This window comes from Dendropsophus ebraccatus, chromosome 9, assembly GCF_027789765.1.
Source record: "Dendropsophus ebraccatus isolate aDenEbr1 chromosome 9, aDenEbr1.pat, whole genome shotgun sequence".
In the NCBI taxonomy this organism is placed as follows: domain Eukaryota; kingdom Metazoa; phylum Chordata; class Amphibia; order Anura; family Hylidae; genus Dendropsophus; species Dendropsophus ebraccatus.
The window spans coordinates 28,669,709-28,813,887 of NC_091462.1; the positions used below are offsets into that span (position 1 = coordinate 28,669,709).

Consider the following 144,179-nt stretch of genomic DNA (forward strand, 5'->3'; position numbering starts at 1 on the left):
GGGGACACATTGGCAGCTTGATATCAGTTTTGAGCTGTGAAAAGTGGAGAATTTTTTTTCTATTCTTTCTGAAAATTTGGCCCAGGTTTATTATAATGGTTTCCTATCTGTTGGGAATGTGCAGGATAGAGGGGTTTTCCCATTAGTGTTAGGATATATTGTAAAGTCTGACTACTGAAATCCTTAGGGATGGGGAACCTTCAGCCCTCCAGCTGTTGCAAAACTACCATTTTTATCATGGCTGGACAGCCAAAGCTTTTTTTATTATTTAAATGTTTTATGGTTATGCAAATTAGGTTGTTCGGTGCACTAAGGGTTGTACTTTACCCCTTGGTGCACTGATACAGCTAACTGCCTGCTTCTCTTACCATGCAACCAATGTGTTAAAGGGGTGCTCCACTTAATAAAATGCAACCCTGTTCAATCCCCACCCATTTTTGTGATAGGTTTCTATTACATGAATTAGGCCGTTTGTCTGCAACGCATCCTGACATACACCCTGAAGCTGCTGAAAATCCTCCCTCCTGGTCTACATGGTCTCCACTCCTCTGTCCTCCCCTTCCCTTTTTAGAGCAAAGTCACATGAACTTGGTCTCTTCTGTTGCTAGGCAAGCTGTAATGCCTCATCTCTAACCCCGCCCACCACTGACATCACACAAATGAGTGAACACCTGGCCATGGGGCGGGAAAACAACAGAACAGTGACAGCCTCCAGAGAAGTATAGGGTAAATGAAACAGTTTTATCTCTATCTTTATAATCTATCTATGTAGATGGATATGTGGCCCAGGGTAAGCCTGTCGGTCACTGTCAAGGGTTAATTAATCCCCTCAGTCAGGCAGTTAGTGCCAGCACACAATATTGCTAGTTGTCCAGCAGTGAGAGAGTTAACAGCAATCAGGAAGGGAGTTCAGTGAGGTAAAATGAAGCTCACCTGTGTGTGTGAGGTACAAGCAGTGACAGAGAAAGCCAGACTTATGTGGAAATAGCAGCCAGAAATCACAGCACAGATCCACAGATGGATTACAGTATAGGACTGGTAAGACTCAGGTACCTGTAAGTATACCCCCTGTGAGAAGCAGCCAGACTGTGTGGGTCAGGGGCATAACTACAAATGGCTGGTCCCCATAGCAAACGTTTGATTGAGCCCCCCTTCCTTCCCGACTGACCACTTAACCACGAAGTGTGGTCATGACTGCAAGCGCTCGTCAGAAGTGCTTGCAGTTAAAGGTACATCTGCAGAACCCTTGAAGCCCTATTGACCACCTGGTGCTCCACATGATAACAGCTCAGAAGGCTCAGCTTAGTGCAAGAGCAGGCACCATGATGTGGTGGGACCCATAGCAGCCGCTATGGCTGCAACAGTGGTAGTTACGCCCCTGGTGTGGGTTCTAGGAAGCATTTCATCACTGTCACCACTGATGTTTCTTTCTGTTGGAGTGTACTGTACTGTATATACCTGAATGAATCTTGTTAAACTTCACTACAATGGAGTCTAACTTCCTGAGGTGTGCTATAGAGGGACCTGACCCAGCCCCCCCCCCCCCATTTTCCCCAGAATCTAAAAGAACTCACAGTATCCCACACCGCTATATGATAAGAGTGGCAGTGGATAAAGGATAGATTAATAGATACAGTATTTTTTTACAGTGTAAAACAGAAGCAGATTGAGCATGCAATAGGCAGGTACTTGGCTCTGAGATGCAATGCATGCTGGGAAAACGTAGTTTCCTGGCCGACGCCATCTTGGATATAGACTGGCTTTTAGAAAGATAGAACATGTCTCAAATTACTCAGGGGAACTTGGTGAGTAAGACCAGCTAGGTTTGGGAGCATTTAATTTTTTTAGCTGTTTAGTGAAATACCCCTTTAAGGAGTCCAGTGGGCGATCTGTTTCTATTATGGCTCTACTAGGCATCGCTCCAACCTAGCTAGAATCCTGCTTCACACTGATGAGGGGCAACATCCCGAAACAGCTGTCTGTCGATGGTTACCTGGCCTTGGCTTTTCCTTGTAATTACATTGACTTATAGAGCCACTTATTATGGTGGTTTTGGTGGTTTTCTTACAGGAGACACCCCTTGGCTGGGTCCTTCCCAGAGGGATATCTGGCTAGTCCTGTGTTTTGAGACTCTTCAATGAGGCTCCATGGGCTCTTCTTTGCATATTCATGTTTCCCAGGGGGCAATGCACCTAGGATTTCACTGCATTGAGCGCTTTCACTAGCAGCCGGCAGTGTTATCATTTGGCTGGTCTCCCTGAGATCAGCGATCTGTTTCTGCAGTGGGCGGTGTCACTCAATGGACTGGACTATTTACCATGGAAACATCAGAGATTTCAATCAATAAATTACAAGTTATAACAAATATTTTCCCATAAAAGATATATATCAATCTGCTCAGCTCCTTCTGCTTTATAACATGATGCCGATAGGTTAAGTAGCATATTCATGGTGACGGCTTCCCTTTAAGACTCAAATAAAACCTCTCATCTTTAGCCTAGACAAATCTCCATGCAAGGAATTGTACTGAGCTATGATGTTGTGTCTACTGGCAAAGACAGAGAAGAATCTCTCCTAGACAAAATAATTCTTTTTTTTTTTTTTTTTTATTTTAATGTAACTTTTCTTTTTGGATTGGAGCCTCATAATGCCACATTGTAACTACAACCCACGTTATGTTTATATAAGAGTCTGACAATTGAGAACTTCCTAGAGCAGTGTTATACAACATGAATACTCAGTAACGCCTACTCAAAAATGTATCAAAGTCCCCCCAAGGCTACGATGGTAGACTTAATAAATGTACAGCCTGGGGATAATAAAAGTGCTTTTTAAGGACATGAGAGATACCCTGTAAGATAGACATAGCACAGGTTGGGAACCTACCTTAGAAGGTGTTGCACATTTACTCTCTATGTGTATCGCCTATAAGTGATGCCATGTCATGGAAAACATTTCCTTTGTTTCAAAGTTGCTTTTTTTTTTTTACATTTTTATGTTACAGGAGAGTAAACAAATTCAGATCGCAACTAAAGACTCTGTTTGCTTTACTTTCCAACGATGGAACTATGCAAATATGGTAGAACATATTGTACAAACACAATGCTGTGTAATTCTACTTCAGTCGAGTCAATATTTTGTAAAGACTGCAATTCTTGTTGGAGGAAAGCAATGTCTTGTTTTTTTCCCCCATTCTTATCTCTTTCTTGCAGGCTTGGATAAATGTCGAATAAACATGACAACAATTTAAAATAAACTTCTAAATAAAAGTGTAGTTCCCAGATCTAAACTTAATAGACTCCGATGAGAGGAGTGGGATGTTAAAGGAACACACCAGCCAAATCTGATACACTGTGTTATGCTTGTTGCAGGTCTTTGAGGGGACGTAACACATGGACTCCCTTTGGTCCTGTGCTAGGTTGTATTGGTTTGGTTTATTCGTTTTGGAACGCTCATTTAAAGGTGAACTACAGCTATAATACTATTTTATTTTTAAGGTTTATGGACAGTATGTTTAGATGTGTAAAGTACATTCAAGCAGACTGGTGCCCGCTTACCGATGCTCTGGCCCCCAGAGTCCCTGTCCGCTTACTGGTTAGAGAGAGGACCTGAGACGTGACATTCCAGGCCCGCTCAGCTAGTCAGTGGCCTTAGTGAGGACCTCCCTTCCTCACTCCCCAGGTCCTCTCTATAACCAATAAGCGTCTGGGGATCAGAGCATCGGTAAGCGGGCACCAGTGCTGGAGCCAGAGAGGTAAGTGCATGTTATTTTTTTTTCAATTTTGTAAAAATCAGCCTGCCCGAAATTCAATAATAATTCATTTATTTACATATAGCGTCAAGTTATTCTGTGGCACTTTACATACAGTAGCTTATACAAACCTAGAAGATTGTCGGCAGAAAAAGACCACTGGGTCCATCTAGTCTGCCCTTTTAGTATTCCCATTCTTATTATCTTAGGATAGATATATGTTTATCCCAGGCAGATTTACATTCTGTTATTGTAGATTTACCAACCACATCTGCTGGAAGTTTGTTCCAAGCATCTACTACTCTTTCAGCAAAGTAATATTTTCTCATGTTGCTTCTGATCTTTCCGACTAACCTCTCACTGTGTCCTCTTGTTCTTGAACTCAGTTTTTTACTAAAAACTCTTCCCTCGGTTTCAATCATGTCCCCCCTTTCCCTTCTTTCCTCCAGACTATACAGATTCAAATCCTTAAGTCTTTCCTGATATGGTTTATGCCTCACACCCTCCACCATTTTTGTAGCCGTCTTTGGACCTGTTCTATTATATCAATATCTTTTTGTAGATGAGGTCTCCAGAACTGGACACAGTATTCCAGATGTGGCCTCACCAGAGCTCTATACAGCGGGATCACAATCTCCCTCTTCCTACTGGTTATACCTCTAGCTATACACCCCAGCATACGATTAGCTTTCCCCACCACCTGGTTGCACTGGTGACTCATTTTAAGGCTGTCAGAAATCACTACCCCTAAATCCTTCTCTTCTGAAGTCTTTTCCAACACAGTACTGCCAATGTGATACTCGGATAGAGGATTCCTCCTCCCCAAGTGCATTATTTTACATTTGGAAACATTCAATTTCCAATGTTTGGACCACTTATCTAAAAAAGCTAAATCATGGCAGGCAGCATACAGAAGAATGGTCAAGTTGCAAGCCAGGTCAAACACAGGAGAATTAGGTGAAAACCATATCTCTGCAGATCACTATACCACTAGAGTGTAACTGCTCAGGCATAGGTAGCAAGATCACTCAAATAGGTCCCTGTCCACATTAGGGCTCACAATCTAAATTCACCTATCTGTACATGTTTTGGAGTGTGGGAGGAAAATCTCACACCACTGGGGAGAACATACAAACTCCTTACAAACGTGGGATTTGATCCCAGGATTCCAGTGCTGCATAGCAACAGTGCTGACCATTGAGGAACCGTATTATCCAAATATTTTAACTGTTGCATAATATTGACTTTGATGTTCACAATACACATTTCACTATATATTTATCTACCTAGCTGGGAGTCCAGTCAGGTCAGAGTTCCCAGCCACCTTGTGACATAGGGCCCTATTCCACCGGACGATTATCGTTTGCATAATCATTAACTATTAACGATCTCAAACGACCGCTATTGCGAAACACCTGAAAACGTTCACTCATTTCCATGGAACGATAATCGTTACTTATGATCGTAATTGCGATCATCTTTCTTCGCTATTTATTCGCTATTGCGTTCGTATCTATTGCGAACGACCGAACGGTGTCTTATTCAATTCGAACGTTTTGCGAACGAGCAACGATAAAAATAGGTCCAGGTCTTATAAAGCGATCAACGATTTCTCGTTCGGTCGTTAATCGTTAACTGCATTTCAACCGAACGATTATCGTTTAGATTCGAATGATTTAACGATAATCTGAACGATAATCCTCCGGTGGAATAGGGCCCATACTCACCTTTCCTTTGCTCCACACACCAGCCAGTCCCTCTGATCTCTCCCACAGTGCTTGGCTTTGCATGCTACATTTCTCATTCACCACTAGTACCCACTCTACTGCACGTATATAAAGAGAATGATTCTTGCCACCTATGCCTGAGTAGTTACACTCTAGTGGTATAGTGATCTGCAGAGATATGGTTTTCACCTACTTCTCCTGCGTTTGACCCGGCTTGCAACTTGACCATTCTTTTGTATGCTGCCTGCCCTGACCTGTCATCTCACTCTAAGGGTAGCTTCACACGTACTGTATCGCTGCGTTTTTATCGCTGCGTTTTTTACATGCGAGTTTTGATTTTCACATGAAAATCATGTGAAAATCAAAACGCGCATGTAAAAAACGCACCATAAACGCAGCAAAAACGCAGCGATAAAAACGCGATAAAAATGCAGCGTTAAAAACGCGGCGATACGGTACGTGTGAAGGCACCACAGCAGATCTGCAGCAGATTTGATGCTGTGTTCAGTTATTTAAATGAAATCTGCTGTGGATCTGCAGCAGAAAATCAGCTGCGGATCCGGTAAGTGTGAACATACCCTAAAGGAACATCTGTCCTCACCTACAGCCTGAAACACTACGCCTCTGCTACATCTTTCTGTACCACACTATACCCACAGCAGCAGCTGCTGCCAACATTGCCCATGATAAGTGTAGTCACCAGAGCGCTCACCACCCCCAACCAATCTCATCATCTGAATGTTATAAATACATTTGTAGCTTGCATAAGGATAATCGTGGTGTTGCTAGTAGGTTGTCGGCCAGTTAAAGCTGGGCTGACAATGTCTCTTTCACTTTGGACAGTCTTGTTATGGACTATATACTCGATCGACTGAATTTTTAAAATATTGTTATTAGTATTTGTTTATGTGTCTTTGTAACCCATAATACACATAATGTTCCAACCTCATCTTTATGGTCTTTATTTTATTTCTTGTATTCCGGGGTTGCAGCTAAGCTTCAATGGGTCATTCTAAAGAGCGCAATACATTCCAGTGTTGTAGTGTAATAAGATGTCATCGTGGGTCACTGAGGGGCATAGTGCTTAAAAGTTGCCAACATTTTGTTGAGTTAATAACAGCAGCGATCTAAAACTGATCTGGCATTACAATCAGCACAAAAACTGAGCCTCATCGGGAGCTTTACGGTATGGGTTTACATGGCTGAGCAGCTGCATGCAAGCCTTACATCAACAAGCACAATGCTAAAGAGTGGATGGTGTAAAGCCAAAGATACTGGACCACACCTCTCCATACAGTCTGGTTTTGGTGTTACTTGTCTGACTAAATTGTGCCAGCTGTAAGTTTGGTGGAGAAGGATAATGCTAAGGCCCCTTAGTTCCAGTTTAGGTAAATCTTAAAGGAGAAGTCCGGCTCCAGCAAGGATGTGACAGAGGGCAGAGGAGATAACAATGAAGCATTGCTTACCTCTCCCCTTGTCCACAATGCGACATCTGTCCGGGACCCCTGCTTTTCCCCTGATGACATCACAACTTGGTGTAAAATGTCTGTCCTGATTGATGGGCAGCCTGCTCAGCCAATCAGTGACTAGACCTGGCCAGTCCATCAGCCAGGTCATGACATTGGCTCTGTTAGAGATCCCATAGCCAAACAGGGGACAATTGTCACTTTCTGCAATGTATGCTAAATCGGTGATTGCCAGCTCTGACCTCAACCCCATTCAACACCATTAGGATGAACTAGAAGAGAGGTTGGGAACCATGCCCTCTCATCTAACATGAGTGTCCGACCTCCCAAATTCCCATAGAAACCTCCAAAATCTTGTAGAAAGTCTTCCCAGAATGAGAGGAAGCTGTTATACCTGCAAAGGGAGATCAAATCCATAATAATGTCTATGGGGGAGATTTATCAAAATGTGTAAAATTTAGACTGGTGCAAACTGCCCACAGCAACCAATCACAGCTCAGCTTTCCTTTCAGCACTGCCTAAAGCTGAGCTGTGATTGGTTGCTGTGGGTAGTTTGCACCAGTCTAAATTTTACACCTTTTGATAAATCTCCCCCTATGGGTTTAGAATGGGAAGTCCAAAAACTTCCTGCAGATAGCATCCATATAGCGTGTATAAAAGGCATACAAGAGCATTTGTACCGACCTGACCCCATACAGTAAATCATATCAGTCAACTTCTAGAATGAAAAGCAATATTATTTTAACCTTCTTATTCTATTGTTTTCTCATAATACTAACAATCTATAATAAAAAGCAGAAAGAACGTTTCTAAAATCTGCAGTCCAGCTGGTCAGTCTCCCTGTCCTTATCAAATCCATGCAGCTGCCGGAGGAAAGGGAAAAAAAAATCCCCAAGGCCTCAATGTACTTTCCCTGGTAATGTGTGTTCTTATAAGAAAAGTCATCCAGTGAACCTCATAAGGTAATGTACACATAGAAATGACATATTGTCGCTGTGACTGGTCCGACCAGTTGCCGCACGCTCTAAAAATCTGTATTAAAGTTCAATTATTACAACACTATAACACAATCCAATATCAGCGGACATAATTTGAGCCGTTTCTGCTGTAATTATTACACATGACTTTAAGACCAATGGGTGTATTTATTACAGCAATTTCATAGACTAGGGATTAGAGTATCCGTCTTTCAGCCGGAATGGAAAAAGGTCGTATTCTGAACACTGTACATTGGGGTTTGATTTATGAAAATGAAAAGGTGGGGGGGGGGGGACCTGTAAGAAAAGTGGTACTACAAATGCCACGCTCCACCTAGACAGGTAACAAGATTGTATACAGGTCTCCCCATTGTCATTTATAGTGTATCTATGTGTACGCTGAAAATAAAAAAAATTAAATAAAAAAAAAAAAAAAAAAACATTAACCCTTGGAGTGGTCCCTTCTCTCTTGTAAGACAGGTATTTAATCTCAGAAAGGTTAATGGGAATCTGTCGGCACACAGACAGGACCAGAGGTGCGGGCAGTGTAGTGTAGGTGGCTGGCCACTTGTTAGCATGGTACCTGTAGTAAACGTGTCCGTGCAGTGGATTCTATACAATCTCGGGTCTCCCACTGTAATCAAGTCAAAGAGGAGTAGTGGCTTGGCGTTTGTGCCACACTTTGGCACCCCCCCCCCCCCCCTTCACCATCACTTACTTCTCCCTCTTTTTGCTGCATATATGCTGCTGGCCAGCCTCCTGTTCCATGTTATCACGGTGCACGCGTGCACTACTGCTGGCAGGAGCCGCAGGAGCCAGTTTGTGCATGCACCGCTGATCTCCCAGGCTGCATGCTCCTGCCATCACCGATCAAGCATGCATTGCACCAGCCATAAGGGACTGAAAACGAACGCACTCAGTTGGGACACAATGCGTGAACTGGCAAGTCAGGGTGCACAGTACTTATCAGCTGCTGTATGTGTTGAAGTGGTGTACCTTCCAGTCTGATACAGTGCTCTCTGCTGCCATCTCTGTTTGTGTCAGGAACTGTCCAGAGTAGCAAATCCCCCAAAGAAAACCTCCCCTGCTCTGGAAAGTTCCTGTCACGGACAGCCCCATTGGCAATGTAGACTAGTTAAATCAGGGATAGAGAGCCTTTGGCCCCCCAGCTGTAGAGAATTTGACATCACTATAATTTATCATATTTATACCAACTGGGTCAAAAATAACTTTAAATGGGGTACTCTGGTGAATTTTTTTTTCTTTCAAAATCAGCTGGCTTCAGAAAGTTGTATAGATTTGTAATTTACTTCTATTTAAAAACTCAAGTCTTCCACTAATTATCAGCTGTTGTATGTCCTGCAGGAAGTGGTGTATTCTTTCCAGTCTGAAACCCCTCCAGTATTGACACCCCTCTCCGAGGCAGGAACTGTCCAGAGCAGGTGAGGTTTTTACTAATCTGGACAGTTCCTGCCATGGACAGAGGTGGCAGCAGAGAGCACTGTGTCAGACTGGAAAGAATACACCACTTCCTGCAGGACATACAGCAGCTGATAAGTACTGATAACTAAAGTTATTTACATATCTGTATTACTTTTTGTTAAATGTTGACTTTTTTCCCCAGAGTATCCCTTTAAATTAATTTGCAGCACACAGAGTTTCAGTTTAGATCACACACCCTTGTCGACCTGGTGAAAAAGTGTCTCTGAAGTCTCTAAACCAAATAAAAAATGGGGAGGAAAGTCCCATGTGCCAAGTTTTGGACAGAAGTCTGTCTCAGGCACATTAGTCCATCTTTAGCAGCTCATACTAAATGAAGTCTAATTCTGTAGATTGTTATAAGTTATCTTGTAAATTAAATTACTAGGTACAAGAATAGTAAAAAAAAAATACATAAATCTCACAAGAACAAATTGGCAAATTATAGACATCGCTGACACATTCTGGAATAATATGTTCTTTTCCTTGAGATGTGGTAAAGTTTTCATTCTCTATTATCACAAATCAGGAGACGCTGTAACTACCTTGAACTTTTCTTGCACGTTAAAAAAAAAAAAAAGTTAATTTATCCTTGAGCTAAGTTTTACTCTTTGGAAAAATTTAAAAGAAATAAATAAAATATGACCGTCAGTTTACACTCCAACTATTGGAACATCATGGAGGCGCTTTACAACTTCATAGGGCAGAATCAATGTATCCAAGTCATGCAAAGTTGAAAAAGGATTCAGCAAGTAGAATGGGCCCCGGGCCCCATAAAAGTTGGTTTTCATCCCAGTTATAGCTTGACCTTAAAGGGGTTATCCAGCGCTACAAAAACATGGCCACTTTTGCCCCGCTCTTGTCTCCAGATTGGGTGGGGTTTCAAACTCATTTCCATTGAAGTAAATGGAGCTTAATTGCAAATTATACCTGATCTGGAGATAACAGTAGGGGGAAAAAGTGGCCATGTTTTTGTAGCTCTGGATAACCCCTTTAAAAGTATTACATGTATAAAGTTACTAGGAGGCAAGGAGAGTGCTATGCATCAGCCACTGTTGCCCTTGGTGGTGGTGTTAGTGTGGGCAGGTGTGTCTAGTCAATATAGAACAGCCCTATACTTTGTGAATGATATAGTGATAAGCCCGTATTACTTGTATAACATCATTAATCCAGTCATTGTGCTTCTGCATGAACAACATCGGCCTAATATCATCTTCATGAAGGACAAAGCTCCAGCTCATCGAGTTTGCATCATTAGGGAACGGCTACCGGAGACTGGGGGACCTCAATGGAGTGGCCTGCACGTTCTCCAGACCTGAATCCCATAGAAAACCTATAAGATCAGCTGAGTCGCAATGTGGAGGCTAATAATTCTGTACCCCTTTGTACAGCTTTGTTGCTCAAGGGCACATGGCAAGTTATTGAGACACTGACATTTTTGCTGGGGTATATCCACCACTCAGGGCCGGCTCCAGGTTTTTGTGGGCCCTTGGGCGACAGAGCCTCAGCGGGCCCCTCATTTACACACTATGCACAATAACGTGAGACACTACTAACATGTACAAACATACATTATTGACACAGACACTGACTGACTGATACTGACACACAGCAGTTACAGCTCAGTCTTCTCCCTCTTCCTCTCTGTTGGGCCGCTCTCCACACTGTAAGGTTGAGGACCTTTAGGTCATGTGATCAGGTCTTTATCCCTTTTCTCTCTCTGTGCAGGTCCTGCTCTCTCTCTTCTGATGTTCAGTTCTCACCCTGCACTAGTGATCGGGCTGGACATCAGAAAACTGGGCCCCTCTCCCTCTCTGGGCCCCTAGAGATGCTGTGGGCCCTGGCACTTGCTTAGGTAAGTTTTGTGCTGACGCCAGCCTGGCACCGCTGGTGTCGGCTTTTGTTTCAATAAAGTCATCTGTATCATGAAATTCTTACATTTTCCATAAATTTCACCCCCAAGTCAAATATCCCTATGTTTTGTGAATATATATATACAGTATATATATATATATATATATATATATATATATATATATATATATATATATTCACAGGGCTGTTGGTGAGCTGTCAATGTCGGAAAGGGGTAGCTAGCACCATAGTAACATGGAGGCAGTCCATATGCTCTGCAGTGGGGCCTCCCCTGCCCCACGGGCCCCATAGCAGCTGTATGGTCTGTGTGTATATTATATATATATATATTTACTTATTTATTTTTTTCCTTTTTCCACAAAAACATTTTAAATGTCATTACATTCCAAGAGACATAACTTATTTTCTCTTTTAAATCTTTTCATAAACATAACCATACTGAAAAGCTTTCTTGGGGGTGAGTTGGGGAGGGAGAAAAAAAATTATTGGTTTTTTTTTTTTTTAAGACGGTAACAGAGGTTCCCTACCTCTGTCAAATCCAATAGATGTCATAGTCACTGACGGCAACAGGCATTAAACGGCTAAAAAAAACCACAGCACATACTAAAACTGGACCCATACAGAGAGGACTCGCATGGCCCCTGCGCAAGGATAACATGCAAATTAGTGAAACATTTCATATTTTAAAAAAAAATGCAAATCCCATCCCAGTTCCCAGCATGGTCTTCTTTTGCAGATAGACAGGTGCATTCACTTTTTTTCTCTGACTGTATTTTCAGAGTAAATGTTCCCAGGCCATGAGGTTCAGATCATTTGCTATATACAGCAGCATCACCATTGTTAATAAAAATCATTTAATACGATATTGTGAGCGATTCTGGGCAGCCACAGAATTCAGCACATTGTGGCTACTGTCTGCTGGCTCCAATTAGTCACTGGGTATATAAGGTATTTACTAATTGCTGTCATTGTATCTGCTAGAAAACCTATGTTCCCAGAATGTTATATTATGAGTTTTCTAAGCAAACCCATGTTTACAGAACACCGGACCTAATTATAGCAGTAGAGACAAGATATCAAGTCAATGCCAATTTAATATAAACATTAAGTAAGCAAATTCCCAAGAGAATACAAAACCGACATGTAACATAGCAACCGGCAGACGAAGGTTGCAGTTTTCCACCAATTAGCTACTACACTTAGCCTTAATTATTGAGAAGTTTCCTTATAACGTACTGACCTAGAACCGATTTCTTCTCGTTGCACTTTAAGACCCGGTCTTGTAACAAGGGAGATGTAGTGGAGGCTTTGTTTACTTTTAAGTTGATGTTGAACTCCGGTAACCTTCCATTTCTACCGGCCAATCAGAAATGGGCTGTTTCTATCATAATCTATATAATTTAAAGTGTCAATTGACAACAATAAATAAAAACAACGGAAAAGGAGAACCGTGACAACTGGAAATGCAGTGTATCAGTTATTGTACTATAAAATATTACTAGCTGGCAGCTTCTTCCTCTTATATTTGATTATAATTTTATGATTATTTAAAAGTGAGTAAAAAAACAGTGGCTGGAAGTTCCCGGAAGCAGAATGAGGGTATGTTCACACTACAGAATATGTGCGGAGACTTCAAGCGGATTCCACCGCTTGGACATGTCAGTTCTTGGGGAAGATGGCGGAATTTGCCAGGAAATATCAGTGAGTCTATGGGACGGGCACAACTTCAAGCGGAGGCCATGCGGAAGAATCCACTTGAAGTCTCTGCCCGAATTCCATAGTGTGAATATACCCTTAGAGGGGACAGATGCCTTAGTGGCTTCTAGAAGTATCTTAAAGTTTCCGTCATGTAAATAGACAACTATACAATCCAACTCGTCAGGCTTGGGGGACCTTGAAGCTCTACGGCAGTGCTTCTAAATTCCAGTCCTCATGGCTACCAACAGGTCATGTTTTGAGGATTTCCTTAGTATTGCACACGTGATATAATTATATTCAGTTGATCAGGTATTATCACAGGTGTTCTTTGTATGGGATATCCTAAAACCATGACCTGCTGGTGGGCCATGAGGACTGGAGTTGAGAAGCATTGCTCTAAGCTATGTGTCTGCCTAAAGTATTAGTCACACAGCTTTCTATCAAATTTACAATGGATAGTGTCCACTACGAGGTGATCTTTCCCCTTAAAGAGAAACTTTTATACTTGAATTTTTATGTATAATTTAAATTTGCAAGAAATCTAGCAGATGATGTGACTAACATTGTATAGGTCCTCCTTGTGCTGTTCTGATCCATCAAGGCCTGGACTTCAGAAGCTATTCTGTGGAATCTGGCACCAAAGTCCTGTAAGTTATTGGTGGAAGCTCCATGGACCATAGTTATTTTTCCAGCAAATCCTACAGATGCTACATACACTCACTGGCCACTTTATTAGGTACACCATGCTAGTAACGGGTTGGACCCCCTTTTCCTTCAGAACTGCCTCAATTCTTCGTGGCATAGATACAACAAGGTGCTGGAAGCATTCCTCAGAGATTTTGGTCCATATTGACATGATGGCATCACACAGTTGCCGCAGATTTGTCGGCTGCACATCCATGATGCGAATCTCCCGTTCCACCACATCCCAAAGATGCTCTATTGGATTGAGATCTGGTGACTGTGGAGGCCATTGGAGTACAGTGACCTCATTGTCATGTTCAAGAAACCAGTCTGAGATGATTCTAGCTTTATGACATGGCGCATTATCCTGCTGAAAGTAGCCATCAGATGTTGGGTCCATTGTGGTCATAAAGGGATGGACATGGTCAGCAACAATACTCAGGTAGGCTGTGGCGTTGCAACGATGCTCAATTGGTACCAAGGGGCCCAAAGAGTGGCAAGAAAATATTCCCCACACCATGACACCACCACCACCAGCCTGAACCGTTGATACAAGGCAGGATGGATCCATGCTTTCATGTTGTTGACGCCAAATTCTGACCCTACCATCCGAATGTCGCAGCAGAAATCGAGACTCATCAGACCAGGCAACGTTTTTCCAATCTTCTACTGTCCAATTTCGATGAGCTTGTGCAAATTGTAGCCTCAGTTTCCTGTTCTTAGCTGAAAGGAGTGGCACCCGGTGTGGTCTTCTGCTGCTGTAGCCCATCTGCCTCAAAGTTGGACGTACTGTGCGTTCAGAGATGCTCTTCTGCCTACCTTGGTTGTAACGGTTGGCTATTTGAGTCACTGTTGCCTTTCTATCAGCTGGAACCAGTCTGCCCATTCTCCTCTGACCTCTGGCATCAACAAGGCATTTCCGCCCACAGAACTGCCGCTCACTAGATGTTTTTTCTTTTTCGGACCATTCTCTGTAAACCCTAGAGATGGTTGTGCGTGAAAATCCCAGTAGATCAGCAGTTTGTGAAATACTCAGACCAGCCCTTCTGGCACCAACAACCATGCCACGTTCAAAGGCACTCAAATCACCTTTCTTCCCTATACTGATGCTCGGTTTGAACTGCAGGAGATTGTCTTGACCATGTCTACATGCCTAAATGCACTGTTGCCGCCATGTGATTGGCTGATTAGAAATTAAGTGGTAACGTGCAGTTGGACAGGTGTACCTAATAAAGTGGGCGGTGAGTGTAGGTTGTGGTTGTAGGTAACTTGGTGACCATTTTGAACCTATTGTGTTGTTACACCATTGCTGAACAATTTTTAAATGGTGGCAGGGGACATTATCCTGGTGACAGATCACTGCCATTACTAAATACCTCTGCGATGAAGTGAAGGACTTGGTCTGTACAATATTTAGGTACAGTAGGTGGTACAGGTCACCATAACATCCACATGAATGGCAGGTCTCAAAGTCTCCCAGCACATCATTGCCCAGAGTATCACACTTCCACCACCAGATTGTCTGGTGGTGGCAACATATACTGTACAGGCCAAGCCACTTTCTTCCACTTTTTTTTTTCTTTAAAGTGAAACTATCAGCAGGCTAGACAAATCTGACCTGCTGATAGACCCCTATAGCATGGGAGACACTGAGGAGGAAAGTATGTGTCTTACCTTCCTCCTTGGTGCTGGTCCCGCGCTGTTAATCAGGGTAAACTCTGCTCTGGAGCACCGTTAGGTGCACTGCCTTTGTCATCCAGCCCACCCCTTCTAATCATAATCGATGGAGGGGGCAGGCCAACATGTCAGTGCTCCTAAGGGTGCTCTGGAGTGGACTTTACACTGACTAACAGCATGGGATCAGTGCCATGGAGGAAGGTAAAACACCTTCCTCCTCAACGTCCCCGTTGCTGTGGGGGGCTGAAACTTTACAATGGATAGTGGCCATTACTGGGTGATTTTTTCCCTTTAAAGAGAAACCTTTATACTTGAATTTCCAGCGGATAATGTGACTAACATTGTATAGGTCCTCTTCGTGCTGTTCTGATCCATCAAGGCCTGGACTTCTGAAGCTATCCTGTGGTATCTGGCACCAAGGTCCAAAGGAGTGTTTCTAGCAATGCTCATTACCAATATGCAGCCTGTGTAGCATCAGCTTTTGCTGATCCTCAAAAACAGGAGGCTAAAAAATGCCTACTTAGGGCTTGCTAGACAGTGCTTCAGTAAAAAAAAAAAACGTCACACAGATTGGGTCAGCATGAATGGGTCAGCCATTAAAAAAATTGATCCATTGACTTATATGGGAGTTTTCATTATGCAAAAAACAGGCCATATTAGTGCAGATCCAACTTTTTTTGTGGCATGGATCAGTGGTCAAAAATAGATGTGTGGATAACACTGAAATCAATGGGTCCTGTTTTAGTTTTTTCTGCAGATGTGTGAATGAGGCCTTAGGGGCCTATTCCACGGAGCAATAATCGGGCGCATTAATGCTCCGTGAAATAGAGAGAATAATCAGCCGATGATCGTGTCATCGGGTGATTGTTCATTTAGGTTCAAACCTAAAATTGGTCACCACCCGCGCATCGCTACGTGGAATAGAAGGCGCGGCGGGCAACCGACGATTTTACAAACATCCTACATTACATGTCCAGGCGCAGGTCTTCTCCTTCTCCCGGTCTCGCGCGGCAGCATCAGCTTCGGAGCGGCCTGTCTGAGCTGACAGACCACTCAGCCAATCACTTGCCAGGACCGCCGCGGCCAGTGATTGGCTGAGCGGTCTGTCAGTTCAGACAGGCCGCTCCAAAGCTGATGCTTCCGTGCGAGACCGGGAGAAGGAGAAGACCTGCACATGGATAGGTAATGTATGGAACAAGGGCTGCAAGGACATCGGTAACGATGTCCCTGCAGCCCTCGCTAACAATTGTCGGGCCGGGGAATAGGCCCAGTAAACGAGCGCCGATCTAGCAAATCGGTGCTTGTTTACATCGTTGATCAGGCCCTGCTCGGCCCGTGGAATAGGACCCTTAGGGAACAAAAACATAGCATATAGTCAATTTATGATTCTATGACTGGGGCTTTCCCTAACAAAAACTATTTAAAAAAAAATGTATCAATCAATGTATCGGTGATAAAAAAATACAATGTATATTATGCATAAACACACACACACACACACATTAGGTAGTGCATATATAAACAACATGTATGCATTACCCCTAAAGCATGACCCAACTATTTCCAATTTGCCCTAAGAAATGGATCAATAATTTTTTTGAATGGGAGTCAACACATGCTTATACAGTGGCATAAGATGGAGCCTCCGATCAGTCGATACTCCCACCATGTACACCAGAGAGAAGGCCGAGACATGAGGTGAACACACCTAAATTTTGTATACTCAGTATATAGAAGCTACGCAAGAACTTGCAGTAAAGATTTTTTAATTAGTAGATTTCTTAAGATGACATCCAAGTGGAAATGGTCTCCAATCAAAAATTAAGAAAAACGTTGAAAAGATCATTTAAGTGAAAGAATAAGTTCGGTTTAACAAACAAGAATAGCAAAATGTGAAAATAACTACAAATTAACACAAACATGTCTGTAACTATACAGTGAAAAGGGGAAAAAAACAACATGGCATACTTCTTAAGAACAAGAAATAACATCTATTACACACAGCTAAAACCTTTTATTTGGCAGTGGAACGTACAGTGTGAATTTATTTAGGTTGATGGTAATACAAAAAGTTGTGAACTTTTTTTTACTTTTATTTATTTTATTTTTTTAAAGCTCATGTTTTCTTTATATAGGTTCTCCACCTAGATCTATTTGTAGAAAAATCTGATTAAAAAGGCAGTTTTTTTTTCCAAAAACACCGAAACTGCAGTTTTTCAGAGACAGTACTATAGCTCAGTTTAATCACAGAGTTGAAATATCAGGCATAATCTATGGACTAGTGTGGTATGGTTTATGAACAGGTTTTTTTTGCAATCCAGTCCAGCCCCTTTTTAAAAGGGAACTTTCATAATTTTCATGCTGCCTGAACCACAGAGCATTGAAAAGGTCCTCAACACCTTCTCCTTGCCCCTTTTAGTCATAATTTGTTAATCTCTACCTATTTGGCTATAGTAAGAGATCTATAAACCAGGGCTGGTGGGGCAGAGAGAAGCCACTAGGAACCGCCACTATGACCACTGGTTCGGGCAGCATGACAGTGATGATGGATTCCTTTTTTTTTTTAACTATATACAGCATATTGTCATCAGGCACTCCTTTAGTTCATGGCCACTTCTGCCAAGCTCTATGACAAACATAATGGGGGAGATTTATCAAACATGGTGTAAAGTAAAACTTGCTTAGTTGCCCCTAACAACCAATCAGATTCCACCTTTCATTTTCCAAAGAGTCTGTGGGGAATGAAAAGTGGAATTTGATTGGTTGCTAGGGGCAACTGAGCCAGTTTCACTTTACACCATGTTTGATTAATGTCCCCCAATGTGTACATTTGGTCCAGCCACATGTACATGTTTATTTCAATGGCAAGAATGGAATAAGCAGCTGCCAGACACCTCCCACAAACACTTTGAAAGCCAACAAGCTGCTGTCTACCCAACATAATCTGCGATTGGGTGACAGTCAGGAGGACCGCCATACACTTTAGTTTGCGGGTCAATCCTACCAAAATATATATGCTTATCACTCCACAGTAATTGTCAACTTTGAACAAGAATGCATGGTTGCTAGGGACACTCTAGAGTCTGTTATAAAAGGGTTGTCAGGCAGCATGTCCATAGCAACCACTCTGTCTCAGATCACTTAGACTTAGTATTACGGATTTTTATCACTTTATTGCTTAATTAATCAGATTTTTTTTTCAAACAATAAATTTAGGGGAAGAACCTTGATAACATTTGTCAAAACACATAGATACATATATATAAAAAAAAGGAAGCAGTAGATTTATGGTCAAGTTAACAAGTACAGTAACATTTTAATCAGAATTAAAGTCAACACTGCCAGTAGCAGTTTTCAGCTATTTCTAGAACAAGTGAGGCAATATTGGCAGTTCTATACAGTAAATTTAAGGAATCAAAAAAAAAAAAAAAAAAATCATTACAAGATTCATTACATCATTTTCAAAAAACAAACAATTTTTTGCAGCATATGAATTTACAAAATACACAGAAAATAAAGAACTTTCTTATAAATCTCTAAGTTTTGGGTTAAATTGAATTTTTTTTTGTTTTAATTAGAACATAAACGTCTACAATGATAGAAAATGGCAGGCCACAAAACTTAAGTTAATTACAAAAATCCCCCAAAAATATATTTTCTTTTTCTGAAACTTTCCTATGAAAGTTACAATGATATTGCATATTATTTTAATATATTAATATATACTTTAATTTAACTCACAACACTTTTACACATAGAACTATTAACCGGGTATGTGGTAGCGGATGTAAAATAAAAATAAAAAAAACCGCTGATCTTTGGCACCATAGCTAGTCTTCGGGTAGTGTTTCCGAGAAAACCGGATGACTGAGTCGGGATTTTCCATTAATAGAAATAGTATTTGAGCGGATCGTGATCTGGAACGAGATGAACGGAATAGATTAATTGACAAAGCTGGATCTCTGACCTAAAGACAAAAGTTTTTGTGGGAATTGAGACCAGATATCTGCAAAGATTGCAAATTCGATGTGATTGTGGATATTTGTCATTTAAATCTTCGGGATTTTGTCATACTTAAAGGGTTTATCCAGCATTAGAAAACATAGCTACTTTCTTACAGATTGTGTCCAGGTTGGGTGGGGTTTTACAACTCTGTTCCATTGAAGTGAATGGAGCTCAATTGTAAAACACACTTGAACTGGAGACAATGTTGCCTCCGATAGAAAGTAGCCATGTTTTTCTAATGTTGGATAACCCTTTAAATTTCTGTAAAAGAACACAAAGCAGTACTGTCCTTCGTACAAACCATGGACATGCCAACTGTTTGTAGTGGATGAAGTGTGCAGCAGAATGGCCTACCACCCGATCCGACTGATCACAGGAGTTGGGCTATATTATAGTCTATGAAGCCTAGAGAGGGTAGAATGAAAAATGAAGTTTCAGAGTATGTGTACACTACGGAATCTAGGCGGATCACCAGCTGCAGATTCCACATCTCGTCACCACGCGCATCTCCACTTGTGCCATAGACTCCATTCTATGTACAGGCAGATTCCGCCATCCACCTGAAAAATGAACAGGCTCATTCTTCAGACTGATGGCGAAATCGGTCTGACCATGGAATGGAGTCTATGGCACAGGCGGCTTGAGCGGGGGCGAACTGCGGAAACTGTTTACGCTACTGTACTGACACGCTGTGATGAACAGTATCATTTTGGAGCCATGACACCGTTCAAATCCCACTGGTGCTTACTTCTCGGCTCTTCTGACCCTCTTCATGCTCCTATGTTTTTGAAGACCGGAAATCAGGGTCTCCAGTGTTCTGTAAGAGCGCTCTCATAGAGATGCATAGGAAACTTTCGACTTACGACCTCTAAAGATGCAGGACAGCCTGAGAAGAGGACACTTGGGTATTAGTGGGATTTGAATGGCGTCGTAGCACCGGTATAACGATATGAATGTCGTTTATCACAGGTGAGTATTCATGCCTCCTGCAGCAGGGGGGCCAAATGAAAGCCTGGGAGCCTATGGATTAGAATCTTCTATATATATATATATATATATATATATATATATATATATATATATATATATATATTTATACACACACACGCACACAGCACCTCTCTTGTATAACCTACCAGATAGAGAATGTTACCCAACTTGAAGAGCTAATCACGTTTCATCTATAGCCTTGCACACAGAATAAATACATCAAACAAATAATAAAACTCCAAAGAGTTAAATGACATCCGCATAGGTAACACTGAAAACGATCCGCTAGAATATGCGCAGCCAAGTGCTCCCCCGAGCCCGCATAGCACATAGAAAATGAATTAGTTTGTCAATTTGGGTTTAAAAAAAAAAAAAAAAAAAGTTACCGGGTCAGCCACGCCATGCCATAGAAAACACTGGTGTCAGGAGATGACACAACTTAACAAGCCATATACCTCCGCAATGTGTTGGGTTAGTAAACAAGCATAAAAAATGGTTCAGAAATGTGAAAAGTCAAATTCCATCAAGCATAGGTAATGTAAAGTTCACATTTAATTAAAAAGCGCGGAGGATTATGTGTGACATTTAAATACTTCTCTGCTCACAAGACCTGCACAACATTGGGCCTGACATTAGTGGAAGGCAATGCCAGACCAACGTGAACTATTTTTCATTTAAAGGTATAAAAATCAGTGGGGGCTATTTATCAAGGCGCTGACAGCTTTACGCTGCCTAATTGTCAGATGTCCCTGTGACTTCTATGGTAGCTTACTGATAATTGTGACATTAACCGCCTACCACCCAGCACACGTTACTGCATTCAATGTTAAAGGACAATTAGTTTTAAAAGGGTTATCCTAAGATTTAAAGTTATTATCACCTATCCACAGGACAGGCGATAACTAGCTGATCCATAGGGGTTAAACCTCTGGAACCCCCCACTAATCACGAGAACGACATACAGAAGATTAGTGCTGGGCAATGTTTGGAAATCCCACTGAGAGTGAATAGAAGGTTGGGTGAGCACTGCCACTCCATAGAATTAGGAGATCTCGTGAAGGATAAAAGTGGTCACTCCTGAAACGATCAGCACGTTTTCACTTTTTCTGTGAATGGCTAGGTTCACACGTCGTCTTTTTTTGGCCGTTCGACGGCAGTATTTTTGGACGTCCGTCATTTTCAGGTCAAATAACATCCGTTATAATTGACTTTATTTCACCTCAAAATGACAAATGTCCAAAAAAAAGACGTTGTGTGACCCTAGCCCAATAGGTGATAACTTTAAATCTTGGGATAACCCTTTTAGCTCCTGTCCAAGGCTCAGCCAAATTAGATCAGTGTGAGAATGAGAGGAGTTAAAAGGGTATTCCGGAGTTACTTGAAAGCAAGCTGCAGCCGCATTACATACAAAGCAACAGCAACACTAAAACTGCATCCTCAGCATGTATACTTACCTGTCTGTCACATCTTTGCTCCCTAGGTGCTCCTTCTCACTGCAGCACGAGTGGCTGTGGCTCCAGAAGCAGCCCCTGTGGGTAGCAGACTACAGTTCTCATCATGCATCGCTGATGTCCAATCCAGGCTGCTCTCTACGGTATTCCCTTGACTGCTGAGCAAGTCTCCACGCTATTGTGCCCTTTCTTTTTTGCTGCTGAGTCGAGTTGAAACTGAGCATGTGCGACCAGCAAGCTGAACTAAAGGCCATAACACTTGGCAACAAGCTATGTACATCCCATTTTGGGCCAGTAAATGGTAAGGGATTATATGGGAAGCCAATAAAAATACTAATTTTGCCAAATATTTAGGTTTCTTAGAAGTTTTGAATACCGGAATACCCCTTTAAGTCAGAAGATATGGTAGGTTGTTTCCTGAACTGGCTGATACAGTACCATGCACAGGTTCTACAGAGAGTCGACAAAATAAAGATGATGGTTTGCCAACATTTCACAAATAATTTTCTCAAACCAGTTTACCAATTGTCGCATAAAAGTGACAGCTGTTGCCATTATGGATGTCTGGGGAATCGAGGAACTCAGCGATTCTTTAGTTCTTTAGCAAATTTCCACATCAGGTTTTCACAGGTTGACAAATTTCAGGTGACAATGGCTTCCGCATAAAAGCAATGAGTCACACAACATGTGCTCATTCTAGCTACTATACTAAAAAGTATCACTCGCTACAAGGTTTACATAGCAATACTGAAAAAAATGTTGGGCATGAGTCACAGCATTTACATGAACTATAAATTGGTACAAAAAAAATATTTGGTTTAACTACATTGCTTGAAGGGAACCTGTCACTATGAAAATGCTAACTAAGCCAGCATCATGTTATAGAGCAGAAGAAGCTGAGCAGATTGATATATATCTTTATAGTTTGTAGTTTATTGATTGGAATATCTTATGTTTCCATGCTAAAGAGTCCAGTTTATTGAGTGACACCGCCCACTGGACTCTTTAAACCAGAATGAGCAGGGATTTCACTCCACAAGTTACAAGTTATGCTGAATATTTTCCCACAAAGATATATATCAATCTGCTCAGCTCTTCCTGCTCTATAACATGATGGCGGTAGGTTACATAGCACTGTCTTGGTGACTGATTCACTTAAAGTAAAAAAGTTAAGAACATTTGGAAATTCCAGTCATTAGAAAAAAAAAACAAAGACATGTGAAAAGTTTTGATCAATCAGGAATTTGAACCAGGAGAAGTGTGCGCTGCTGTGCGTTCCTCTCCCCGTTCTGTGTCCATCCAACCTGGACAGCACTTGGATTTATAATGTGGGGCAGCCCAGGTCACATACAGTCGGGAGACATGGCATTGAGCACGGACCTCTCTCAGCCCGTTCTCCTGCTTAGTCGCCATCTGAACCCCAAGACCAGAAACTGGTCAAAACTTTTGACATGTATTTTTCTAACAATAGGTGAAAGTTGAGAGACCCACTTTTGCCGGGCACCTGTCAAATATTAATTGGCCTAAAATATTCGAACTGTTTCTACTTATAACCATAGGTTCTTTGACCAGTCAGCAGATTTCTAGGCTTGACAAAATTAACCTAAAAATATAAAAATTCTAAATCCATGCACGTTCCAACAAACTCACCCTTTTCAGGTTGGCAGCCGCCTGTCCGGAGCGTATGGCAGCCATGATATCCTGGCGGAGCTGTTCTGGGTCAGAACTTTGAAAAGATACTGAGGGCTTTTTTTCAGGAATAGGAGGAGGGCTATGCACTCTGTATTTTAGTTGAGGGTTAGTTAGTGTCTACAAAACAAAAAGTTCTTACAGTGACAACAGTCTGCGGGTTAAACAGATTAATTACAAACCTTACATAAGACACAAGTGTATCATTACAATGATTAATCAAAACACACATGAATGGGTAATTTCCAATTTATTCCCAACCTAAACCCTTTATATATCTTTACTGGAGATGAGTACAACACAAGCATATTATAAGATGTATCCATAACTCCCTAGGGCTGCACCCAACTTCTTCAGCCAAGTAATCAAGTGCTGAATGATCGAACTCTAGCATACTCAAGTTGCGCTCATCTTTAATCTTCACCTCTAGAACACCTTTACATGAATCTAGAAATTCCGGATGATACTGGTTCACGGTGCACTAAAACAATCTCCTAGGTCAATATAGGCGCTGCCTAAGCCTGCTCTATATATCTATGCAATAGCTACTCTCAGAAGAGAAGCCAAAAATAAACAAAAAAAAACTTGTACAAAACATTGTGCTCTTAGATCCCTGTGTACACTACCTGTTTAGAGCAGGAGCTCTTCCCTATATAACCCAGTTGCTCATACAGCAGATCTCTTCTTTCTAATTTACCAGCACAAAAAGGATCATTGCCGTTAGTGTTGAGTGAACCTGTCAAAAAGTTTGGGTTCAGAAACATAATTCGAGCCCAAATACTCAGCATTTGATTCTCAAAAGTTTGATGCCGCCCTAGGTAGTCCTGGAAAACATGGATACAGAATGTTTTCCTAGCAGCCCTAGGGTGGCATCAATCTTCTGCAGTCGCGGAGAATCGAATGCCAAGTGTTCGGGTCATGGTAATTGATTACACAAGATATTTCCAACTAACCTCTACCCCCTAATATTGCAAAAAAAATCTGCTTAAATCAGTTGGGTAAATAGGAGTAGGGGGTCAATTCTTTGAGTTAATAGTTAATTTTTTTTTTCCCCCATTGACAATTAATGAGAATTAACATTAATACATATTTGCAAACTGATTAGTTTCAATACACTCCATTAATAGCACAGAATATTATTACAAATATATAGCAGTGTTAGGCATTCACTTTTGGGTTTTTATTCTATTTTTAACACACTTCTAAACGTATAAATAATAGTTCCACATATATGGATACGGTTCACCTTCCTACCACCAAAAAGAATACAATTTAGTGCTCTATAACCTATACACAAGGTTGTTGATACCGCATCTATTGCGGAGGATACTAATGTTGCACTTGAAAAGGTGTCTCGTGAACTACCAGACATCTCCAATTCTTCTACTTAGCAAAGTAGGTGCCCACTAAGACATTGCCCGATTTCAAGAACACCTGACTGCTATCAAATATATCACTTAAACATGTATATTATATAATAAGGAATATAAGACAGCCACAGCTCCACTGAAGACAACGTGGCCCTTAGTATATGGCCAGGACCCTTCCAGATTGGCCCAAAGGGTGTAACTATAAAGGGTACAGAGGTGGCAGTTACAAGAGGACCCAGGTGTCTGAGGGGGCCCCACTGCACATCTGTCCCATAAGATAGCTATATGGGACTATGGAGTTTGAATATGGGCCCAGATGCTACAAGTTACACCTCTCAGTGTATTTTTGTTAATCAAACCCTTCAAAGTGATATCATTTACCTTCAATAAGATATACTCTTGAGAACATTTAATGTAGACATTACCTCATCCTCGATCTCCTCCTGTGGAATGGCTGAGAATACTAGAGAATCCTTTTTGGTTTCGCTCGGAGAAGTAACTGAAGACCAACCGATGGGAGCATCCATGCTTGAAGGGGATTTGGTAGGTGAGGTGCCCGAAGTGAACGACTGAGACCGTTTAACCATTGAGGTTACAGAACTAGAGTGCGAACTTAGAAAAGGTCTTGGCGTGACAAAGTTGCTTAATTTTGGGAGAGTTAATGGTGGGTTCTGACTAGTAGGAGAGATTGAAGATTGCACAGTTTTGGTAGATGATGTAGAAGAAACTATTTCAGGCCTCCACTCATTTTCTACAATCAAAGATGGCTTCTCAGCAAATGTGACCTCACGCACCACATTCCTGGTTTCCAAAAGTTTTTGCTCCAATATTGAAACATCAGGCCTTTTTTCTTGCCATGACTCAACCACTCGAGGTTGATAAAAAAGTTCATCTGACAGTTCTCTTTGTATAGAATCTTTTTCAGTGGAAACTTGCGATACAGTGACATGGTTGATGAGTTCTGACTGAGTTTCAGAAATGGTCTGAAGACTACCATTCTTAATATCAGTATACGTTCCTGGTAATGGTGGTTTGTCTTCTGGTAATTTATCCTCCAACTTAGAAGGAAAATTTAATACATTCACTCTAGTAGGCAGAGTTCTTACGGTTATCTGAGAAGCCTCATTTCCCAAGTCCTTAATTTTAACAGTACTGTTTGAAGGGTTAACAGAAGTTTTTGCCTTGGCGATAGCAGATGTCACATACATGCTCGAAGCTCTCCTCTGCATCTGTAGATAGAAAGAACTTGGACCTTTCACCGGACTTGTTGGTTTTGGCTTTGGTTTGACCTCGGGAGGAGATGTTTTATCTGATGTAAGAACAGGAGCTGAGGATAAACTTCTTGAAAGTGCAAAATGTTCTTTCCTTTGGTCAGCAGTAGTCTTAGAAACCATACTCAGTGTGTTGACGTTTGACCCTCGAGAGGACAGATCCCCATTTTTCACCACCGGCGGTGGTTCACTCTTTTCATGAGACAGGTTATAATGAAAGGCCATGTTGCTATTTGGAACAGCATGACTTGGCTCTTCTTCATCTACATACCTTTCTACATCGAACGATCTTTGAGGGATAATTTTGTAAGTAGTCATTCCAACCTTGGGGAGATAGTCCCTTGTGACCTCATTGGAAGGCTTAGGCTTGGTATCTGAATGTTGACGATAAAAATGAAATGTTTTTGATTGGGAACTTTCAACCATATTCTCCTGGACATTTACCGTCTGTGTTTCGACACTTTCCCTCACATTGTTGACTAGTTCATGTTTATATTGCTGCTCAGAGAGTTGTGCCACATTACTTCCATGACCATTGAGTTCATGTTGGACTCTGTCTGTGAAAGTATTACCCTGAGAATGTGTGATTTCCTTGTCCATGGTCGTCTCCACATCACTGTCGAAATTAACTGTCTGAACTGCGGAGTCCTGCATTTTTCCCTTTTCTATAATGGACTGCTTCAGCTCTGTATCCACTGTGGTTTCCGTCAGATTGATGTAGCCACTGTCTTCAGTAACAGCAGCTGTAGTCTCAGTAGACTTCACAAACGGCAGCGTCTGAGACGCCTCTTCTGCTACTACTACTACTACTTTATTTTCAAATACGTGATGGCTCTCCAGTTCGCTGGTTGGTGTAGATGTCCTATTTTCACTTTCACCTGAAGACAAAAAAAAATAAGACTTAAATGGAATTATATGGACTGTGAATTTGCCTAGGGGTTTAGATTGGTTGTACACTATCTTTTTATTGGTTGTTGGGTTAGACTGGGATCACATGACATTTTTGCAGTCCGTTTAACGTATATGTTTTATGAAAAAAAAAAAAATGGATTAAAAACGGATGCAAAAACTGGTGTAATTGTGTGCAATCCATTTGGATCCATTTTTCCATTGACTTCCATTTTTTTAAAAAAAGGATCAAAAGGAAGGTGTTTTTTTTTAGTGTACAAAAAAGTGGCTGATCACTTTTTTGTGTACGCTAAGAAAACGGATGTGTTTTGATCAGTTTTTTATAATGTAAGTCAATGGAAAAACGGATGGATGCAAAATGGATGCACACAGCGTTTTTGCAGTTCTTTTTTTTTCATCCATTTATACAAAGAATGGATGAAAAAAACTAATTGCAAAAACGCTGTGTAAACCCAGCCTTACTGGGGGGGTTTTATTATCACAAAATTCTAATAAAGTTAGCTAATGATAGTTGGAAGAGGATTGGGAATGGGGGGAAAAGAGTTCTTTTCTTAGGGTAGAGAGCTGGCTAGCTAGAGAGATGCTTTTGCCACAGACCAAGTTTGGGTGCCTGTGCCTCAACGAAGAGACCCAGCTAGTATATGGCAACGTATTTTTAGGCAACTCTTCATAGGAAAAAAAATTTGTTTTCATATGCTGCTGCCCATAGTGAGATTAACAATTTATTCTATACTTGTTATTATCCAGTCTCCTTCCCCCAGTTCTCACCTGCTGCTTTCTGCTGAAGAACATAAACTGTGTATGAGCTTTTCTCTCCGTCTCCCCCTCCCGCCTGATAAACAAGTCCCTATCTGCAACTTTGTCGCAACTCTGTAATGCCATGATTAATTACAGTGAGTTCATCAGCAACTTGACCTCAGTTTAACCCTCTCAGCATTAAAGGGAGGGGGGAGGAGGGGGAGACAGAGAGAACAGCTCACACACAGATTTTTGTGTTTTCAGCAGAAAGCAGCAGCTCAGAACTTAGTGAAGGAGACTGAATAGATAATAACAAGTATGGAATGAATTTCTTAGTCTCACCATGGGCAGCAACATATAAAAAGTTAGGTGCTAACTAGATCCTAACAGAGAAATCGGACACGAGTTTTACAGCTTTTGGATCAAAATCGCTTTCAAACCAGACAGGAATTGCTGCAGTCAGTGAATGAGGGTCCTTCCCAACCTGTTAGAGAGCAAACATTGCGACGGGTTATCAAGGCCAGAGGTGGAGTCACACAATATTACATGACGATTTTCATGATTTTCTTTAGGGGCGACTCATTCTTTTGTCCGGTGAGCTTATACCATTTACTTCCTAACAATTTATACAGTCCCTTATTTCGCACTATATTTGTCGTGCTGTTGGAACTTTTACCACATGCGGAGGGAAGAAGAAAACAAAGCCAGAATCCAATTTTCCATAAGTCACCAGAGGGGCGTCAAAGGCGGCTCTCTAGTCATGCATATTGTACACAGCACATGGAAAGAACATCTCGGAACGTTTACATAACTCATGTGAAAAACGTCAACTCCGAGACCTAGAAGAACGACTCTTTTCCTCACATTTTATATGAGACTATAGAGGCTAGTAAGGGTTACTCGTGGATTACAGAAAACTGGACCCATGCTAGACACGGCTTCCCCTAGTTACACCAATCTGCCCCACAAGCAAATGTTTCCTCACAGTCAAGATCCAATGTAAACTGCTTAGTAACGGACACTAAATCCAATTGTGTTAACTGGGGTGACATGAGGCCAGAGCTGAAATCATCCACTATACTGTACAGTGTACTATACGGTATGTGATATCATCCTGCGCTGTACACTCACCAATTTTCTCGTATTCCAGTGTTGTGTTTTCAGTTGCAGCTTCATCTTTTATAAATAGACTTGACCTGTAAGACATTGGAATATTAAAAAGAAAAACAAAAAAAGAAAACTTAACATTTTCTAATTAAAGACAATGGGGTAGGGGGGGCTTTCAGCTCTTTGCTCCATAGAGAATGTAGCCGCGGCGTGCATGCAGAGTCTTCAGCACTATTCAGATTTGGTGGCGATTTTAGGGTCCCCACTCCTAAGATGGGGGCCCCGTGATATCCTAGTTATGTCCTATTCTGTCCATACTGTGCACTTGAATAAGCAATGTGTAATGCTTCATTTCCCCATGGGGTGGTACTGCAGCGAAAAGCAACAAAAGTTAACCCGTAGATTGGTAGGGGTCTCAGTAGTAAGGCACTTAGCGGAAAATGGACACAATTGGGAACCTATCAGTTATTCTTTGAACAAAAATCATTTGAAGTGCCCGTTTTCTCTCATATTAAAGGACAACTCCGGCGAAAATTTTTTTTGCCTTATTTAACACACATTACAAAGTTATATAACTTTGTAATGTGGTTAAATACCCGGTCTGGCCCCCTTCCCCCACTTTACGAATCCCGACCCCCCACCCCGGAAGTTAAAGAATGTATACATTACCTATTAAGGTCGTCACGGTCCTCTTCTCCCGGGCGGCATCTGGTGACGGGTGACGTCAGAGCTGGGGGGCGGTCCGGGTCTTCTTCCTCTTCGGCATCTTCATTGAGAGTGAATGGGAGAGAAAAGGCTGCTGGTGCACATGCGCACCAGCAGCCTATTCATTGGCTGGAGCGCATCACATGGCTTCCAGCTTGCTCAGCCCTGATTGGCTGAGCTTGCTGGAAGCCATGTGATGCGCTCCAGCCAATGAAAAGGCTGCCGGTGCGTAAGCGCACTGGCAGCCTTTTCTCTCTCATGGACCCGGAAGCAAGAGACATCGCTGGACGGCAGACGCAGGTGACGGTGAGGCGGACGGCGGGCGAATGGAGTGGCGATCGTCACCGGAGGGATGGTGAGTATGGTGTCTGTGTTTTGTTTTTTTTTGGGGGGGGGGGGGGGGGGGGGTCCCGCCGGAGTTGTCCTTTAAGGGGCAAAATGTCCTCTAGAGGCCTCCAAGCTGGATAAGTGTCCTTCTGCTAACCCTGTATATCATAGCTGACCATGTCAGGTTGTACTTATCAGAAAAGCTGGACTTCGGCTAGGTTCACACTGCGTTTTTTCAACCCGTTTTTTTTTTCCATCAGTTTTTTGCAAAAAGCGGAAGAAAAAAACGGATGCATTTGCGTGCATCTGTTTTTCCATTGACTTCCATTATTAAAAAAACGGATCCGTTTTTTTTTTTGATGGACACAAAAGTAGTGTTGACACTACTTTTGTGTTTTTGTGTCCGTCAAAAAAAACTGATCCTTTTTTTATAATGAAAGTCAATGGAAAAATGGATCAAAACGGATGTACACAAATACATCAGTTTTTTTCATCCGTTTTTGCAAAAAACGGATTGCAAAAACGCAGTGTGAACCTAGCCTTACCAGAAAAGCTGGATAAAAATACAAATGACTAAAACAACAGCTCCTACAGACTTGGCACACAGCATCCCCCGCCTACCCAATGGCAAATCAGACTATGAGAGCATAATGGATGTATTACTAAAGATGGCGCATAGTGTGATGCTGGCTATATTCAGGGTCACCCAGCTTTCTCAGTCACACGCTCCATTATACTAAGGCTGGGTTCACACTGCGTTTTGCAGTCTGTTTAACATATGCGTTTTATGTGGGGGAAAACGGAGGCAAAAACAGATTCAATTGTGTGCCATGCGTTTGGACCCGTTTTTCCACTGACTTCAATTATTTAAAAAAAAAAAAAAAAGGATTTTTTTTAGCGTACACAAAAACGTGGTTGACTGTTTTCTGTACGATAAAAGTAAAAACGGACTTGTTGTACAGATAGCAAAAGTGCAGTGTGAAGCCGGCCTAACCTGGCAAGGGAGGTGTCATGTATGTTCTTCTGTACAGGTGTAATTATTCCTTATGATACCACCATACGTACGTTCCATTTGCAGTTATATCGTCCTGGGTGATCTTAGAGATCTCCTCCACATCAGAAAGAAGGGAAGAATTGTGTGTGTCGGACGCCGCGCTCTTATCGACTTCTGCACTTCTGCTATCTGGATGTTCCTCGGTAGACGATAAACTCATTTCTTCCTTGGTAGAGCCATTGACATTTTCCTTAGAGATGGAATCAGCTTCTTTATGGACAGAGACGCTCGATGCCGCCTTCTCCTCAATCTCTCGCAACTCTGGTTCTGAGATAAAATGCAATGAAATCATCAGAATGTAAGAACCGCTAGGTGTACGCTTATACCAAGGGACGTTGTAGTGTCCTTTATATGAGAATTTGGTACAAAGGCTATACATGGTGATCACCTGACAGATCTCATTGTACCGGAACACTACAATAAAGAGCAACAATTATATGCAAATGTATAACTTGTAAGGTGGAAACAATACCAAAACTGAGTAGTATATAAGCCAATGCAAAATAAAATTTTAAAAAAGGCGCTTTTAAATGCACCCATACACCTGACCAAGTCAGTTGGTCCTGCTGGCTGTATAAAGTATATGGTGACCTGAGGAGAGAAGGATCAGAAATGTTGGATTTTTACTGCCCAACCCTTTTGTTCTGGGAGAGAGAAGCTGTGTGCCTGAACATTTCGCCGTGCTGAAGGTTCAGGAGAGTTAAATGTTGGCCAAATGTTAAATTTAAGAGTATGGTCAGCTTAACACGATTTATGTAAAGAAACATTTTCTTCGATAAAACTTTTGCTCAGTTTCTGCTCTATAGCCTCTTTGTTTTTTTACGTATAGTGTTGTCTTATTCACAGTTAAGTTCTGTCACATTCCTGAACAATCTGATGACCACAGTAAAGCGCTTTACAGAACTTCGTAGTGACTGATACTGCAGCCAGTACTATATCTGACCACAAGGAGGCAGAAGAAGAAAAACCGAGCAAAAATTTTAACAACTTTTAATAAACATTCAGCGGTGTCCATCGCCTTTAGTGTCAGCCATTTCATGAGATTGGTGTTTTACCACTAAACTGTATTCAAGTGTGTCTATCTATCTATCTATGGAGATGATTGACAACTTGACTACAAGATACCAGTATGTCTGTGCACTCAAACATAGATTGGTGATAGTTGAAGATGATATCATATAGAGAAAGATATCAACTGCACACGATACAACTTCTGTGTATTTAATTTGCAATCTTTTTTTTGTTGTTTTTATTTATGCAGCTTCCAACACCGGTAAGTATTAAACTACAAACAGCATTTTCAGTATACAGTACCATATTACTGCTTCAGTCAGGTAAGACCTTTATTAACAGGGTATACTATATGCAGCAAGAAGGGAAAACAGTGTTGTGCGCTATCAGGGATATGCTCTGTTTGTTAGGTTTTTTTCCCAAGAATTATAAATATTTTAAATATAATATTTGAAGCATTGTAAATTTTCAGGAAATGGCTTCACCACCTGAACTGCTGCAGGAACAAACAGAAATGTGATATACAGAGAATATGCAAACAGTAAAAGAAGGACCATGTATAGGGGCAGGATATATGACTATCTTTGAGGACATGTGATCACCTTTGCAAGTTGTGTAAAAGACTTTTATTAAAAAGCACGTGGAATCCGAATGAAGGCGGGCAGTGCAGCCCCCATACTGATAGGGTTAAAGCAGGCCTTTCAATCAGATAATCACTGAGGTCAGACCTTTAACAGTTCTTCCTTTATATTTATCGATTCTTATGAGTACACTTATGCTTTAAAAGACTGAATGAAAAACTGCCAGGTGTTGACAAAAAAAAAAAAAACCAAAACATAAACACACATATATTATATTAATATATATATATATATATATATATATATATATATATATATATATATATATATATATAATCATCAAACCGTAATTTACAATAAAAAATCATCAAACCATCACCATCATATTGTAAAAATCCTCAAACCGTACTACAACGTGGTGTCCATTTCTCTATTAACAATACAATTAAAATGCACTTCCCATAGATTCCAGTAGATGTCGCTACAGGACTGTATAAATCAAAAGCTTAAATCAGCTGATGCAATAATTCCATTCAAGGTTACAGCACAAATGTTAGTGTAAGACACACACTAAAAGTTTATTATGCTTCAAGATAACTTTACTATGCAGATTATTATAAGTATACTATATATATCCTATACATCTAAATAGAAAACAAATAAAGCTGAGCTGCAGAACGTATTGTCACAGGCTTCCTGAGCAATGCGCCCTCTTGTGGCCAGTAAATCACCTAACTTCACCTGTATTTCTGCTATTTTAGTCCTTTAACCCAAGCATTTTTTTTTTATTTACTTATTTTTTCCCCCCCTTTATGATACATAGGTTTTTTAGTTGGAGGCGTTGTATTCTTCAATGGTAACATTTTGGGGTGCATACATCTTTTCACTTTTATTAACCCTCTCCAGTGTACAACAACAATTTTGGTTTAGGTAGAAGTACAATATTGTCTAAAACTAGAAAAGGTTACTGTAAAATAAAATAAAATAGAAAAAAAACTAATACAAAACAGTTAATACCTGTTGGAGATGTCTCTTGAACATTATAGTCATCTGAGGCTTTCACATGGATTCTTTCTTCAGAGACCTCTGGCGTAAGAAAGGATGAAGTATGAAGTATTATTACCTATTATTATTACTACTAATACTTTTAAATTATTAAATTATCATTATTAATTATTATTATTATTAATATTATTATTTCCCATCTGATTAACGGTCTACACAAACACGCCAGATAATCAGCCTGTGTAAAAGGGCTTATAGCCGATAGATGGAGCAGCAATACACATACATGACCATAACTCCATTCAAACTGGGACTTTGTAAGTCCCCCTGATCATAAATTACTCTCAGTGTTCATGGTGTCAAAAACCGTTTAAGGGTGCCTTCACACATACCGACTCGCAGCGAGTTTCTGCTACGAGCCGAGGTCCTGGAAGGCCCCTATCTCTACATACAAGCAGTGGTCTGAAAGACCGCTGTGTGTATGTAATGCAGCCGTCCCCTTAAACCCTTCGGCTCCCGCACCGCTGTCTCCATACATTACTTGGCTGTGGCTGCACGGGGTCCCGGGGTCCTGCTCTGCCGCCCAGCCAATCAGTGGCTGCGGCTGGGCAACACACTGGTTGGCTGGGCGGCAGAGCAGGACCCGGGACCCCGTGCAGCCAGAGCCAGGTAATGTATGGAGACAGGGAACCGAAGGGGTTAGGGGGGCGGCTGCATTACATACACGCAGCGGTCTTTCAGTCCACTGCTTGTATGTAGTGATAGGGGCCTTCCTCGGCTCGTAGCAGAAACTCGCAGCGAGTTTTTTGCTGCGAGTCGGTATGTGTGAAGGCACCCTAAGAGAAAACTGCAGTAAGAAAATACTCTTATTAGAAACAACTAAACCACCAACTAAGAGAAAGGCGGCTGCCCACTATATACAGATGACAATAGGCAGGATCCTGGGGTTAAACTTTAAAGGGATTGTCCAGGCTTAGAAAAACATGGCTGTTTTTTCCTTCCTGCCCTCAGTTTGGGTGTGGGGATTTCACAGCTATTAAAGTGAAGGGAGCTGAATTGTAATACCACACACAACCTGACGACAGGGGTGGCGCTGTTTTTTTAGAAGAAAGTAGCTGTGCTTTTTCTAATTCTTGTTAACCCCTTTAAGGCTGGATTCACATATCTCCATCATCCTACATATTTGCCATCTGGTGTTCGGGCGCCGGATTAATAAATGCTGCATGCAGAGTTTTTGGATCAGGTGGAAGGGCAAATATGCCGGATGGTTCATATGTCCAGCGCCATTAAGGCCAATGGGGCAACAGATGGGATGTCATTATCCCTATAGATCAGGCATGGGGAACCTTGGCCCTCCAGCTGTTGCAAAACTACAATTCCCATCATGCCTGGACAGACAAAGCTAAAGCTTTGGCTGTCCAGGCATGATGGGAATTGTAGTTTTGCAACAGCTGGAGGGCCGAAGGTTCCCCATGCCTGATCTATAGATGATGTAGGATCACCGGACATATGAACCTGCTCTTCTAATATTATCCTTATATGAAGTTCCAGCAATGACTATTACCAGTGACATTACTGTGGTCCTCACTGATCTCTAATGGAGCTTGTGGAGGTGGTGATGGTGGTAATGGGGCTTTCCTCTTTGTCCTCCTTAGAGACGAGTTAAAGGAAGATGTCACACTGTGTTGGAAAGATCCGGTTCTTGACCTGTCAATTCCAGTGAATGCCTAGAAAAATGTATAACCAATGGAGTTAATTTGGGACAATGGCTGTAAATTCAATGACATCAGAAAGTTAAAGGGGTACCCTGGCAAAAAATTAATTCAAATCAACTGGTGTCAGAAAGTTATACACATTTGTAATTTACTTCTATTTAAAAATCTCAAGCCTTCCAGTAGTTATCAGCTGCTGTTTGTCCTGCAGAAAGTGGTGTATTCTTTCCAATCTGACACAGTGCTCTCTGCTGCCACCTCTGTCAGTGTCAGGAACTGTCCAGAGAAGTAGCAAATCCCCATAGAAAACATCTCCTGCTCTTGACAGTTCCTGTCACAGACAGAGGTGGCAGCACTGGAAGACTTGAGATTTTGAAATAGAAGTAAATTATTAATATATAAAACCAGTTGATGTGAAAGGAAAAAAAATTGTTGCACAATCCAACTCCTTAATGTCTTAAAAATGGTACATTGCGCTGATTCTGACATATACTGCCCCGTCCTGAATCTGTAACCATGCATAGATTAGGTATTACTACAGACTAAAAAACAGGATTAATAAAAGCACAGGGATTTTTTTTTTTTTTGCAAAAACAGCAGCACCCCTGTCTTCAGGTTGTGTGTGGTATTACAATTCAGTTCCATTCACTTCAATTGAATGGAGCAGCAATACCACGCCCTAACTGAAGACAGGGGAGGTGCTGTTTCTGGAAGAAATTTTTTTTTGCTGTGTTTTATAAGCATGCAGGAGTGGATAGGAAGTAGGAATAGGTATTTATTTTATAACTTTAAAGTGTCACTGTCATTTACATTTTTTTTTTGCAGAAATCAATAGTCCAGGCGATTTTAAGAAACTTTGCAGTTGGCTTTATTAGCCGAAAAATGCATTTTTATCATGAAAAAGCAGTTTGAAGCTCTCCCCCCTGTCTTCATGGTTTTCTATGGGGAGGAAAGAGGTGGAGAGAGATGAGGCACCAAAACAGGACAACAAAGAGTTAATTTACAGCTACATCACTGGGCTATCTCCTCTGAAGTCAGCACTGAGCTCTTTGACCTCTGAATACTGGCTTTCACATAGGACCTGCTGTGTAATCCTTTGTTCTCTGCTCTCTGCTGGGACTAATCTCCCTCCTCCCCCCTCCCCTCTCCATAGGTTACACAGGGCCCGACTGATGTTAAAGAGTCGAGATTTCCTGATAATGAGCAGTGAATGAGAGAGATGAGGGAGGGGGGACCTGGGGAAAGTCTTTCTGAATACAGATAATGGCATATTTGCCTAATAAAACCAATTACAAAGTTTCTTAAAATCGCCTGGACTATTGATTTCTGCAAAAAAAAAAAAAAAAAAAAAAATTATATATATATATATAATAATAATAATAAAAATATACACACGCATATATATCAAAATAATAATAATAATAATAATAATAATAATAATAATAATAAATATATATATATCATAATAATCATAATAATACGACAGTAACACTTTAAGCAAATAAACAAAAATAACATGCCTTTTCTGATTCCTCAACGCTGACAGATTTCACCACACAAGATTTGGTCCGGATCTGCCCCCGGTGTATGTCACTGGAGCTGTTTTGGGGCGGGTACATGGGTGGCAGTGGAGCTCTCCGCTTCTTTGGTCCATCAGAAGGCAGTGTGTTGGTGTCATAAGTCTTGGTCACTGTATTGGCTCTCACTACATTCTGTGGTCGGGGTTTGTTATTGAGCATCGGTGTGGCGGGAGCACTGGAGGTCTGGGTACAACATAGGAATGACACTGGATTAGTTTAAAAGGGCAACAAAAAATAGGAGGATGTGGGAAAAAGTTTCATCCACTTTTCTAAAGCAATGAGCCACGGTTAGGTGATTCATTAGAATACCATAACTATACAGGGTGCTTAACTATACAGGGGTGTCAAACCAGTGCCCCTCCAGCTGTTACAAAACTACAATTTCCATCAAGACTGGACAGCCAAAGCTTTAGCTCTCCAGGGATGACGGGAATTGTAGTTTTGCCACAGTTGGAGGGCCGCAGTTTGACCCCTGTGCTATACACTGTAACCTAGTCCAATCTGTGCAGGGCCCCATTAACAAAAGGAATGGTAACGCCCAGTTGCCAATTTATTTCTAGATAGAACAACATGCAGAGGTCTAAAAAACAAAACTCCATTTCTCTTACCTGATCACGTTTCTTCTTAGTGCTTCTGCGGAAAAAGTTGAAGAAGCCCTTGTCGTCATTCTGTTTTATTTCTATGTTCTGAAAAGACTCTGTAAAATGCAGGGAAAATATAAAAATATATTGTGTTAGCCAGATGAAGTATGGCTAGTCCACACGAAACGTTCGTCGCTACCTACTGTATGTCCGTGTGTAAGTCCTCCCATTCACCCTCCTGATATCTTTGTGTACAAGACTGTTTCATCAATAAAGAAGAATTTGCTACAGAATATGCCGCAGTTTCTCCTTTACTTAACTGAATTTTGTTTGAAAATATAAAAATATATTTAAACTGTAAAGGGGTAATCCGGTGGAAAAAAAAATGTTATCAGATCAACTGGTGTTAGAAATGACTTCCATTTAAAAAATCTCAACTCCTCCAGAACTAATCAGCTGCTGTATGTCCTGCAGGAAGTGGTGTATTCTTTCCAGTCTGACACAGTGCTCTCTGCTGCCACCTCTGTCCATGTCAGGAACTGTCCAGAGCAGTAGCAAATCCCCATAGAAAACCTCTCCTGCTCTGGACAGTTCGTGACATGGACTGAGGTGGCAGCAGAGAGCACTGTGTCAGACTGAAAAGAATACACCACCTCCTGCAGGACATACAGCAGCTGATATGTACTGGAAAATTTGAGTTTTTAAATAGAAGTAAAAAACAAATCTGTATAAAACTTTCTGACACCAACTGATTAGAAAACATTTTTTTTTCCACCGGGGAACTCCTTTAAAGGGGTAGTGCGACGCGGAAGAGGGGGGCCGGCATGAGGGACGGATGGAGCGGTTCGGCATGCCTCCCGAAGACGACGTTATTGTCACAAGATGGCGGCTAGGGGTCGACACGAATGCAGTAAGTATAATGCACCATACTTCCGGGTCTAGCGTGGGTGGGAACATGGGGAAGGGGGCCATTCACATACATAACACACATTACAAAGTTGTATAACTTTGTAATGTGTGTTATTTTGTGAATAAATGTTTAGCGCCGCACTACCCCTTTAAGCTCAGTATTTTTTAACAGAACACAATAATTATTTGTAGAGTATAAATAAAGGCGAGCCGCTGAAATCCTGTTTTCTGTTCCTTCAATCATCTCCCAATTACAGTCATTTCTTTAAGTCTCTGATGAGCTGCAATTACACGCAAAGCTACAAAGGTAGCAGAGCTAAACCTGTCACTGAACTGTATTAGTGTTTTGCACCTAAAATAAGACTGCGTTCACATGATGTTTGCATCGGAAAATCTGGTGCATACATTATATATATATATCCAGAACGCCTCATAGCCGACAGTGGCCCCAAGAAGCGTCATTTGGCCCACTTTCCATCAGTGTTCCCACTTCCACACATTGATATTCCATAGAGAAGCATATAGTAATAATAATAATAATAAAAGAAGAAGAAAAAAAATGGCTGCTTTCTTTCACTGGCAAAAATTCAGTTACTTCATTAGAGGTGTAATACCAGGCCTCGGACAGGTATGGCGCTGTTTCTGGAATACACATACACAAAGTGAACCTTAAAGCGAATGTACCATCAGTACATTCGCTTTAATCTTTACACATGACTAAAACAACGCCGACAGGGGAAAGCCGATCCTGTGGTCTTTTTGAAGAGTGGCCCGGTTCCCGTGAACAGCGCCAGTTTGTTGCCAAGCTCCGGCTCGGTCTGAAGCACTGGAGGCGGGCCGGCCTGCCCTCAATGGGAGGAAAACCCCTCTCCGCTATGACACGGCTGCGTTGATTCTAATGAAGCCGCGTCATAGAGGGGCGGGGGATTCCTCTCAGTGTGAGAGGGCAGGTCAGCCCGCCTCCAGTGCTTCAGACCGGGCCGGTGCTTGGCAATAGAATGGGACTGTGCACGGGAAACAGGCCACGGTTTTAAAAAAAGGACAACAGGACCGGCTTCCCCGGCCATTCTTTTCATGTGTAAAGCTGATGGTACATTGGCTTTAAAAAAAAAAAAAAAAAAAAAGGACTATTAAATGAATCCAGAGTACTTGCCTTGTAATGGTGATGGCCGGATCTCTGTTGGAGATGTAGCTAACGTGAAAGGAAAAAAAAAAAGAATAAATGTAAATCATTTGGTTTCAGAAAGTTCTAAAGATTTGTACATTACATCTATTTAGTCTTCCAGTACTTATCAGCTGCTGTATGTCCTGCAGGAAGTGGTGTATTCTTTCCAGTCTGACACAGTGCCCTCTGCTCCCACCTCTGTCAGTGTCTGGAATTGTTTAGAGCAGTAGCAAATCCCCATAGAACACCTCCTCTTATTTGTATCACAGTTTTTTTTTAATAGAAGCAATTTACAAATCTGTATAACTTTCTGAAACCAGTTAATTTAAAAACTTTTTTTTCTTCAGGAGTACCCCTTTAAATAATGGTGAAGCATCATGAAACTACATCCACTGTACTTTAACATGGAGTCATGGATGCAGTCACATGGTACCTAAAGGCCAATCAGAGCACAGCCGGGTAATTTGTATAATTTGTAAAACTGGTTGTCTTCTAAGACAACCAGTTTTATAGATGGCACATCAAAATTTCGGGTGAAAATGTGTAGACTACATGGTAGCTACAAGGGGTTTAGTCCTAGTTGGTTCCATACCCACTGGTACTGACTGAGAAGAACATATACAAGACCAAAATTGGGAAGACTTACCACATGAGCTCTTACCTTTGCTGTGATCCATTGCATACAGCTCCCTTAACCCAAGATCGTTCAGGGACTTTGTTATATCGAGAGGCTTTTGGGACTGATAATCCTGAAGTAACACTGTCGACTGAGGCTCAAATTCACACTTATCACAAATGGAAGGAAGGAGATCCTGAAGTGGGATGAAAGGACTGACCCTCATGACGGTCTTCTGCGTCTTTCTGTAGTTGATGACAACTCTGACCGTTTGCTGATGAGAAAAATTAAAAGAAATGTATGACCTTTTGTACCAAGCCCCTGTCATCTAACTAATGGAGTCATCGTCATGTACACAATGTACTACCCCTAGTTTCTCATCATAACTTTTTTCAAAATAAGGCCTGCGGCACCGGCATCCAACATCAACTGATGCAAACACTCTAGGTAGTAGTAATAATAATAATAATAATAATAATATTTTTTATTTATATAGAGCCAATAGATTCCGCAGCACTTTACAATTCTGGGGGTACATACATGGACATAAATCAGACATTACAGAGATCTACATATAATTATCCATACATGAGGAGTGAGGGCCCTGCTCGCATGCATTAGCTTACAGACTATTAGGAGGTACACTTTAAAAACTTTACTAACTAAAACATTCTTTTATTACTTATTTTTAACTTTTAAAAAAAATAACTTTTAGTAATATGCAATAGGGCTGGGCGATATGAACGATATGCAAAAATATCGTCATCAATTCGGATGACGATATAGATTTTCGGCATATCGTCATATCGCGATATATGCCCACGGAGCGGTAGTGAATAAGCTTCTCACCGCTCCGTGGTACCGCGCTGCAGGGCCTTCCGTTCACGCATCGTCAGCACGTTAGCTGATGATGCGTGTGACGTCAGGTCTCTCCCAGTGCATGCTTGGAAGAAGACGCGGCCCGTCTCGCCTCGCGGACTCCATCAGCCAGCCCTGCAGGAAAGGTAAGTAGCAGAGGGGTCGGGGGGTGTAGATGGCTATGGCATGGGGCTGATGATGGCCCTGGCTGGGGGGACATGATGTGGCAATGGCATGGGGCTTGGCTAGCACATAGGGAAAGGTGATGATGGCATAGGGGAGGGGGAGATGACTGGCACCGGGGGGGGGGGGGGTCTGATAACTGGCAAGGGGGGGGGGCTGATAACTGGCAAGGGGGGGGGGGGCTGATAACTGTCAAGGGGGGGGGGCTGATAACTGGCACAGGGGAGGACTGATGACTGGCACAGGGGAAGGCTGATGACTGGCAAGGGGGGCTGATGACTGGCAAGGGGGGCTGATGACTGGCAAGGGGGGCTGATGACTGGCAAGGGGGGCTGATGACTGGCTAGGGGGGGTGATGACTGGCTAGGGGGGGTGATGACTGGCTAGGGGGGGTGATAACTGGCACAAGGGGGGGCTGATGGCACAGGGGAGTGCTGATGACTGGCACAGGGTGGGCTGATGGCACATGGAAAGGCTGATAACTGGCACAAGGAGGGGCTGATAACTGGCACAAGGAGGGGCTGATAACTGGCACAAGGAGGGGCTGATAACTGGCACTTTATTTTAAACAATTTTGTGTTTTACTAACACTTAATCTTTACGTTGTTTGGAAAAAGATCTGTTATACAATACACACCTTAAAAAATTCTTAAAGTGTTGTAATTTGTATACACACACAAAAAAATTGATATATCGTGATATATCGTTATATCGTGCATGCATCAAATTATATCGTGATATAAATTTTAGGCCATATCGCCCAGCCCTAATATGCAATCACTTTTGCAGTACACTGCAATGCATTTGTATTGCAGTAAACTGTGATTGCTGATTTCCTATTACACATTTTCATAGGAGATCTCTCAGGGCACCACAATGGCCTTCTAAAAGCCCCTGGCTGCCACTACAACTGATCAGCACCCGACAATTGGGTGTCAGTGGTGCAGGTTGTCAGCTGCCTAGATGCCATGGTTGCTACTGATAGCTGGATATAGCGGGTTAAACTGCCGAGACTGGACTGAAATCCAGTCCCAGAAGCTGTTGGAGAGTGCCAGCTCTAATATAGATCCTGCACCCAATGCATATGGAGCTGGCTCAGCAAGTGAACCTACTACATATTACCCCAACGCACAACCAATATACATTGTGTGCCATCTGAGAACCCTGCCAATCAGGAGAATAAAAGGGGCCACAGTGCTGTGCTCTAGTTAAGAATGAAAAAAAGTTATACAGACACTGACCAATCAAAGTCCCAGCTACGTACCATCACTAGAACATTGGATTGGTATATAACTCCTACAGTATACAGTCTGTGGAAGGTATCCTATAACTTTAGTTACCATCCTGGTGACAGACTCCCATTGGTCATGGGCTTTCTTGTATAGTAACTATCACTGACTACACGGAAAGACACCACATGAAATATGCAAAGTAAGACAAATCCTGAATCTATTTGCAGCTCATTTATTCAACATTTTACAAACCAGGAAGAGCGGTACACCACATGATTATGCCTACGGCTTGGCCCGAGATCATGTGACTGTGGGAACAACAATGCATGCAGCCTGAGCACTCACCTCTGGCATTGTTGGACCGGGCTTCTTATTCTTCTCATCCACTTTTGACTTGAGGACGACTCTCTCCACATCCAGCATTCCAATGGGGGTGTTGGGTTTATACTTGAGCTGAGTCTTATCGGCTGAAATCACATCTATTGTGTAGGTGGAAGGGTTTAGATGGTACTGTCCGCAGAGGTACACAAGCAGGTCCATCATGGGTTTACTGTACAAGGCAATGAGGAAAAAAAACCGAATACTCTAACACTGGAGAGTCACAGGTTGAAGACCACCGCAATACATAAAGAGGGCATACTATCTGCATATTAAGGCACTATAGTACTGATCACAAAAAATCCCCGGGGTACATACCTGCCATGAATGATGGTTGTTGCGTGTCGGTCACCAGGAAGAAGCACCTTTAGTTGAATGTCTTGGTCGATATTTTCTTTTTGGTCCATGTTATGCTGGACTGCGTCTGCTAACTCCAATGTTGGTAAACTGTCCGAGTACCTGGCCTCCCCAGGAGGAAGAGGAGCCTTGCCTTTGGCCTTTTTCCTGAAATATAAAACATGAACATTAACGTCATCAAATATTAGATATACAATGAACACTTCCAGAACTTTTTGTTTTTATGATGGCGCATTAGGGTGGGCAATCAATATCTGATCGGTGGAGTTCCAACACACGGCACCCCCTGTTTGCCGCAGTAGTGGCGCTAACATACAGGACACCATAAAAAGATCTGAAAGTAAACAGCTCCATACATTGTATAGTGGCCATGCTGAGTTACTGCAGCTCAACTCCCATTCAAGTGAATGGGAGCTGTAGTCATGCAGCACAGCCACTATACAATGTTTAGTGCTGTCTGTTCCAGGTATGCAGGCGCCAAGTCTTTGGTCAACAGCTGGTTTGTGTGGATGGCGGCTGAAGGTCTCAGATATCAATGGTCTACCCCCCAGGATAGAATATGAGTAAAAAGTCCGGGAAACCCTCTTTAAAACAGAGGATGGTATATATGCACAATTCAAAATAAACTATACTTTTTTCAGCCCTGTACTGAAAAAAAACTAATGGGTACAATAAAAAATGTAGGTAAATAGCAGAATCATTTATTAGGCTCAAGAGTCATTTAGGCCAAAAACCATAACACTCTAATGCCACAATAGTGCCCAACTACTGGGGGGAGGGGCTTATGGGAATAACATTTATAGTATAGGCAATGTCCTTCTAAACAAGGTCCTATTAGAAAAAGCGATTATTTATTTCTACCGATTAACGATAGCAAACAAGCACTTTTAGGAATGACCAGAAATCATTTACCATAATACACAGATGAGAGTTTTTCCCTTACGGTCGTGTCTTTCAAAGTGCACCCAGTCCCTTGGTTAGGGTAAAAAACACTATCTTTTAATCTGCACCAGCAGTCATGTGGCGTGGCCTAGAGTGTCTGTGCCCTAGGCATGCGACGCCTCTTCTTTCTTCCCCATCATTAGGAACACTCCTGGCAGGATTTCCCCTATTTATTGCTTGTCTAAACAGTGCACATGTGCCGCTTCGGATTGTTAAGGCACAAGTGCACTGTTTAGAAAAGTGTTCAATATCAGAAATCCTGCCCGGGGGTGTTCCTAATGATGGAGGGGGGGGGGAGGAAGAAACAAGAGGCATTGCAGGCCTAGGGCACAGACACTCTAGGCCATGGCACATCAACTTGGCTGCTGGAGATTAAAAGTTAATTTTTTTACCCTAACCACGAGGCGCATTTTAAAAAAATACACGACTGGGAAGGATTAATTCTCATTAAACAGACAGTACCAGAGGTTGGGTTGGTGGATACAGTGTCGCTTTAAGTTCAAATGTTTTAACGTTTTTCTTTCTGTGTAATAAAGCCCTGACACTATAAAGGTGATGTCCATTTTGAAAAATCTTCTGTTATAACGTCACTCAATGATAAACCAATCCGGCCACTTCCATCAGTCAGCTATAATCTCAGCAGTAAGTGTTTGGATTCCCTACAGCGCCACCACAGTAAAAATTATGCATTACACCATTTCCACTAAAGTCTATGAGCGGTGTGTGTAACTGCTCCTCCAAAGCGAGGAACACTCATGGCAGCCACTCCACTGCCTGGCTAAGGATAAAGGTCCTATATGGGGGACACATACATGCCTAATACGGCACTGGAAAATGTAGTTTCCAGACAACGCCTGTAAGAAAAACATTAAATTATTAACAGGCGAAAACACAGTCAGATCTATAGAAAAGCTTAAATTCCACTTTGTGGACCCAGAATTCCAGGTAGAGGAGGATGGGGGGGGAGGGGTGACATTTTACCTATTTTATAATGACCTTTGGCTCAGGTCCACATGCTATTAATTTGTGCACAGCAACATGACTTGTTAGTTGATGTTTAGGTCATGTTTAATGAAGGGAAGAAAATGGGAGAAGAAAAAAAAAAAAAAAAAAGATTTGGATTCTTTCCAACTAAGTTGACGCGCTTCAAGTAAAGAGATCAGAATCAAAGCAATGATTTAAAGTAAGGGGAAAAAAACCCTTCCTTTATACAGATATGGCTACTGTATATACTTGAGATAGATAGACAGAGATACAAGATTACTTAAATTCTGATTAAGACCTAGCAAAAAATCTCCATAACCCAAAGTAAAAATATTACATGACAATAAACCAATTTTGTGTCATCACACGGTGGAAATATATCAAGACCAGTGTTTAACATGCTTAAAAAGGGGTACTCCGGACAACAAAAAAGAAAAAACTTTTTTTAAATCAACTGGGGACAGAAAGTTATATAGATTTGTAATTTACTTATATTTAAAAATCTCAAGCCTCCCTGTACTTATCAGCTGCTGTTTGTCCTGCAGGAAGTGGTGTATTATTTCCAGTCTGACACTGCTCTCTGCTGCCATCCCTATAGAAAATCTGCCCTGCTTTGGACAGTTCCTGTGTTGGACAGAGGTGGCAGCAGAGAGCACTGTGTCAGGCTAGAAAGAATAAACCACTTCCTGCAGGATATACAGCAGCTGATAAGTATGGGAAAACTTGAGATTTTTAAACAGAAGTAAATTACAAATCTACACAACTTTCTGAAACCAGTTGATATGAAAGAAAAAGATTTCCGCCGGAGTATCCCTTTAAGTGATTATTTGCTATAAACGACTCCAAACCTTCACGACCTACACAGAGTGATACAGATAACTGCACACTTGCACCAGGTCTGCTTTACATAAACAATGGCTTTTATACACATAAATGTAAAAATAGCAAGACTGCCATCAAGTAAACGCAACACCCAAGGAGGAGGAAGAAAAAAAAAAAACTTTCATTATTTAGTAAGTAATGGAATAATACTGCGCAGTGTTCCTGACACCTTGTAAAGCCACAATACACCTTCAGGCAATTGGCAGGATGAGAAATCCGGTTTCTTTGACTTGATCCCCAATAGTCCTGCTCGATTTCCTTCCTGAAAACAAAAGTCTTCTTTTTTCTTAAAGCTACCCCAGACCTTCATTTCAGCAGAGCTCCGACACACATCTATGTCCATTCAGGTCTACAGACTGATTGTTATATCAGCACACATCTGCTTATTGCAAACAAAGCCGCCAAACTCGGAGATAATAGCCTGCAACCTGATCTGTAACAGACTCCTATAAGCCTCTTGTAGCCCGCGATAGATGTCGTTTTTCTTGGCATGGTAGGGGTTAAATGGATGATCCTTCTAAATCCACAGAGGAGCTGAGTGACTGCTAAACTGCATTGTGCATCAAAGACAACAGTATAATCCTTAGGCTATGTTCACACTACGTATATTTTTGTAAAACTGCGGCCGTTGTTGAACATTGCAACAAAGGCCTTAAATATTACGAAAATGTATGTTACCTTGCCGTCTATAGGATCCCGGCCGGAGCATATACACATGGTATATGCTTCGGCTGGAATCCCTAGCGGTGCCGTAAACAACTGACATGTCAGTTTTCTGCGGCTGCTATTCAGTGAATAGCGGCCGCAGAAAGCCCTGTCAGTGCACACTATGGAGCGAGCGGCAAAATACTTGCACGGAGAGAAAGGCCAACCCCGAACCGGACACGGCATGAGGGCCTGTACAACATGGTATCAGGTGTTTGGCGGACGCTACATGCCAGTACAGAATCGCTGATCACAAAGTGTCCTCCTACTGGGATCCCCAGATATGAGCTGTAATCTCTAGGGAAACCTGGCAGTAAGTGCTGTATTTCCCTGCAGCACCACCACAGGACAAATTGGGCATTACACAGTGCACATTCAAGTCAATGAGCTGTACATGTAATGCAGGACAGGATGGGTCCTCCACTGCTCTCAACTCTGGACAAAAAGATAAGGATCCAGAAAAGAGGACATCCCCTGTATTGACTAAGAATCACCTTTCTAAACTAGACAGCCCCTTTCACAACCCTTTTAGCAGCGTTATTTCATAACATACCATGGGTATATACATGACAGATTTTTATAACACTGTGTGAACAATGCCAGAAGAAGCAATCACTGATCACATTTGGTTGCTTTTCCTTGTTATCCTATACAGACCCTCATGTATACAATACACATATATAGTATATACAGGCCACAGCCGGTTACAATATGAATGCAGGCCATGCTTATCCCAGTACACACTGTGCTTCTGTAATCATTACAATGATCTGGGATATTCTGTCCTCATACACTTCAAACGGAAAAAACGTGTTCTAACCTTGACAGGTTTACCTTGAAGCGAAGCTCCATTGGGAAACACTGTATTAGAGGATAACATTATATTGTATTATATTGGAATCTCCTCTATTGTAAGCAGGATTCCTCATAATAACACCGCAGGGCTGACAGAAGTCATTGTGATGTGCCTAGGGGATCCTGACAGGCTTTGTGACCACCTAATGGTGGCCAATAGAGGGGAAACCTAAGGGTGCGTTCACACCTACAGGATCCGCAGCAGATCTGCAGCAGATTTGATGGTGTAGATTTGATGCTGTGTTCAGTTATTTAAATGAAATCTGCTGCGGATCTGCTGCGGAAAATACGCTACGGATCCGGTAAGTGTGAACGTACCCTCAACTTGTCTCTCCCCGACAAAAGGCTGCCACTCCTCGAAACGAATTCTTAAAAAGTATAAAACAGCATGATAAAGCTTTTGCCTACAGATTGGTATAGACTAGCACACACATAACAGGAACATGCTAAAACAATACAAAAAGAAAAGTCCAATGGCAGGAAACCCTGTGACCACTGCATCATCTCTTACTGGCAGAGCAGCAACTAATAACTACTCACAGAAACTTCTATGGACATTCAGAATTATTTATTTTGTTAAGTAAAACATTCTAAATAGGAAAAAGAGACTAGATTCTCACTTCTACAGGTCCAATATGGGGACGTGGGGAAAGGCGCAGACAAGTGCTGACCAGTGACATTGGTGCCCATTTGCAGTGCCAATAGAATCATGTCTGTATATAAATATATTGCTATCGGCCATACATCTCTTGTTTACACAGGGAGATGTGCGGCTGATAGGAAAAATTTTAGCGCCCACACAAAAGATGTGATCGGCCAAAGCGGACGTTTTTCCAATCCTTAGCTAATCGCTGACACTTTACAAGGGCCGATTATCGTTTCTATATAAAAAGGCCGATACAAGGACGCAGACGGGTGCCGATCTGTGATATTATTCAAAATTTTGATGATGATGGAATAGGAGTCGCAGATCTAACCCACAGCAGAGGATGCAGACTGTTTACGTGAATACGGGCTGTACATAGGTGCTCTCTCATATACTCCTATATAAATATACTCAATATGGGACTGAGTTTAACGCTCAGAAATGTTTGGACGTCCCATAGACAGTATATGGCGCGGTGGCCAAACAGTACTGCTGTTCTTTTCTCTCAGGGAACAATTAACCTCTATTCTCACACTCAATGGGGTAGCCCCTTTAAATCACACTGTTCCCCTCAATGCTGGACTGGCTCATTGAGATAGAATTTCCCATGTCAACATGAAAAACTTGGCTGAGCTGCCTGTCACTTCAGAGACAGGACTAGAAGTGAGAGCTGCAGCTGTGGTAAGCAAGGAATCCCACAGACAAGGCTGGAAGACACCAGGGGAATGTAGGCAGGTAAGCACATCTTTATCTAGCAGATCGGTGCTTGCTTACCCAGGATATTAGGCCCTGTAATACGGCGTCACCAGTTTGTAATTTGAATTGCAGCTGACAAATTCACTTTAAATGGAAAGTCCCATGAAAATAAAAAGCAAGGCTGGCAGGGGGATGCGGGAACATAATAAACAATGTATACTTATCAGACCTTATGCCCTTGTAGCGCCACTCCCAGTTCTCATTGTCAGCTGTCATTTTTGACTGTACCAGGCTTCTCCAGCTGCAAAGTCACGGCTCAACTAATCGATTGGCCGCTGAGCCAGTCAGTGAGGCGGTGTCCCAGTCACTGATTGGCTGAACAGGCAATCACTCAGCTGGGTATGTGACCTAACAGCTAGAAGAGCTGCAGGAGACCAGTGGCTATCAGCTGGACCCAAAGCGGTGGCACAGGGCACGAGGAACGGTAAGTATACTTTGCTGTTGGTGCGGGTAATAGCACAGGCAGCGAGAAGGGAACAAAGAAAAAGCAAACGCTCACCTGACAGGTTGACGCTTGCTTCCTCCTCACTATCGGGCCGTATAATAGGGCCTTTTAGGGTTTGTTTTTTTTATGTCATGGGACTTCTACATTAAGTAGGACAAAGTTATCAGCTACAGTAGCTTCACATATATGCTTAAAGAGGGTGGGGTGGGGAATCCTGCTGACACAGCAGATAATCACAACTTTCCCATATAAGCAGCTTTATCTAGCGTTATGCTGAAAGAACATCAATTGAGCAAGGCTGATTATCAGCTCAATAGCCAAGTTGTTATAATATCAAGGCAGAATTATTAAAAAAAATCTCGTCACATGTTACAAGCCCGTCTCCTCCCGCAGTTCTAGACACTCCTCAGACATTCTAAATCCCATGTTTTACCAGTTATGGCAGTAACAAGTGAAAAAAAACACAGATTGTGATAAATATTATATATAAAAAGTTTGGATTGAAAACATATGGCATTCATTCAGATGTTTAAATGGCGCCGACTATGAAAATATTGTGTGTTCTGGCCAAATCGCGCTGACTTAAAGCTGGCACACAGTAAATGCGACATTGTGAGTCACATGGTGCAGGAACCCAGGATTATAGCGAAATAATGGGTTCTAAGGATTTCCCTTGCGTATTGCTCTTAATTTATACCATACAGCAGAAGCCATCACAGTCAGCTGACTTGCAAAGTAACTTCTTACAATTTCACCGTCTGTTATAAATTTGCCTTACAAGTATCGAAGAAAAAGGTGTAAAAATAGGGCGACATTTGGGGAAAAAAATACATCTTTTAGGGTATAACAAGTGGGACACATTATGAACCCTTTCAAAGATGTTGGCCTGTTTAGTTTTCAGGGTACCCTGTGTATTCTATTGAATTGCAAAGGGGGGGGGGTCATAGTTATGGGAGCAACTCCGAGAACAATTACTATTATCGCATACACTTCAGCAAACGTTTTACAGCTCCATAAATCTTAAACAAAAAAGTAAACAACTCTGATAAATCATACTGCTTTGTGTATACAGCTGCTATGAAAACCTATGTGTCTCCATGGTGACAGACCACAAACATGCTTTGTGTAGTCAGATTACTGTATATCACACTCCCAATCCACTACTTTTGTTGTATTGGTGGCATGCAGTGGTGGTCTTTCCAGGTGACAAGATGCAGGTACAGTATAGTAGTCACTGTACAGATACAATACTTGTATTTACTGTATACTTGGGGAAGAGAGCTGCTAGATGGAGAAAGTGAGAAGCAGCACCACTGAGATCAAGCTGGCAGGCACTACATTTACAGCCAATATATTTTGGTAGACAAATAAAAAAAAAAAAACAGGGGATACATTAAAGGGTTTGCAAAATCTGACCACATAGGTATTTGGTTGTAGTCTGTTACCATGGAGACACAGACCCATTGAGAGGCTGTAGACAAAAGATGAGGTGGAATATAGTGATCAAAAAAAGTTGTTGACAAAAGGTTCAAGAGCCCCCCTCCAACGTACACAAGGTGACCCTAAAAGTCACGTTTTACCATAATTAAATGTAGGGACTTTTGTACAACATCAGCTATATGGGGCACATGCAACAGTCCCGACACCATAAAGCCTGTTGCCTAGTTAGGGCACCATGTCAGGCAGGAAAATGGCACAGATCATTTACGATATGTTGCCACATATCCGTCATACCAGTAGGAATATCCGAAAGCTTTGTATATTAATGCTGCCCTACCCAGCATGGGTGACAAGTTCCCATATGTCCGTGTATATGCACAAGTATATCCAGGGATGGATTAACTTTACCATAGGCCCCGGGCTGTTCACCAAGCCTGGGCCCCCACCCCACTGTAACTATGGAAGCACTAGCATGGTTTTCATAGAAATAGATAATAGATAATATCGTGATGCCCTGATTTGTGCAAAATCACAGTAAAAAAGCATTTTTTTGCAAATCATGGCAGAAAAGTGTATTTGGGTGGCCATGTGCCCCCGTGCTACCGCCCAAAACAGACCTATTATAATCCGCTACTGAGTATCCCAACATTAGGATCAGTTAAGCCAAAGGGGAAAAAAAAATATACTTTTGGTAAATGTTCCCTAGATTACATAAAACACACAGAACATCCAAGAGAAGATACTTAAAAAAAAAAAAAAGCCTGAAAGCAATCACATGGCCACATTACCCCCTGACTTCCTGCCGTTCCAGAACTATCACATGAAAACGCATGATTTTATAACAAGTGGAGCCTGCTTCAGAGGCTCGTATAACTCATTCAGTACCAGAAGCATTTGAACAGCTCAGCTCTCAATATCCCTCTGCTCTATGGGAACCAGACAAGACCGCGGCAGCACTTTCCTGCCAAGTAAAGAACAAAAAACATTTAAAAAAAAAAAAAAAACGTTAATAAAAAGTTAGCATGTTGGAAGTTCTTAACAATGTATCTCAGCCTTAGGATGAGGTCAGGGGTGACAGTGGGAAAAAAAAAAACAAAAAACAAAAAAAAACGAAGAAACATTAGTCAGGAATGCCAAAAGTTTCACTCGAGACTGATTGTCTTTCATGAACAACGGGGGGAAATGGTAGAGAAACATTAAAGGAAGCTTTCCCCCCCGAGATTGTGTTATCCCGGCACAAAGTTCGCACAAACTAACAGAAAAAAAGAAAAACACAACTAATTGATTCTAATACAACTCCCTGATTATTTAAGGAAACTTTTGTTTGGAAATGTTGCAAAGGGGCGGCCGCCGGATCGCTCCCATTATCTGAAGTTATTTTTAGATGGTATGTAGAAACTCTCCAGATAGGCAAATGTTTACTAAATAAAATGGAGGAAAGGGCGTATAAGGTCTGTACCGAAAGCTGGAGACGGTCATGTTAGGAAAAACTGAGAAAACGTATGGGGCTCGGCCCAAAAGTGAAATATTTCTGCCTACGTACAGAGGTGGATATACGATCCTATAATAAGGCTGGCAACATTTAAACAGCTGTATTATGTTCCGGACACACAAACACACCCCTGAGACGTTCTAGGTTTAGCCAATTCTGGCTGTGGAAAGGAAGGATAAAAATATATACGTGTATATACAGACTACACTACTAGTGATGTGGGCAAGAAACCACCACTTCAGACTTAAAGGGGTACTCTGTAGAAAATAAATTGTTTTCGGATAAACTGGTGTCAGAAAGTTATACAGATTTGTAAATTACTTCAATTTAAAAGTCTTAAGTCTTCCAGTACTTATCAGCTGCTGTATGTCCTGCAGGAAGTGGTGTATTCTTTCCAGTCTGACACAGTGCTCTCTGCTGCCATCTCTGTCCATGTCAGGAGAGGATTTCTATGGGGATTTGCTATTACTCTGGAAAGTTCCTGACATGGTCAGTGGTGGCAGCAGAGTGCATTGTGTCAGACTGGGAAGAATACATCACTTCCTGCAGGACATACAGCAGCTGATAAGTATTGGATGACTTGAGATTATTTAGTAGAAGTCATTTACAAGTTTGTATAACTTTCTGACACCGGATGAGTAACGTGGCTTTAGGTAACATGCTGCCCCTTTTGGATTTATTGAGCGGCGCATGCCTTTCAATATTTCCATCGCCTAGGCAGGGGTAAATTGTATTAAATTTGGTGCGGAGGATGCCCCCCCTCACACACACATACACACAGCTACTCACCTGCTGCCTGTGAGGCAGGCGTTGCTATTGGGCCTAATGTAAATGGGGGCCCAACCTCAGTTGGTCCCCTGTCCTTTGCTACTGGTAGGAAACTATGCTGAACTCCTCTCCTAGAGAACAGTACTGTCAGCATATAAAGGGATAGTGTTACTCACCTAGAACACCAGGGCAAAGGGCACAATAAGGGGAAAATAAGAAGTCAGAATACAAGGCCCATTTCCATCTTTGCTGTGGACCCCCTTTTCAATGAGGACCCCCTTCCTTCCATGTACACCACTGGCCAGGGACTGCTGGTTATCAGAATATCATCCACAGGAATCGAATATGAACCTAGATCCGCCATCTATATACACTATCATAAAAGTTCATTCTCGGCACTCACCATCATGCTTAACAAATTTTTATTGCAGAAAAAAAGTCCATCACAAAAATATATAACCGCAACAGGATGTTTCGGCGAAACGTCCTGTTGCCGTTATATATTTTTGTGGACTTTTTTCTAAATTAAAAATTTGTGAAGCATAATGGCGAGTGCCGAGAATGAACTTTTATAATACTAATGGATTTTTTCTTACTACGACCACCCTAGACACAGAAGTGGTCTAAAAAACATTTTTCTACATGTATATACACTACACCTATGTAAGACACCACATATAAAAGCAGCAAAGCATTAATCCCCCCTACAAACAACCACTGAGATGCGCACAGTATTATAGTCTACAAAAGTCCTCATTTTGGGGGTCCACACTGCTATAAGTAAACGCTCAAGATTGACCATCATTCATAAAGTCTTGGAGAAGGAAGCCATGTCAAGCCAAAAAAGAGCCGCCTTACCTCCAGCACAGCAGCCTCCATACCTTGCCCTTCATCCGATCTCAGAAGTAGCCCTTGCCCTTCTAGTTGGCACCCAGATACAGGCAGCGCTGCTGTTCGGCCTACTTTTCTATCACTCTACCTCCTCTCACGGGCAGCAGCAGATCTGCCAGGAAGGACTAATCCTTCTCACTGAGCGCTCAGGTTCTTAAGAAGCTTTAATATGCCTTCTACGTAGTCGTCAAGTTTTCTCATGGCCGAAATTCAGTCATGCAAACCTGACGTCTGCTCTTATCAAGATATTATACTGAGGGACATAACGAAAAAAGCTAATGGCCAAGCCACATAAATGCAGATTACAGCTTATATAATAGACTCCTACTGGCACAGCGGGCTCTGGGGAATTCACAAGGAGTCTGGAGGGTTCTTGGGGATAAAAACAGGGGAGGGTGCGGGGTACACCATGCAGAGGTAAGAGTTTATGGAGACCATGTTCTTAGTTTAGGGCCATAGGGCATGCTACAGTATACATTAAATGGACTGGGGATGAGCATAAGGATATTTTGCAATGCATGGAAATGTGTGAAAGTCACATGGGGTGTGATCTTAAAGGGGTAGTCCAGAGGAAAAAAATATTCAAACAACTAGAGTCAGAAAGTTATAAATATTTGTAGTCTTCCAGTACTTATCAGCTGCTGTATGTCCTGCAGGAATTGGTCTATTGTTTCAAATCTGACACAGTGCTCTCTGCTGCTGCCTCTGTCCATGACAGGAACTGTTCAGAGCAGTAGAAAACTTTTGCTTTGGACAGTTCCTGTCACGAACACACGTGGCAGTAAAGAGCACTATATCAGACTTTGTTTTGTAGCATTTTAAAGAATACCAGAGAAAAACTTTTTTTTCTCTGCAGTGGAAGGAGCATATTCACTCGCACATACTGTGTGGCTGTGATGCAAAATGGCTGACGATTTCCATAACCTACACGTTTTTGCATGTGCACAAAATTGAATGAAAAGCTGCCACAAAATGCTGGTTATCTAGATTTAGAAAAAGATGGCTTCTTTCTTCCGAAAGCAGCACTCCTCTTATCCTCAAATCTGGGTGTGAATATTGCAGCTCTCTTCCATTGAAGTGAATGGAGCTGAACTGTACTACCACACACAACCTTGGGAAAAGGGGTGGCACTGTTTTTGCAAGAAAGAAGCTGTATTTAAAAAAAAAAAAAAAATCCTGGACAACCCCTTTAAGACATCGTTTATATATTTTAGGTAAAGTATTTTTTATGCAGTTTTTGACGCATTTATCCTAAATAACTTTTTACAACATGATATTCCTTATAGCATTTTTTTTCCTCTAACAACACACGGGCAACACACATTTTGGAAGGCCAACCATTGCATGCAACCATTCCCGGCATATCTGCAGTCACACACATAAAGTGACCGATAACACAATGGTGGGAACCAAGAACAGAAAAGAATACAAAACTCCACAGGCAGCAAAGAGCAGACACAGAGAGGAGCCGCCATGAAGGAAATGTTGTCTGCAACAAAGGTGAAAGCCTCTGCAACCATGTGCTCTATATCATAAAAAAAAAAAATCTATAGTCTACATTACAAACATAAAAAGCCTGAATCTAGATGAGTATCCAGCACTGATTTACACAGCTTTCTGCTCGGACTCAGCACATTACCAGCATGTACAAATACTCATGTTCCTGTTGCACTTTGCAACCACCAGGCAGACCTGTCTCTTCTCTTTTGCATCACTGCTGCAAGGCGGGTCATGTGACCGTCCATAAGAGACCACATGACCATCATAGCCTGAAGCACAAGTGCAGACGAAGAGCGGGGCAGCTGCAATAGTAACCAATCAGATGCCCGGCCTTGTGTTTCTAGCGCAGCGATCTTAGGAGTTGGTTGCTATGGGCAACACCTTCTGTCTGTGCTGTTTCATATGTCAGGCTGGGTTCACACTGTGTATCTGTGCAGGGTCAACAAGTGCAGTATGGTATGAGTATGGACTATGAGGGTAGCTGATGGATTTACACAGTATTTTGAGCAGTAGTTTTTACCAAAACCAGGAGCAGAACCAACCAAAATAATAATAAAAACATGACAATTAAGTTATTTTGCAGTTTTTCTTTCTTTAAGGGATCGTCCACATGTTCACAGCTGATTTCACACCGCGAGTTTCGCAGCAAATCTGCTGCAATACTCGATACTTTTAGTGCCTGGTCACACTAAGTAAAAGCGGCAGAATTTCAAGTGGAGCCTGCACTGCGGAAATTAAGTCTGTCACAACACTTTAATTCAATGCCTTGCGCGCCTCTGCTCTCCGCCGGTCTCCGTCCTAGGGTGTCAATTCTAATAAAAAAATCTCCAGTCTTCCAGTATTTATCAGCTGCTGTATGTTCTGCATGAAATGGCATTTTTTCCAGTCTGACACAGTGCTCTCTGCTGCCATCTCTGTCTGTCCAGAGCAGTAGCAAATCCTCACAGACAGCTCCTGTCTCGGTCAGGGGTGTCAGAATAGAAAGAGAACACCACTTCCTGCAGAACATACAGCAGCTCAAGTATGGGAAGACTTGAGCTTTTTAATTAGTAGTAAATTACAAATCTATATAACTTTCTGAAACCAGTTGATTTGAAAGAGAAAGATTTTTGCCAGACAACCCCTTTAATTTTATGGCCATAAAATTATTTCTGTATAATTTTACTAAGAGCGAATGATATCCTATTGTGTTTAATAGAACTTAAAGGGGTTGTCCAGCGAGTTTTTTTTTCTTCTTTCAAATCAACTGATATCAGAAAGTTATATAGGTTTGTAATTTACTTTTATTTAAAAATCTCAAGTCTTCCCATACTTATAAGCTACTATAAGGTACTAAGGGTCTGAAGCTACCCTTAAACTGCTATGGGTTACTATGGGCAACAATAAGAGATTTTCCTTCCCCAGTGTGTGAACAGATCCTAACATTGCTGCAGATCACAGTTAAAGAGACTGTACCACCAGGCCCAGGCTGAAGCACTGGAGGCAGGCCGACCCACCCCCAGTGGGAAGAAACCCCAGCCCCTCCATGACGTGACTCCATTAGAATCAATGGAACCCTATCATAGAGGGGCGGGGGTTTCCTCCCACTAAGGGTGGGTCGGCCCGCCTCCAGTGCTTCAGCCTGGGCCTGGTGGTACAGTCACTTTAAAGGGGTTATCCAGCGCTACAAAAACATGGCCACTTTCCCCCTACTGTTGTCTCCAGTTTGGGCGGGGTTTTGAAACTCAGTACCATTGAAGTAAACTGAGCTTAAAGGGGTTATCCAGCGCTATAAAAACATGGCCACTTTTCCCCCTACTGTTGTCTCCAGTTCAGGTGCGGTTTGCAATTAAGCTCCATTTACTTCAATGGAACTGAGTTTCAAAACCCCACCCAAACTAGAGACAACAGTAGGGGGAAAGTGGACATGTTTTTGTAGCGCTGGATAACCCCTTTAATTGCAAACCACACCTGAACTGGAGACAACAGTAGGGGAAAAGTGGCCATGTTTTTGTAGCGCTAGATAACCCCTTTAATGTGTGCATGTGCCTCAAGGCTGAGTTCTCAATAGCATAATGGACACATATGTGTCAGCATTACAACCACAAGTCCCAGTCCTAAACTGGTCATGGTGCGGAGATACATACCGATACCTATGTAGATGCTATACCTATGCTGGTAGACTCATTGCTTGTGTGCCTCAATCCTCCATACATGGCACATGAGCAGGATCTCGGCTCTGCTTGTCAATCACAGGGAAGAGGCCACACCCCTTTGACACTCTCCCATACAGTTTTGCATAATACAGGCAGTAACAGCTTCATTGAAGTATTGTGACTGTATTAGGGAATATACAATGTCAGTCTGCGTATCCATGCACGGCCCCTCTACTCATACCTCCCAACTTTTGCAAAGAGCAAAGAGGGACATGTGCGCCGCGGTCCCAATAGCCACGCCCCCATAGCGACCCTCCATAGCCACACCCCCATAGCAACCCTCCATAGCCACGCCCCTATATCAACCCTCCATAGCCACTCCCCTACAGTCACCACATGCTGCTGACTGAATAGTGCCCTATACAGTATCCAATCCCGCCAAAAATGCCCTATATGGTATCCAATCCCCCATTATAGTGCCCCACATAGTATTCAATCCCCCCAATAGTGCCACACATAGTATCCAATGCCCCCATATAGTGCCCCACATAGTATCAATCCCCCACATAGTGCCCCACATAGTATCCAATCCCCCACATAGTATCCAATGCCCCCATATAGTGACCAACATAGTATCCAATCCTCACATAGTGCCCCACATAGAATCCAATCCCCCACATAGTGCCCCACATAGTATCCAATCCCCCATATAGTGCCCCACATAGAATCCAATCCCCCATATAGTGCCCCACATAGTATCCAATCCCCCATATAGTGCCCCACATAGTATCCAATGCCCCATATAGTGCCCCACATAGTATCCAATGCCCCCATATAGAGCCCCACATAGTAGCCAATGCCCCCATATAGTGCCCCATATAGTAGCCAATCCCCCATATAGTGCCCCACATAGTATCCAATGCCCCATATAGTGCCCCACATAGTATCCAATGCCCCCATATAGAGCCCCACATAGTAGCAATGCCCCATATAGTGCCCCACATAGTATCCAATGCCCCATATAGTGCCCACATAGTAGCCAATGCCCCCATATATGCCCCACATAGTAGCCAATCCCCCATATAGTGCCCCACATAGTAGCCAATCCCCCATATATGCCCCACATAGTAGCCAATCCCCCATATATGCCCCACATAGTAAACAATGCCGCCATATATGCCCCACATAGTAGCCAATCCCCCAAATATGCCCCACATAGTAGCCAATGCCCCCCATATAGTAGCTAATGCCTCCATATAGTGCCCCACATAGTAGCCAATCCCCCCACATAGTAGCCAATACCCCATATAGCGCCCCACAGAGTAGCCAATCCCCCCATTAGTGTGGCACCAGCGGCAAAAACAATAAACCAGTAACTCACCTGTCCTCCGGTCCCAGCAGCTCCTCTCCCGGCAGAGCGCGCACTCCCGTCATCCTCCGGGGCGGGCAGCGGGGTATACAGGCACTGACTGTGCCGGAAGTGATTCATGAGCAGGTCACTTCCGGTACAGTTAGTGACTCTGTACCCCCGCTGCCCGCCCCGGAGGATGACGGGAGTGCGCGCTCTGCCGGGAGAGGAGCTGCTGGGACCGGAGGACAGGTGAGTAACTGATTTATTGTTTTTTTCGCTGGGGCCACTTAAAATGCGGGACACGGGGGGCCGTTCCGGGACCGCGGGACAGAACCCCGAAAACGGGACTGTCCCGCGAAATCCGGGACGGTTGGGAGGTATGGCTCTACTGGAGTAATTTCCAGCAGTTATGTGCATTAGTCATGATTCATGAGCATTAGGATAGGGGTCAATGGGTGTATGGCAAGGCCTATACAAAATCCACCTGCCGCCTACATTAACTCTCTGAAGTCGTTTCTCGGTAGTAGGCGAGCATGCTACAATCCACCCCTGAATACTCAGGAAATCTCTATTGTCACATTGATTTGCATGCATTGTTGCTTGGCTGGCATTGTATACCTGATCCGGTAACCATAGCCGCAGTTTATTTGTAGGAAACACTTCGGGCTGCTTTAAAAGACTGTAAGTTTTCTGTGTTCTTTATTAAACAGATGACTTGGCAGTGGCGAGCGGTGCCGAGGGAAAACACGAACTGTGTGTGATGCATGGTACAAATTTGTCTCATATCCTGGACCCTTCCATGCCAACATCTGAAAATAATTTTCCTGGGCACTGTCATGGGCAATATATCTGTATATAGTGTCTGAGAGAAAGCTATGCCAATGTGAGAACTACAAGTCTCAGCATGCTCTGTCAATTATTTTTTTCCCCCCACTGATTATAAACAGTTAAATGACGACTTTGACCGTAATGTAGGTCTGAGCGAACGCACAATGTGAGTCACACTGCAATAATGAATGAGAAAGTTATACTATAATTGGGAGAATTCCCTGGTGCCCACTTCTGTTGGAGTGGAGTGATGATGCCATGCAAGTCTTATGCAGAGAAATCCCTTTAAAGCGGTTATTGTAAGGGATCCTACCAAGGCTTATAGAGCATGGACACAGCCAATATATACAGTACCTTCATAAAGACATTGGACCCTTTACATTTTTTTCTCACTTTTTGTTGTTTTTTTTTTGCAGCTTTGTACGAAAATAAACATTTAAAAACAGAATTTTAGAACTTTAATTTAAAGCATAACTGTCATTTAAATGTCACTTTTCAAATCAATAAGTGTCAATAGTAGAAGTGATTTTAAGAAACTCTGTAACAGGTTTTTTTAAGCAAAAGAGTTTCCTTCTGTAGTCAAAAAGCAGTTTTCCTACCTCCCCCCTCTCATTTCAGAAGAAGCAGAATTTCTTTGTCCATTATGGCCTATGGAGGGGGGAAAGACCGAGGGGGATAAGGGAGCACAGAGAGAAGAAAAGCCAGCCCTGCAAAACACTACATCCTGCAATCTTCTCTTATCAAGCTCCCAGATAAGCACTGACCTTTCTGACCCATGAATCCAGCATTTTATGTGGTTAGACAGTCTCCAAACAGAGCAGAGCTGTTTCTATCCTCTTCCTGCCGACTCATCCCCCTCAGCCCCCCCTCCATAGGTTATAATGGACTCACCCCATCTTCACTTTGCTTCTCTGTAATGAAGACAGATTTGCCTGATAATGAACGGATAAGAAGTGAGGGGGGGGGGGGGGAGGATGGGAAACTTCTTTTTAATTACAAAAAGAGGCTTTTTTGCTTAATAAAACCTATTACAAATGGCTTGTACTATTGATTTCTACAGCCCAAACTAGCTCCGACTCCACATCCCTGGGCAATAGGCTGCAGGACACAACCCTTATTGATCAAGCCTTGTCTAGCAGATCGGTGCTCACTTACAGGGATATGCTTTGCCATCTATTACAGCCCTTAGTGCCATGTTTGCGGAATCTTGACTTTAAACAATACGCAGATTGGGCTGTTTGGTGCACTGGGAGCAGGACTACAGCCCTTAGTGCACTGATCCGCTCTGCCTGCCCACCCCTCCTCTTAAACATTAAAACAGCACTCTGCAGTGGAGGGGTGGGCCAATGGGACAGGGAGACGTGTCAGGGCTGATGGAAAGCTGAAAGGAGAAAGATACAGAGATATTCCAGGGTGCTCTGGACCTCAGACTGGGCCACCTTTCAAGTGGACAATGACCCCGGGCACAAGGTCAAGACAACACGGGAGCCGCTTAGGGACAACTCGGTGACCTGAAAATGGCGTACCCAACCATCCGCATCCAACCTGACAGAGTATGAGAAAAAAGGAAAGGCAGAATATCCACCAATCCAGGTGTGTAAACCTTGTGGCCTCAATGTATAAGTAAAGATTTCTAACATTCTATTTCTACTTTGTCATTATGGAGTACTGAGTATAGAATGCGAGAAAACATGAATTTCTTTTTTTATTTGAGCACTAGGCTGTGACAAAGTGAAAGCACTGTACACTGGAAGAGCAGTGCCTGTACAACATTTGCATAGGCAACAGCAAGTGGCCGTTATTTTGCATACGTTGCAGTCATTGTGTGTACAGTCAGATACAATGGACTCCTCTTCTTTACCAGTGGAGAATGTATGGTGCAAAAAGTGTTCAGACCATTAAAAATTGACATCCATGGCCACAAGATATTCTCCCAAGTAAAATGGTAACAGACTATTACAATATTTGGTCAAAAAGCATGTAGCTAAAACTGATGCACTCAAAAGCGGTTGCTATAGGTCTACTCTCTCACAGCTGGACTGTCACAATAAGCAGCAGTGCATGCAATACTGTATGCATTGTGGCTCAATACATACAGCAGCAGATACCCTAAAATGGGATACTGCTTACTGCCATGACTAGCTTCTCCCACTGAAGTCAATGGGAGTGGGATTTTCTATGCCAACACGGATACAGCCTATGGCCTATGGCTGCGTCCATGTTTCCAGGACTCCCAAGGGTTGCATCCAACTTCTACAGCTGCGGGGGGGGGGGGGGGGCAAATGCCGGGTGTTCCGGTTCAGAAAATGTTGCCGAACCCGTTTGACAGGTCTGCTCAACGCTAATGGCCACCTGTCTATTTCCGGTCCTCCAGTGTCCTCTTTCCCCATTGGTAGAGGCCTCCAGTTACGAGATATACCATGAAGACAGAATTCAGCCATGCCAGGGCCCCCCCAAGTGAAAGAACCTGTCTGACAGCCTATATTGTAGTAATATAATAACATAATGGATGGATGAGACACACAGCCCACAGGCTCCTGGGGATCAGCACTTTTGCTAGCAAACTCAACTCTATATAGAAGCTTTAATCTGGGACTAAAAAAGTGACTCCGACGTCCCATTCTATTATAATCAGATTCTATCTTCAACACAATTACTTTTTACTAGCGTGAAGCCAATTACAACATCAAGGAAATGACTCTACAATAGATGCGCGAAAACTAGAAGCTTCGGCTAACTATGATGTTACAGAGAATTGCGCGGAGAAACCGAAAATATTCAGAAAAGGCAAAAAAAAGTAATTGACAAAAACTAAAGAAGCCAATATTGTGGCATGAATGGGGTGCAATATATGGCAACATATTTATACATCATCCTGTGGCACAACGGGTGCAAAAAAAGGTAGTAGCGGACCGCAAAAGTACACAAACATGTCAAGGAGGCTTAAAGGAGTTCAGCAAAAAAATGTTTTCTTTCAAATCAACTGGTGCCAGAAAGTGTAATTTACTTCTATTAAAAATCTCCAGTCTTCCTGTACTTATCAGCTGCTGTATGTCCTGCAGGAAGTGGTGTATTCTCTTCAGTCTGACACTGCTCTCTGATGCCACCTCTCTCCATGTTCGGAACTGTCTAGAGCAGCAACAAATCCCTATAGAAAATCTCTCCTGCTCTCCACACTGGAAAGAATACCACTTCCTTCTCGACATACAGCAGCTGATAAGTACTGGAAGACTTGAAACTTTTAATAGAAGTAAATTTTCCCAGTCCATAATTTATGCTGATTTTCATATCATAAAAAATTCCAGAAAAATTTCAAGAGATACTTGAGTATCTTGCCCCCTGGTAGAGACACTGAGCGGCTGTGAAGGAATGTTTGAGTAGTTTCTTAAGGAATGTGAATGAGTTACATAAATCACTTGTGAATACCAGACCCTATATGAAAGGGCATGCTAATGATATGTGATCTATGAATCAGTTACATACACGACATATTCTTGTATCTTTCTATGTTTTACAGGGTACACACTAGTTCGCTATATATCATTGGGCACAATGGACACAAAGTCAAAGTGAATGACAAACACACATAGAACAGAAGCACATTTGTCAAATTATACACACTACCATTAGCTAGTAAGAGCTAAAAAGAATAGAGAGGACCCACTGGCAAAGATCAAACATGGACCTCCATTAAAGTGACAGTGTTGCATAGATAAAAGGGAGAATGGCTGAAGCATCAGACTACACAGAGTTTGTTTGTAGTCTGTTGCCATAGAGATAGACACAAAGGTTTAGGAAGTCTTTTTTTTCTTCTTTCCATGCAGACAGATGCAAAAATGGAGGCAGCCTTTAATGATTTGAGAGCTAACCATTCTAAGTATGTTATATAGAGCAGAGAGCGATCTCCAGTAATCGACCACTGTCCATTGGGAGGACATTTAGCTAAGCAGCCACAATGTTTTCATTGCTACAGCTATAAAACATTTACATTACACATGTGTAAAGACTCCAGCCTAAATCTGCGATGAACCCACTGTGACCGCTATCTGCCAAAAGCGGCACAACGGCTCCAGTGACACATTTTTCAATATACCAGAGCGAATTATTATATTTTCTTTGGAGTTTAACTATATTTTACACAACTAATGGCAACAAGGACATATTACATTCAATTAATTATACCAGAGGCTGATGCCACATGTTGCCATGGTCTGGTTTCAATATTAATAAGCCCTCTATAGCCTGTCCAGTACCATGCTACAGTGGATTGTGTGAACACCCGAATAATAATCGGACTGGTTGCACTGCCTGACTCCTTAACTCCTTACCTCGGCTAATAGAGAGGGGCCTACATGGCAGTCTATGGGCCCTTAAAGGGGTTATCCAGCGCTACGAAGACATGGCCACTTTCTTCCAGAGACAGCCCCACTCTCGTCTCCAGCTTGGGCGGGTTTTTGCTGCTCAGTTCCATTGAAGTGAATAGAGCTTAATTGCTAACCACACCCAAACTGGAGACAAAAGTCATGTTGTCTCTGAAAGAAAGTGGCCATGTTTTTGTAGCACTGGATAACCCCTTTAAAATTTTACGAGTTATTCCTGGCTTATATAGAGAGAAAAAATATACAGATCTTTAATCTTTGAATAACTTTTGACATGTCATCAGGCATGTCAAAAGTTATTGATCCCAGCAGATCTCACTGCTGAGACCCACTGTGATCAGGAAATACAGCTGGGAAGAGAGTGCGATTCACTCCCTTATTTAGACAACGTATTCTCATAGACATACTGTCGGAATTGGCCATTACAGAGATATGGCCGGGGATTGAATCACGCTGATGACCTGTCAAAAGTTGTTTTTTATGACAGGTAATCTTTATTGTAAAAGTACAATCTCGGCACTCACCATAAATGCTTCACAATTTTTATTGTAGGAAAAAATCCATCACAAAATACAACAGGACTTGACGCCGAAACGTCCTGTTGTATTTTGTGATGGATTTTTTTCTACAATAAAAATTATAAAGCATTTATGGTGAGTGCCGAGATTGAACTTTTACAATATTGCTGGGATGATTTTTTTTTTTACTGCGAGGATCACCCATAGACACAGAAGTGTCGTCTAAAAGACTTTCTTGCTGGTACTCTTTAAGGACTCAAACACTAATATTGTTTCTATGGCACAGACATATTCCCTAATGGACTTCTGAGATTGCCATCATTCACACTGGACATTGAAAGTGCAATGATAAGGTCCCTCATCAAAAAAAATAAGCATCTAAAAGGTCCGTTCAAGATAGTAAGCCCTACCACTGTGCAGGTTGTGTTGTGGCCTAAGGGTTCTGGAACTCCCTAGCAATGGTCGCCAATGTAAGAACAAGTTCACTTTAACTTAGTTTAGTCTTCAAATAGAAATTTGCTTTCTGAAATATCTAAATCTTCCCTGCAATCTCCTAACCAGAAGTAAAGCATTGCACATGCCTGTGATTGGATGTTAGTGATACCGGTCTTAAGAGACCTGATCCGGGGATCCATTTACACGAGGCTGGAATAACCAGTTCTTTTGATTGCAGTAATTCGGTTAATCTTTCTGTTGCAGTTATCATTATGTGTTTTATTATGTATCTTAACATTTAGCTCAGCAAAACGTTCTGAGGAAAGCGATACAAATCTGACGTTTGCTCGCCATTCCGTCAGCGCAAGAACATCTGCTGGGAGACATAGCTGTATGTATGTGAAGGTTGAGAAGGAAGATAGGGGGGGATTTATCAAACATGGTGTAAAGTGAAACTGGCTCAGTTGCCCCTAGCAACCAATCAGATTCCACTTTTCATTTTCCAAAGAGTCTATGAGGAATGAAAGGTGGAATCTGGTTGGTTGCTAGGGGCGACTGAGCCAGTTCTACTTTACACCAGTTTGATAAATCTCCCCAATGGTGCATAGCAATGAAAAGTTCCCCACCAATCTCTAGATATGGCGCGTCATTCTCCGACACTCAGTCCGTCCTCTTACGGACATAAGAGTTGGAGCGGACGCAGAGCAAGCTTCCCCCAGCTGTATCGGCGGGGCAGTCTAGGACAAATTAGACTGACATGAAAAAAGTTTTGTTATATTACAGTAATGCTTTACCGCCACTGACGGTGAAGGGAATTACGTTGATCAATCTTATTACCATTGACCCGTCAAGAGGTGGGATATAGTAGGCAGAGTGTGAACAGTTCTTAAGGCCAATATGCTGTTCAGTGGTCTGTGACTGTGGCATACATCGGCATACAGGCAGAACAGTATACGGACATATACCTAGCCTATTCAAATAAAAAGATATCTCGGCACTACTGGATAAGCAATTTCGGCCGTGTAATAGAGAGAACGATCAGCCAATAAAACGATCATCGGCTGATCGTTTCTTTAGGTTCTGACCTAAAATCATCAGGCATCGGGCCGACAGCTGATGATTGTAGTATAAAATAATGAAGTATTAACTTACCTTACCACGTTCCCAGGTGTCCTCGGGCCTAAGTAAATACTTTATTATTTTACACTAAAGGCAAGGGCTGCACGAACATCGCTAACTACCACGTTTGCCTGAAAATAAGAAGGTGCCTTATTTTTTTATATTTTTTCCCCCAAAAAAAACAGGCACAATGGGGGAGATTTATCAAACTGGTGTAAAATAAAACTGGCTCAGTTGCCCCTAGCAACCAATCAGATTCCACCTTTCATTCCTCACAGGTTCTTTGGAAAATAAAAGGTGGAATCTGATTGGTTGCTAGGGGCAACTGAGCCAATTCTACTTTACACCACTTTGATAAATCTCCCCCTATGTCTTATTTTTGGGTGATATCTTATTTCTCTCCCTCCGACCCAGAAAGAGAAATAGGATATCCTCACAGGACCTTCCCAGAATACTCACCAAGAGTGCATTAGGTGCGCTGCGGAACATGCGGCAGTGGCATGTGGCAGGACGTGCAGAGGATGTAGGGGCCATGGACCAAGCTGCCTGCGGTGCCGGTTTCGGAGGTCCACGAGGGGATTAGGTGAGTGGGGATTAGGTGAGTCCTGGGTGGCGGCTGGGGTGGCAATGAGTGGCCTTTCTTTCAGGGGGTGCCTTACTTCCTGGGGGTGCTCTAGTTTAAAGTAGGGGGTGCCTTATTTTCAGGGGGGTGCCTTACTTTAGGTTATATGGTAGAGTGGTTGGGGTGTCTTATTTTAGGAGGGTGTTTTATTTTTGGGGAAACACGATATGCCCGTGCAGCTCTTGCTCTTGCAATGCAGCTCTTGCTCCAGCCGATAGTCAGACCATGTAATTGTTCAGTAAACCAGCGCCAATCTAGCAGATCGGTGCTCGTTTACGGTTTCTGATCGGGCCATCTAATAGGAGCCTTAGCCGCTTGCTACAGGCCCCAGCCTTTGGTTTTGCTCAACAGTACAAAGCCATAGTCCATTATCACTCCAACTTGAAAAGACAGTGGAACTCACCAAACTTAAAACTTGCAAAAGTGGATAGTTGATTCCATAAAAAGTAGGGTACGGGACACCGACAGGTGATCGGGCTACAGCCGTTTCACACTTGAGCGCGAAACGGCTGTAGCCCAATCACCAGTCAACGTCCCATACCAAGCTTTTTTATGGAATGAACTATCCACTTATGCAAGTCTAAAGTTTGGTGAGTGCCTATTTAAACAAACCAAATGAGTCCACTAGGAATAACATGTGGTACATTTCCGAACATCCACTGTAATTCAGCCGGACTCCAAAGTGAAGAGAGCCAATACAAACTATACTACACCATGTTCTATCACAGCCTCACAGTATAAGTTGTCATACTGGCACAAGACTATCACCAGACGTACACCATGCACCACATGTGAATGTACCCTAACAGTGAGATTTTTAAATGAGCAGGCAGTCTGAGACTCCACAAACCATGTCTACAACCCGCAGTCAATGTATAACATCTGGAGTTGATGATCTATTTTTGATTGAAGTCCTCAATGCTGGCAGAGCAAATGTAATACATCATGCAATACCCTCCAGTAAGCTGGAGGCTGCAATACAGGCAAAGAGTGAACTTGTGAAATCCATAAAAATCTTATTCTTATTTTATTTACAATACTTGTTGGGGCCATTGTTTAATATATAGTATATATTACGCTTACAAGAAACCTGGCATCAATCTCCCAGCTTAAAGTGAATGTACCAGCAGGTACATCGCTTTAGAGATTTTTACATCAACCACAGCCCGATTCCTGCGCACGACGCCAATCTTTTCCCGTGACCGGCCCAGCCTAAAGCATTGGAGGCCCGCCCGCCCCCAATGTGACAAAACCCTCTACCCTCTTTGACTTGGCTCTATTAATTCAAATGGAACCACGTCACTGAAGGGAGGGCAGAACATCACACTGGGGGCGGGCGGGCCTCTAGCGCTTCAGGTCGGACCAGTCATGGAAATAGACCGGCGCCATGTGCGGGAATCGGGTGCTGGTTCAAAAATAGGACCACGGCAGTAGCATCCCCGCGCCGGCTCCAGTCTATTTGTTTATTCTATATAGACTTGCAACCTTATCCTTTAAATCTTTGCTCCTATGAAAAACCAGGACTCTACAGAGACTGCATTTCAACACAAGCGATATTGCACACACATGCTAGATTGTACAGCACTATTGCTGATAAGGCAGGCAATGTTAGCCTATGGGAATGCAGGAGATTTATGGGTATATGTACCTGAGCTTCTTACTTTCAGCAGCAACAAAACAGGTCACCACACTGCATGTGCAATCTCATAAAAGACATCACAGGCGACACCTACGTCGCCATCGGGCCCTGGCCTAAACCGCATTTACACAAGCACATACAACCTGCTTCAGCCATTCCTTAGTAATAAACTATTTCTAGATTCACAAGACCATAGATATATACAAACTCGGAGACGGAATCCAAACATGCCCACATACTTATCTTGTGAAATATTAGGTAATGCTTGATATAAATCTACAAGCACATAGCTGGAATTCTGCAGAAGTGTTTTGTAATAGATCACAACATGGCGCCATGTTATCTGGACACGGCTTCTTATGTAAGAATTCTCAATGCAGCTTTGTACAGTCAGTATAATGATGGGCAATGGGTGGATTTTCTTTTCTGGCGCAGCTATTACTCATTGCTGGTTACCAAGGCCAATTCTAGGTTTTCTGCCGTTCGAGGCAAACCTGAAATGGACCCTCACCCCATCACCTGCCCCAGCCACAAACTAACCGCCCAACCTGTGTCTCCTGAATTGTGGTGATACTATACCTTCCCATCGGCCCTGGTCTTGCTGGGAGTTTTCGCTTGACAATATACAAGCAGATACAAGCAGATACAAGTTGGGGACCAGCTTGACCTAGAATTCATTACACCCTCCTAATATACCAAAGCAGCTAAGTGTACTTATCATATCTTTCCTGTATGACATATGGCCTCCTTACAACATTTGTCTATGATGGGCCGTCCCTTCATTAACCCCTCACCCCGGCTTTTATTTTTTCTTCTCACCCTTTTCAACTAACTTTTTTCATGTATCGTTCCTCCTAATAATCCCTTATACAGGTTTCTTGCCCCCTCCGCGTTAAACTCCTACTACTTTATATACATATAATGAGTGCAATGGTGGCCTACCTGGTAATGTAGACCCATAGCATGTAAGGTCAGGCACACCTATGCCTGGCAATCCCAAATGGGACCAAGCTGGATCCATTACATCTCATGAGGTGTAATAGGGCACAGCACCATACCTATGACTTCCAGTATAGTTGCCTCCGGCTACATTTCACACCCACAGCACAACCACAACAAATTCCAACTATGCCAAATTGCAAATGTGAACCTGACCTGACTGTATGTAATAATGTCTCCGTATAGAGTACATCATGTATAGACTAGAGATGAGCGAACCTGGAGCATGCTCGAGTCGATCCGAACCCGAACTTTCGGCATTTGATTAGCGGTGGCTGCTGAACTTGGATAAAGCCCTAAGGCTATGTGGAAAACATGGATATAGTCATTGGCTGTATCCATGTTTTCCAGAAAACCTTAGAGCTTTATCCAACTTCAGCAGCCCCAGCTAATCAAATACCGAACGTTCGGGTTCTGATCGACTCAAACCCAAACCTGGTTCGCTCATCTCTAGTATAGACACATCTGTCTCTGCTTTGTTACAACAGACCAGGGCCCCTCCTTTTGGAAACATTTGAACAACTATTTGCATATTTTCCCAGGATGCATCTCCACTTCCCTGCTGATTCTCCCTAAGGAGAGTCAGGGTGACAGTAAGGTTAGATGAAATGAGTAATTTTTAGCCTTATGAACTTGTGATCAAAATGTGAATGGACTTTGCAAGTAAATCAAAGAATAACTAATAAAATGTTAAATAATTTAAAACTTATAGTAGAGATGTGCAATGCATTAAATAAAAAAACATTCTGAATGATACTTGATATAACCAGTAACTTTTATGAAATTATTTGGCACATTATTTTTTCCCAAACCCCAGGCAGGTCTCTCATAGCTGTGGGTGTGACTCATTGCAGCATTAAGGATATTATAACGCTGACTAATGGTGCGTTTACACAGAGCGATTATCGTGCAAATTTGCACGATAACGATCGAATTCGAAAGATAATCGTACGTGTAAATGCAGCGAACGATCAAGCGATGAGCGAGCTATCGTTCATTTTGATCTTACATGTTCTAAAATTGGCGTTCGCAAAAAATTTTGCAGATCGTTCCGTGTAAACAGTCGTTCACCGCTTTTACCTATGTGCGAGATAGGCTTAAGCGATCCCAAAACGATCGCAAGACGATTTTTCCGTTCGATATATCGTTCCGTTTAAACGTTGATTGTTCTAAAAAAACATTGTTCTTTTGATATTGTTAATCGTATGATCAGGCGAATTATCGCTCCGTGTAAACGCAGCATACAACCACGAAATAAACAGGCAACAAATATATAAGCTGCTGGCATTTAGGAGATGTGAAGTTCATGCAATGTCTTACAGGCAGCACAATGCAGTCTTTGTCAGTCGTGTTCTGGGGGTTGTTTAAAGATGTCTTTTTATGTGATTGCACCATTTTTTCCGAGCAACATCAAGTTAAATTCTTATTCATGTAGGGGGGAAAAAGTTAATCCCGGGTCAGTGGAAATAAAAAGAAGAAGGTTTCTATTATCTGTGAATGTTAAGAACTAACAAGAAAAGCTGGAGAGACATAATAAATAGGCATAGAAAATCAGTAGTTTAGCTTGTAATGTATTGTGTAATTGGACAAACAATGGGTTATAAATACAGGCTAATGCAGTGTGTATACAGGCAGATCTTAAAGTGACAGCCACTGTAAAAACAAAACAAAAAATATACTATGAAATAATTCTACTGATAGTATTTCTATAATGGCCTGTGGGAATTCCAAATGACTCATTACTTAAAGGGGTACTCCAGCAGGGGGGCACTTTTTTGCTGGGACCAGGGAGGAGGTGGCTGAGGGAAAAGACGTCCACTCACCTCCCCGGTTCCAGCGGCGGGTCCCGCATCGCGGCGCACTTCTTGGTGTCTGACGCGGGCCCGAGACGTGACGTCTCAGGTCCGCTCAGCCACTCAGTGACAGAGGCCGGATCCGTTTCAAGTCCGCTCAGATCCCGCCTCTGTCACGGACTGGCTGAGCGGACCTGAGATGTATCGTCAGACACCCGGAAGCTGTCGGGAACCGGGCACCAGAGCGCCGCAATGCGGGACCCGCCCCTGGAACTGGGGAGGTGAGTGGACGTCTTTTCCCGGCAAAAAAGTGCCCCCCACTGGAGTACCCCTTTAAGTCCCTATTACACAGGGCGATGTGGAGAGCAAGTGAGCGCTGACTTGTCATGTACCGACAGTAAGCAAGGAGGAGCTGGTAAGAGCCGAGGGGCGTGGGGAGGCTGTCCGGGTGATCGTCAGATCGTCCGGGCAGCCCATGAAGCGACGGCAGTAGATCGTTGCCAGGCTGATCATTGGCATTTCAGCCTGTTGAAAGACAACGATGTACCATCAGGGATATCAGCCTCTAATTGACACATATGGACCCCATGTTTTTTTAATACTAAAAACCCAGATCCTGAAACGAAGCACGCCCAGATTTTATTTTAACTGGCCATCAACGCCTGCGAAGGTCAAAATAACACTACAAATAAAAGCGATAAAATATTGGCAAATGCTTGAAATATTTCTTTCACCCAAGTAAGAGAGTTATGTTAGGGTTATGTAACCAGCACTTAGAGGGTGTTAGAAAGGGGCGCTACAAATTAGCTGACAAAGTGTGATCCCAAGACTTGACTTTTTTTTCAAAGGGAAACTCCAGCAAAAAAAAATATTTTTCTTCAAATCAACTGGTGTCAGAAAGTTATATAGATTTGCAGTTTACTTCTTTGTTCCAGTACCTATCAGTTGCTGTATGTCCTGCAGGAAGTGGTGTTTTCTTTCTATTCTGACACAGTGCTCTGTGCTGCCACCTCTGTCCACGTCAGGAACTGTCCAGAGCAGTAGCAAATCCCCATAGAAAACCTCTCCTGCTCTGGACAGTTGCGGTCATGGACAGAGGCGTCAGCAGAGAGCACTGTGTCAGACTGGAAAGAATACACCACTTCCTGCAGGACATTCAGCAGCTGATAAGTACTGTAAGACTTGAGATTTTTAAACAGAAGTAAATTACAAATCTATATAACTTTCTGAAACCAGTTGATTTGAAAGAAAAAGATTTTTGCTGCAATACTACTATCAGATCAGCCAAAGCTAAAGTTGTGGACGTCCATACATGATGGGAATTGTAGTTTTGTAACAGCTGGAGTGCCGCAGGTTTGACAGCCCTGATCTAGAGGATAAGCCATCGGTTTTATAAAGACGTATAACCCCTTAAGGCTATGTTCAGGCCAGACAATGAAACTGGACGTTGTACAGCATAAACCAACAGATCACTAAAGAATGTGAGAGATCAAAATTCCCATAGACTTCCCATGTGGTCCTTTCCCATGTGGGGTCTGTTTATTTGGCAGGATTTGACCACACAAAAAAAAAATACTACTTGAGCCTGTGATGGTGCTCCTCTACATGGGCTCTATGTTAGACATGAGCGAACCTCAAGTACATTTGGGTTTGTCCAAACCTGAACTCTCTGGACTTGATTACCGGTGGCTAAAGAAGGTGGACGAAGCCCTAGTGCTGCATCCAACTTCTTCAGCCAGCAATAGTCAAATGCCGAGAGTTTGGGTTCGGACAAAGCGGAATGTACTTGAAGTTCTGGACTATAATATTATAAGAGCCACAGAGTATACCTGCAATAGTGGCCACAGTCTCTACTGAATGTATGATGCTGCGCCATACATACAATAAAAAAGATGTAATGTATCACTCACAAGACTGCCGCGGTCCTTAGAGAGACTATCCCGGCTTAGAAAAACATGGCCGCTTTATTCCAGAAATAGCACCATTCTTGGTTTTGTATCGTTTTGCAGCTACATTCCATTGATTTGAATTGTTTTTTTCCCCCTAAATCTGGATAACCCATTTACATCAGTTTATTAGTCGGAGTGCTGGGAGTCCCCCATCAGTCTAATACTATTGATGATTGATGCCCGGCTATACATGAAATTCTTAGATTATTTCACGTTTCCATAGCTGCTTTAGTACAAGCTATAAAACGACACATTATCCTTGACCTCTCAGTGATTTATACAGGAGGAAATTTCCCAGTGATAACTACTTCTTCACACTTAATACAAACATGAAAGGGTATTAATAAGCGAGCGTTTTCCTCATACGCACACATAATGAAAGACGTAATGCTGCACTTTATGGAACATTTTATTTTTTTCATCTTATAATCAGTGTTATCAGGATTTTGAAGCGTATAGAGCAGGGATGGGGAACCTTAAAGGGGTACTCCAGGGTAAGGCCAGAAGTGGCAGAAATCCAGCCTGTCTCCGTGTGTCAATGCGATGCCTCCGCCCTCCGTCGCTCTCCTCTTTGAATGGCGAACGACGCAGAGTGGAGGCGCGCGAGGCATCGCATTGACACACTGAGGCAGGTGGGATTCCGATCGGAGTCCGTGGCAGGGTTCCATTTGGAATTCCACCATGTGAACATGTGATGTGTGGTGGAATACTCTATGTGAGAACATACTCTATAACTAACTTGTCCCCTATCCTGTGGAGAGACTGCAGGGGGAGGTCCAACCTCTGTACCCCCTAGCGATTTCCATATTGGGCCACGACTGCTGTGTTTTGAATAAAGTCACGGGTGCAGCAAGTGACCCACGGCTCTATTTATTCTCTATGGAACCGCCGGGAGAGGTAAGTACAGCGTACTAGTGGCTCTATTTATTCTCTATGGAGCCGCCGGGAGAGGTAAGTACAGCGTACTAGCGGCTCTATTTATTCTCTATGGAGCCGCCGGGAGAGGTAAGTACAGAGTACTAGCGGCTCTATTTATTTTCTATGGAGCAGCCGGGAGAGGTAAGTACAGCGTACTAGCGACTATATTTATTCTCTATGGAGCAGCCGGGAGAGGTAAGTACAGCGTACTAGCGGCTCTATTTATTCTCTATGGAGCCGCCGGGAGAGGTAAGTACAGAGTACTAGCGGCTCTATTTATTTTCTATGGAGCAGCCGGGAGAGGTAAGTACAGCGTACTAGCGACTATATTTAAAACAAAGCAAACTGGGGCCAACATGGAGATTGCCAAGGGGTACCGAGGTCTGACCCCTCCAAGATCTCTTACTTGTCCCCTATGCTGTGGACAACTTAGTTTTAAGTTGGAATACCCTTTTAAGCCCTTAAACTATTGCAAAACTACAATTCCCAACATGCTTCAGGATCTTTAGCTTTGGCACTTTAGGCATGATGGGAATTGTAGTTTGGCCACAGCTGGAGGGCTGCAGCTTTGAGTTCTGTACTATAGATGGACTCCTAATAAGGTTCTCATATGTCCATAAGTAGATACTAGAACCCTCTGTGTTGTATTATGAGAAATCCTCTATATAACAAACAGTGAAATGTCATAATCTGAAATCTGAAAATCCGGGAAAGCTCCTAATCCACCACGTGTTACAGCACAGAACCGCAGTAATCTCCTACAGATAACTGAGCAGGTTACACTTATCTAGATCCCTCGGTCTTCGAATCTAGAATATCACATGATGCGCTCCATCAGATCCCGCCGATGATGGATTGAAGGAATTTTACCGTGCTCCATATTTGTTTTACCAATAGGAAAGATTTATGTCTCGCTTTATCTTTCACCTGATAAACTTTAGGAATGTTCAGGAAAGATAGATAGATAACCAAGCTGATGTTTCCATAACAATGATATCTCTCCGGAGTAGTGAGGGTAATTTATTACTGCGGCATGTGACATTGACCTCATCTCTCCATGCAACCCGCCAAACCTAACACCAACATAAAACTTAATGGTCTGTGGAAAAGAGCAATTTTTAGTCTCTATCTGCACACTGGAAGATCTCTATACACTAACTGACAACTCTTCCTCCTGATCCCTACATATACATACACACTCGCTTTGGCCAAGCATTAGGTGTTTTGGTAAACGGGGAGCTAATTAGATGTTTTGGTGCACTGGAGGCTAATTAGGTGTTTTGGCTCTCAAAAGGTTAATTAGGTGTTTTGGCTCTCAAAAGGTTAATTAGGTGTTTTGGTGCACTGGAGGCTAATTAGGTATTTTGGTTCTCTAGAGGCTAATTAGGTGTTTTGGTGCACTGGAGGCTAATTAGGTGTTTTGGCTCTCTAAAGGTTAATTAGGTGTTTTGGTGCACTGAAGGCAATTAGGTGTTTTGGTGCACTGGAGGCTAATTAGTTATTTTGGTTGTCTAGAGGTTAATTAGGTGCTTTGGTTTACTGGAGGCTAATTAGGTGTTTTGGTGCACTGGAGGCTAATAAGGTGTTTTGGTTCTCTAGAGGCTAATTAGGTGTTTTGGTGCACTGGAGGCTAATAAGGTGTTCTGGTTCTCTAGAGGCTAATTAGGTGTTTGGTGCACTGGAGGCTAATAAGGTGTTTTGGTTCTCTAGAGGCTAATTAGGTGTTTGGTGCACTGGAGGCTAATTAGGTGTTTTGGCTCTCAAAAGGTTAATTAGGTGTTTTGGTGCACTGGAGGCTAATTAGATGTTTTGGTGCACTGGAGGCTAATTAGATGTTTTGGTGCACTGGAGGCTAATTAGGTATTTTGGTTCTCTAGAGGCTAATTAGGTGTTTTGGTGCACTGGAGGCTAATTAGGTGTTTTGGCTCTCTAAAGGTTAATTAGGTGTTTTGGTACACTGAAGGCAATTAGGTGTTTTGGTGCACTGGAGGCTAATTAGTTATTTTGGTTGTCTAGAGGTTAATTAGGTGCTTTGGTTTACTGGAGGCTAATTAGGTGTTTTGGTGCACTGGAGGCTAATAAGGTGTTTTGGTTCTCTAGAGGCTAATTAGGTGTTTTGGTGCACTGGAGGCTAATAAGGTGTTCTGGTTCTCTAGAGGCTAATTAGGTGTTTGGTGCACTGGAGGCTAATAAGGTGTTTTGGTTCTCTAGAGGCTAATTAGGTGTTTGGTGCACTGGAGGCTAATTAGGTGTTTTGGCTCTCAAAAGGTTAATTAGGTGTTTTGGTGCACTGGAGGCTAATTAGATGTTTTGGTGCACTGGAGGCTAATTAGATGTTTTGGTGCACTGGAGGCTAATTAGGTATTTTGGTTCTCTAGAGGCTAATTAGGTGTTTTGGTGCACTGGAGGCTAATTAGGTGTTTTGGCTCTCTAAAGGTTAATTAGGTGTTTTGGTACACTGAAGGCAATTAGGTGTTTTGGTGCACTGGAGGCTAATTAGTTATTTTGGTTGTCTAGAGGTTAATTAGGTGCTTTGGTTTACTGGAGGCTAATTAGGTGTTTTGGTGCACTGGAGGCTAATAAGGTGTTTTGGTTCTCTAGAGGCTAATTAGGTGTTTTGGTGCACTGGAGGCTAATAAGGTGTTTTGGTTCTCTAGAGGCTAATTAGGTGTTTGGTGCACTGGAGGCTAATAAGGTGTTTTGGTTCTCTAGAGGCTAATTAGGTGTTTGGTGCACTGGAGGCTAATAAGGTGTTTTGGTTCTCTAGAGGCTAATTAGGTGTTTGGTGCACTGGAGGCTAATTACGTGTTTTGGTGCACTGGAGGCTAATTAGTTATTTTGGTTGTCTAGAGGTTAATTAGGTGCTTTGGTGCACTGGATGCTAATTAGGTGTTTTGGTGCACTGGAGGCAATTAGGTGTTTTGGCTCTCAAAAGGTTAATTAGGTGTTTTGGTGTACTGGAGGCTAATTAGATGTTTTGGTGCACTGGAGGATAATTAGGTATTTTGGTTCTCTAGAGGCTAATTAGGTGTTTTGGTGCACTGGGAGTTAATTAGGTGTTTTGGTGCACTGGAGGCTAATTAGGTGTTTTGGCTCTCTAAAGGTTAATTAGGTGTTTTGGTGCACTGGAGGCTAATTAGGTGTTTTGGCTCTCTAAAGGTTAATTAGGTGTTTTGGTGCACTGGAAGCAATTAGGTGTTTTGGCTCTCAAAAGGTTAATTAGGTGTTTTGGTGCACTGGAGGCTAATTAGATGTTTTGGTGCACTGGAGGCTAATTAGGTATTTTGGTTCTCTAGAGGCTAATTAGGTGTTTTGGTGCACTGGAGACTAATAAGGTGTTTTGGCTCTCTAAAGGTTAATTAGGTGTTTTGGTGCACTGAAGGCAATTAGGTGTTTTGGTGCACTGGAGGCTAATTAGTTATTTTGGTTGTCTAGAGGTTAATTAGGTGCTTTGGTTTACTGGAGGCTAATTAGGTGTTTTGGTGCACTGGAGGTTAATAAGGTGTTTTGGTTCTCTAGAGGCTAATTAGGTGTTTTGGTGCACTGGAGGCTAATAAGGTGTTTTTGTTCTCTAGAGGCTAATTAGGTGTTTGGTGCACTGGAGGCTAATAAGGTGTTTTGGTTCTCTAGAGGCTAATTAGGTGTTTGGTGCACTGGAGGCTAATTACGTGTTTTGGTGCACTGGAGGCTAATTACGTGTTTTGGTGCACTGGAGGCTAATTAGTTATTTTGGTTGTCTAGAGGTTAATTAGGTGCTTTGGTGCACTGGATGCTAATTAGGTGTTTTGGTGCGCTGGAGGCTAATTAGGTGTTTTGGTGCGCTGGAGGCTAATTAGGTGTTTTGGCGCACTGGAGGCTAATTAGGTGTTTTGGTGCACTGGAGGCTAATAAGGTGTTTTGGTTCTCTAGAGGCTAATTAGGTGTTTTGGTGCACTGGAGGCTAATTAGGTGTTTTGGTGCACTGGAGGCTAATAAGGTGTTTTGGTTCTCGAGGCTAATTAGGTGTTTGGTGCACTGGAGGCTAATTAGGTGATTTGGTGCACTGGAGGCTAATTAGGTGTTTTGGTGCGCTGGAGGCTAATAAGGTGTTTTGGTTCTCTAGAAGCTAATTAGGTGTTTTGGTGCACTGGGAGCTAATTAGTTGTTTGGTGCACTGGAGGCTAATTAGGTGATTTGGTCCACTGGAGGCTAATTAGGTTTTTTGGTGTACTGGAGGCTAATTAGGTGTTTTGGTGCGCTGGAGGCTAATTAGGTGTTTTGGTGCGCTGGAGGCTAATTAGGTGTTTTGGTGCACTGGGAGCTAATTAGGTGTTTTGGTGCACTGGAGGCAATAAGGTGCTTTGGCTCTCTAGAGGTTAAATAGGTGTTTTGGTGCACTGGAGGCAATTAGGTGTTTTGGCTCTCTAAAGGTTAATTAGGTGTTTTGGTGCACTGGAGACTAATTAGGTGTTTTGGTGCACTGGAGGCTAATTAGGAGTTTTGGTCACTGGAGGCTAATTAGGTATTTTGGTGCACTGGAGGCTAATTAGGTATTTTGGTTGTCAAGAGGTTAATTAGGTGCTTTGGTGCACTGGATGCTAATTAGGTGTTTTGGTGCACTGGGAGCTTATTAGGTGTTTTGGTGTACTGGAGGCTAGGGCTAAAGCAAGGGCTGCATGGACATCGTTACTGGATGCTAATTAGGTGTTTGCTTCTCTAGAGGTTAATTAGGTGTTTTGGTGCACTGGGAGCTATTTAGGTGTTTGGTGCACTGGAGGCTAATTAGGTGATTTGGTGCACTGGAGGCTAATTTGGTGTTTTGGTGTACTGGAGGCTAATTAGGTGTTTTGGTGCACTGGAGGATAATCAGGTGTTTTGGGCACTGGTAGCTAATTAGGTGTTTTGGTGCACTGGAGGCTAATTAGGTGTTTTGGTGCACTGGAGGATAATCAGGTGTTTTGGTGCACTGGGGGCTAATTAGGTGTTTTGGTGCACTGGAGGATAATCAGGTGTTTTGGTGCACTGGGAGCTAATTAGGTGGCCCACACCTCCTAATAAATATCAGCAAATAGGCTCAGCCAAGGGGCAGGGCTGCTGGGGCTGATCGGTTTACTGAGCAATTAGATGGGCCAACTATCGGGGAGCAAGGGCTGCATGGACATCGTTACTGGAGGCTAATTAGGTGTTTGGTTCTCTAGAGGCTAATTAGGTGTTTTAGTGCACTGGGAGCTATTTAGGTGTTTGGTGCACTGGAGGCTAATTAGGTGTTTTGGTGCACTGGAGGATAATCAGGTGTTTTGGGCACTGGGAGCTAATTAGGTGTTTTGGTGCACTGGAGGATAATCAGGTGTTTTTGTGCACTGGGAGCTAATTAGGTGGCCCACACCTCCTAATAAATATCAGCAAATAGGCTCAGCCAGGGGGCAGGGCTGCTGGGGCTGATCGGTGCCCTAAGGGACCATGTAGGACCATCTACGAGGCAGGATGATACACAGCCTTTTCCCAAAAAAGCCTTTTGTGTGTATATATATATATATATATATATATATATATATATATATATATATTTGTAACAGAGGGGTTTTTGTAAAGGGGTTTTCTAAAACTCATCCATATCAATTCTTTAACATGTTTCCTCTCCTATGATAGATGGAACAGTGATCACAGTCAATGGAACCTGACATTACAGTGTTAGCTGTCATCAGCCGACCGGAGAAGGTCCAGCTACACAATAACACTTCTCAAAGTCTGAAATTCCTTTGGAGTTAAAGTTATCTCCTTGCAGTGATGCCGGTAATGTGTGTGTGTGCCAAGCTCAGCTGCAGGGAACTGCACCGACAAGTTTTACTGCTATTTAATCCAAATCTTGTGTAGAAGGACACATGCTGCATAGACACATGACAATCCTCGGTGTAATACTTTTATTTGCAGAAACTCCTATGTCAATAATCTACGCTGTACAAGAACAATTCAGAAGAATAACAAACATAGGGAAATATAGCAAGAAAGCTACAATACATCCCAGTTACAGAATGTGGTTCTGATGTCATAGGAAAGTGGATGATGGCTAGTCGAGGTGCAGGCTATGAAGAGACAACATCCGCACAGGTTATAAGCACCATGAAATATACTGAGATGGTGCACATACCAAGACCTAATACCCAAATGCATACTGGTGGACTTAAGGCCCTATTACACGTGCTGATCAGGAGAAGCAAGCGAGCGCCGACCTGTCAGATGAGCGTTCGCTTGCTCCTCGTTTCCCGTTCGCTGCTATTACACACGCCAACAGAGAGCAGGTAAGTGCGCGGGAGCTGCAAGGAGCTGCGGAAAAAGCTGCTAGATCGGCGCTTGTTTACTGAGCAATTAGATGGGCCGACTATCGGGGAGCAAGGGCTGCACGGACATCGTTAGCGATGTCCGTACAGCCCTTGCCTTTAGTATAAAATAGTAAAGTAATAACTCACCTTACCATGTTCCCTGGTATCCTCGGAGTACTACCCCAGTGTCTGCAGCTCTGCCTTCTCTGCACTGACAGGCGCCTGGACACTCAAAGGCCAAAGCCTGTCTCGGCCTGTGATTGGGTAAGCGGCTGGCAGCCTGTCAGTGGAGAGAAGGCAGAGCTGCAGACATCGGGGAAGGCCTCCAAGGACATTGGGAAAGGCCCAAGGACACCAGGGAACGTAAGTTGAGTTTTTACTTTCTTATTTTATACTACAATCATCAGCTGTCGGCCGCGCATCGCTATTACATGTAACGATGCGCACCCAATGCTTGATGATTTTAGGTCAGAACCTAAAGAAACGATCAGCCGCTGGTCGTTTCATCGGCTGATGGTTCTCTCTATTACACTGAGCCATAATCGGCTAAATTCGCCTAATTTGGCCGATTATCGCTCCATGTAATAGAGCCCACACAATGAGATTACTTGAATCGGGTTGTTTTCTTCTGGTCCAACCATGATGGCACCATTGTATATGAAATAAGAAGGAAACCAAGAAACAATAACTCTATAGCATATGATCCTGTCTTTTGACTTGACAAATTGGATTTCGGTACTATCTGGCTAAAAGTGTCAAAAATAGAACCCAAAATCTCCAAATAAATTCTAAAAGAGCTCTCTGGTTGTGGCTTAAAGGGGTAGTTCACACAAAAAAATCTTTCAAATCAACTGGTAATAGTGTCAGAGACTTGTAATTTACTTCTATTAAAAAATCTCCAGTCTTTCAGTACTTATCAGCTACTGTATGCCATGCAGGAAGTGGTGTATTCTTTCCAGTCTGACACAATGCTCTCTGCTGCCCCCTCTGTCTGTGGCATGAACTGTCCAGAGCAGTAGCAAAGCTCCATAGAAAACCTCTCCTGCTCTCCAGACTGGAAATAATACACCACTTCCTACAGAACATATACCAGCTGATAAGTACTGGAAGACATGATGTTACAAATTTCTGGCACCTTCTGGCACCAGTTGATTTCAAAGAATTTTTTTTTAGGTGAACAACCCCTTTAATGCTTCCCTTCCCATAGAGAACACAGGATGGCTTGACTGTGCCAAATGTTCTTGTGTATGGGGAGGACGGGGCCGGACGGGAGAGAAAACTGACACAATAACAATCATCCTGCCATCAATTATTGAAGGTGTATGACTGCCTCTATACCTTTCAAGAGCATAGACATATATAGAAAAATTATAACGTAAAAGAAATACAAAAATGCCTATAGTTCTTTACATGCTGTGAAAGGCATTCAGATGATGAATAATTAGTTGTATCACTTGGAAGTTTCAAAAATTTCTTTAAGGTCCACTGCACATATTTTTGAAGAAAATCTAATCAGGCTTCAAGGCCCTTTTTTCCATCCAAAAAAAGGAGACTGCTATGGGGTCTAATGACGCCCCATTACATGTAAATTGTTTATTTCTGTATAGTTGTCTTGATGTCTGAACAAACTGTAGAAAAACTGTATTTGTGTCATTTTTGTCACCAAAAAAGGTGGCAATCTATCAGATCTTTGAAAATAAGGGCATATGATAATCCGATGCCTCTGCTAACTGTATTCTGGGGGTAGAAAATGCTGCCTATGTTGTATAAATGAGGCGCAATTTTTTATTTCCACGCCATAGACGCTGGTGGCCATGATAACAATCCACCACTAGATAATTATGATAACAAGTCAGCATCTATTGTCTGTGCCCTATGTGATTTAGAATAGAAACGTCGTCTACGTATCGCACCTATCTGCACCTCTTCAGAACATTTCTGATTTATAAACAACCAAAGCAATAAAACCTGAACACAATGGTGACCATAGAGACACTATGGGGGAGATTTATCAAACATGGTGTAAAGTGAAACTGGCCCAGTTGCCCCTAGCAACCAATCAGATTCCACCTTTCATTTTCCAAAGAGTCTGTGAGGAATGAAAAGTGGAATCCGATTGGTTGCTAGGGGCAACTGGGCCAGTTTCACTTTACACCAGGTTTGATAAATCTCCCCCTATCTGCGTGACAACTAGTCCTCTACATGGGAGAAAGTCAACTCACAGAAATTTTCAATCTTTTTGTGACATATCAAGAATTTTAATTATACGCTGGACAGGGAACAATGGGAGTAAAACAATCTTTATTAACAAGCTGTCAACTGGTTAATTTCAAGGAGAGTGGCAGCTAATGAATTTCACATATCTCTCCTACATGCCACTGCGGGGAATGTGACTTAATAGGATCTCACAGCAAGACTGGAATGTTCTACCACCGGCACATTATTGGCTCCAACCTCCTATAACCGCAGCACAGGTGGAATTAACCATTTATCATCCATCACATATTTGCCTCTCCGTCTTCCAAACCTTTAGTTTCATCTATGATAAGGTCAAAACAACTCAGGGATCACGTATATGTGCAATGCTGGTAAACATTGTAATACTTTCAGCCTATTAATAAGATTTAAAGGGGTAGTTTACCCCAAAAAATGTGTTTCAAATTAACTGGTCCAAGCCAGTGCCAGAGATTTGCATCCCTTTTTGCAATCTGTTTTTCATTAGTTTTTTTCAAAAAACGGATGAAAAAAACGGATTGCAAAAACACAGTGTGTACCCAGCCTTACTTCTATTAAATGTCCTGCAGGAAGTGGCATATTCTTTCCAGTCTGACACAGTGCTCTCTGCTGCCAGGAACTGTCCACAGAAGGAGAGGTTTTTAATGAGGATTTGCTACTGCTCTGGACAGTTCCTGTCTCGGACAGAGATGGCAGCACTGTGTCACACTGGAAAGAATGCACCACTTCCTGCATGACATACAGCAGCTGATAAGTACTGGAAGATTTTAGATTTTTAAATAGAAAACATTTACAAATCAATATAACTTTTTGAAACCAGTTGATTAAAAAGAATTTCGCTGGAGTACCCCTATAAATTTTTATTCAGTCAGGCAAAATGGCTGCCTCCAATAAATCCAATTCTCCCACACGTCCCTTTATTAAAATACAGCCGTCTCGGAGTACATATTCCAACACAACAGCACAGCAGGAATACCGCTCAGGACAGCACATCTGGCAGACAGTGCTTTGTTATCTTTATATCTTTTTATTGCCCCGTTCTGTAATTTCCTTTGCTCGTATTAATGATGATTTACCATATGCACTTTATATCACCCAGCAACAACCCCCAATGACCGAGGCCTAAGGTATATGTGCTGCAAAGCAAGATGTCGCTGAACACCATAGCAGGTTCTGGCTTCAGGCCCAGTAAAGCGAGAGTCAATGTGATTTACTAATCTATATATAACCCGGAAAGAATGGAGGCCGTTATAGTTCTCCCAGACTCGAGGCCACATACAATGACGCCTATACCTAGTAGAGTATAATAATATATTCCACCTACAGCTCAGCAAATAATCCTCATTGTTCCATTGTTTACGCTGAAATCCGATGTCACGGTGACTGCTGTAAAATGCTGTTGACGAGCTGGAAACAAAGACAATGAGCCGGACTGTTATAAATTAGAGGGAAAGTCAGTTACAACGGACGCGCTGGTTGACCCCCACACAGCTGTCACAGCAATGGATGTATATAGGACAGGCCAGTGCTTAGTATTATCACCACAAAGCCCCATACAACACTCCAGTATACGATCATATTGGGCTTCATTTCAGATTTTTTTTCAAGCCTCCTAATATTATAATATTAAAAAACACAAAAACTGACAATACCAAGGGCAAATGTTAAAAAAATCAATTGTCAACTATTTGTTACAATTTACCTTTTAAGTGTCACTGTCGTTTAATTAATTTAATTTTTTTTTTTTCAGAAATCAATAGTACAGGCGATTGGGGTTTATTAGCCGAAAAATACGTTTTGAAAAAGCAGTTTGAAGCTCTCCCCCCCCCGTGTCTTCATGGTTCTCTTATGGAGAGAGGAGGGGTTGAGAGAGATGAGGCACCAAAACAGGACAACAAATAGTTAATTTACAGCTACATCACCGGGCTATCTCCTGTAAAGTCAGCACCTTTCTTCTGACGATTGGCTGAGCATAAGTGTGCTCAGCCAATCGCGGCTGAGCAGCTGATGACGCGGCAGAGGGGAGGGCAGCATGAGAGACAGCTGGAGTGGTTCGGCCGGCCTCCCGAAGATGTCGTCACTGTCCCAAGATGGCGGCAGGGGGTCGACAGTAATGCGGTGAGTATAATGCACCACACTTCTGGGGTGGGGGGGAACGCGGGGAAGGGGGCCATTCACTTAGATAACTTTGTAATGTGTGTTATTTTGTGAATAAATGTTTAGCGACGCACTACCCCTTTAAGCAGCTAAAAGGAGTAAGGGAGGAAAGATATGCAACTGCCGCTTAAATTCATGAACATGAATTTGACCATAAAGTCCGCCAGTTTGTGGCACCTAATTGGTAATTCTAACACTGTACACTGTAATACAAAAGTCCTACGATGTATTATAGAAGCCATTAAAGGGTGGTCTGCTCAAGTCCTCTACAAGAAAAGCGAAAAAATTTAGCTGTTTAAAGTTTTATAAAAAAAAAAATAATATTTATTTTTAATTAAAAAAAAATGTAAACAACCCCACATACACCAAAAAATGCTTTTTCCCTATACAGAGGCGTACTGCCATTTTATAGACTCTCTGACACACTCAGCCATCACAATGTGGTCCTTGTGAGTTGCTCAGATTCTTAGGCCTTGTTCACACAGTTACAATCCATGCTGAATTTGTTCAGGAATTCACATCAAAAGAAGCACAATTTTGCGTCAAAACCGTCTCCATTTATTTAAATGGGAAATTTTAACCACATAGCTATAAAAGATGAAACAAACTGTTTGGAATCTATAATAATGCAGTACAGCCAGCACACACTTATTGTCTGGACGCAGCTAGCACCTGTTCTCAATTGACGGCAGCCATGTTTGGAGGCGCTCTGGGAAATGGCTTTACACGGAGCTGCACTGATCTTTTTTTATTGGTTTCAATCATCTGCCAAAAGGCTTAAGGAAAAGGTGGAAAATGAGAGTGAATGAAGTATAAATTTGTTAGGCATCTAAGATATGTTGTAAGTCTGGTGTAGCTGATGTCAGTGTTCTGTTCCCTTTAAGGAGGGAGAGGATCAAATAAAAAGATATATTGTGCTATGTGTTTCAGTGGTTTGCACACAAGTACCGGGCCGCATATTTGGGAAGAATGTTTAACATTTATGTTCTGCTCTAAATCATATTGGTGGGTCAATCAGGGGACATTGTGGCCCTCTGATCATCGGTATCAGGATGACGGACATCAAATGGATGGATATCAGTATAGTGATGATGGACATCAAAGTGTTACTGGCTGTACTGACCGTAGTGATGACCCGCCTCAGACAGTCACTGGCCGTAGTGATGACCCGCCTCAGACAGTCATTGGCCGTAGTGATGACCCGCCTCTGACAGTCACTGGCTGTAGTGATGACCTGCAAACTACCCACAGCAACCAATCACAGCTCAGCTTTAGGCAGTGCTGAAAGGAAAGCTGAGCTGTGATTGGTTGCTGTGGGCAGTTTGCACCAGTCTAAATTTTACACCCTTTGATAAATCTCCCCCTAAATGTTTGTTTTTTGTTTGTTTCTTTTACATCCCAACCCCATCTGAATATAAAATGACAATCCTTTTAAAGAAGAAGTCCGGCGCAAATGCGGGAAATGCTTATAAAGTGCTTTTTTCCCTGCACTTACTACTGCATCAAGGCTTCACTTCCTGGATAACATGGTGATGTCACTTCCTGGATAACATGGTGATGTCACTTCCTGGATAACATGGTGATGTCACTTCCAGGATAACATGAGGTTTGTCACAACCTGAATAAAATGGTGATGTCACTTCCTGGATAACATGGTGATGTCACTGCCTGGATAAAATGGTGATGTCACTTCCTGGATAAAATGGTGATGTCATTTCCTGGATGAAGCGGTGATGTCACAACCCAACTCCCAGAGCTGTGCGGGCTGTGGCTGCTGGAGAGGATGATGGCAGAGGGATGCTCAGTGTCCCTCCAGTGCCCTATGTCCCTCAGTGTCCCCCTGCCATCATCCTCTCCAGCAACCACAGCCCGCACAGCTCTGGGAGTCGGGCGTGACATCACCATGTTATCCAGGAAGTGACATCACCATGTTATCCAGGAAGTGACATCACCATGTTATCCTGGAAGTGACATCACCATGTTATCCTGGAAGTGAAGCCTTGATGCAGTAGTAAGTGCAGGGGAAAAAGCACTTTATAAGCATTTCCCGTAATAAGTGTATATTAGTGAAATGTATAACTTTTGGGGGGCAATACAATACTTTAATAAAAAATTTCTAATACCGAGCACCCCCACCAATCAGCTGATTGAAGGAACTGCATTAGGCCATACACATTTTACAGGGTTGAGGAATGTAATTTGCCTTATGCTCGGACAAATATTCTTCATTGTGTCAGACTAATCTGCTGCTTAGTTGGAGCCTAAAGCCCCTATTACACAGGGCAATATTGAGGAGCAAACAAGCGATGTCAGCGCTCGTTTGCTCCTCGTTCCCCGCTCGCTGCCGGCGCTATTCCACGTGTCGGCAGAAGAAAGCAGGTGAGAGCTGGGAGGGGGGCGCGGAGAGGTGGGGGGGGGCTGCCCAAGTGCTCACTAGATCGTCATCTGGGTAGCCCATAGAGGATAAAAGTGCACAGCAATGATCAGCCGACATCGTTCATGCTGATCTTTGCCTTCTATTACACAAGACGGTTATTGACCATAACGGTCAAATTGGCCGAATACGGGTGATAATCGTTTTGTGTAATAGGGCCTTAACCCTTTGAGGACCAGGCCCAAAATGACCCAGTGGACCGCGCAAATTTTGATCTTAGTGCTTTCGTTTTTCCCTCCTCCCCTTCTAAGAGCTCTAGCACTCTCAGTTTTCTATCTACAAGCCATGTAAGTGCTTTTTTTTTTACAGGAATAGTTGTACTTTGTAATGGCGTCATTCATTTTACGCCATGATCTCTAGTTTTTATTAATACCATATTTGTGAAGATCGGACGTTTTGATCACTTTTTATTGATTTTTTTTAATATATAATGTAACATAAAATCGGTAATCTGCGCACTTTTTCCCCTCTTTTCGTGTACGCCGTTTACCGGTCGCAATAACGCTTGTTATATTTTAATAGATCGGACAATTCCGCACGCTACGGTATATTATATGTTTATCTATTTATTCATTTTTATATGTTTTATTTATATAATGGGAAAGGGGGGTGATTTAGACTTTTATTGGGGAGGGGTTTTGGGGTAGTGTAATAGTGTTTTGAACTTTTTTTTTTTACACTTTTGAAGTCCCTTTGGGGGACTTGTACATAGATTAGTCTGATTTCTACACTGATGATTGCTATGCCATAGGCATAGCATTGATCAGTGTTATCGGCGATCTGCTCATTGAGCCTGCCTGTGCAGGCTCAGTGTAGCAGATCGCCGATCGGACCGCATGGAGGCAGGTGAGAGACCTCCTGCAGTCCGTTTTACCGATCGGGACCCCCGCAGTCACACTGCGGGGGTCCCGATCGGTAAGTGACAGGGGACTCCCCCTGTCACTTACACTTAAACGCTGCGGTCGCGCCGCGATCGCGGCGTTTAAGGGGTTAATGACACGCGGCAGCGCGATCGCTGCAGCGTGTCATTACCGGTGAGGTCCCGGCTGCTCACTGAGGCCCCCACCTCCTATGAAGCGCGCTCCGCTCCGGAGCGCGCTTCATAGCGGGAATAACACCCATGACGTAAGGTTACGTCATGGGTCGTCTGGGGACAGACTTCCATTACGTAACCCTACGTCCAGGGTCGTCTAGGGGTTAAAGTGTCACTGTCGTTAAAAAAATTTATTGCAGAAATCAATAGTCCAGGCGATTTTAAGAAACTTTGTAAATGGGTTTATTAGCCGAAAAATGAATTTTTATCATGAAAAAGCAGTTTGAAGCTCTCCCCTCTGTCTTCATGGTTTTCCTATGGAGAGAGAAAGTAGAGGAAGCAAAACAGGACAACAAAGAGTTAATTTACATTCACATCACAGGCTCTCTCCTCTGACAAGTCACCACTGACCTCTCTGACCTCTAATTAGGGCTCTGAATAGCTCCCCTGCTGAGCAATCCTTTGTTCTGGGCTCTCAGTTGCCCGCTAATCTCGCTCCTTCCCCCTCCCCCCTCCTCTCTTCATAGACCAGACAGATCCGACTGATGAAAAAACAGTCGAGATTTCCTGAGTCTGAGGAGTGGATGACAGAAAGGAGAGGAGGGGGGGACCTGGGAAAAGGCTTTTTACATGCAGATAATAGCAGATTTGGCTAATAAACCCAATTACAAAGTTTCTTAAAATCGCCTGGACTATTGATTTCTGCAAAAAAAAATTTAACGACAGTGACACTTTAAGGGAAGATTTACATGTCAGAGGAAAAACTGTGGATTTTACCTGCAGATTTGCACTGGTAATACGGGCAGTAGGTTACAGTAGTAATTAAACATTTAACAAATTTATTTGTTGTTTTTTTTTTATTATTACTGTGTTTACTGTGTTTTTTTATTACACATAAACATTTTTCGACAGATCTATAGCAAAAGGATGCCATTATATACTTAAGTGTTGCTGCTGCGTGAATACACAGAATACGCGGGACAGGTTCACTTTAAATAAGCCGCTGTATGTGGGTAATTAGTGACATTAAACATTAAAGCACAAAAATGACTACAGGAAAGAAGAAAAAAATCTCTTTGTAGCTGTGTGCACGCCAAGGAAGTATTAGTCAACTTTCCCGACAGCTCTCTCCTCTGTGATTCAGTGCGGTTTAATGAATATCTGATTTTTCCATAGATGAAAACACATTACACTATAGCATCAGAGTACTGGTACATACACATCACACTATAGCATCAAAGTACTGGTACATACACCTAACACTATAGCATCAAAGTACTGGTACATACACCTAACACTATAGCATCAAAGTACTGGTGCATACACATTACACTATAGCATCAAAGTACTGGTGCATCCGTATTACACTATAGCACCAAAGTACTGGTACATACGTATTACACTATAGCATCAAAGTAATGGTGCATACGTATTACACTATAGCACCAAAGTACTGGTGTATACACATCACACTATAGCATCAAAGTACTGGTGCATACACATCACACTATAGCATCAAAGTACTGGTGCATACACATTACACTATAGCATCAGAGTACTGGTACATACACATCACACTATAGCACCAAAGTACTGGTACATACACCTAACACTATAGCATCAAAGTACTGGTGCATACACATCACACTATAGCATCAAAGTACTGGTGCATACACATCACACTATAGCACCAAAGTACTGGTACATACGTATTACACTATAGCATCAAAGTACTGGTGTATACACATCACACTATAGCATCAAAGTAATGGTGCATGCGTATTACACTACAGCATCAAAGTACTGGTGCATCCATATTACACTATAGCATCAAAGTACTGGTGTATACACATCACACTATAGCATCAAAGTACTGGTGCATCCGTATTACACTATAGCACCAAAGTACTGGTGCATCCATATTACACTATAGCATCAAAGTACTGGTGCATCCGTATTACACTATAGCACCAAAGTACTGGTGTATACACATCACACTATAGCATCAAAGTACTGGTGTATACACATCACACTATAGCATCAAAGTACTGGTGCATCCGTATTACACTATAGCACCAAAGTACTGGTGTATACACATCACACTATAGCATCAAAGTACTGGTGTATACACATCACACTATAGCATCAGAGTAATGGTGTATACACATTACACTATAGCATCAGAGTACTGGTGTATACACATTACACTATAGCATCAAAGTACTGGTGTATACACATCACACTATAGCATCAAAGTACTGGTGCATGCGTATTACACTACAGCATCAAAGTACTGGTGCATCCATATTACACTATAGCACCAAAGTACTGGTGTATCCGTATTACACTATAGCACCAAAGTACTGGTGTATACACATCACACTATAGCATCAAAGTACTGGTGTATACACATCACACTATAGCATCAGAGTAATGGTGTATACACATTACACTATAGCATCAGAGTACTGGTGTATACACATTACACTATAGCATCAAAGTACTGGTTTATCCATATTACACTATAGCACCAAAGTACTGGTGTATCCGTATTACACTATAGCACCAAAGTACTGGTGTATACACATCACACTATAGCATCAAAGTACTGGTGTATACACATCACACTATAGCATCAGAGTAATGGTGTATACACATTACACTATAGCATCAGAGTACTGGTGTATACACATTACACTATAGCATCAAAGTACTGGTTTATCCATATTACACTATAGCACCAAAGTACTGGTGTATACACATCACACTATAGCATCAGAGTACTGGTGCATACACATTACACTATAGCACCAAAGTACTGGTGCATACACATCACACTATAGCATCAAAGTACTGGTGCATCTGTATTACACTACAGCATCAGAGTAATGGTGCATACACATTACACTACAGCATCAGAGTACTGGTGTATACACATCACACTATAAGGCTATGTTCACATTACGTGAACAACCGGCCGTTCCATGACCCCGGTCTTAGCCCAGATCATCCCGGCCGATACTTAAGTACCGGCCGGGTGATCTTTCCGGCCGCGGAGCTCTGACATGTCAGTTTTTCCAGCGCTGCAAGGGATCCCGTCCGGAGCGTATACGATGTGTGTACACTCCGGCCGGGATCCCATTAAAAATAAAGCTATGTCCCACCCCGCAAAACTACGGCAGTAGTTTTACATAGTGTGAACATAGCCTAAGGGTACATGCACACTACAGAATGGCGACAGATAACCCGTCACGCATTCCGCAGCTCGCACCTGCCCGCTGATTGTGGCGGAGGCGCTCGTCTCCGCCCGTGTCCTGGACTCCATTCTATACATGAACCTGTTGCACCATAGGGTGGAATCTTAGGGACTCAATAAAAGGAGTGAATGCAGGAGAAGCCCCTTGTCACCACTCTGAAGGGTTAATCTATCAAAAACCATACAATTTTTTTAAGAAATATATTTTTCATTCTGAAATCTAGAATTTTGCAAAAATTACACTGAAAAATTACACCCCAGAATACCACAATGGCAAAACTACCACAGCCGCCTTTATGATATCTTACTGCAATATCTAAAGCATTGAAGACCCCCTATTAAAAGCTGTTAGGCTGTATACCCCTAGCAACCAAGCTGTTTCTTACCTTTAGAGCAGCAAAAAGCTAATCCAAAGTATTCCCTGTTTGCTTCACTATAAGAAGTGGAAAATCCCTTTAAATACAACTGACAACAAATGTTCAGATTCACTTGCTGATTTTCATGTCACGTTGCAGTCCTTTTGGTAAGTGAGATATTGTTATCACTGGAGTCAGAAGCCCTGCCGGTCACTGGAATGTGACTTTCAAGCCTTTATCTTTAACCAAAAATAACACTGTATCAGTACATGGGGAAGTAAGTCTGATCTACAGTTTTTCTATCATTTTATCAGAGTGATCGGAGTGTTGAATTTTAAAGTCCTCATCTGGATTATTTTGGGTAGAGGTGCGTGAACTTTTAAAACTTTGATTCGGCAGGTTTGCCAAACTTTGAAAAGTTCGGGTTTGTCTGAACCAAACCTTTAGCACTAAAAGCTAAATAACTGCGGGTGGTAGCTGTTTTAGTGAAGTTCAGCAAGTTTGCTCATCAATACTTACCTGTCTGCGCTCCCCTGGTGTCACCCGATGATCGTAGCCACCCCCACTCCCTGACCAAGACAAGAGTGACCACCCACTCAACCAATCACTGGCCATGGCGCTATCGCGTCTCAGCCAGTCAGTGATTGGCTAAGCGGACTGTCACTCATGTCTCAGGAGTGACAGCCCACTCAGCCAATCACTGGCTGTGACGCTGTCTCAGTCAGTGATTGGCTGAGCAGGCTGGAAGACACTGAAGACCCACAGGAGGATACCGGAGGGAGCGCAGATAGGTAAACATGGGCTCTTGTTTTGTTTTCTATGTCGTCACCCTTTTTACAAATTGTTTTTAAACTTTGCAAAAAGTTTGGTTCTTACCAACTACGCTATTCTTGCCATTAAAACCACAGAAACCCTGACATAAAGGAAAACACCACCTGTCTTCAGTTCAGGTCACCTGAAAAACTAATATAGATACTCACCCTAAATGAGAATGTGACCTTTTTATTGTTAAAACTAAAAATATCACCACCGCACAAAAAACAACATAAAACAAAAAGGTTCCTACCTTCCTATTTCTGTACTGGACACTGCTCAGCCATGCTGTTATATTGTGAGTCAGGTGAGAAAGTACCAAGAGCTTCGGCAGATGCAGACACACCCGGGTTCATGTCACCGACGGCCCGGAAGAACGAATGAATGAGAAACCTATACATCCATAGAAAGACTAAACAGCACAGGCTCGCCCCTGGGTGGAGGTTAGTACTATAGAATGGGTGAGGCTAAAAGGTAAGGCAAAAATGTCAGAGGACGCACAACATTAGCAAATGAACTTCATGTATGCTACATAGTATTTTCCTAGAAGAAGTTTCATGGCTGTTAAAGGTTATTCTTAAAGTGTAACTGTGTAACTAAATTTTTTTTGCAGGAATCAATAGTACAGGCGATTTTAAGAAACTTTGTAATTGAGTTTATTAGCCGAAAAAATTCATGAAAAAGCAGTTTGAAGCTCTCCCAACCCCCCCCCCCCCCCCCCCCCCCCCCCGTCTTCATAGATTTCTATGGAGAGGAGAAGGGTGGAGGGAGATGAGGCACCAAAACAGGACCACAAAGAGTTAATTTACAGCTACATCACCGGGCTATCTCCTCTGAAGTCAGCACTGACCTCTCTGACCTCTGAATACGGCTTTCACACAGGTCCCGCTGTGTAATCCTTTGTTCTTTGCTCTCTGCTGGTGATTAATCTCCCTCCCCCTCCTCCCCCCTCCCCTCTCCATAGGTTACACAGGGCTCGACCTGATGTAAAAGAGTCACTTAAACTTAAGGGGTTTGTCCAGTAATCATCTGACTCCTGTTAGTTTATTTGTATGTCAATGCCTTATTTTCTACATTTTCTTAGGAAGAGCTAAACAAAAAGTGGTTTAAAAAGTTGATAAACACTACAGACGACCATTTTGAAATCTTAAAGGAGCCATTTATCTATCCTATTAATGTATGTGGATATCAAAAGAGAAAGACATGACAAAGCAGAAAACTGCCGAAAACCTGCTGTAATGGACTGTTTGCAGATGCACATTGCATGGACACTCAATGGGGGAGATTTATCAAACATGGTGTAAAGTTAAACTGGCTCAGTTGCCCCTAGCAACCAATCAGATTCCATCTTTAATTTTTCAAAGAGTCTGTGAGGAATGAAAGGTGGAATCTAATTGGTTGCTAGGGGCAACTGAGCCAGTTCTACTTTACACCAGTTTGATAAATCTCCCCCAATAATTTCAATGGCCGTCATATAGTGGTTTACAATCTATATGGTGCTATTGTAGGGAAATCAAAGCCTTGGTAGAGGGTTATTCCAAATCAACTTATTGCGGTTGTAGAAATGGGACTCACCCTTCAAAATCTTTGGCACCTTTACCAACATGGGAGTAAATGGAGAAGCAGATCATGTATGTGGGTGGACCATGGCAAATGAATTTGATCTTTTGCCAAAATACGTCACCAAACTAGCGGATGCTGCATGATACAAATCTGCTAAAGTATAGCTACTCCCGCAGCAAAATGGAAAATACAATACAATCCATGATAGCAATCTCAGCGCACAAATCCCATTCTCCGTATGACATTTTCACTTACTTAAACATAATATACAATGTTGGTGGAATACTAGCCATAATAATCAGCCATGATAAGACTACAAGGATGACAATACATCCTCCATTAAAAGGGTTGTTCCTTCTGCTATATCCTAGCAGGCTGTACAAACATAATATTTGAGATTACCCATGTATCAACCAGAGAAGAGGGCACCTACAAATGGAACTCCAGCCCTGGAGAACTTAAAGGAGAAGTCCAGTAGGGGGCGGTAAACAATCCTTTCCGTCTTGGGACGGGGGGAACATAACAGAAAAGGCATATTTACCCATCCTGGTGCCTGCGCAGCACCGCGACCCGCTACTGGACCCCACTGACAATCAGCAGATCTCCCATGAAGCTACGTCATGATCCGACTGACAGATGCCCACTCAGTCTGTCAGTGACTGGGGCGGGACAACACAGCAGTCACTGATTGGTTGAGCAGGGTAAATCCCGCCCTTTAGTGATGTGGCAGCCGTTCATGACATGCCTCACAGCCTAGAAAAAATGATGGGAGCTCGGTAATGTGGTGCATCGGGGGCGCAAGGTCCGGTAAGTATAGGTTTTTTATTATTTTCACCCCCCACCAGAATATATATTAACAATAATATGAACATATTAATAATAACATTGTCGGCCTTTTTAATGGGACAACCCATCTAACAATAAATTCTTTAAATGGCTATGCAGTAAAATTCCTTTAATCTGGCAATGATGTAAACATTTGAAAATCCAGAATATGTATTCAACGCAAAACTGAAATTTCCGCTGGTCAGAGGCTAAGCAAAAACATAAAAATATGAAATGTTGTGTGTTAGCATCTTAATTCAGGTATTTCCTCAAGAAAAAAATCTCCATCTTTACAAGGAGACACAGAGATATGGTGATAGTTTAAAGTAAAAAAAAGAAAAGAAGTGATACTCGCCTCATGTGGTTCCGACCTTTCACTGTTTCCTCCTGGTCCCAATGACGCATCATCGCTGAGAGAACTGCCTGTTCAGCCAATCACTGACTAAGGTGGGGCTGTGGCCAGTGATTGGGTGAGCAGTGCAGGTCCCAAGTAGAAAACACATTACAGGAACTAGGAAGAACCGGTGACAAGTAGGGATTATCAGAATGGCAGCGATGGAGGATCTGGGTGAGTATCACTTTTTTTTTTACCTCACCCCAGCCACATACAACATATTTTCCCCCAAACAACCCCTTTCAAGTCAAAAGCTATGAAACATCCTTCTGTGGTGTTTTTTTTTGTCAGTCTCTGAAGGGTACCCTATCTGGAAAACTGAGAACAATAAAACCTTTAACATGGTACCAATTTTTTTTCTTTGACATCTCTCTGAGAACCCAGTGACTGCTGTATTTGTTTAGGCTTAGGAGAAAACTACAAGTACACATGGGATTCCCTACATGCATTCCTCCTGAGTGGATACAGTCCATGCCAACAAATACCACAGCTCTGAGATCTTCTCGGGATAGCTGCAGGCGATATATTACAACATTTGCCCATATACAAAGCTCTCTTCTGTAAACTTTCTTCTAATCCTAAAGACTGGAGACACAGGATAACCTGTAACCAGATACCCATGCCAGGGACTTCTCTATCAGTGGTTTATTTCCCATACTGCAAGCCTACTTCTTTATTCACTCAATGTCTGCCATCAGTTGGGCTAATTCTTTCACAAACGGCGCCACTCTTGAACATTGGTTGTCATTGGTATTGCACCTCAGACCCATTAACTTAAATGGGGCTGAAGTGAAATTATAGACAATACACATAAACAACAGAGATTATATTTCTGCGAAAAAGCTAATTTTATACAACGTCTTTAAAGGGAAAGTACCAGAAGGCTAAATGAATCTAGCCTGCTGATAGTGCCCTATTTTCCACGGGAGGCTGAGGATGAAGGTATATCTCTTACCTTCATCCTTGACGCCATTTCCGTGTTGTTTTTGTAGTTAAATCTAGCATCTAGTAAGACTGTTTACAGCACTGGAAGGCGGGGCTTCTGCCCTCAAACCACCAATCCGGCTGCTCCATTGATAATCACTAAAAAGGGGTGGACCAACCGGGGCAGGTCAGTTTTCTAGGGGCAGTAGGCTCGCCCCCAGTGATCCAAAAGGCCTATTAGATGCTGGATTAAACTACATACAGCACGGAAACAGCGCTGAGGATGAAGGTAAGAGACTTACCTTCATCCTCAGCACCCAGCTATAGGGAGATATCAGCATGGTATATTCGTCTAACCTGCTGATACTTTTCCTTTGAAGTTTTTCTGTAATAACAAAAAACTTTTTACATGTCAAAGGTTAGATAGGTCAGGGTTCTGTGTGTTCAGACGTCCACCAACTGTTAGAGCTGGGAGAAGCATTCAGCTAAGCACTTCAACCCCTGCACTCACAGTTTAAAAGATATAAAAAAAATACAATTTTACCTGAAAACAAAAAGTTTCACATATGACTGGGCCTTGAGCCAAGAGCTCTGAAACTGTCGGTGACTAATACTGGAAGATCCTCATTGTATCTGCGATGCTCTTCTAAGCAAATAATTCTCCGTGTTCTCAGAGACAATGTACAGAAGAGCAGGTTCCGACATGCTCCAAGGAAATGCCTTTCCAGCCTTACACAAAAGATTAGTGTCTCTGCACCCTCTGCGCTCAAACAAATTCCTCCGCTCAGTTTATTTTTTGCATAATTTTGTTACATGCCTTATTGTCATGGTGGATTGCTTACGCTAACACGGGCAACCTTTTTCAGGAGGTTAAAAGGGCTCGTAAATGTTACGTAGAAATGTTACAACACAGCGCACGTGCTGCTGTAGTTTTATATCGTCCACTGTTTTAGGCGCTGTTCACATCTCTTTTTTTCAGCACATAGACCAGACCAGAGTAGATAGACCAGGAACATTCCAGTGTTAAGGCATATGGTGGCCATTGACTCCCATAGTTATAGGAGAGGTCTGGCCATTTTTAAAATCTGGAAGGGGCAGGGCGGGAATTTGATCAGGAGTATGAACTTACCTCTCCTCGTGCCCGTGGTGAGTGGCGGGAACGGCTTTGGGACCCTCGTCAGGCTCCAGGATCCCCACAGCTGACATGTCACGACCAGGCTGATGTACAGGCCGCTCAGCCAGTCAGTGACAGGGCAGGACGGGACATCAGCCGGGACAGGCATTTTCCCTCAAGTTGTGACGTCATTACACCTGGGGGGAAAGGCCGGTCCGACACTCAATGTGGGCACAAGGAAAGGTAAGTTTGTACTCCTGCCCCGACCAGCTGCACCGGATTTTTTAAAATGGCTCCGACTTCTCTTTTCCTTTCCTGGTGAAACCTTCTTTTCAATACAGAGAAAAAATGTATACAGATATATACCTGCCTTACATATACCAAAAAGAAGCTCTTTTGGCTTTGAGTGCATGGGGGTCTATAGACATGTCAGAGTATGACTAGGTTCACACTATGTAAAAATGATGGCCGTCTTTCATAACATCCGTCATTGTGCAAATAACGTCCGTTATTATGAAAGACAGCCATTTTTTACATAGTAAGCCTAGCCTATATGTGGATGGGATATTCCCAAAGTATACAGTATCTCAATGTGCCTAAAGATGTGAGCGGTGACTAAAAGGAGTTGGCCCATCAGATCAGGCTACCCCACTTGGGAACCCCAAGTTGCTTTCACACTAGTGAAAAACTACACATACTATAGTGGCAGACTATGCAGAGGGGAACCAGCTCTGATGGGTCCCATCCCCTTTGCTATTGTAAGGCTACATTATTGGCCAACAATGGCCCAACGATCATGGGACAGGCCTGGAGGGAGAAAAAATTACTGTTACCCTCTGAACCAGAAATATCTTAGGGGCCCAGTTTGCTTTGGGCCCCCCTCTATTTTCTGTATGTATCTCAATATTACCATGTGTTACAAATTTGCCCATTCATTTAATGTCTACAAATCTATCAACTGCACAAGCCCCACGTTCCTCCGATACATGCCCCATACATTCTCCTTCAGCTGTATCCTATTATATCACACAAAGACAGAAATTACATATACAGAGCACAGGGCAGATCATGACATGACTTCTGCAAGTAATGAATACATCATCATTCAGAGCAGGTACAAAAAAATCCCGGGGATCCTCATACTGCGGCAACCTTCCCCCCCCCCCCCCCCCCCCCGGATAGGAATTATTTTTAGAAAGTAAAATGCAAATCCTGACCCGAGCGCAGCAACATTTACCCAGAGGGTGTGTGACATGTTTACTTAGGTGCCTGGCAAGTTATTTTGGACAGGCTGTAATGTATTATTTTTTTACCACAAAACAGGAATTTAACTGACTACTTTCACATTTTTGTTACCTAGTTGCCAAATTATATACCTTGTCACACATTATATACAGCTGAGAATGTTATTGTTGTTGTTATTTTATTGTTATTATTATTTTTATTATTGTTATTATAGTAATAACACACCTACTAGTATTAATATTGTAATTGTTGTTCTTTTGTTGTTGTTGTTATTATTGTTATTATAGTAATAACACACATACAATTATTACTATTACTATTAGGCCATGTGCAGACTGCATAAGAAACCGGCCGTTCCGTGACCCGGCCGGGTCACGGAACGGCCGGTCTCTGAAAAGATCATACCGGCCAGTACTGATCTTTGCAGCCGCAGAGTTCTGATGCAGTCGCATCCGTGTGCACCCGCATCTGAACTCCCCACAGCACACAATGGAGCATGCGGCTGGAGCCGCTCGCTCCACAGTGTGCACTGACAGGGTTTTCTGCAGTCACTATTCACTAAATAGCGGTCGCAGAAAACTGACATGTCAGTTTTCTACCGCGCCATGAGAGATCCCGGCTGGAGCGTATACTATATGTATACGCTCCGGCCGGAATTCCATAGAAGACAAGGCAACGTATATATTTTCGTAAAAAGTACAGCCAATGTTGCCGATTGCAACAACGACCGTACTTTTACGAAAATATACGTTGTGTTAACATAGCCTAATTATTATTATTATTCTAATAACACACATACCATTCTTTGATAGCATTTATAATAATAATTACAGTAATATATAAAATCCATACTTTACATGTTTATAAAGCAATATTTTGTATACAAGTCCTATTACATACTCGCACATAAACTGCAGATTTTATAACTATTATTCTAGTTCATTTTATGAGCCCTTCCCTCCCCTCTCTAGACCAGACTGGTGACGTGTACGGCAAGTATTAGCCTGTGACTGCAATCTATTCGCAGCCTAATAAATTTCGAGAGATTTACATTGAGTAATACAGGCAGCAAAGAGATTACTCACTGAAATAAAGTGTACGTCCCTGCAGTTCACAGGTTTGTCAAGTTTTCAACAACTTGAAACTTTTCCCCCAAATACATCAATCAGATATTCTCTTTTTCCAATACAATCAGTAGGGGCCTGGAAGCTTGGACTTCCTCCAATATGAAGAATATCCAGATCTCCTTGGATGTGGTATCATTGAAATTAATGGATGCTATTGAACCCTCACATTTGGCTGTAACATCTATTTAAAGAGTGACCATTCAGGGATAGCCACTACTCCACTAAGAATTTCCTCCTGAGATCTGTATGAACCTCAGCTCCTTTCTGAATGGCTTAGTATAATAGACAATTGTGCTGATAAGTTCTTTGGCATCTTCCTACTTTTGAGAGAGATTTATCAAACGTAATGCAGAGAAAAAGGCCCTCTGACATACACCTGCACTGTTGGCGCGCTGACATATACTTGCGAATCTGTTGGCGCTACACAAATAAATGTCCCCCAATATGCCTCCATGTATTCGGCTCCAGTAATAGTGTGTTAGTTCACCCCTCTTCTATTGTGTTAAGGATGGCAAGATAATAGCACAGAGGGAGCAGAGAAACATGTGGCTGCTGGATCAGACTGCAAAGGGTTGTTTGTAGTCTGTTACCATGGAGACACAGAACACTGAGAATATTTTGAATCAAGACTATTTTCAGGGTTGAAAAACTACACATGGAATCTATCAGCTCTGTATCATGCTCAGAGCTGCAGACATGGGCAGATAGATGAAAGGGAGAGAAAATGAATGATACCTTTATCTAAGCTGATCGCCGTTTGCAAAGTTATAATATCATGCTTTTCTTGCAAGCTCAAGTGCCATAAAGGTTCAACCCATATGACATAGTCTTGATTCAAAATATTTTAAGAGTTCTGTATCTCCATGGTAACAGACTACAAACAAACCATGTCTTGTCTGACCCTGCAGTTCACTTCCCCATTGGATGCCGCCCTAGGGCTGCCAGGAAAACGTGGATACAGCCTACTACTTGTCACTCTACACAGAGGTGAAAAAATATACTATTACTGGAGCGGACTACATTAAGATACATTGTCCTTCATGGGTGCTATCCTGGTTCCAGCCGTGAGTCCTGCTGTGCTTCTGCCTACCAAGTCTCCAGCTGCTCCTCGCCCGCCACTGCTAGCAAGCCAAGCCAGGGGTAGCGACCTGGGGGTCACTTGCTGCAGCAAGTCCATTCCACCTTGCGGTGGGCACTGGTGAAGACCACCAGCCCCTCAGACTCCAATCCCAGGTACGGCTTACGCCATCGCCAGCAGCGGTACAGCGGATCATCAAATCCAGTTGTGACAGATATTATTAATCAGGACTATTGTCTCCGAGAACAGTATGGTGCTGACAGGTCCCGTCCTTTGTAAGACAACCTGTCAGATCCTAGATGCCATATAGATGGGCTCAGGACCTGAAAGGTATAATAAAAGAACGTCTTTTGGCAGAGCCTTTTCAACCTCTACTCAAAAAGGCTCTACTGAAACACGTCCTTCTACTTATATGGAATAGGTTCTATTCAGTTCAAACAGAACCTTTAAAAATGATATTTATTTTCTTTATTAAGCGCAATCAGTTTGATTTCAGACGACACTGTTTACTGCATCGCACTGCTCAACAGGAACAAAGGCCGTGAGAGTCCGAATAGGTAATATTTCAAAGTCCAAGCCTTTGTTTGCTATGTTCAGGTCCTATGAAATCAAACACAGTGAAAAGAGCTAATTCTTCCTGACATGGCAACATTTCAAGAAAAGCTAAGATTACTTCAAACTGATGTGGAATCTTGAAAGTTTTGGTTCTCAAATACCTTGCGGACATCAGGATCCCGTAGACAGTCAGCCAGGACATCATACAGACATTACATACGAGTCCGTGACTCTCTGCCAAACATCCTTTAAACTTCAGCAGCCATATACTTCATATAGGAATAACCTCGCGCGCCTGTTTTATGACGGTAACAAATGTAAAATGTCAAATATACCTAAAATGATTACTGGCCGCAACAGAACCATATGAAACTCTGCCGCTCCAGCCCTTGAATTTTTGCAGCTCGTATGTGATAGCCTCAAACCGCGGCCAAAAAATGCACAGTACTAAATTTCAATTCATCAAATACGTGCAAAGCTCACCCCGGCTTGCCAACTGGCATGCAAAAAAAAAAAGAAAGAAAATCCTGGGTTAAAGCTGATGCTGAACTCACAGATTCAATATCTGACATATTTGTTTAACTTATGTCTGCTATTTTCCCATCTTCTGCCAGACGTGACCTCAAGATCTCAAATATGTGTGAAACATCTACACGGGCTGCACAAATGGAAGGATAAGAGCTATGGGGCTATGTGGATGCTAGCGGCTGGGAGGTTGCTGCTCGATATCCTTGCTGTTTTCCAGATAGGAAGAGAGGTAATTGAGCCCAATGGGATGGATATAAAACAAGTCCTCGGAATTGTTCCGAAAATATCACACGTCATAGACAGAGCGATTTACCGCATATTGCTGCATGCCTTACATACTGCACATAACTGCACATTATACACTAGCGTGCCGCTACTGTATGAGACACAGATACCATATTTTACAGGATGCACTTTATTATTTACACTCTGTATACAAGTATGTACCTGGGGCACAGTAGGTGACTACACTTCCAAGCACTATACACAAGTGACTAGGCTACCATTCACTATGGGGGGGTGCACCCACGGCACTATAAAGGGTGGGGTGAGGCTGTTATACACTCAAAAGGATTGGAAAATGACAACCCCCGTAATCATCTTTTATAGCACACAACCTCTTCATCCTCAAGATTTTATAGTGCACCACTGCAAACCCCTATGTTTTATAGCGCAACACCATGTTACAGCTCCCCCTCCAATAGAAAATTAGATATGAAAGCATGTATGTGTTGTCAGCACCGAACAATACAGACAGATGGGGATGACTGGAGGAGGAGACATAGAAGAGGCGACAGAGAGCAGAGCAGCCACATAGTGATGCCGACAGTGACTGTCACTGGGTGCCATCTGCAGTGTTTACACAAGGCTGCACATGGTTTGGTGCAAAGCAAAAAATGTCTGACGCCTTGCTATCATAGCCAGCATTCACTTTTTCAGCACTTTGTGATGAAGTAACTCTTTTGTGGGATCGGACCAGAAGGGGTAAACTTCACTCTACATGCACATCAATGACCCATATGCAACATGACCCTTTTTCTTGTTCTCCTTCCCTGGACCATTTTGGTAGCTACGAACCACTGCACACCAGGGACATCCCACAAGAACTTCCAGTTTGGACAAATTTTGACCTAGTCCTTTAGACATTGCAATAGTGCTCAGATCCTTACGCTCGCTCAATTTTCTACTTCCAGCACATTAACTTGTTCTCGTGTTAACTATTATATCACAGCCATTCACCGAAGCCGCTGTCATAAATAATAAGGGTTCTTCACTTCACCGGTGAATGGTTTTAGTGTTATGTCTGATTGGTATACATAGTTCAGTACATTACCGCACCCTATATAGTTATATACACCACCAGAGAAAAATACATGAATTTGAAAAACAAGACCATGTTTACACTATGGGGGAGATTTATCAAACTGGTGTAAAGTAGATTTGTCTTAGTTGCCCCTAGCAACCAATCAGATTCCACCTTTTATTTGTCAAAAAATGTGGGAGGAATGAAAGGTGGAATATGATTGGTTGCTAGGGGCAACAAAGGGCCCTATTACACCAAAAGATGTCTGACAGAACTTACAGATTTTTTCAGCCAAAGCCAGGAATGGATTATCTTTACAACCTGTTCTCTGTTTATAGTTCGTTCCTGACTTTGGCTGAAAAAATCTGTCAGATAATCTGTCAGACATCTTTTGGTGTAATAGGGCCCATAGTTGCCCCTAGCAACCAATCAGATTCCACCTTTCATTCCTCCCACATTTTTTGAAAAATAAAAGGTGGAATCTGATTGGTTGCTAGGGGCAACTAAGACAAATCTACTTTACAACAGTTTGATAAAAAAAAAAAATTTGAATTTTTTTCGTTGTTTTCAACAGTCATTGAGAAACGTGGGGGTCCACAATCAAAGCAAAAGAAAAACATGTGGGAAACACGTGAACACAACCTTAGTGTATATATTCCAGACAGAGAAGATTGCAAGAGCACATAAAATCACTTTACAGAACAAACACACGTTCATACTCGCAAACACCATCCATGTGACTTACGCACACATACACCAGCAAAGCCAGGAACGGGAAGAGAAGAGCTATAAAAGGGCAGACACCACAGTAAAACAGGCCCTTCAAAGCAAATAATAATAAGCAGGTTACGCAAAATGACTTCTACATTTCTCTATATTTGTCTTTGACAGTCCCATAGTACATAGTGAATGGGGCGGCACCATGCCATACTCTCAGGGGACTAGGGACCTCTGTTCCCATGAATGGAGAGGGACCCTGTGATGGTGTGATGGGACCCCCACTTAGCACCCACATTGTAGATAGGCGATATGTTTCAATCTTGAGATAATCTCCATAATGCACAGTAGGTGAACAGACAGCAACACCATACATCAGCAGTAATCTTCCCTTTGATGATACAGCTTTTATCTACCATCTCTGATTGCTTTCTACACAGGGCAATTATTGTTTAAAACGCTCATTATAATACGGATTATGATAATTGCTCCATGTAAATGGATCCTAAGGCAACATGACTGCTTACATAGGAGCAGCGTCGCACCAACAAGGGAATCCACCACCAAATGACAGTCGGCTAAACAGGTCATACAACTAACCGCAAACATGCAATAATTACTTAAAATTTTTAAGGGTGGTATTCTTATTGAGTGGAGGATCCCTGAGCCCGATAAGGGTTTTCATACACTGTGAGGCCTAGTGGGGATTGACCCATCATGAAATCATGGCAGTAAGGAACTTGGTCACCTGCTGCTGATGGTTTTCGGGCCAAAAGACATCGGGTCTGCAATAATTGTCCACATTAATAAGAAATTAAATTTGAAAAGTTAAACATATTGGGGGAGATTTATCAAACATGATGTAAAGTGAAACTGTCTCAGTTGCCCCTAGCAACCAATCAGATTCCACCTTTCATTTTCCAGAGTCTTTGAGGATCTGTGGAATCTGATTGGTTGCTAGGGGCAACTGAGCCAGTTTCACTTTACACCATGTTTGATAAATCTCCCCTATAGTGTTACAACAACTATAGTAAAAGAAGAAAGGGTATGCAAAGTATCTCTCTTAACTTGAGAAGGTGGCTTTTTCTTCAAGTTAATGCATCACATTGACTAGGAATATATGCCAAGCTAGAAGGAAAGAATACCCATCTTACAGACAGCTGTTTTGGGGTTATTGCCCCTCGTCAGTACAGGGCAAGGTGGTGGTTATTGAGAGGCCTATTGTTGTGGGACCAAAAAGATACCAGCTCTCCTTGAGGAGAACGTCATAAAGACTTATGGAGACCTACAGGCCATTCCTGCTCCACTGGGAATTCTGGGAAAAAAGAATATGAAAAGAAGCCCTCTTGGCATATATCCATATGACTTATCAGAAGATTGCTCTAACTGTACTACTTCTTTAGAGGGGTCATCTCATCAGAGATAACCTCTTTCAAAATATGGCCACCAGGGTAAGGGACAACCTCTTCAAAGTATATCTACAGATCTGACAATCATTTAAGGTGTTAGAATATAGCACTGGTGGGATTCCAGGTCATGGGATTTCCACTGATCACCAATATAAAGATTGCCTTGCTCCTTTGGCTTTGAGTTTGGAAGTTTTCCTATCTCAGAAGAGTGGTCTAAAATCCCTTCAAATTGTACATAAAGTCATAGAGCTAGCCAATTCCCTTGCCATCAAAGACAGAAAAACTACAAAGAATAAAATGATCAGGAAGAGTCACATACAAGGGAAAGTCCCTCAATAGCGGGAGGCTAAACCTGGACTTTCTAAATAAGTCATGTTTTTCTTAGGAGCACATTACAAACTTTACTTTCTATGAATATCTGGGTTGAATTTGCACATTTTTCATACTAAACAGAGATCTCATTTTCTCCCCATAGTTATTGATGTGACAGCTCAAGTTTTCTGCCAAACCGAACTGAAATATAATCCTTACACTTGTATTTTAAAATCACTAAGCTAAAAACATACTTTTCATATACAAGGCGCTAATTCACAGCCCGAATGGTGCCTGATGTCATATTTTTGAAACCACCCAAATTGTATGGATGTCTGTATAGCTGTCCCTAGATGTTCAGCTGACAGCTGTCACCACCATGTCGACCAGTTCTAAGTTCTTTTTTGTGTGTTTTTTCCTAAAATGATACTCAACTAAATTATCCCATACCAAGGCAATGGAACTCCACATCATGGGCCAAAATACCCTTCAATTTATGTAGATTGTAGTCAGATGGATGACTATATTACTGTGTTACCTAAAGCGACTCTGTACCCACTTTGTGACCCCCCCCTAACTACTTATACCTTCTTGTAGCTGATGAGATGTCCTTTCTGCCGGTATGTTTATCAACGCTGGTTGTGCTTTTCTGAGGCCGCCTGTGTGTTGTGGTCTCCCCCCGCCTCTGTGGTGTGTCCGCTCAGCGTCGTCCCCTCCTCGTGGTAGTGACGCGCACAGCCCTTTCCCGCCTCTCCTGCCTGTCAAAGACCCCACACACACAAACATTGCATACCATGGTGCTGCCCGCTGCCGGAATCAGCTTGTCCTCTTCTTTGGAAATGCTCCGTTGCGCACTTATCCAGCACAGGCGCAACAACGCATCAGGCTAGTCTCAGAAGGCCGGTCGCATCACTTCGCCTGCGCAGGATCTCTGCACAATGGTGCGCAATGACGCATGTCCAAAGAAGAGGACAAGCTGATTTCGGCAGCGGGTGGCACCTTGGTATGCAGGGGAGGGGGGGAGGTGACAGGCAGGAGAGGCGAGGAAGGGCAGCGAGCGTCACTAGCATAGGGCAGGGACAACACGGTCCCGGCTACGTCATTGCAGCGGCAGGGGTCAGGAGGCGGCGCATGCACACTTCTATTCACATCACAATTCGCCCTAGAGTAAGAGTATGTCAAGAAAGTTAAACATTAAATGTGACCATAGGGGTTTCACTTTCAGGTCAGTCCAAAAGACTGTGACATTCATCCAGATGCTGCAAAAATAATGTATGGAATAAGGTAGTAGAATATGCAAGATGCTTTTAAAAATGTATAATTTATACGGATGGCATATTTTCCAATTGGTGACAAATGCCAATGTATGGCATCTATCACAGTTATCCATTAACCTGGTGCCTCAAGAAGCTCCAGTCACTCCACGTTTCATTTATGGACACTATTACTGGAGCCTTTAAAGTAGAGACGCGGGGACCTCATTCCTCTTCTCCTTAAAAAAAGTGGTTGCAAGCAACCACCCAACACATGTTTTGCATTAAAATGTGTTGGGTGGCTGTCAGCAGTACCACCACTCTGGAGGAAGCTTAGGAGGAGGAAAGAAGGTTTGACATCCGATGATGTAACAACCATATATGGACAGTTACCATTTATAGACGGTCCATACATGGTATCTGTCCATATATGGACGTTACATCATCAATTCTTCCTCAGGGGATCCCTTCTGGGTGAGGTTTACCACAAAGTACCTCTATAGAGCTGGGTTCACACACTGTATACTTCAGGCAGTATTTGGTCCTCAAGTCAGGTCCTCATAGCAACCAAAACCAGGAGTGGATTGAAAACACAGAAAGGATCTGTTCACACAATGTTGAAATTGAGTGGATGGCCGTCATATAACGGTAAATAACTGCCATTATTTCAATATAACAGCCGTTGTTTTAAAATAACAGCAAAAATTTGCCATTAAATGACGGCCATCCACTCAATTACAACATTATGTGAACATAGCCTTTCTGTGTTTTCAATCCACTCCTGGTTTTGGTTGCTATACAGCCTCACAAATACAGCCTCAAATATACATAGTGTGAACCCAGCCTAATTAGGGTGCGTTCACACATACAGGATCCGCAGCAGATCAGCAGCAGATTTGATGGTGCAGATTCAAATCTGCTGCAATAAGTTACTTGTGAAGCTACCCTTACAGTAAGATACAAAGCAGCCTCTAACATATACCTCCAATTAAATGAAAGCCAAGTCATGATGTGAACTGTTATTATCACTGTTTTACAGTTCAACAAGACAAAGGCTGCACAAGGTTATAGCATGTAAGGTTCCAGGAGCACAGGTCGGCTTCAGCAGATTTTTAGGCAAGACATGAATAAGGTCCATAATAAAATTCTTTGCAGATATGCAGTGTAGCTGCCTATACAGAATTCTTACTAATATTGTTACCCGATATATCCCACTACTTTCATAGCAAAATAAATTCACAAACCAACCAGATCTCTTGGGCCATAGCACTACATCTAAAACTCATGTCAAAAGAGATGTATATTTTCCACCACTATGCAACAAAACCACAAGAAAGGAGAATTCAACCCGAAACCAGACGCGAACATCTAGTAGTTGGATAGAAGATCGAGAAAAGGGGGGGTGGGGCTAGTTGAGTAATATGTTCTCATATGGTTAATCTTAGATAACTACAGCCAAAACTAATGTGCACACTTTAAAGGGGGGAATTTGGGTTAAATATAAAATATTGATAGAAAACTCAGTAATCATTGAGAGAAAACTTACATTTTCAAACAAAATTGTGTATGGTGAGTCGGGAACGTTTGCCCTTGGTAAAAGTCAAAGTTTAGAGATGATTCAGACCGTCAGCCACAAACATACCAGCGTATTAAAGGATTTGACCTTAGGACACACCATCAATTTTAGATTGGCGTGGGTTTAACTCTCGGAGACACAGCAGTAGCTTCAGTAGAGGCTGTGTCATGTGTATAGGACTGAGCTGCAATACCAAGCACAGCCACTACAAACAAAGGCGCTCTACATGGTAAACAGTGAAGACCACATAGCAGTCATTAGAGCTTCATAGACCCTTCAAACAACTGCATGGTGGGAGTGCTCAGAGTCAGTCTGTTACCAGTCTACTATTAAAGGGCAATCTTAAAGGGGAACTATCAGCAAATTTGATTAACCTAACCTGCTGATAGCCCCTATGCCCCTGTGACACTGAGGAGCAAGGTATGCGTCTTACCCTCCTCCTTGGCGCCGGTCCCACGCTGTTAGTTAGGGTAAACTCCGCTACGGAGCACCGCTAGGAGCACTGCCGCATGATCCGGCACGCCCCTTCCATTGATTATCATTAGAAGGGGTGGGCGGGATGATGGGGCAGTGCTCCTAACGGGGCTCTGGAGTGGAGTTTACCCTGACTAACAGCACGGGACCGGTGCCGAGGAGGAAGGTAAGACACAAACCTTCCTCCGCAGCTTCCCAGGCGCTAGAAGGGGCTATCAGCAGGTTAGATTAGTCTAACCTGCTGATAGTTCCCCTTTAAGAACAGGCCATCTTGATTTCCCCCTTTTAATGAGATAGGTATATGTTAAATATGTTAAATATGAAATAGGTATCATGTTATAGAGCAGAAGACACTACTGTATATAGTTTATGGGGACAGTTCTAGTAAATCTTTGCTCTCTAATACAGTATGATTGGTGTTGCACATATTGCCTATGACTGTATAGCATTCAGCTGCTAAGTCTCCATGCATGCAAGTTGCAAATATGATATCTTGTAAGATGTTGGGACTGTCCTGTCTTGTATTTGCATGCAGACCACAGGCAGGTGCTGTAATACAGGCTATCATCTTACTTAATATAGGGAGTCCGTCATTTGTATACATCACAGTAACAAGTCCAGAGGTCAGAATATCCAGACCCTGACCTTTACCCAACTTGGAGAAGGAGCTTTAGATATACGGTTGGACATGCTCTCCTATCAATGGTGAATAAACTGACACCTATCTCTGAGATAAGACTCATTCAGTGCAGGTGTTTGCACGCCATCATGTACAAAGTAGGACACCATAGCACAAGTGTGATAGATCAGGCCAAGGTACTATAGTATTGTACTGCACTATATACACTACCCAACCATCTGAATGTAGTCACACCATTTTATCTGGCATGTGGAAAAGATGGTAGATCCTGACATTCCCTTTTATAATTCAATGGGAATCACATGCCTGATATATCATCAGGCATGTAAAAAGTTACTGATCACAGTGGATCTCACTGCAGAGACCTGCTGTGATCAGGAGATACAACCGGGGACAGAGCGCGGTGGCCATCTACTTCCAGTCGCTCACTAATTCCAACAATGTTGTCTCATAGACTTATAAAGTCAGAATTAGCCAATCAGGAGATACATCTGGGGAGTGAATTGCGCTGCTGCACTCTCCCCCTCCAACTATATCTCCTGATTGCAGCGACTCTGAGCAGCGAGACCCGATGTGATCAGTAACTTTTGACATACCTGATGACATGTCAAAAGTTATGTTCAATGACAGACACTGGTTAAATGGACTAAATGTAAGATAAAAGCTCTATGATAAAGGCAGATACCTGCTTACTTAGGTTGTGTTACATCTCCTTATCATTTTAAAGGTCTCTGATTGCTGTCAGTGAATAGAGACATCATTGTTTACATCCATATCTAAGATCTATTTCATTGTGAACAACAACAATAGCAAATTCTCATCTAATACCCAGTCTAGGATAAGGCCACACACAGCGGGCACAGCTTCTGACAAAAACAATATGCTTGAGGTTTTAGGGCAAATCGGCGCAGTTCTGTGATGTTCACTGATGTCTATGTGCTCTTTACTGATCCTTTCCTGACCTGATCTGGCCATCCCTACATTTGCTTCTATTCACTGACAGCAAACAGAGATATTAAACAGGATAATAAATGTATAGTAATCTGTAGAAGTTATTCCAGGCTTGTGGCTGATCAGTTCCTGCAGCAGGATCAGTAATCCAGGCTATAGAACTGTTCCAGCAGACGCCGGGGAGGCTGCGCTGACATCTTTTCCCTACTTTCTGGCCCACACTTTGCTGCTGTGAGCGATTCTCCATGAGGTTTGCACAACAAGGTCAGGAGTCCAGCGTCTGATTTACATGTCACACGTCCCAGGGATTTGCTTGCTCGCACTTTCCGATGATTCTTACCCTGAAGGAGGCAGGGAAGCGTCCTGACTGGAGTTCTCAGACCAAGATCCGGAATCCTCCATTCCCAAGCAGAGTCCCTTGGGGGCTGAGAAGGGTCGTCCTTATTTCAGCAGCTGTGTGACAAAGTGACGGGATAAGTAGCAGCCCCATGTCACCCCCTTACTATAATGTTACCTCTCCTTATCATAGCATCACCTTCTGTAATCCTGTATAATGCTATTGCCTCTAAAACGTCACCCCAATGTCATCAGATTGTCCCCTAATTGTCACCTTATTATTAGGTTTCCCCATCATATTATCCCCTAATTGTCACCGTATTATTAGGTCTCCCCATCATATTATCCCGTCACCTTATTATTAGGTCTCCCCTTCATATTATCTCCTAATTGTCACCGTATTATTAGGTCTCCCCATCATATTATCCTCTAATTGAAATTAGGTTGCTCTCACCTTGTGTCTCCTTTTAATTGTACTTCCATCATGTCAGCCCCCCCCCATCATGTGCCCCCCCCACTCATCATATGCTCCCCCCTCATCATGTGCCCCCCCACTCATCATGTGCCCTCCCTCATCATGCCCCCCCACACTCATCTTATGCCCCCCCTCATCATATGCCCCCCCTTACCATGTGCCCCCCACTCATCATGCCCCCCCCCACACTTATCTTATGCCCCCCCCTCATCATATGCCCCCCTTACCATGTGCCCCCCACTCATCATGCCCCCCACACACTTATCTTATGCCCCCCCTCATCATATGCCCCCCCACTCATCATGTGCCCCCCTTTTCAACAATTCCTGACGTTCACAGCATGTTACCCCCTCTCAGCCATTTCTTCATCATGTTACCCCTTCTTTTCAAATAACCCCCTCCTCCTCACTCCATTCCATTAGGTTGCTCCTCTACAATATGAACCTCTGTTACTTATCCTCATCCTGTACCCCTCATCAGCACGTCCCCCACCCACATCATGTACCCCTCATCATCCTGTCCACCATGCATATCATGTACCCAACTCATCATAATGCCCCCCATTAACAAAACCTACCCCTCTCTTTATCATGTCCCCATCCACCTCATGTACCCCTCACAAATTCCCCATCTACATCATGTACCCCTCATCTGCATATCCCCATCTACATCATGTACCCCTAATCATCTTATTCACCATCCATATCATGTACCATCTCATAATAATGTCCCCCATTTACAAAATATACCCTTCTCTTTATCATGTCCCCATCATGTACCTCTCATCAGCACATCCCCATCAACAACATGTACCACCCATCATCATCTCCCCATCCGCATCATGTACCCCTCATCATATCCCTCATCCACATGATGTACCCCTCATCTGCATATCCCCATCTACATCATGTACCCCCTAATCATCTTACCCACCATCCATATCATGTACTCCTCATCATCATTATCAACAAATAGTACACCCCATCATCATCTCCCTATGCACATAATATACCCCTACTCATCATGTCCACAATCCGCGTCATGTACCCCTCCCATCATCATCATCATGTCCCCATCCACATTATGTACCCCTCATCATCATCTCCCCATCTACACTGTGTACCCCCTCCCCAGCATGTCCCCATTCCCATCCTGCCCCCCCTCACATTCAGCATCATAGCCAGCAGCCTGTGTGCAGATAGTGACTCACGTAGCAGACACCACTGACACTATGCACATGTCTATAGGGAAGTCTGGAAATATTCCACTATCACATGTACAATCTGGAGCCGCTCCTGGCAACACAAGCTGTCAGAGCCAACCTGTGCGCTGGTTCCCAGTATATACAGGGAGAGTATGGGACACAACATTATCCAAACACACCATGTCAGCTAAGGAAATACTCCGCCATGCTGTCAGCACTGGGCATGCTGGTACTTGTAGTGACACTGACAGCTTTGGTCATGACCCTTTTTTGGCACACGCAGATCCATTATGAGTTTTTTTAGTAAATTTATAAATTATATTAAAAAAGAACTGTAAAATATGTTCCAAGCACATGGCCAAGTATCTGGGCACCCCATTCACTGTCATGGCTAAATATCTGGGCACCCCATTCACTGTCATGGCTAAGTATCTGGGCACCCCATTCACCGTCATGGCTAAGTATCTGGGCACCCCATTCACTGTCATGGCTAAGCATCTGGGCACCCCATTCACTGTCATGGCTAAGTATCTGGGCACCCCATTCACTGTCATGGCTAAGCATCTGGGCACCCCATTCACTGTCATGGCTAAGTATCTGGGCACCCCATTCACTGTCATGGCTAAATATCTGGGCACCCCATTCACTGTCATGGCTAAGTATCTGGGCACCCCATTCACTGCGATGGCTAAGTATCTGGGCACCCCATTCACTGTCATGGCTAAGTATCTGGGCACCCCATTCACTGTCATGGCTAAATATCTGGGCACCCCATTCACCGTCATGGCTAAGTATCTGGGCACCCCATTCACTGTCATGGCTAAGTATCTGGGCACCCCATTCACTGCGATGGCTAAGTATCTGGGCACCCCATTCACTGTCATGGCTAAGCATCTGGGCACCCCATTCACTGTCATGGCTAAGTATCTGGGCACCCCATTCACTGTCATGGCTAAGTATCTGGGCACCCCATTCACTGTCATGGCTAAGTATCTGGGCACCCCATTCACTGTCATGGCTAAGTATCTGGGCACCCCATTCACTGTCATGCTGTCACTTACATAGACACAACAGTGCAGCCCGGAGAGACAGCTGGGCAGCTTGGTTGTTGGCATGCTGTGACTTGTAGTTCCATTGTTTACACTGTCAGTCACATATAATCCGCACTGTCTCCCCCGCCCGGGACTCTCTACACTCTGCTGTTACTTGTTGATCTTTAGAACAGTTTGACCGTTAAGATTTCCCCACACATAAGTTGCTGTAATGTCTGATCGTGCACTTACCGCCTCACCTTCCCATGTGATCTCCCAGCACTCCCGCCTCACCAACCATATGGCTCACCCCTGGCAGTGTGTGTGCCAGCAGGGCACCTCGCTATCCAGCCCTGCTGCACCAGCACACCACACCTACAGACACTCTCTCCAAGGGGGGAAGGAAACTGGAGACCAACCTTGTCCTGAGTGATTCCCTGGGAACAGAGGCAGCCTGTGTTGTGCTGCACCCTCGCTGTGCCAGCCTCTGTGCCCCCGCCCTCCGGAGGATATTAACTCTCTCTGCCGGAGCTTAACATTCAAGTTCAGTCTTGTTCATTCTCCACGATCCCTTCTCTTCTCTCCCTCACATTCCCTTTCCGTCAAAGGAGAAAAAAGCGTCTTGTGTTATGTTCCTGGCTCTGCTGCAGCTGGGAGGGAGGTGCAAAGTCCGAGAGGGGAATGTGCACACTGCTCACACCTGGGAGGGCACACTGCTCACACCTGGGAGGGCACACTATACACTGCTCACACCTGGGAGGGCACACTGCTCACACCTGGGAGGGCACACTGCACACACCTGGGAGGGCACACTGCTCACACCTGGGAGGGCACACTGCTCACACCTGGGAGGGCACACTGCTCACACCTGGGAGGGCACACTGCTCACACCTGGGAGGGCACACTGCTCACACCTGGGAGGGCACACTGCTTACACCTGGGAGGGCACACTGCTCACACCTGGGAGGGCACACTGCTCACACCTGGGAGGGCACACTGCTCACACCTGGGAGGGCACACTGCTCACACCTGGGAGGGCACACTATACACTGCACACACCTGGGAGGGCACACTATACACTGCACACACCTGGGAGGGAACACTATACACTGCACACACCTGGGAGGGAACACTATACACTGCACACACCTGGGAGGGCACACTATACACTGCACACACCTGGGAGGGCACACTATACACTGCACACACCTGGGAGGGCACACTGCTCACACCTGGGAGGGCACACTGCTCACACCTGGGAGGGCACACTATACACTGCACACACCTGGGAGGGCACACTATACACTGCACACACCTGGGAGGGAACACTATACACTGCACACACCTGGGAGGGAACACTATACACTGCACACACCTGGGAGGGCACACTATACACTGCACACACCTGGGAGGGCACACTGCTCACACCTGGGAGGGCACACTGCTCACACCTGGGAGGGCACACTGCTCACACCTGGGAGGGCACACTATACACTGCTCACATCTGGGAGGGCACACTGCTCACAACACCTGGTAGGGCACACTATACACTGCACTCACCTGGGAGGACACAATATACACTGCACACATCTGGGAGGGCACACTATACACTGCACACACCTGGAGGGCACACTGCTCACAACACCTGGCAGGATTTGCTGCACACAACACCTGGAGGACACACTGCACACACCTGGGAGGACACACTGCACACACCTGGGAGGACATGCTCCACACAACTGGGAGGACAAATTATACACTGCACACAACACCTGTGAGGACACGCTGCACACACCTGGGAGGACACATTATACACTGCACACACCTGGGAAGACACACTGCACACAACACCTGGGAAGACACACTGCACACACCAGGGAGGGCACACTGCACACAAAACCAGGCAGGACACACTGCACACAACACCTGGGAGGACACACTGCACACAACACCTGGGAGGACACACTGCACACAACATCTGGGAGAACACACTGCACACAACATCTGGGAGAACACACTGCACACAACACCTGGGAGGACACACTGCACACAACACCTGGGAGGACACACTGCACACAACACCTGGGAGAACACACTGCACACAACACCTGGGAGGACACACTGCACACAACACCTGGGAGGACACACTGCACACAACACCTGGGAGAACACACTGCACACAACACCTGGGAGGACACACTGCACACAACACCTGGGAGGACACACTGCACACAACATCTGGGAGAACACACTGCACACAACATCTGGGAGGACACGCTTCACACAACACCTGGGAGGACACACTGCACACAACACCTGGGAGGACACACTGCACACAACACCTGGGAGAACACACTGCACACAACACCTGGGAAGACACACTGCACACACCAGGGAGGGCACACTGCACACAACACCTGGGAGGACACACTGCACACAACACCTGGGAGGACACACTGCACACAACGCCTGGGAGGACACGCTGCACACAACACCTGGAAGGACACACTGCACACAACACCTGGGAGGACACACTGCACACAACACCTGGGAAGACACACTGCACACACCAGGGAGGGCACACTGCACACAACACCTGGGAGGACACACTGCACACAACACCTAGGAGGACACACTGCACACAACACCTGGGAGGACACACTGCACACAACATCTGGGAGGACACCCTGCACACAACATCTGGGAGGACACACTGCACACAACACCTGGGAGGACACACTGCACACAACATCTGGGAGAACATGCTGCACACAACACCTGGGAGGACACACTGCACACAACATCTGGGAGGACACACTGCACACAACATCTGGGAGGACACACTGCACACAACACCTGGGAGGACACACTGCACACAACACCTGGGAGGACACGCTGCACACAACACCTGGGAGGACACGCTGCACACAACATCTGGGAGGACACGCTGCACACAACATCTGAGAGGACACACTGCACACAACACCTGGGAGGACACACTGCACACAACGCCTGGGAGGACACACTGCACACAACACCTGGGAGGACACGCTTCACACAACACCTGGGAGGACACACTGCACACACCTGGGAGGACACACTGCACACAACACCTAGGAGGACACACTTCACACAACACCTGGGAGGACACACTGCACACAACACCTGGGAGGACACACTGCACACAACATCTGGGAGGACACACTGCACACACCTGGGAGGGCACACTGCACACACCTGGGAGGACACACTGCACATAACACCTGGGAGGACACGCTGCACACAACATCTGGGAGGACACGCTGCACACAACACCTGGGAGGGCACACTGCACACAACACCTGGGAGGGCACACTGCACACAACACCTGGGAGGACACACTGCACACAACACCTGGGAGGACACACTGCACACAACATCTGGGAGAACACACTGCACACAACATCTGGGAGGACACGCTTCACACAACACCTGGGAGGACACACTGCACACAACACCTGGGAGAACACACTGCACACAACACCTGGGAGGACACACTGCACACAACATCTGGGAGAACACACTGCACACAACATCTGGGAGGACACGCTTCACACAACACCTGGGAGGACACACTGCACACAACATCTGGGAGAACACACTGCACACAACACCTGGGAGGACACACTGCACACAACACCTGGGAGGACACACTGCACACAACACCTGGGAGGACACACTGCACACACTTGGGAGGGCACACTGCACACACCTGGGAGGACACACTGCACACAACACCTGGGAGGACACACTGCACACAACACCTGGGAGGACACACTGCACACACTTGGGAGGGCACACTGCACACACCTGGGAGGACACACTGCACACAACACCTGGGAGGACACGCTGCACACAACACCTGGGAGGACACGCTGCACACAACATCTGGGAGGACACACTGCACACAACACCTGGGAGGACACACTGCACACAACATCTGGGAGGACACACTGCACACAACACCTGGGAGGACACGCTGCACACAACACCTGGGAGGACACACTGCACACACCTGGGAGGACACACTGCACACAACACCTGGGAGGGCACACTGCACACAACACCTGGGAGGGCACACTGCACACAACACCTGGGAGGGCACACTGCACACAACACCTGGGAGGGCACACTGCACACAACATCTGGGAGAACACACTGCACACAACACCTGGGAGGACACGCTGCACACACCTGGGAGGACACACTGCACACACCTGGGAGGACACACTGCACACACCTGGGAGGGCACACTGCACACACCTGGGAGGACACGCTGCACACAACACCAGTTCTCATACACACTGCTCTCTTCTCACATATTTTAGATTACATTCTCGTTTTTAAGAAAACACCTGCAGTTCATAATGTCTTTTATGGCCTTATTTTTGCATGAATTTTTGGCAGCATCTTTTACTGTCATTTCACATCAGTGAAAGACAAAAATTACAAAATTATGTGACGGGTCAAAGCGTAAAGGTTATATACAACATCTCCGCCTGCACACTGTATCTAATATGCACTTATAGCCGTCTATGGAGAGATGGTGCTGTTTCTTCTGTAATCACAGATTCTTATTATTATGTATATAAATATATGTATATATGTTCATAGCCTTAAAGGGATACTTCAGCAAAATAGAAAAAATCTTTCGAATCAACTGGTGCCAGAAAGAGCTAGAGATTTGTAATTTACTTCTATTAAAAAAAAAATCTCAAGTCTTCCAGTACTTATCAGCTGCTGTATGTCCCGCAGAAATGGTGTATTCTTTCTAGTCTGACACAGTGCTCTCTGCTACCACCTTTGTCACATGTCAAATCCCCATAGAAAACCTCTCCTGCTCTGGACAGTTCCTGACATGGACAGAGGTGGCAGCAGAGAGCACTGTGTCAGACTGGAAAGAATACACCACTTTCTGCAGGACATACAGCAGCTGATAAGTACTGGAAGACTGGAGATGTTTTTAAAGAAATAAATTGCAGATCACTGGCACTTTCTGGCAGCAGTTGATTTAAAAGATTTTTTTTGCTGAACTACCCCTTTAATGTTAATTCATATGGGTCTTGTTACATTATATGTTTCATGTTACTGTATACGCTTTATGTTTCTTCATATTATTATTCATATTTCATTTATGTTGCTTTATACGTTTTCTGTTTAATTATGTTTTATGTCGCTTTACATATTTTGTTACTCTATACGTTTTATGTTTCTGTTTTCTGTTGTGTTATATATTTTATATATATACGTTTCATATTTTGTTACGTAATACGTTTTGTTTCTCTATGTTATCTGTTTTTTTATATTTCATGTTGCTCTAGATATTTTTTTGTTACTTTATATGTTTTATGCTTGTTTTATGTTTTTCTTTAATATGTTTTTGCTGCTTTATATGTTTTATGCTTCTTCATATGTGTTATGTTACCCTCATCTCCATAAAGTGACAACATTATAAACTTTTCAGGTTAGCGAGAAAGATTCAGCTCTAGAAATCCTGCCTCTCTATTTAGGAGCCTCCAGCTGAAGGTCTGACAGTGCCGCTACTCAGGCCCTGATGAATTGGGGGTCTGTTTTATATCCAAACTCTGAATGTGTTTTTAAGGGGGGGAAAAAAGTCTATTCCTGTTTACAAGCCTTACAGAAGGAACGTGTCCCTCCAATTCCTGCTGTAAGAAAGCGTGCACTGTACCTCTGCATACCGCTCATTCCAAGGTGTAGGCTTCGAAAGTCACAGAATTATATCATTCAGATTTCAATATCATTTTATATAAATTAAGCAGTTTATGATCACTTAGGTCGGGGAGTCTGCCCAGTCGTTTTATTGGAACTATCGTAAATTGGGGCAAATTACTGTCATTATTGTCAAAATAATTTTTCCACAATTTTCCAGCAATTTACCTGACTTCAGGCATCAGTGCTGCACCTCCCACCACAAGGCAAAGCACACCTGCTATGGGATCCTCACTCGTATCTATAGCATGTATCGTATATTTATATCTTATAGTCGGGTTATGACTTTTATAGATTCTACTTTCCAAGTCACCAATTTTGTGTCTGCTCTGTTAAAGAGGTTATCCAGGATTATAAAAACATATCTGCTTTTTTCCAGAAACAACGCTACTCTTATCTTCAGTTTATGTCCGGTATTGCAGCTCAGTTCAATTGAAGTGAATGGAGCTAAGCTGTAATACCACACACAACCTGAGGACAGGGGGTGGCGCTGTTTTTTTTTTTGTTTTTTGTTTTTTTAAAGAAAGCTGTTATGTTTATCTAATCCTCTCTAACTCCTCTAGGCCTCTGGGACACATGGTTATTTTGTTGTATAAAAAAAAAAACACCTTTAAAGGAGCTGTCCACTTGTCACACAGCATAGAGCTTATAGAGGGATGTTCTCTTTCAGGCTCCTGATTACTTGACCAATGGAGAGGCTATAAAGAGCGACTTTCACTCTGGAGGGCCTGTGCTGTGTTACATAGACAACCCACTGATTCGAATGGCACCGTGTAACGCTTCATGGCCCCTGTGGTGGCGCTGTACAGAAATTGAAAACATACTGCCAGGTTTATACAGATTATAGCTGGTCACTTGGGGTCCCAGCAAGGGGACACTTTGTGATTTGTAAACTGTCATGGTACCTATATAACACATAGAACCCCTTTAAAGAGACTCAGTAGGTTTAGGCTGTCCTATCTCAGGGTAGTGTAAACTAGTGACTGAGAAGCTGAACAGGATAATGTATCACTTACATTGTTCTGTAAATCTGATTCATAGATATCCTCCTGAATAATAAGTAGTCCTCTCCATTATGTGCATGAGCCCAGTAGTCCTGGATATTCATGAGAAGCAGAAAACTCCGCCCACCAGCTGCTGATTGGCAGTTATCTATCCATGCTGTGTATAGGCAGTCAACCGTCAACCAGCAGCTGGAGGGGGGGAGGGGCGTGGCAAGAATCCTATTCTCCTGCATATTAGGAGAATGGCTGAACAGAATGATGTAAGTAATACTACAATCTGTCAAGCATTTCTATCACTAGTTGATGCTGCCCTTATTTAAACACCATGAACCTAGTGACAAACTCTCTTTATTCTAAAAATATCAACACAGTTTTGCATAAATTGACATCTAAAGCTGGCCATAGACTTTCACTAACTGTTGACCAAACCTTTGTTTAGCCAAGTTATCTCTCCCAGCTTCTCCATACACATACACTGCAGCATAGCTGGACGTCTATAGGCAGAGGAGCTGTAAGCCGCAGCCAAACAGCTCTGGGGCAAATATTCAGCCTGCCCAACCCTTCTCTTCTCTCCATCGACATGATTTGACAGCAAAGAGTCGGGGGGCCCCCATATACCTTAGAAAGTTGACTTTAGTGTAAGGCTAGAAAACCCATATACATACAAACAGTGCCTATGGCTCTATAGAATAGATCAATAGGAAGTACATGTGTCCCAATGCGGTTCTATATACTCATAGCTCTGCTTTGCTTATGAAATCTATCAGTTTTGTTGTCACCAAGCCCTCGGCACCTCGGCGGTATGTTATATAGACATTCCATGTGTTGTATCAGCAGTCCTACTAATATTGGTCTATTTACAGCAGAGATAGTTCTCTCGTCATACATGTTTTGGAGCGCCTTCCTCCCGTGTCACATATTAACCCTGAGGACTCCCAGCAAACCCCATGGCCATAAGCAACAATACAAAGGAGCTCTCCCATAGACATAAAAAGGAAAGGTTTCTGGGCCGTTACCTTTGCAGAGCTGGTTCCACAGGGGGAGCAAAGTTAGAAACTTCATCTGTTCCCTATCTACTGGTGTCACTTTTCACTGTAATTCTGTGCAGATCACTTTCCAGCAGCCTCCTTCTTATCATCACACACAGAACAGAACAGGAAGTGTCTGCTTAGTTTTAGGCTTAGTGGTCACAAAGAAAATTGCAATATTTGAGAATTATGAACTATAGACAATAAAATGAAAAATTAAAAAAAAATAAAACAACAAAAATAAAATAAAAAAAAAATGTTTAAAATAAATGCTTGATTTGAACAGTAGGTTATTTTCTGATGACACATTCCTTTTAAGGGAAGAGTAGGGAAAAAATGTATCCAAATACATATAATCTATACATATGATCTCGTCCATCACTTTCTGCATGGCTTGTATACTGTGGAGGAAGCATATGATTGTAGCCTATTTCTTATTACAGCTCCTAATAGGAGTGCCTACAGCCTATATAAGTCCTGTCAGACACAACAAGTGGCATATTGTGTATGTGCCCAAGAGGTTCCTTATTCTAGCTAACTCCCTGCCAGTGCCTACATGTCTGCAACTAATGGGCGCATTACTATTTCATTTGTGCAGATTGTAGACTATCTTATGGCCCTATTCCACGGAACGATTATCGTTCATAAACTCGCTCAAACGACCGCTCGTTAACGATCAATAAACGACTATTTTTTGCGAACGATTACACATTCAATCTAGTGGTAATGTGAACGATAACGATTATTTTGCGGTCGTTACATGATCGTTAAAACGTTCGCCGGGATGATAATGTAGGCGGGGAATAGAAGTTTTTAGACACATTTTACGAACGATTTAACGATTTCTAATTCAACAAAACGATTAGCGAATTATCGTTGGAAGACAAACGATTTTTTTTCGACATGTTGGAAAACTTTTGAGAACGATTCAACGACCATTTTGCTCGAGTCGTTCGATCGTTTTCATCAATTCAACGGAACGATTATCGTTAACGAGCGGTCGTTTGAGCGAGTTTATGAACGATAATCGTTCCGTGGAATAGGGCCTTTAGCCATATCACCAAAGATAATACAAGGGTTGTCCCATCTACCCCAACATCTACTGTCTTGTTTGCCTCTCCCAGCAATCTGCCATAAGCATGGCAGCTCCCAGCCTGTCAAACAAATGTTATGGGACATTGCTAGGATATGTCATAAATGTCTGGGTGGGTGTCCACCAACCTGTCATCATGCCACTTCCAACACTTCTATTACACAACGCCGATCCTAAAACCTATAGACTACTAAATGCCAGACATGTACATTTAAAAAAAGTGACAATTTTTATTACCATCTCATGACAATATAAAAAAAAAAAGATAGAGAAGCAATGGCGAAATACCAATAAGTGGGTAGATGCTAAATATAAATAAAGTGCAAACATATATATATATATATATATATATATATATATATACTGGGCGCCAGTTTTACAATAGCACTAAGGATATATTTGGGATCCATAAGCATAGACTTATATGTATACACTTGAACACTATAATAGTATAAATGCCTGCAGGAGATCCAAAACAAGTAAGGAAACCCTGTTACAACAAGGGAAACCCCCATCCAGAATAACCTATAGATACAATGAAGAATGTAGGGTGCAACTGCAACAAAGCACTATACGCATCCACTTCATCCAGTCACCCACTGCATGTTTAGCATGTGGCTTTGCAATGGGGATCATAGCCGCATGCTGTGCAGGGAACTCCACACAACTGCAAACAGTGGCTGCAGCTTGGTTGCAGTTTGCTGAATAGTGGGGGGGGGGGGGTGGCTAGGTGCGTAAAGGCTTATAATCTACATGGAATGGGAAGAGGACAGAAGATGATGGGTTCTCAGGTTGGGTTGAAGGTTTAGATGGCGGCAGAGAGTCTGATGTGTAGTATGTTTATAGATGGAGGATGTATAGGAGATATAGATGGAGGATGTATAGGAGATATAGATGGAGGATGTATAGGAGATACAGATGGAGGGTGTATAGGAGATATAGATGGAGGGTGTATAGGAGATATAGATGGAGGATGTATAGGAGATATAGATGGAGGATGTATAGGAGATATAGATGGAGGATGTATAGGAGATATAGATGGAGGGTGTATAGGAGATATAGATGGAGGATGTATAGGAGATATAGATGGAGGATGTATAGGAGATATAGATAGAGGATGTATAGGAGATATAGATGGAGGATGTATAGGAGATATAGATAGAGGATGTATAGGAGATATAGATAGAGGGTGTATAGGAGATATAGATAGAGGGTGTATAGGAGATATAGATGGAGGGTATATAGGAGATATAGATAGAGGGTGTATAGGTGATATAGATGGAGGATGTATAGGAGATATAGATAGAGGATGTATAGGAGATATAGATGGAGGATGTATAGGAGATATAGATGGAGAATGTATAGGAGATATAGATGGAGGATGTATAGGAGATATAGATAGAGGATGTATAGGAGATATAGATGGAGGATGTATAGGAGATATAGATGGAGGATGTATAGGAGATATAGATGGAGGGTGTATAGGAGATACAGATGGAGGGTGTATAGGAGATATAGATGGAGGATGTATAGGAGATATAGATGGAGGATGTATAGGAGATATAGATGGAGGATGTATAGGAGATATAGATGGAGGATGTATAGGAGATATAGATGGAGAATGTATAGGAGATATAGATGGAGGATGTATAGGAGATATAGATAGAGGATGTATAGGAGATATAGATGGAGAATGTATAGGAGATATAGATGGAGGGTGTATAGGAGATATAGATGGAGGGTGTATAGGAGATATAGATGGAGGATGTATAGTAGATATAGATGGAGGATGTATAGGTGATATAGATGGAGGATGTATAGGAGATATAGATGGAGAATGTATAGGAGATATAGATGGAGGATGTATAGGAGATATAGATGGAGGATGTATAGTAGATATAGATGGAGGATGTATAGGAGATATAGATGGAGGATGTATAGGAGATATAGATGGAAGGTGTATAGGAGATATAGATGGAGGATGTATAGGAGATATAGATGGAGAATGTATAGGTGATATAGATGGAGGATGTATAGGAGATATAGATAGAGGATGTATAGGAGATATAGATGAAGGATGTATAGGTGATATAGATGGAGAATGTATAGGAGATATAGATGGAGAATGTATAGGAGATATAGATGGAGGATGTATAGGAGATATAGATGGAGGGTGTATAGGAGATATAGATGGAGGATGTATAGTAGATATAGATGGAGGATGTATAGGTGATATAGATGGAGAATGTATAGGAGATATAGATGGAGGATGTATAGGAGATATAGATGGAGGATGTATAGGAGATATACATGGAGGATGTATAGGAGATACAGATGGAGGGTGTATAGGAGATATAGATGGAGGATGTATAGGAGATATAGATGGAGGATGTATAGGAGATATAGATGGAGGATGTATAGGAGATATAGATGGAGGATGTATAGGAGATATAGATGGAGGATGTATAGGAGATATAGATGGAGAATGTATACGAGATAAAGATAGAGGATGTATAGGAGATATAGATAGAGGATGTATAGGAGATATAGATGAAGGGTGTATAGGAGATATAGATGGAGGATGTATAGGAGATATAGATAGAGGATGTATAGGAGATATAGATAGAGGATGTATAGGAGATATAGATGGAGGATGTATAGGAGATATAGATGGAGGATGTATAGGAGATATAGATGGAGAATGTATACGAGATAAAGATAGAGGATGTATAGGAGATATAGATGGAGGGTGTATAGGAGATATAGATGGAGGATGTATAGGAGATTTAGATGGAGGGTGTATAGGAGATATAGATGGAGGATGTATAGGAGATATAGATGGAGGATGTATAGGAGATATAGATGGAGGATGTATAGGAGATATAGATGGAGGATGTATAGGAGATATATATGGAAGGTGGATAGGAGATATAGATGGAGGATGTATAGGAGATATATATGGAAGGTGTATAGGAGATATAGATGGAGAATGTATAGGAGATATAGATAGAGGATGTATAGGAGATATAGATGGAGGATGTATAGGAGATATAGATGGAGAATGTATACGAGATAAAGATAGAGGATGTATAGGTGATATAGATGGAGTATGTATAGGAGATATAGATGGAGGATGTATAGGAGATATAGATGGAGGATGTATAGGAGATATAGATGGAGGATGTATAGGAGATATAGATGGAGGATGTATAGGAGATATATATGGAAGGTGGATAGGAGATATAGATGGAGGATGTATAGGAGATATATATGGAAGGTGTATAGGAGATATAGATGGAGAATGTATAGGAGATATAGATAGAGGATGTATAGGAGATATAGATGGAGGATGTATAGGAGATATAGATAGAGGGTGTATAGGAGATATAGATGGAGGATGTATAGGAGATATAGATGGAGAATGTATAGGAGATATAGATAGAGGATGTATAGGTGATATAGATGGAAGATGTATAGGAGATATAGATAGAGGATGTATAGGAGATATAGATGGAGAATGTATAGGAGATATAGATAGAGGGTGTATAGGAGATATAGATGGAGGGTGTATAGGAGATATAGATGGAGGATGTATAGGAGATATAGATAGGGGATGCAGGGCCGATTCTGGGGTTTCTGCCGCCTGAGGCAAACCTCAGGCGGCCGCCCCGAGTGATGGCCGGCATCCCCCCCCCTTCCCCCCCCGCAGCCAGCCACTCACCTGTCCCACGCCGCAGCCAGCCCGCGCTCTCCGCTGTCTCCACATCCCGTCAGGTCCCGCGATGTCACCCTGCAACTGTCACGGACCTCCAGGCTGTGGTGAGTGAGTGGGGTGATCGGGTCGCGCGGGGCGGCCCCGTGCGACCCGATCACCCCAGCGCGTCCCCCACCGACCCCGGGCACTCACCACAGCCTGGAGGTCCGTGACAGCTGCAGGGTGACATCGCGGGACCTGACGGGATGTGGAGAGCGCAGGCGACGGGACAGGTGAGCGGCCGCTGTCATTTTTGTTAAGTGATACTCAACAAAAATGACAGCAGGGGGGACATAATGCCGCCCCCTACCGGACCGCAAAATCTGCCGCCTGAGGCGGAAGGCTCATTCCGCCTCATGGGAGAAGCGGGCCTGGGAGGATGTATAGGAGATATAGATGGAGAATGTATAGGAGATATAGATAGAGTATGTATAGGAGATATAGATGGAGAATGTATAGGAGATATAGATGGAGAATGTATAGGAGATATATATGGAAGGTGGATAGGAGATATAGATGGAGGATGTATAGGAGATATATATGGAAGGTGTATAGGAGATATAGATGGAGAATGTATAGGAGATATAGATAGAGGATGTATAGGAGATATAGATGGAGGATGTATAGGAGATATAGATAGAGGGTGTATAGGAGATATAGATGGAGGATGTATAGGAGATATAGATGGAGAATGTATAGGAGATATAGATAGAGGATGTATAGGTGATATAGATGGAAGATGTATAGGAGATATAGATGGAGGATGTATAGGAGATATAGATGGAGAATGTATAGGAGATATAGATAGAGGGTGTATAGGAGATATAGATGGAGGGTGTATAGGAGATATAGATGGAGGATGTATAGGAGATATAGATGGAGGATGCAGGGCCGATTCTGGGGTTTCTGCCGCCTGAGGCAAACCTCAGGCGGCCGCCCCGAGTGATGGCCGGCATCCCCCCCCCTTCCCCCCCCGCAGCCAGCCACTCACCTGTCCCACGCCGCAGCCAGCCCGCGCTCTCCGCTGTCTCCACATCCCGTCAGGTCCCGCGATGTCACCCTGCAACTGTCACGGACCTCCAGGCTGTGGTGAGTGAGTGGGGTGATCGGGTCGCGCGGGGCGGCCCCGTGCGACCCGATCACCCCAGCGCGTCCCCCACCGACCCCGGGCACTCACCACAGCCTGGAGGTCCGTGACAGCTGCAGGGTGACATCGCGGGACCTGACGGGATGTGGAGAGCGCAGGCGACGGGACAGGTGAGCGGCCGCTGTCATTTTTGTTAAGTGATACTCAACAAAAATGACAGCAGGGGGGACATAATGCCGCCCCCTACCGGACCGCAAAATCTGCCGCCTGAGGCGGAAAGCTCATTCCGCCTCATGGGAGAAGCGGGCCTGGGAGGATGTATAGGAGATATAGATGGAGAATGTATAGGAGATATAGATAGAGTATGTATAGGAGATATAGATAGAGTATGTATAGGAGATATAGATGGAGAATGTATAGGAGATATAGATGGAGAATGTATAGGAGATATAGATAGAGGATGTATAGGAGATATAGATGGAGGATGTATAGGAGATATAGATGGAGAATGTATAGGAGATATAGATAGAGGGTGTATAGGAGATATAGATGGAGGATGTATAGGTGATATAGATGGAGGATGTATAGGTGATATAGATGGAGGGTGTATAGGAGATATAGATGGAGGGTGTATAGGAGATACAGATGGAGGGTGTATAGGAGATATACATGGAGGGTGTATAGGAGATATAGATGGAGGATGTATAGGTGATATAGATGGAGGATGTATAGGAGATATAGATAGAGGATGTATAGGAGATACAGATGGAGGGTGTATAGGAGATATACATGGAGGGTGTATAGGAGATATAGATGGAGGATGTATAGGAGATATAGATGGAGGATGTATAGGAGATATAGATAGAGGATGTATAGGAGATACAGATGGAGGGTGTATAGGAGATATACATGGAGGGTGTATAGGAGATATAGATGGAGGATGTATAGGAGATATAGATAGAGGATGTATAGGAGATATACATGGAGGGTGTATAGGAGATATACATGGAGGGTGTATAGGAGATATAGATGGAGGGTGTATAGGAGATATACATGGAGGGTGTATAGGAGATATAGATGGAGGATGTATAGGAGATATAGATAGAGGATGTATAGGAGATATAGATAGAGGATGTATAGGAGATACAGATGGAGGGTGTATAGGAGATATAGATGGAGGATGTATAGTAGATATAGATAGAGGATGTATAGGAGATATAGATGGAGGATGTATAGGAGATATAGATGGAGGATGTATAGGAGATATAGATAGAGGATGTATAGGAGATATAGATGGAGGATGTATAGGAGATATAGATAGAGGATGTATAGGAGATATAGATGGAGGATTTATAGGAGGAATCTTGTGGATGGAGAATGTATAGATGAAATCGTATAGATGGAGGATGTATAGGAGAAGTCTTATAAATTGAGGATATATAGGACATATAGATGGAAGATGTAAAGGAGAAATCTTGTAGATGGAGGATGAGATATAGATGGAGGATGTATAGGTTCAATCTGTGTTTTTAATCCACTCCTGGTTTTGGTTGCAATACTAACTGAAATATACGTAGTGTGAACCCAGCCTAAGGCTGCGTTCACACTACACATATTTCAGTCAGTATATGTATATTTCAGTCAGTATTGCAACCAAAACCAGGAGTGGATTAAAAACACAGAAAGGATCTGTTCACACAATGGTGAAATTGAGTGGATGGCCGCCATATAACAGTTTATAACGGCCATTATTTCAATATAACAGCCGTTGTTCTAAAATAACAGCAAATATTTGCCATTAAATGGCGACCATCCACTCAATTTCAACATTGTGTGAACAGATCCTTTCTGTGTTTTTAATCCACTCCTGGTTTTGGTTGCAATACTGACTGAAATATACTGACTGAAATATACTGACTGAAATATACGTAGTGTGAACCCAGCCAGAGGATGTATAGGAGATAATTGTCTGAGGAGCGGATAAAAGGAGATCAGAGACAAAGGTTTTTCGGGGACCGGCGATTCTGTATGAGGAAGTATCAAGGGAATAGGTCAGAGATGTAAGGAGGGAACAGGTGGTGGGCCACCTTGTATGTTAGTATACTGCTGGGTGGGCTACAGGCAGTGAAGAAGAGGGACAGAATAGTGATGGCAGATGTAGATGAACCAGGCAGTGAAGTATGAATATAGTATACATACTACACTGTATAGAATCCCTATTCACATAGATTATATCACGCTTCTTTCACAGAGAGAAGTGACCCTCCTGCCCTTCCTCCTGATCATACAGTAACCCTCTCTGCATGTGACAGAGCGGTGGTGTTACAGCTGTCAGTAATGTACATGGCCGTTTCTAGAGAACATCTCCACCCAAAACCACAACATGGGTTTGGGCAGATTTAGTAATTTTTTTTTACAAACAATTACAAATAATATGACAAAACATAACTTTTTCTATTGTCATCGTGGCTTTTCATGGCTTTCTAATAAACCATAAGAGGAAACTGGAGTATACAGAGGACAATGATGGAGATTTTGGTTAGATTTAGACCCCAATATACACCAGTACGCACCACTACAGGAAGGGTAGGGAACTTCGGCTCTCCAGCTGTTGCAAAACTACAACTCCCATCATGCCTGGACAGCCAAAGCTAAAGCTTTGGCTGTCCAGGCATGATGGGAGTTGTAGTTCTGCAAAAGCTGGTGAGCCAAGGTTCCCTACCCTTGGCCTACAGATACCCCACAACATGAAGAAATGCAAAGAAACAGAACTGAGCACATGCTCTGCTATGGTAACAGGGTTACGACACACTATCAGTCACTGTCACTGTCAACAGAGCAACGTTATTGACCTGCAGATAATAACATGATTGTACTCACAAAGGGTTTTTTGGAAGTGTTTCCAATCCAATGTAGTTTCCGATGTTAGATATGTTACTTATCCATGAAGACACCTGAATGGCGCTGACTTGTCAACCACTAGTGCGAGGCATTTACACCAGGAAGCGACGTGAGTTCACAAGTAGAAGAAAATATAATATATGATATACAGCTTCGGCGGAGAAATACACCGCACTGTAAGGTCAGCATGGACATGTAGCTTCATGCGTAGGAAAAAGTTTAGTTATGTCAGGAATGTTTTCTACCTGTAAAATGCAGACGTTGAAATAGTTGATAAATCATGTATGCATAATGGATACAGATAGTCATCACTTCTACCATGAACGAAAACATGTACAGAAATACACTGTAATAGTCTTCTATGCACGTGATTTTTAGGTTTTCTAACTTAAAGGAGTTATCCAGGACTAGAAAAAAACCACTACTATTACTTTCTTGCAAAAGCAGCGCCACCCCTGTCCTCAGGTTCTGTGTGGTATTACAAATCAGCTCCATTCACTTTAGTGGTAGTGAGTTGCAATATCCACACCCAAACTGGGGAATAGAGGAGTGTTGTTTCTGAAAGAAAGGCAAAATGTTTTTCTAGGCCTTGATAACACTTTAAGGCTATGTTCACACTACGTAAAACTACGGCCGTAGTTCTCGCCGCAGAACTACGGCCGTAGTTTTGAGGGGTGGAATATAGCCTTATTTTCAATGGGATCCCGGCCAGAGCGTACACACATCATATACGCTCCGGCCGGGATTCCATGCGGCGCCGGAAAAAACTGACATGTCAGTTTTCTGCGGCCGGAATACAGTTAATTCCGGCCGCAGAAAGACCTGTCAGTTTACACAGTGAGGCGAGCGGCTCCTGCCGCTTGCTTCACTGTGGCTATGGAAAGCTCTGATGCGGGCGCGCGCTAATGCGCCCGCATCAGAGCTCCGCGGCCGGAAAGATCACACGCCCGGTACTTAAGTACCGGCGGAGATGATCCGGCCAGGGACCGGCCGTTCCGTGACCCGGCAGGGGTCACGGAACGGCCGGGTGTTCACGTAATGTGAACATAGCCTAAAGGGCTATTCCACTCAAACAAACTTTGATATGTTGCTGACCATGGTGTGACTAACAATTCCTTTTATACTTGTTATTATCTATTCAGTCTCCTTCCTCCAGTTCTGTGCTGCTGCTTTCTGCTGAAGACACAAAAACTGTGTGTGAGCTTTTCTCTCTGTCTCCCCCTCCTCCCTTCTGAGACGGCTGATGTAAACAAGTCCCTAACTGACTCTATCTGCAACATTGTAGCTTCTTTGTAATGCTGGGAGGGTTATTCTGAAGTCAAGTTACTAATGAACTCACTGTGATTTACCCTCCCAGCACTACAAAGAAACTACAATGTTGCAGATAGAGTCAGTTAGGGACTTGTTTACATTAGCCATCTCAGAATGGGGGGGGGGACAAAGAGAAAAGCTGACACACAGATTTTTGTTTTTTTTCAGTAGAAAGCAGCAGCAGCTCAGAACTGGAGAAAGGAGACTGAATGTATAATAACAAGTGTGGAGGGAATTGTTAGTCTCACCATGGGCAGCAACATATCAAAAATTATGTTTGAGTGGAACACCCCTTTAAGGGCTCTTTAATGGACCTGCTTGCTGAACAAACATACCCTATAGAGAGTTGTGCAAGACACCTACTTTAAGAGATGAAAAATAATACAGCAAGATATAGTTCCTACTGCCTAGAATGTGGAGGTACCAGGACTGCTTTTTATTAATGGGGATGCCACTGATTGGATCCCCTCAAAATACAAGAAAGGGGGTCCTGTGTATATTGGAGTGGTGCTGAAGCATATCCACTACTGCTTTATTGAGTCTTTATGGGACCGCTAAAGATAGTCAAGCACTGCCAGCTACCCCTGCTACCCCTGTGCTAGGAATGTAATCTGTAACGTGGGTGTCAATGCTGTACGCTGGAGCCTGCATTCACTGGGCCGTGTGCTCTCTAACATGGTGCAGCAAATGTTAAGTGAGCCGTGATGCATACAGTACTGTATACCGCGGCGGCTAGCTTTCCGGACCCCGGCTGCGGTGCTGCTCCCTGCACAGTAACTATCTATGAGCGCTTATAACGAGCGCTCATAGATACCGAACAGCAGCAGCACTGACATAGAGGAAGCCATTGGCTCCCTCCCTGTCAGTCACTCTCGTGGCCGCAGCGGTCACAACAGGCCGCGCTCCCCCTCTGGTGTCGGCGCTCTAGTGACGTTCCTGCGCAGCGGGGAGTGCAGCCTCTAGTGACCGCTGCAGTGTGGCCACAGGAGGAAGAGAAGAGGACGCGCCGGACTCAGGTGAGTATAAAAGTGTTTTTTGTTTTTTTTATGCTATATGGGAAGGGGAGAGCGCACAGGGGGCTATATACTGGGAGAGAGCACACAGTGGAGCCATATACTGGGGGAGAGCACACAGGGGGCTATATACTGGAGGAGAGCACACGGGGCTATATACTGGGGGAGAGCACACAGGGGGCTATATACTGGAGGAGAGCGCACAGGGGGCTATATACTGGAGGAGAGCACACAGGGGGCTATATACTGGGGGAGAGCACACAGGGGGCTATATACTGGGGGAGAGCACACAGGGGTGGCTATATACTGGGAGAGAGCACACAGTGGAGCCATATACTGGGGGAGAGCACACAGGGGGCTATATACTGGAGGAGAGCACACAGGGGGCTATATACTGGGGGAGAGCACACAGGGGGCTATATACTGGAGGAGAGCGCACAGGGGGCTATATACTGGAGGAGAGCACACAGGGGGCTATATACTGGGGGAGAGCACACAGGGGGCTATATACTGGGAGAGAGCACACAGTGGAGCCATATACTGGGGGAGAGCACACAGGGGGCTATATACTGGAGGAGAGCACACAGGGGGCTATATACTGGGGGAGAGCACACAGGGGGCTATATACTGGAGGAGAGCACACAGGGGGCTATATACTGGAGGAGAGCACACAGGGGGCTATATACTGGGGGAGAGCACACAGGGGGCTATATACTGGGGGAGAGCACACAGGGGTGGCTATATACTGGGAGAGAGCACACAGTGGAGCCATATACTGGGGGAGAGCACACAGGGGGCTATATACTGGAGGAGAGCACACAGGGGGCTATATACTGGGGGAGAGCACACAGGGGGCTATATACTGGAGGAGAGCGCACAGGGGGCTATATACTGGAGGAGAGCACACAGGGGGCTATATACTGGGGGAGAGCACACAGGGGGCTATATACTGGGGGAGAGCACACAGGGGTGGCTATATACTGGGGGAGAGCACACAGGGGGGCTATATACTGGGGGAGAGTGCACAGGGGGGCTATATACTGGGAGAGAGTGCACGGGGGGGCTGTATACTGGGGGACAGCGAAGCACAGGGGGGGGCTGTATACTGGGGAGAGCGCACAGGGGGGGCTTTATACTGGGGAGAACACACAGGGGGGCTATATACTGGGGGAGAGCGCACGGGGGCTATATACTGGGGGAGAGCGCACAGGGGGGCTATATACTGGGGGAGAGCGCACGGGGGGCTATATACTGGGAGAGAGCGCACAGGGGGGCTATATACTGGGAGAGAGCACACAGGGGGGCTATATACTGGGTGAGAGCGCATAGGGGGGCTATATACTGGGGAGAGCGCACAGGGGGACTATATACTGGGGGAGAGCGCACAGGGGGGGGCAATATACTGGGAGAGAGCGCACAGGGGGGGCTATATACTGGGGGAGAGCGCACAGGGGGGCCATATACTACAGGGGGAGAGCGCACAGAGGGCTATATATTACTGGGGGAGAGCGCACAGAGGGGCTACATACTACTGGGGGAGAGCGCACAGGGGGGCTATATGGGAGGGGGAGAGCACAGGGGGCTATATACTGGGGGAGAGTGCATAGGGGGGCTATAGACTACTGGGGAAGAGCGCACAGGGGCTATATATACTACAGGGGGAGAGCACACAGGGGGGCTATCTACCGGGGGGGGGGGAGCATACAGGAGGGCTATATACTACTGGGGCAGTCAACCCCTTTGTACCTAATTTCAAAGGGCTGGTGAGAGAGAGAAAATGTCAGTTTTCCCGCTAATAAGCATCAATTCTGTATGTAAATAGTTCAACACCCTTTGTGAAAAGTAACAAAACACGGTTCCTACTGATGTTCAGCTCGGACCTTCACCTGACAATAGACCCCGGTAAAGGGACCTTCACTAAAAGTTGTTGAGTACCCCTGGTATACACCCACACTCAGTGTATAGGAGCAGGGTGTCCAGCCTTAGTGAGTACATCCTGCTACTATACATATGTTCTGTGACAGCCTATGCTGATAGAGTAGCGCGCCACAAGAAAAAAGTAGTGTGCTTGGTAATGGCTACATCTATATGGTGACCGGTTGCTGGCCTATTCCCTTTAATGAAAGGACTATAGTCTACTAGTCACTACACTTTGTCCATTTCCCAAACCTATACTTTCATTTTTTTAGGCCCAAATTTATGGAAACAGATGAAACAGCCATTAGGACGAGACGTTTAGGTCATTAAAGGGAATCTGTCATCTATATATCATGCTCAGAGCTGCAGACATGGGCAGATCGCTAAGCTACAGCATGCTGCCTCTTCCCTCCTCCACCCTCTTGCTTCTCTTCTAGCACTAACCCTGTATTATTCATATTGAGTGGTGAAGGGAGGAGGCATGTATGCTGCAGCTCAGCACGACAGGTTTCATTTGTTTAATTTCTCTATCAGCTATCTGCCCATGTCTGCAGCTGAGTATGATATAGAGCTGACAGATTCCCTTTAAAGTGAGCAGGCCTGCTGTGAGTACCCCATGGTATGCTGATGTATACCACCCACATATACAGCCCCTTTGTGAAGCCTCAACATGAAATACAGGGTGAGATTGTTGCAGCGACAGCATTAGCACGGCTGCCATAACCAGGGTTTTTCTCACAAGGTCAGCCAACTGCAATAAAGAAGAGGCTTTTTCCACGTGTTGCATAACGTTATTATACAGAAGCAACTTTTCACTGTTCATGTGCCTGAGGTCAGACCTCCCTATCACTACGTAATAAGGGCTTACAATGAGAGGTATTGTGCAATGAATGATATGCCAGCCATAAGCTGCCTCCAGCTGGTGCACAACTACAACTCTCAACATGGCTGCCAGATGCTGCTGGGAAATGTAGAGAGCTATAGATAGCATAGGGATTTTCTATGTTGGGTAATCCAAGAAAATCAACTTAAAGTAGGAGATTGGGGGGGGGATCTGCACCCCGCTGATCTCTGTATTGGGCCCTGGCTTCTGTATTATGAATAGAGCTGTGGGTATGGCAAGTGACCCACAGCTCTATTCATTCCTATGGAGCCGATGGAAAGAGTCGAGTACAGCGCTCTTCCGGCACAGAGGTCAGACCCCCCACGATCTCCTACTTTTCCCCTATCCTGTGGATAGGGGAAAAGTTGATTCTCTTGGAATACCCCTTTAATTCTTGATGTCTTGAGGTGTTGACAGCAGGGCCGGCATCAGCACAGGGCTTACCCGGGCAAGTGCCAGAGACCACAGCGCCTCCAGGGGCCCAGGGAGGTAGAGGGGCCCGGTGTTCTGATGTTCAGCCCCCTCACTGTAGTGCAGGGTGAATATCAGAAGACAGAGAAGGAGCAGGACATGTAAGTGTCCTGCACAGAGCGAGAGAGAGGGATGAAGGACCTGATCACATGACCAGCAGGTCCTCAATACTACAGTGTGGAGATAGGCAGAGAGGAAGAGGGAGAAGACTGTAAGTTGTAAGTGTTGTGTGTGTGTGTGTGTGTGTGTGTGTGTGTGCGTCAGTCACTAATGTGTGTGTGTCAGTAATGTGTGTGTGTCAGTCAGTAATGTGTGTAAGTGTGTGTTTGTGTCAGTGTGTCAGTCAGTAATATGTGTGTGCGTCAGTCAGTAATGTGTGTGTTCGTGTGTGTCAGTCAGTAATGTATGTCAGTCAATGTGTCAGTCAGTAATGTGTGTGTGTCAGTAATGTGTGTGAGTGTGTGTGTTTGTCAGTGTATCAGTCAGTAATGTGTGTGTGTGTGTCTGTAATGTGTGTGAGTGTGTGTGTGTGTGTTTGTGTCAGTGTGTCAGTCAGTAATGTGTGTGTGCATCAGTCAGTAATGCGTGTGTGTGAGTCAGTAATGTATGTGTGTGTCAGTAATGTGTGTGTTTGTGTATGTTAGTGGTGTGTGTCAGTAATGTGTGTAAGTGTGTGTTTGTGTCAGTGTGTCAGTAATATGTGTGTGCATCAGTCAGTAATGTGTGTGTGTGTGTGCGTGTGTGTCAGTCAGTAATGTATGTCAGTAATGTGTGAGAGTGTGTTTGTCAGTGTGTCAGTCAGTAATGTTTGTGTGTCAGTAATGTGTGTGAGTGTGTGTGTTTGTCAGTGTGTCAGTCAGTAATGTGTGTGTGTGTGTGTGTGTGTGTGTGTGTGTCAGTAATGTGTGTGAGTGTGTGTGTGTGTGTGTTGTGTCAGTCAGTAATGTGTGTGTGTGTGTGTGTGTGTCAGTAATGTGTGTGTGTGTGTGTGTGTGTGTGTGTGAGTCAGTAATGTGTGTGTTTGTGTATGTTAGTGGTGTCTCAAGTGACTGCATAGCTCTGCTACCCAATGGCCCACAAAAACCTGAAGCCAGCCCTGGTTCACAGTCCTCTTTAACATGGTCTTTAAAGTAATTTTTCACTTTGGAGGTGAACATCCAGAAATGATCCACAAAGAGCAGGAGGACTCTGGGCCCAGACTCTTCCCCGTCTCTTCTCAGATGAACTCGCCGTCACACAGCTTCCGTGCCGAGCACAAATACCTGTAAAGTGATAGTGTTACCGTTTAATTAAGAAGAGAATTTTCAGTGTGGGATTACTTTCCATTCTCAGATCTTGTTTGGATGTCATTCCTTTGAAGGCCTGTATAATAGACCTATTGTGACCAGCTTTGTAAAACACTTCTCTTTGTTTTAGAAGACGGTAACATTTATATTCTTGTTCAGGGCATTCAGTGCTTTAATCCCCGGATTAATGTGCTGAGATAATATTTATGGCTTCTGGATTGTATAGAGTGTTTGCTTCCAGTGCTTCAAAGTATATTAAGGTTAATGAGATGGGGATGTGATGGCGGCCACTCGTGCTGTGCTTTATATTGGTTAACAGATATGACAAGGTGTGTGGCCTGAGAACTACCCTTATAGTCAATCAAACTACATTATTGTTATGAGACATATTAATAACTTGATCAGTATTGAAATGTCATCTAGGTTGTGTTAAAGGGGTTGTCTAGGCAGAAGACTTTTTTGAAGTTTGTATCACGTCAGAAACCCAGAACCTGGAAGTGGTTGCAGCGGTTGTACAACAGGGGCAGATCGGTATAAGGCCCTATTCACACATCCACAATTCTGTCCGCAATTGCAAACCCGAATCTATTTATTTCAATGGCCCTATTCACGCATCTGTAGTTGTGTACAGGGTTGTGATCCGTACCGAGAAAAAAAAAGGACAAGCCCTAGTGCGGACACAGCAAAAGAACCCTTTGGGATCCATATTTTTGCGAATGCTATCTGCAAAAATACGGATCTGCAATTCGCAAATAGTGACTAGATTAGGCCACATTCACACGTCAGTATGTTTTCAAAGATAAAATTCATAATCCGCAAATTTATATCTGCAATCCAGAAAAAAATCATCCCTAGTGTGCTCCATATTGTGCTCCATATAGTTTAAGAAAATAAAAGAGAAGGCAAAATAAGCTTGGTGATGTCACAAAAATTCGCAGTTACGGATGGTTTTGCGGATTGCAATGTGCTCTCCACAAGTGTTGCACTTTCCCGTAGACTTCTATTGGAGTGTCCGCACCGCAATTGCAGACCGCATTACAACCTGTCCTACTTTTCTGCATTACGGATTGCGGATCTTCAAATTTACAGGATAGCACCGTGAATAGCACCATAGAAATCAATGAGTTGCAAAGGATTCAGTATTTTCTACTCAGCAAATACTGATGAAAAATAATGACATGGGAATAAGGCCTTATTATTGACCACACTTGCGTATCAGCAAAAAATACGGATGAAAATTAGCAGATTGCTAATAAAAAAAATAGCGGACTCAAATTTGCAGAGTTAAAAATATACCGACGCGTGAATAGACTCTAAGATACTGGCGCAAGAGTTATAGAGGTAAGTGTAGTTTTTGGCCGGGTTCACACTACATAAGTGTTCAGTGACCGTTCGGTGTCAGTGAAGATCAACCCTACCGGTATTGCGGTATCGGACGGATGAACTTCATTTATGTTGAAAACGTAAAATATGTTGCAACGTGAAATTTCTATTAATCATGGCCGTTGTTACAACGGCTGTGATCAATGCGAATTTTACGTTGTGTGAACATAGCCTATTATTTTCAATCACTCCACCCTTAAATATATCAAGAAAGTCTCCTGCCCTGACAACCCCTTTAATGCAGTCCCTCTCTATGTGTACAAAGTTTATCCCCTATGATGGTCAGTGGGGGTACGACCATTGGGACCACCACCAGTCACAAGAATGGAGGTCGTTGTCCCCAAGTGAATAAATAGAATAGTTTCCATGCTCAACCATGATTCCACTTATTATCTATGGGACTTCCCCAAGTGCAGCTCTCAGCAATGTTCAGAAGCCCATAGAGAAGGAATTGGTGGCACTGCATACATGCTACTGCTTCTTCCACTTGGGAGAGAATGTAATGGACGTGTGCATCAGCCTTCGTGACAGTTGGGGTCACTTATGTTTTCTGAGTGACCCCAAAATTTTATAGTACCTTAAAGAGGTATTCCATAAAAAATGAACTTTTCCCCTAGCTACAGAATAGGGGAAAGGTAAGAGATTGCAGGGGGTCCGGCTCTGGCAAGCAGATGATGTTGGAGTGCCGGGGATTTGGTATTGAAGGCCTATCAACAAATTTTGCCTGGAAAATTCCTTTAAGTAAGGCCTTATTCAAACGTCCCGCTAAGTTGTCTATGATTGCAGATCCGCAATGACGATCAACTTATTGCTCATTGGTTTCTATTGTGCTATTCATACATTCCACTTCTCCACAGATCTGCAACCCTTTCCGTGATAAAATAGGTCCTAGTGCGGATTATTTAATGGTAGTCTATGGGATCCCTGTTTTTCACGAATGTCACTTTAAATGTCCTTGAAAAACATGGATCAAATGTTAGCAAACCAGTTAATTTTTTTTTATTTTTATTTTTTTGTAATTTTTTGGGATTTGAGATTTTTTACGAACCATTTTGGATCACGGAGTAAAAATGGCGGAACTATATCCGGATCTGAAAAATCATTGAATTTGTGAACGAGGCCTTAGAGTGGAGCCCACGGTGACAGACACGGCCCATCAATATGGTAAATGGTCAACTATTCCCTCAATTCACGTAGTATGACCATGATTCTGATAGGAGAAGGGTCACAATTCTTATTCTTATCGGGTACGTGTTTATTTTCGTATTGTCACAGTGCATTGTCCTTTTGTTCTCTCGGTCTTAAGGATCTGATAGGCTCCACTCTGTGAAGTTCTTATATTGATTCAACGTCAGTATACACGGAAACTAGTAAATTAGACTCCAGTGATAAAGTAGCTGGAAAACCTTTATCACAAATGAACAAACAAATTCTATATTCCCATAGTAACACCAAGTCAAATGCTCCATTCACTTCTATTAGTGTCGGGTAGTTCATATATCGAGTCTATTAAAATAAGAAGGTCCTTCTGATGTGAACAGTGAAAGCCTAGGCGTCCAACCTGCGTCCCTCCAGCTGTCGCAAAACTACAATCCCCATCATGCCTGGACAGACAAAGCTGGACGCCACTGATTTTCCCATTAATTTAACCCTAAATGGGAACAGTTTTTGAACTCGTGTCCATAGTTTTACATAGTCATGATCCCATGGGCAAGGTTGTCATCTAAAAAATAACAATAAATCTGTGCGTAACCCACCTGGCTATTTCTATGTATAGCGCAGGCAATTTTGCAATACGTTCAGAACTGTCGTAACAAACACGTACGTTGTGGGTTGGCAGGTTATTATTTTAGAGGATTAAGATACAACGTCCATCTATCATTATTCCAGATTGTTAAAGAACCCAACGATGCAGAATTGGGTAAATGTAATAAATACATAGGTGTTACTGCCCCTCTGCTACCACCAATGGCTGACAAGAATTGGAATAGACACTGTGGAGGCTCAGTATCACTAGTGTTGTTGCAACAGTACCGGGACCAGGGTTTGAGCAGCCTTGCAGTTCCCAACACAGCCATAGGGAGCAGAGGGGCTGTGTCACCACTTACTACTGCCATTCAATATAAAAATGTAAAAAAAAATATATATATATATATATATTTTTTTTTAACAAACATTTTATAGCAAAGTTATATAACTTTATCAAAGAAATGTAAAACAATAAATAAATATACACTGTAAAACCAGCCATTGCTCTATAAACTACAAATGTTCAAAGTGATTTTCATTTTGAAACATAGAAGATTGTCCTCATAAAAAGCCCCCCCTGGTCCATCTAGTCCACCCTATTAGTATTTCCCTTCTTATTATCTTAGGATAGATATATGTTTATCCCAGGCAGGTTTACATTCACTTGTAAATTTAACAACCACATCTGCTGGAAGTGTGTTCCAAGCATCTACTACTCTTTCAGTAAAGTAATATTTTCTCACGTTGCTTCTGATCTTTCTCCCAGATAACTCCTCACTGTGTCCTCTTGTTCTTGAGTTCATTTTTTTTTAACTAAAAACACTCCCCTCCTGCACCTTATTTAGTCCTGTAACATACTTAAAGGTTTCGATCATGTCCCCCCTTTCCCTTCTTTCCTCCAGACTATACAGATTCAAATCCTTAAGTCTTTCCTGATATGGTTTATACCTCACACCCTCCACCATTTTTGTAGCCGTCTTTGGACCTGTTCTATTTTATCAAAATCTTTATGGAGGTGAGGTCTCCAGAACTGGTCACAGTATTCCAGATGTGATGTCACCAGAGCTCTATACAGCGGGATCACAATCTCCCTCTTCCTACTGGTTATACCCCTAGCTATACAGCCTGTGCCATGATGGATGTCTAGGTGGTAGTCCACTTCCACCTCTGTCCAGATGCATGGCGGACAGAAGTGGAAGGTTGGATTGGCTGCACTGGAAACAACAATTCACGAATAATACAACGGCCTCCATGATCGCCAGATCTAACACCCCTTCCCCCCCAGCTGCAGAATCAAAATGACTTGAGACAACCCATTGCAGAAAAATGTGAGTCTATACCCAAGGATTTGTCCGTGGATTTAGACTGCAGCTGGGGAAGGTGGGGGGGGGGGGGTAGTTAGATCTCGCGATCATCGAGGCCGTTGCACCATTTGTGAATTGCGGTTTCGAGTGCAGCCGATCCAACCTTCTGCTTCTATCAGCTGACTGGTGAGGGTGCCAGGTGTTGGATCCCCAATGATCAGATATTGGTGGCCTATTATGACGATATTCCATAAATTACCCCCAAAAAAACACAGTAAGCCCCTTTAAGGAGAGGTTAATTTGCAAATTAAAAAAAATCTGTTTTGGAGCATATATAGGTTATTGCCCTTAAGTAAAATACATGAAAATGATTTTTTGTCAAATCGGTTGAAAGTAATTACTGTATAATAGCAGTCAGCAGATTGTGACACGTGGAAACTTCCTAGAGCACTATACAAGACGCTAACTTAGTGCGCTCATGGCGGTTACACGATGTTACCCGGCCTCAGCATCAGGCCTGCTGTGTCTGCTTGGGATCGCTCCGAGCATTCCAGCCCATGGGTAGGGCTCCATACGACAAGCAGATGCTTGCTAAGACCTAGACGCAGCTGTACGCTGGCTGTGATCTTTTAATCATTACAGATTGTGCATTCCATCCCTACAAGTGGATGTGTTTAGAAACTTTAGATCTAAGACCCAACTTCTATCAGGTGAATGGCACATTGGTTACAGATATTATAGCTTCATGGTTTTAATTGTATGACCCACGGAAACTTGGGCAGCAGTGACCGCCAGCTATTTCCATGGGATTTCTAAGGTTTAGAAGAGTCTTAACCATATGTCCAATTGTTGATCATTTTGCTCATATTAGATGAAATGCTAATGGTTTTTAAGGAAGAAGTCCTATGAAAATTTTTATTAAAGTACTGTATTACCCTCTAAAAGTTATATAAATCACCATTATACACTTATTACAGGAAATGCTTATAAAGTGCTTTTTTCCCTGCACTTACTACTGCATCAAGGCTTCACTTCCTGGATAACATGGTGATGTCACTTCCTGGATAACTTGGTGATGTCACGACCCGACTCCCAGAGCTGTGCGGGCTGTGGCTGCTGGAGAGGATGATGGCAGAGGGACACTGAGGGACACTGAGCATCCCTCTGCCATCATCCTCTCCAGCAGCCACAGCCCGCACAGCTCTGGGAGTCGAGTCGTAACATCACCATGTTATCCAGGAAGTGACATCACCATGTTATCCAGGAAGTGAAGCCTTGATGCAGTAGTAAGTGCAGGGAAAAAAAGTACTTTATAAGCATTTATAAGTGGGGGCAATACAATACTTTAATAAACAAAAAATGTTCCCGGACTTCTCGTCTAAAATGTAGGCGCCTTAAAGGAATACTCTGGCTTAATAAACTGGTGTCTGAAAATTATACAGATTTTTTTATTTACTTCTTTTGAAAAAACTCAACCTTTCCAACCATACTTATCAACTCAAACTCAACCATTCCAAACGTACTTATCAGCAGCTGCAGGAAGTGGTGTATTCTTTCCATTTATACACAGTGCTCTCTGCTGCCATCTCTGTCTATGTCAAGAACTGTCCAGAGCAGGAGAGGTTGCTGACAATTACTGACATGGCCAGTGGTGGCAGCAGAGAGCACTGTGTCAGACTTGAAAAAATGCATCACTTTATGCAGGACATACAGCAGCTGGTAAGTACTGAAAGACACAAGTTTTTATTAAACAGTAATTCATAAATCTGCATAACTTTCTGACACCAGTTGATTTAAAAACGGTTTTTTTCTCCATAAAAAAGTGAACATCCAGCACCCAGACAGTACAAGTCTGCTTTATTTTGATAGTGCCTTCAAGTCAATAGGACAGTGCTGATACATCCCCAGAACACTTCCCAAACATTAACATGTAGCCAGCATCCCTGTGCAGTATAACCCGCAAACTTTTCCTGGCCAGAGTAGGAAAGGTTTTCTATAGAGATTGGCTTTCTCTGGACAGTTCCTGTCTCGGACAGAGGTGGCAGCAGAGAGCACTGTCAGACACCACTTCCTGCTTGACATACAGCAGCTGATAGGTATGGGAAGATTTTTGATTTTTAAATAGAATTAATTATAAAATCTAGATCACTTTCTGAAACCAGTTGATTTGAAAGAAAAAGATTTTCGCCGGAGTACCGCTTTAATCGGAGCACTGCAGCAGTTACAGTGGAACAGAATGAAATTGCTAGGAGGGTAAGGAGGTCAATGTTTTCTATGCTATATACAGAGGATATGGCCAATGTAATTCCACCTATGGGACCCACACTTATCTCTAGAATGCTAGCCCCCTGACCAGAGGTGGCTGGAATTTACTGTAGTATACAGTCAAAGAGAGCTGATCTTTTTCTATGGAACATTATAACTTAAGGATATTCATTGACCCGCTGGTTGGAGAAATATGGGATCCGTCTCCCTTTCTGTTACATCCCTTATGTGGTTG

General features: G+C 43.2%; 1 protein-coding gene and 1 non-coding gene across 8 annotated transcripts; one reads left to right on the plus strand and one right to left on the minus strand.

Annotated features, from left to right (window-relative positions):
- Positions 1-11,855: 11,855 nt before the first annotated feature.
- LOC138802275 (U6 spliceosomal RNA) lies at positions 11,856-11,961 on the plus strand. The gene has a single exon (XR_011364729.1). It is a non-coding gene; the product is annotated as a U6 spliceosomal RNA (small nuclear RNA).
- Positions 11,962-18,073: 6,112 nt separating this feature from the next.
- On the minus strand, positions 18,074-114,361 carry COBLL1 (cordon-bleu WH2 repeat protein like 1). 7 transcript variants are annotated; one of them, XM_069982838.1, is made up of 16 exons: positions 113,979-114,081; positions 111,021-111,133; positions 43,080-43,265; positions 42,729-42,933; positions 40,156-40,384; positions 39,483-39,521; positions 37,448-37,536; positions 36,780-37,022; positions 35,112-35,274; positions 33,560-33,628; positions 30,962-31,217; positions 28,889-28,953; positions 25,265-26,988; positions 23,431-23,589; positions 21,784-21,858; positions 19,168-19,251 (listed from the first exon to the last, which is right to left on the minus strand). In XM_069982838.1, exons 2-15 carry the CDS (start codon positions 111,080-111,082, stop codon positions 21,820-21,822), a joined length of 3,528 nt encoding a protein of 1,175 aa, XP_069838939.1. In that variant the 5' UTR covers positions 111,083-111,133; positions 113,979-114,081; the 3' UTR covers positions 19,168-19,251; positions 21,784-21,819. The 7 variants fall into 7 exon arrangements, with proteins under 7 accessions (XP_069838934.1, XP_069838933.1, XP_069838935.1 ...); XM_069982833.1 differs by lacking the exons at positions 21,784-21,858; positions 113,979-114,081 and adding an exon at positions 114,146-114,361 and having other exon boundaries at positions 18,074-19,251; XM_069982832.1 differs by lacking the exon at positions 21,784-21,858 and having other exon boundaries at positions 18,074-19,251.
- Between the last annotated feature and the right edge of the window lie 29,818 nt (positions 114,362-144,179).

Excerpts from the sequence above, each read along its gene's own strand:
- COBLL1 (XM_069982833.1), bottom strand. The coding sequence starts at position 111,082 with ATGGAGGATTCCGGATCTTGGTCTGAGAACTCCAGTCAGGACGCTTCC. Across the intron at positions 42,934-43,079 it reads ACAACCATCATTCATGGCAG|TAAACCCATGATGGACCTGC; the intron begins GTATGTACCCCG and ends TGCCTTGTACAG. Across the intron at positions 28,954-30,961 it reads GATATAACTGCAAATGGAAC|GTCAAGTCTATTTATAAAAG; the intron begins GTACGTATGGTG and ends AATGTCTTACAG.